The 144,179-nt window shown below is 38.8% G+C and overlaps 1 long non-coding RNA gene across 1 annotated transcript; it reads right to left on the reverse strand.

Annotated features, from left to right (window-relative positions):
• Positions 1-4,571: 4,571 nt before the first annotated feature.
• LOC140713453 (uncharacterized) lies at positions 4,572-118,525 on the reverse strand. The gene is made up of 4 exons (XR_012095528.1): positions 118,432-118,525; positions 16,913-17,012; positions 14,705-14,879; positions 4,572-4,774 (listed from the first exon to the last, which is right to left on the reverse strand). It is a non-coding gene; the product is annotated as an uncharacterized lncRNA (long non-coding RNA).
• Between the last annotated feature and the right edge of the window lie 25,654 nt (positions 118,526-144,179).

Raw genomic sequence — 144,179 nt, forward strand, 5'->3', positions numbered from 1 at the left:
GGTTCACTATTGGTATCGCACATTCCATGGGTCTGGACAAATGTATAATGACAACACGTATGAAACAATATAGTGTCATATGCAGACAGTAAACTGTTTCACTGACCTAAAAATCCTCTGTGCTCTGCCCATTCAGCTTTCTCTCCCCCTCCTAATTCCTAGAAACCACCGATATTTTTACTGTCTCCATAGTTTTGCCTTTTCCAGAATGACATGAAGCTGTAATCATACAATATGTAGCCTTTTCAGACTGACTTTGTTCACTTAGAAATATGCATTTAAGGTTCTTTTATGTCATTTCATGGCTTGATACCTCCTTTCTTTTTAGCACTGAATGTTATGCCACTGTATGGATGTATCACAGTTTATTTATCCATTCACTCACTGAAGTACATCTTGGTTGCTTCCAAGTTTAGGGAATTATTAATAAAGTTACATCCACATGCAGGTCTTTGTGTAGACGTAAGTTTTCAACTATTTTGGGTAAATATAATACTAAGAAGTGCTGGATCATATGATAAGAGCATGTTTAGTTTTGTAAGAAACTGCTAAATTGTCTTCCAACGTGGATGTATTATTTTGCATTCCTATCATCAATGAATGGTATTTCTCATGTCTTCACATCCTCACTGGCATTTGGTATTGTCAGTGTTCTGTGTTTTGGCCATTCTAATAGGTGTATAGTAGTATCTCAATGTTGCTTTAATTTGCATTTCTCCGATAATATCCGATGTGGAACTTTTAAAAATGCTTATTTGCATTCTGTATATCTTCTTTAGTGAGATGTTTGCAAGGTCTTTGTTCCATTTTTTAACTCGGTTGTTTATCTTCTTGTTGTTGAGTTTTAAGAGTTCTTTGTGTTTTTTTTGAATGACAATCCTCTATTAGATGTGTCTTTTGAAAATATTTTCTCTCAGTCTGTGGCTTGTCTTTGTATTCATTTGACATTGTCTTTTGCAGAGTAGAAGTTTTTAATTTTAATGAAGTTCAGATTACCAAATTTTTATTTCATGGATAGTGCTTTCGCCACTCTAACTATGAAATCATTGTCATACCCAGGGTCATCTAGATTTTTTCCTTGTGTTATCTTCGAGGAATTCTACAGTTTTTTTGTTTTACATTTAGGTCTGTAATTCATTCTTAGCAAATTTTCATGATAAGAACTTTGTCTGGATTTATTTATTTTTTGGTTTTTTTTGCATGTGAATATCTAATTATTCCAGCACCATTTGTTGAAAAAACTATCTTAGCTCCATTGTATTATCTTGGCTTCTTTGTCAAAGATCAGTTGACTATATTTATGTGGATTTATTTATGGGTTCTCTATTCTGTTCCAATGATCTTTGTGTCTATTCTTTTGCCAATATCACACTGTTTCATTACTGTAGCTTTATAGTAAGTCTTCAAGTCAGGTGGTGGCAGTCCTTCAACTTTCTTCTTCTCCTTCTATATCATGTTGACTATCCTGGGTCTTTTGCCTCTCCTCATAAACTTTAGAATCATTTTTTCAATAGTTACAAAATACCTTGCTCGGATTTTGATTGGAATTGCAATGAATCTGTAGATCTAGCTGGGAAATCTGACATCTTGAAAGTATTCAGTCTTACTATCCATGAGCATGGACTACCCCTCCATTTACTTAGTTCTGATTTCTTTCATCAGAATTTGTTAAAAGTTTTCTCATATAGATATTGTACATATTTTGTTAAATTTCTATGTTAGTATTTCATTTTGAGAGATGTAAATGATATTGTGTTCCTAATTTCAAGTTCCACTTCTTCATTGCTGATATATAAGGAAGCAATTTGCTTTTATATATTAACCTTGTATTCTGAAGCCTTGCTATAATTGCTTTGCGAGAGTGTATTTTTGTCCATATTAAAAATTTTCAACATAGTTGATCATGTCATCTGCAAAGACAGTTTTCCTTCTTCCTTTCCAACCTGTAGACCCCTAGTTTCTTTTTCTTGTCTTATTATATTAGCTAGGTCTTCTAGTATGATGCTGAAAAGGAGTGGCGAGAGGAGGTATCTTTGCCTTGTTCCTAATTTTAGTGGGAGAACTTCTAGTGTCTCACCATTAACCGCACTGTTAACTATAGATTTGTGGTAGATATTCTTTGTCAAGTTGAGGAAATCCTTCTTTATTCCTAGTTTACTGAGAATTTTAACCACAAATGTGTGCTAGGTTTTGAAAAATGCTTTTTCTGCACCCATGGAAATGATCATGTGGTTTTTCCTTGTTAGCCTGTTGATGTGATGGATTATATTAATCAATTTTCCAATGTTAAACTAGCCTTGCACTCCTGGTATAAGTCCCTGTTGGTCTTGTGGTATAATTATTTCTATATATTGTAGGATTCAATTTGGTAATATTTTGTTGAGGATTTTTGCATCTGTGTTTATAAGAGATGTCGGTCCATTGTTTTCTTGGAATGTCTTTGGTTTTGGTATTAGGGTGAAGCTGGACTCACTGGATGAGTAAGAAAGTATTCCTTCTGCTTCTGTCTTCTGAAAGAGAGTATGAAGAATTGATACAATTTCTTCCTTAAATGTTTGGTAGAATTCACCAGTGAATCTACCCAGACCTGGTGCTATTTGTGAAGGTTATTAATTATTGGTTTAATCTAATGGACACAGCCTTATTGAGATTGTGTATCCTCATGTGACTTTTGGAAGATGGTGTCTTTCAAGAAATTGGTCCATTTCATCTAGGTTATCAAATTTATGGGTATAGAGTTTCTCATAGTATTCTTACACTATCCTTTCACTGCCCATGAGATCTGTAGTGATGTTCAGTCTTTCATTTCTGATATTAGTAATTTGTGTCCTTTGTCTAATCAGCTTTTGATTATATTGAATTTTTTCTATATTGACTTTTTAATTTCAATTTTATTGATTCCCTCTCTAATTCTGATTTATTTTCTTCTGCTTCCTTTGGATTTAGTTTGCTTCTTTGTCTAGTTTCTTAATGTGAAAGCTTAGATTATTGATGTTAGACCTTTTTCCCTAATATATGCTGTTAATACTGTAAATTCTGCTGTAAGATCTAATTTTGCTGTATTCCACAAATTTTGATAAGTTGTATTTTCATTTTCATTTAGTTGAAAACATTTTTAAAATTCTAGAGTTCTCCTCTTTGACCCATGTGTTACACAGAAGTATGTTAATATTGAATTATTATGGGATTTTGCAGTTATCTTTGTTACTTATTTCTCATTTAGTCCTATTTTAGTTGGCTAGTAGTTATTTTAACAAATATGTGCCTAAGATGAAGCTTTAATGAGTGCTATTACAGAAGCTGTATTACATTTTACTCAGTGAAATGTCTTTGTATTTATATCAAGCACCTGTTATTCTAAACTAATTATGCATATTTTTCATTTGCAATTTTTTTGTGTATACATGAAAAGTGAACTGATCCTCAGTGGAATGTTAGCTCCATTAGCAGAAGAACTTGATAAATAGTTAAATGATTACACTTTTAATCAGTGACGCCAGATACTTCAAATATAAAATCAGTTAAACAAAAAATTATTTGATTTATTAACTCAATTTATGAACCTAAATATTTGAACCTTTTTTTCTGTCAAAAATTAAATATCTGGCATAACTTGTGAATGCTATTGTAAATTAAATTAAAATTCAACATGGAAAGTAGAAATTATTTGTTTTTGTGCTTATACTATGATTATAAGTTTTACTGAAGCATAGTGTGGAAACAAAATGAACAATGTTCTAAACTAAATTAAGAAATCTATAGAGCAGAAATATATGTGTAATTAGCTGTAGCACAAACAGAGGCCATCATTACAACCAATCACACAGGATGCATGATGCTACCAATTGAAACTGAATTTGCAGTTAACAGAATTTTCTGTATATTTATATCTAATTTTCTATATATTTATTCTATATACTTATAAAGATTTCTATGTATTTATACCTGAACTACACCATTGTTTCTGATGAAGTGGTGTTGAATTAAAATAATAAAATAATGAATAAATAAATAAATAAAACTTCAGTCTTGCAGTCTGAGCTTGCTTTCTTTGCTGTTCATCATGAATCTGATTTTAGAAAATGTGTGAGCCTTTATGAAGGATTAGTTTAAAATCACAATAAGTGCCCTCTGTCGTACTGAACATATTTTGGAAACAAGTCCCTTACAATTTTGGTTGTCTTTTGTTCAAAACTGGTTGAAAATCTTTAACTAAATAATTGGACACATGGAGCACCAAACGACTTTGTCTTTCAAAGCTTTTAATAAATTGTAATCATTGAGGATAAAATTTGCTAACAGGGAGAGAGTGCACTTTATTCCTACAAAAGCAAAGCAGAGAACACATCCAGTGAGGGGAGATCAAAGGGTGTACGTGAAATGATGTTGACATTTGCTATACTTTGGATAATCTTGACTTAGAAGAAGAATATTTTAATGATGATGCTATTTTCAATTAGAACATTTCTATTCTAAACCGGCATATAATAAAAATGAAAAGATCACAATTTTGGACTATCTAAAATTGGCCACAATATTCCAAGAAATAATAGAGGTAAATTTTCATGAGCTTTGTCTTATTAAATATTTACTGAAGAAATATTTATGAAAAATACTTATTGAAGTAACCAAGAGCTATGCGTGGTGATGTCTGCCTCTAGTCCCAGCTATCTGGGAGGCTGAGGCGGGAGGCCAAGGTGGGAGGACCCCTTGAGCATGGGGCAGTGAGCCTTGATCACACCATACTCTCTAGCCTGGGCCACAGAGCGAGACCCTGTCAAAAACAAACAAACAAACAAAAAAACAACGATACTCAGAGTGCAGTCTCCTTTTTAATATAAAATAATTTTAATTGTGATTATCCTTCATTTAGCAGAATTTTATCTGAATTTATCAGATACCACAGCACCCATAGAAAGGCTATCTTCCTCCTTTAAAAACACTATGCTTTTCAAAGAAGAAGAGTCAACTAAATGTGTCGACAATTTCAAATGTATTAACCATAAATACATACAAAAGAATAGTGCAGGTAATTTTGCGAAAATATTTTAATACAATAAGGTTATATTGAAATTACTGACTCCAGAAAAATACTTGGGGCATGAAACTCATTAAAGCATGAACTATATTCCAAGCTTTGCATATATATTTATTTAATTTACACAATTACTATAAAATTTTACCCCACTGTATACACATACGCGCAAGTATATGGAAATAAGTGTATTTTAAAAATTGATTCAGAACAGAACTGTTGTATCGGCCAATATAATAATGTAATAAGACCACATTATCAGTCAATCAAAAAACATATCAGAAGTGTTCATCTGAATGATCGCACAGTTCCCACAGTTTGGGCAGTGAGTAGGACCCGGGTCTGCTGCTGGCTGCCCCCATACCCTTGACTGTTCAGGCCCGCAGTGCACAGGGCTCATACTCATTGCTGTGTTGGCCTCTCTCTGCCTTGGCTGTGCAGTATCAAAGCCCTCCCTATTTATGGGGAAACCTCCACCTCGTGAATCTTGGTCGAGTCATAGCCCATCTCCCACCACAGCAGGTGAAAAAGTCACATGCTGGCTTTTCAGCCTTCTGTGCACTTAGGGCCAAAGCCTGTATTAGGCTTGGCCTCAGAGACGCGCACCGAGGAGCTTGTAGTGGGAGCCAGTGACTCAGAGGTGGGAAAGCAAAGATGCCGTTATCTGGGGACACATGGGGACTGCTGCAGTGGTCCTGGTGTCCAGCATGCAAGGACAGCACAGGTATTGCTCCAGCAGTGGTGCTCACAAGCCAAGCGCCCTCACCCCCAGCAAAACCCCAGCGAAGCGGTGGGAGCCCAGCGGGAGGCTCAGAAGCAGCAGCTGCGGAAGCTGGTGCGGGTGGTCCGGGTGTGCCACGGTCTTCGCTCCCTGGCAGTGTTGACAGACTTGGCGGTGACCGTGGCTCCTGCCCAGCCCTCCTTTTTGCTGCTTATTTTCTAAGTCTGGTTCTCCTGGCTGTTGTAGGATTCTGGAATCAACCACCAACCCAACATTTCGTTTTGTTGTTGTGAATAATTTCCTTTTCTGTCCTTATCGGCTGGAGTTTCTGCGCTCATACTGAAGAACCATGGCTGCTGTTACCTCCAAGGTCATACACCAGGGTCAAGCCAAGAGTTCTAAGGCTGTGCCTGGGCTTGGACCACGGTGGGTGTCCCAGCTCTACATAGTTCTACATATGAAGAACTTTTCAAACCGGAAACAGAAACTCAGCAGGAAGTAGGGGTGCTTCAACCCTGAAAATAGCATGGAGACCAGAGAACCACACAAGTGTCACGCTGATACCAACTGGGGTGTCCTGGTCTGTTTAGATTCACATGAAATCAGATCGTGCCTGGAACATGTAAAATGCAAATCTAGCATCCTGGTCTTTCTGGGATTTGATGTTCTTGATTACTTTTGTTTCGCGTGCCCACTTTTATCTATGTAGTATGTCTGAAAGTTTACATTTGTTTAACAAAACATATGATACACTGGGCTTTACCAGTAAGAACTAAATATTCAACCCTCTGAATTAGGTATTATCACTATCCCCATTTAACAAACGAGGAACTTGAAGATTAAGAAATAATTTTCTGAGTCACAAAATTACTGACAGAGTGACGGAGTGAGTGGTCTGAGGGCAAAGCCCAGGCTCTACGGATCTGACTGGCACCACTCATGCTGGACCTGCTGTCCTTTTCCAGCCCTTACCTTTTCGCCTGAAGTATGGACAACAGGAGGTTATGCCTGCAACAGACCCGCAGCTTTGAGGAAAAGACTTGTGTCTGTGTGGAAGGGTTGGGAGAATGTGTGACTAAGCATTGCTACATCACAACAAAGAATGAGCAAAGCAAACAAGACAGGGTGACAACAAGATCCTTTCTATTAGATTTTAGACCCCCATATCCCTGAAATGTCCTTGGTCATTTCTGCCGGCCAAACCCTTTCATAGGATATTTGCTACTACTTTCTTACTGAATTTTTCCACGTTTTCTCCCTCCAAGAAACCCCAATTCATTACTTTGATTATATTGATAGAATTGTTCTTATTTCTTCACTTTCTGAGCCATGTCCTGAAGCTTATTTTTTTCCTGAGTGACTTATCCTTGAACTGGCTATCCTGAAAGTAATGGTGCCTCTCCCTAGTAGGCAGACAGAATTATAGTTCAAGGGCTTTTCTCTCTCCTATACTAGCCTAGAATACTAGGCAAACAATAAAATGGAATGAAATGAAATCGAATAAATAAACAAAGACCAAGAAAAAGCTAGTGTGAATACCCAGGCAATGAGAATCCCACAGACAGGTCCAGTTGAGTAGGTAGAAATGGGGGTGAAGAGAATGAATGGAGGACTTGTAGGAGGGTGAAGATGGCTGGGGGTGGAGTCTTGGGACTCCTTATGAATGGGCCTCTCTCTCCAGGGTGGTGGAGACCACAACCTGATTCTCAGTCCTAAAGCAGCTGCACATCTAAACCACAGTCAACAGCACATCAAATAGGAGTGGACTTAGGCAGAAGTACTCAGAGAGGTAGCAGGAGGCCAATTCTGGCTGGACAGAGAAGCCAGCCAATACCAGCCACAAAGCCACTCCACAGCTGATCCAAACACTGCCAGAGTGCATTGTCCAGCAACAAAACCACAGAGAGAAATAGCCAGGGCTGTGAAGTTCCCATGAAACTCCTCAGACCAAACCATGGCTACACTTGAGTTAACGCTGGGTAAGAATAAGTGCAGTAAATTTATCCATCTTGCAGTTATTTTTATCGCGTGATTTCTTAGTAATGTTACTTTTGAGAAATTCTAATTGATATCAGCAAAGTTACACTGAAGAAGAATTTTCTATGTTGCATAAGAGCTCTGGGTAAAACAGAACATCCCCCAGGGGCTGTGATGGTGGGTGCAGGCAAAGGTGAGTAGAGTTAGCTGGCAGGTGGCAGGAGACAAAGGAAGGAGCAAAGTGAGAAGGAGGGAGGATGTGGAGAAGGGGAGCCAGGCAGAGGGAGAGAAAGCCATTGACCTAGTAGTGGGAAGCTGGGCGCTGGTGGATTTTCAGTTCCTTTCCCTACTGGCATCTCAGCTTCCTACTCAGATTTCCCCCTACAGCAGTGGAGCATGTGTTTATGCTTAAGCAGCCACATATGACCAAACAAGGAAGGACTAACCAGTGACCTTACAGAACTAGATTGACTAGTTAGCTTAGCTCAATGAGGAAAACCAGAAAGAAAGGCCAAGGTGCTTACCCTCTCAAGCAAGGTGTAGCATTGGCTTTCTACGTGGTGTTAGGAAATGTCTGGGGGTCCCTCTCACTGGAGATGCTACTGCAATTAGTAAGTACGGTCACATTTGTTAAATTCTGTGTTCCCCTCAAATATGCTAATTGCAACCCTATTGAGAAATGCTGGAAAAAGCATGTTAAGATTTAAGGTGATGGTGGAGAAAGAAAAGTAAGAGAGAAGAGATATAGGGGAGAGAAAAGAAAGGGAAATCTATGGGGTGAAACATTACACGTTGATGGATGCTCTGTCATGCATTGCTAGTCAGTCACGGTGCTGAAAATAGGACCATGAATCATTTCTGTTGCAGACTTTAAATAAGGATGGGAGAGAGGGCAAAGGGAAGGGAAGACAGTGGAGAGACAGGCAAAAGAAACACAAACACAAGCTGTGCACATCACCATTTCCCTCGCCACATTGCAATTGAGCACTTCCTCCTGGACTCTACCTGCTCCTTTCTCCACCTTCCCTGTGTCCAGGCCTTTTGGAGGCAGGTATTGAAGCTGTTATAACATGTATCTGGGATTTAATTTTTTTATTCAAATATGGTGAGGCCAACAGATCAGGAGATGACTGCCTTTGAAAAGACAGTTTGTGACTCACAGTTCCCCGGAGGAGGGGGCACACCATATCTCCAAGAGCCACAGGAAGCACCAGGGCCAGTCAGGAGCCAGAGGTAGGGCTGACAGGTGGGTGGGGGAGTATTGGTGGGGCTGGGGAGCCTTTTTGTGGTTTCTCAGTAAAGGAATGGGTGAGGCGGAGTAAGCAGCTGAGCAGACTTAGAAATGGATAGTTTGAATAATTTCGGCAAGCTCTGGGATATACAGGGGTCTCCAGTTGTCCACTTCTGGGCCCCGGGTGATTTAAGGCAGGGGGATAGTGCCCCAGACTGCAGACATCTGATAAAAGGAGGCAGGTGGAGGACACGGACTTGGGATTGGTTAGCCTTCATATCAAAGGCATGACCATGGGGGAAAGTTGTCCGTTATCTCTGGGAATTAGCTGATGCTGGGAGGGGCAGTTCCTCTCTAGGACTTGAAGGCCCCAAGATATCAAAGCATCATAAAATGTAAAATGTAAAAAACATGACTAATACAGAGATTAGAGCAGAAACAGAAAGATGCTCAGGCACACACTCAATGTGGAAAATCCTTGTTTCTCATCTTGGCACTCTGAAGTAGGCAGAGGCTCATTCCTAGTCGCCTGTTGTCTCGCTCCAGTGTGGTTAGCCAAGTTCATGGGTATCAGGTTGCCAGATCCAGCTGCCTTATTGATGGCACTGGTGACACTTAAGCCTCAGAACACTTTTTTTCAGTTTTCCTCACTTCATTCATGCAATATATATTTCTTGAGTAGCCAGGGATTGAGTAGGCACTGGGGCTAAACTATAGATTGATTGAACTGATGGTTCCAGTTCATACCTTCCCTGGCTCTAATACCTTTATAAAGTGACTTTCCAGCTCTGTCCACTGAGAGCTGGAATCTGTTACCCTGGTTTGGCTTTGTACTTTGCCGTAGCCCAAAGAATTCAGCACAACTCATATGCTGGTGCTAAGCCTAGGCCTCAGGAGGTCTCTATGTGCTTCAGTGCTCTTTCCTAGAACTTCACCTCCATCGTGAGGACAAGTCCAAGCTAGCCTGCTGGAGGATGAGAGACCCGATGGAGCAGAGATAAATTGTCCTTGCTGAGGGCATCCTCACCAGCTAGCCCCTGTCCATCTGCTGATTGCGGGTGCATGCACAAGCCCAGCCAGCAGCAGCAGCAGGGCTGCCCAACCAGTCCTACACTCATGAGCAGAAATGAATGTTTAATACTGTATGCCACAGATGGATTTAGGGTTGTTTGATATGCAGCATCATTTGGGGGCAGTAGAAAATGGATATAAAATATGTAGGTGAAAGAGAGAGGACTGATCCACAAATGTTTCTGAAACAATACTGGAGACAGGTATTTTCAGACCACAGTGGAAAGTGTGGGCTTGGTGTTGTCATATAGAAGAGGTTTCTAACCCAGAATGAATGGTCAGAAGAACCTTCTGAAGAAGTTGAGGTCTAAGACCGAAGGAGACATGGAAAACAGTTATAGAAAGAAGGCGGTTTAAATGTCAATGCAGCGAGCGGGATGGTCAGGGTTCTCTAGAGGGACAGAACTAATAGGATAGATGTATATATAAAGAGGAGTTTATTAAGGAGTATTGACTCACAAGATCACAAGGTAAGGTTCCACAATAGACCATGTGCAAGCTGAGGAGCAAGGAAGCCAGTCTGAGTCCTAAAGCTAAAGAACTTGGAGTCCAATGTTCGAGGACAGGAGGCATCCAGCACGGGAGAAAGATGGAGGCCAGAAGACAAAACCAGTCTCGTGTTTCCACGTTCTTCTGTCTGCCTTTACTCTGGCTGTGTTGGCTGCTGATTAGATGGTGCCCATCCAGGTCGAGGGTGGGTCTGTCTCTCCCAGTCCACTGACTCAAATGTTAATCTCCTTTTGCAGCATCCTCACAGACACACCCAGGAACAATACTTTGCATCCTTCAACCCAATCGAGTTAACAGGTAATATAACCATCACAGATAGGTGACTGGAGTTAATTGTGTGTATGTGTGTGCGTGTGCATGTGTGTATGTCTGTGCGGGGGGTTGGCCGACATTGAAGCAAGGACCTGTGAGGTCATCTTGGGACTTCTGTCATGATTTATTCAGAAATCAGTGGAAAACCACTGAAGACTTTTCAGCAAGAGAGTGGCACAATTCAATTTACATTTTGAACCACATTTTCTGTGAAGGTAGAGGCTTGGTTGGAAGTAATGTCACTGGTACCTGAGAAGCCAATAAAGAGGTCTTTAATTGAGATCATCAATGCCTCATATAAGGCGTTGTCTTGGGGATAAACATAGGCGGTAAAATTGACTTACAAAACATATAAAACTTGCGAAACTTGTAGAATTACTAATAAACATTTTTCAAAGGAAAAATGATACATTTCATTATGACCAATCCAAATATTACCAGCTCCTCTAATTCTTCTTCTCTCTAGCAAACTTGATCTCAGGACAGGCATGTTTTAAATAAAGGCTGAGCTAACACCTGCTAGAGTAAAATCCTTCTGTCTGGCTTCTCAAGGTTATTATCTGCATCACTAAATGGTGGTTGTCACATTACTTTGGCGGTTCTTTGACTTTATGCTCCAAAGACTTGCTGAGACAAATGTCAGTCTCAGCTCCTTAGACACTACAGGAACATGCCGACATGGTTAGGGGGTACCCCTGCCACTGGCAATGGCAAAAAGTCTTTCAAGGTGAACTTTTTCAAGATTCAGAGTTCGATGGCTCTGGAAGGTGGCACCAGAAGCCTAAATGGAAACTGCCTTTAAGCCATGAGACAGGAATGTAAATTGCACTTGCTGTGTATAAATTGTTCATCCTGTCATGTCATGAGGGGGCCCAACTTCAGACAGCATGGCCTGAGTTGACACTTGAAGCCAAATCTACTTGAGAGAGGCAGATGTGCTGGAGAGGAGGGAAGGGCCCCTGTCCCATCAAAAAACTGAGCTGAGGTGACAAAGCGGTGGTGTAGACCAGCGCTAGGAGCTTCACCCCATTAGAACCAGAGATATGGGAAGGTCTCATTAAATCGAAGAGGGGTTAGGCGTATTCTTTTTCAGGATATCCTTGTACTAGACAGAGACATAGTCCTCATGTCCACGAACATACACTAATAACAACAGTGGCTAACACTCATTGCAGCCCATATGAGGTAAATACTATTAATATTCCAATTTTACACAAAAGAGGAAATTGCAGTATACACAGGCTAATTTGCACAAAGCCAGGTGGCTCACAAGTCATAGACATGGGCTTGGAACTGAGGTCCAGTGTAGCCCAAAACTGATGCTCCTTTTACTCACCCAAGGCCTGGCTTTGAGACCAGGCTAGGGCCAGGTTCTAGTTCCTAGAGATTGTGGGGACACCTAATCCCTCTTCGATTTAATGAGACCTTCCCATATCTCTGGTTCTAATGGGGTGAAGCTCCTAGTGCTGGTCTACACCACCGCTTTGTCACCTCAGCTCAGTTTTTTGATGGGACAGGGGCCCTTCCCTCCTCTCCAGCACATCTGCCTCTCTCAAGTAGATTTGTCATGACATGACAGATGATTGTAAGGGAGCATGACTCATTCAGGGAAGGAAAGGCCTCAGACCAGGAGAGACACGGGTAGTGGAACCCATATAGAGAGAGGAGCTCAGAGATCCAGTGAAGGGAAATGAGGTGCAAAGTTTCAGGGCCCAGTCATCAGAACCAGGATCACAGAATGCTTTGGAGACCTGCCTCAGTCCCTCTCACTCTTGTCAGGATTGGACCTCGACTTGAAAAGTTTATCCCACAGGCATAGCACTGACATAGAAATAATTGCAGAATATGCCTACTTGAATATCTATTCTCCTCTTCTTCTTTCATATTTCAATTCCAGATTTTAGTTTAGCACTTGGGGGCCCAAATAAACCCTACATTTCCAAGCCCCTCCTGTCACTGGGTGTGACCACACACTTGATGTTCTAGCCACCAGATAGTTGGAAGGGAAGTGAACATTCTCTATGAAGTGTTCTTTAAAAAGAATGAGCATGTCTTTTTTCGTTGCTTTCTCCTTACTGCAGGCTAGAATTTGGACATGATGGCTGGAGCACAAGCAGCCACTCTGGACTGTGAAGTATCATCTAAGGAAGGCAGGGAGGCGTAGTAGACATGAACAACCTTGGGCTACCTCTCTTTATATCACTTTTATGTGTAAGGGTAATGAACTGTGTCTGCATGTATGTACATTACATTGCAGCAAACCCAATCCTAACTTAATTACTGAGTTTATAATTCCTGCTTTACTTTCAGACTATAGAAATATTTCTTCTCAAAGTTCCATTGAAATTGGGGTAGCATTAATGTGGGATTGGGGGAGCAGCACTAGAAGCTGTCACACGGATGTATTCTTTATCATCTTGCCCTATTATCAGTGCTAATTTTCTCTGAAGAGCTGACTTTAGGAGTTGAAGGTATTGACTGCAAAAAAAAAAAAAAAAAAAAAGCAACTCTACTTTCCATATTTAATTCTCTTGATTGCAATTTAATGTATAACACCAAGGCACTTTGAAAAAACTGGACCAGCGCATTTTGTACACAGTAACCAAGATACACACACTCCTGAATGACATCAAAGGGGCACACTTACCCCCAGATGCAATATCCAAAAGTTTCTAAGAAGATTTGAACAAAATATTATGGCACCTAATAATGTAGAGACTTTTTTCCGTCTGAACAAAGACCAAAAATTCATTTTACCCCTTGTCAGCATATATAAATCTGAAACTGAATTTAAAAGCTTTTCCATATGCTCAGGCACACCACCATCCTGAGCTAAGTTTAAATCATAGCCTTGTCCTATCATATGTATCTATCTTCAAGTGGGGAGTGGGTGTGGGGGAGGAGGGTGGGTTGAAACTTCCCGTTTAAGGTGATAAATGCTGTCACGGGACCATCTGCCATGGTCTGCATGTCTCATGACTCAGAGATGCAGCTTTTGGAACACAAAAGGATCTGGTTAAAATCCCAGCTTTACTACAGGGTATTTGTACGACCTCCAGGGGTCAATCAAGCCCTCCAGTCTCTGCTTCCTCATCTGTAGAACTGGGTAAAAACCACCAACTGTTTTAGTGTAACATGAGACAATTAAGGGGTGAATCTAGATCCCTGGCGTCTCCACCCCCTGTTCTATCTCACAAATGTGCTGTAAGCCCAGGCCCATTCTTAGGAGAAAACAATTATTTGTAAGCCTCTCAACTGTTAACCCAATGTGATACTGTTTAAAGGACAGAATGCGAGTTTGAGGTACTAATGCTCTGCAGGCTGGACTCTGGCTCACAGAGTCTTGTCCATTCCAGGTGATTCTCCGTGTGTGCACAAGTGCAGTGTCCTTGGGAGAAGTCCTTCCCAAGGCTGGCCCAGCTTAGAGTTCCTACAGGTCTGTGTCTTGCTGTTAATTTGGAGGTGTTTTTCTTGGTGCTCACTGTGTTAGCATGTGAGCGTTCAGCACATCTGAGCCCACTCGCTTTGCTCTGAAGCTGCACCCTCTCCAGAGCAGCAGCTCCACTTCTGTATTTTCAGTTGGACTCTCCAGTTCTGCCGTGCGAAAGCTCCAACTCAATGGACAGCAGCCTCAGTGGATGGTTTCCATGCATGCATTCAAGAAAATGGGAAAGTTTAATTGCATAAATTATACGATCAAGTGATCTTCCCATGGCTACTGAGCGAATATATGTTAGCATGTCATTGATGCTAAATCCTAATGGCTCATACCGACGTTAAAGCCAAGAACACCTGAGAAAGCTGCAGTTGTATGCAATACACTACCCAAAGCTTCCCATATGCCTACCTTCCTGTTGTGGGATGCAAAGGAAAACACATGCATGCACAGGCAAATATTCTTAAACACACTCTGGGGCTGGGGGATGGTGAAGCCAATTGATTGGCAAAATCTCCCCTTTTCTTCTGTTTAGAGAAATTGCCAGTTGCATATAAATGAGGCTTGTTGAAATGGAAAGTCTTCTCTGTGAATAATTAGGGTCAATTGAACATGAGCCTGTTCTCAATGTGTTTCTTTTATTTCAAGAAATGTTAATTTATCAAAAAAAAAAACAGCAGAAAGGGTAAATAGAGAAAATAAACAATAGATTTAGAGATAAAGATGAAGTAACTGCAGATTTTCAAGATGTTAAGACTAGTTTAGGTTTGCACATAGACATCTGAGGTTTCGGTTGTGGACAGACAAGTAGTAATTTTATCATACTGCCACATTATACAAATCCCCAGGCTAGGCGCGGTGGCTCACACCTGTAATCCCAGCACTTTGGGAGGCCAAGGAGGGCAGATCACGAGGTCAAGAGATCGAGACCATCCTGGCCAACATGGTGAAACCCCGTCACTACTAAAAGTACAAAAATTAGCTGGACGTGGTGGTGTGCACCTGTAGTCCCAGCAACTTGGGAGGCTGTGGCAGGATAATCACTTGAACCCGAGAGGCAGAGGTTGCAGTAAGCTGAGATCGCACCACTGCACTCCAGCCTGGGCAACAAAGTGGGACTCCATCTCAAAAAAAAAAAAAAAAAAAAAAAAAAAATCCTATACAAATGGCAAAGTACTTAACTTTTCTTCCTATTCTTTCTCCACTTTCATAAAAACTTCCCCATTTTTTAGCTGAAAAGTTCTTAAGCATAATTTGTCCCAGAGCTCAAATATGATCAAATTGATGGTTCTTGTGGCATTTCTTTGCTAAATTTACTGATGATGATATTAAGATTATTAAAGATATTCATTTAATGACCTAGAAGATTTTAAAATCAAACTCCAGACATGAATAAAGACTTTGCTATTAAAAGCATGGTATGAATAAATGAATGCATACGTAATAAAGGTCTCTACAAGAAACTCTTTTCCCAATTATTTGCTTTTTAAATTTTCTAATATATCTGATATTTCGACCACTTATATGTTGTGTAAATATGAATACCTAGCACCTTCATGGAAGGAGAGGAATAATTTTTTTTAAGAGAAACGAACACATTCTAGTGTTGTTCTAAACATTCTTTTGTAGAAAGAGGGCTGGTTAAAAATGTTTTACGATTCATTTATATTTTGTATTAGATGAAGTCTTAGCATATCGCATACAAAGTTTCACATAAATGAATGAACATAATCAATTTGAAAGTATGTACTTTGGAGGACTGGGTTCTCAGCTTCAGCTCTATTGATATTTGGAGCCAGGTCATGCTATATAGGGGGCTGCCCAGTGCATTGTGGAATGTTGAGCGGCACTCCCGGCCTCTCCACTCCAGATACCAGAAGCAGCTCCCCCATGCTCCTCCCAGATGTGACAACAAAAAAAAAGAAAAAAAAAAAAAAAAAAAAAAAAAAAGGCCGGGCGCGGTGGCTCAAGCCTGTAATCCCAGCACTTTGGGAGGCTGAGACGGGCGGATCACAAGGTCAGGAGATTGAGACCATCCTGGCTAACACGGTGAAACCCCGTCTCTACTAAAAAATACAAAAAACTAGACGGGCGTGGTGGCGGGCACCTGTAGTCCCAGCTACTTGGGAGGCTGAGGCAGGAGAATGGCGTGAATCTGGGAGGCGGAGCTTGCAGTGAGCTGAGATCCGGCCACTGCACTCCAGGCTGGGTGACAGAGCGAGACTCTGTCACAAAAAAAACAAAAAACAAACAAACAAACAAAATCCAGATATGGCCATATGTCCCCTGGGGTAAAAAATTGCATCTGATAATAGCCACCAGCAGTAATTCCTTTGCAAACTAAAACGCTCTGTTATTTTCTTCAGCATTTTGTAAATTATTGACGAATTGTCAATGTTGTTTGCGCACTTGCATAAAGTACACCAGCACGCAGCCTTTCCCAGGGCTGGGTAGCTAGTGTGTACTCCCATGCCTTCTACCAGGTGCCAGGCCTGTTCGTCTCACCACCCTGTGATTCAGGGTGCAAAAGGTGGCAGGCGTCTCCCTTGTTCTTTGCATAACTGAAGGGAGCTAATAATTATTCCTTCCCTTAATTGCTCATTCACTTAACAAGGATACAGGAGCCACCTCTCATAGGCTGAGCATTGTTGTAGGTTCTGGAGACAGCTCCATGGGCAAAGCAGGCTGATGTCCCTGTTTTCATGCTGAAGGCTGGGGACTGCATGGGCAGCAGAGATGAGGGAGAAAAAAGTAAAAAACCTAAGTATATAATATTATATAATTAAGTAAACTATATAACAAATTGATTGAGAAAAGAAAATGCAAACAAGGTAAGAGGATTGGGAAATTCAGTCAGGGAGGATGTCGGAATTTAAATGGAGTGATCCAGCTGGATTTAATTGAGCAGGGGGACACTTAAATGCAGACTTCATGGAGGTGAAGAAGTGAGCCTGCTGGCATTTGGGGTGGGACGTCGTGGCAGAGGGAGCAAGCTTGTGCAAGGGCCCTGAGGTTGAAGCACACTTTGCCCACGTGGCTGCAGTAGCTCATGCTACGGAGCATCGTAGGGGGCAGTGAGTGGCCTGGCCATGTGGAACTTTGCAGTCACCATAAGGAATTAGGATTTTCTCTGAAAAGAATGAAGAGCCACTGGATGGTTTGAGCAGAGAGGTGACACAAACTTGCTTATGTTTCAACAGGGTAACTCCTGTTATTAAGTAGAGTGTAAACTGCTGGAAGACACAAACAGGAGCTGACGGTCCAGTTAGAACGCTAGGACAGTGATCTGGACCAGGGGAGGTAGTGGCGTGGACTCCATAATTAGGAGGGATAGAAGGGAGAAGAGGAGTGAGAAACACATGGCTAAGCTCCAGAGTGAGGCTTCAAGACTGTTTCCTTCCCAGGGCGCAAGGAGAGATAGAGCGCAGGGCAGTAAATAGCCGCCTGTGTCTTTGTGAAGAACTGGAAGTTGGTGTCATCTCAACGAAATGTTCTCTGTACGATGAAATTGGGAAGTGCTGGCTGCCTTCTAGGTAGGTAGGAAGGTAGGAAATGGGCTCTGAAATAAACAAGTCAGCCAGGTACCTGCTCCACCATCTCCACTTCTATCTCTCATTCATTTATTTAGCAAACACGTGCTACCTTCCTGGCTGCGAACCTCAGGATACTGGCAGGTTCATCAGGAGAGTGGATTGTTGACGGGAATATAGATACTTTTTGTACCTTTTGAGCATCAGGGTCTTAGGTAAAGGCCTTGAACCTGCCCTGTTTTATGCTGCTCAGGCTGCTATTGTCAATACCATAGCCTGGGTGGCTTACACAACAGAATTCTCTTCTCACAGTTCTGGAGCCTGGGCAGCCTGAGATCAGGGTGCCAGCACGGTCAGGTTCTGGTGAGGGCCCTCTTTCAGGCTGGCAGATGACTGTCCTCTTGGTGTGTCTTTACTTGGGAGAGAGGAGACAAAAGATGCACGCTTTCTCCCGTCTCTTCTTATAAAGGTACTAATTTCATGGAGGAGGGCACTACCCTCAGGACCTCACCACCTCCCAAAAGTCCCATCTCTTGATACCATGATGTTGAGGATTAGAATTTCAACATATGAATCTGGGGGGAATGGAAGCATTCAGTCTATAGGACTCCCCCTCCAGTCCTCTTGTACTTCCTAAGAGTGGCTGCGTGTTCTCTGAGAGCTCCCACATCTTAATATGATGTTGATTTCAGTTCCTCAGGTGTTGGGAGCCTCAGTGGCCTATGCAGTGGGGTATATAGCAAGCAGTAGATGGTAGATGTGGAGCTTCCGTTCCTAGAGTCGCAGCAGCCCATAGTCTTTCTATTACCAGCTTCCTACAATTGCACCATTCTCAGAAACATGGCAAACACGGTCCCCATAGCAGTCTTTTGCAATCACAACTTTATCGTTATGTTAAATTTTTCCAATTAGAGAATACGCCGAATTATACATTTTATAATAAACGGTGATACGTTATGTTTGCATTACTTGGTCTTTATTTTTCACATTTGCTTTGTTAGTTAAAATAAGCTCCAGACAAAGCACCCTAATAAAATGATGCATGCCTATATCAAAACGACGCATGCACGCCATAAATATATACACCTACTGTGTACCCACAAACATTAAAAAGAAGAAAAAGGAAAATTTTGGATTAAAACAACTGAAATTTTGGACAAGGCTTAAAGTAGGTGTTCATTTTTCTGTTCATGCACATGTGGCCAACGCTCTGATTTGAGGTCTCTTGATGCTGCTCCCCAGAACAATAAGTGGAAATTGGGGAATTTAAAGGAAACGGAGATCAGCCTTGTTTTTTCCTGACAGAACTTTTATCTCCTAGAGTGAAGAAAAAATGGTACTCTTGCTTTGTTGTAACTTAGAGAAAATACAAGACAAGACTTGACAGGATCCTGTAGAACCTCACCAGGAAAGGTTTGGTTTTTCTAAAAATATATGTATTGATACGATTTCCCCGGCCTCAGTCTCACATACACCCACATTCACATTCCCATACCACAGTGGGTTAACAGACATTTTTTGCTTAATTGACATTTTTTGTATCTTTTGAGCATCGGACCTTCCAACTACATACAGGATAAAAGGAAACTCAGCTAGCTGTATCAAGATTCTGTCTAACAAGAAAGCAAAAATACACAGAGAAAAAGAATGTAGTATACATTCCCTGTGCACATTTTGGTGGTCAGCCAGGCAAATGGGATCATAGCTTTGGAATCTGAAATGCCTGGATATGAGTCCTGGGATACCTTAGTTTCTTCATCTGTAAAAATAAGGCAGCAGTACCTGGCGGGGTCTACTTCTCTGCCCTATGTTTGAAGGCTGAACTCCAGCGAGATCAGCTGAAGCTGTCTGAGTATCTGGATTCAGCCATTGGAAGCAGTGTCCCAGGACCGGAGGGGAATGAGATGATTATTCCTCCTCATCCTCCACTGGCCCATGGTTACTGTCCTCCACGGAGGCACAGAGCCCTCTGTAAGGCCATTCATTTTGCTCAAGTTCTGGGGACACCATCTCCTCCACTTGACCTCTGAAGACCTAGTCCCTGAGCATTTCAGCTGCTCCTTTTGTGTTCTCTTCATGATGAAGACACCTTTGTAAATTTTTCCTTCATTGATGTCTCTTTAGCCACCCTTGTGTATGCGCCATCTGTTCCTGCCAGCACCATGAGGCAGGCCTGTAGGATTAGGGTTAGGATTGGGTAAATGAAGGCATATAAATTGTTTAGCATCACACCTGGTTTACAGAAGTTCCCTACACTTAGTAGTAGGTATTTTATAAGAGTTGGTGCCTTCCCCATAATACAGGGTCACAAGAAAAAATCAAGACCACTCTTAAAATATTAATATTTTAGGTCATCTTTGTGTAGTCTTCTGATATTTCATAAGATTGTCATTACAAGGTTAGGGGTGGAAATGTTTCTGTATGATGCTACACAAACTATTTCAAAAAGCAATTAAGGAGAAGTCTACATTAAAGCAACACCAACCAAAGCCCGTGTCCTCTTTTTCCACTTCATAACGTTGCCATGTTGAAGAGTGACCTTCAATAGTGTGGTGAAAAGAATCCCGAACAAAACGTTGAAAGGCTTGTTTTCCAGTTCTGGCTGGAGACTTGCTGGGACTTCATAAAATGATCTCAAAGTCACCTTTCAGCTCTAAAACTATATAAATAGATACAATTTTATAATGTCTACACATTTAATGTGATATGCATTTGGGGAACACTTCTTGGAGGTGGTAGGATTTGAACTAGACACTGAAGTAGGGTGTGATTTGGAGAAGCACAGAGTCCCGCCCGCTGAGGAGAGCAGAGTCTGAGGGAAGACAAGGAAGGAACTTGTCAGCTTTTGATGTGATTATGCTGACTTCAAAAAACAAGTTGGACACTGATTCCTCTTCTTTTATTTTCTGGAAGAGCTTGTTTATGATTTGTGTGTGTGTGTGTGTGTGTGTGTGTGTGTGTGTGTGTAAGAGACGGAATTTGCTCTTGTTGCCCAATCTGGAGTGCAATGGCCCTCTTGGTTCACCGCAACCTCCGCCTCCCAGGCTCAAGCAATTCTCCTGCCTCAGCCTCCCAAGAAGTTGGGATTACAGGCATGGGTCACCATGCATGGCTAATTTTTTGTATTTTTAGTAGAGACGGGGTTTCTCCATGTTGGTCAGGCTGATCTTGAACTCCTGACTTCATGTGATCCGCCCACTTTGGCCTCCCAAAGTGCTGGGATTATAGATGTGAACCACTGGGCCTGGCCTGATTTGTGGGTTTAAAAAATATATATTTAATATAATTTACCACTGACAAGCCATCAAACTCTAGAGATTATTTTGTGGAAAAGTTTAAAAATACAAAGTTACTTTCCTTAATAGTTAGAAAACAATTCATATTTTCTATTTCTTTTTGTGTCAGTTTTGATATATTTTATTTTTCTAGAATTTGATGCTTCCATTTGAATTTTAAAATGTATTGGCATAAAACACTTCATTCAATTGTCTTATGACTTTATTTTTTATTTTTAAATTATGTGTTTATTTGTTTATTTTATTTATTTATTTTTTAGGCAAGGTCTCACTCTGGCACCCAGGCTGAAGTGCAGTGGCGCAATCCTAGTTCACTGCAGCATTGAACTCCTGGGCTCAAGTGATCCTCTTACCTCTGCCTCCATAGTATCTAGGGCTACAGGCGTGCACCACCATGCCTGGCTAATTTTTTATTTTTGTAGAGATGGGGTCCCACTATGTCTCCTAGGCTTGTCTTGACCCCTTGGTTTCAAGTCATTCTCTGGCCTCTGCCTCGCAAAGTGCTGAGATTACAGATGTGAGCCACCATCCCCGGCATTTTATGACTTTCCAATATCTGTGAAATGCATAGTACAGCGTTGATCCTTTTCTCTTAGTGTTGGTGGGTTTTTGAGACTTTACTTTTTTTTCTTGATCAGTCTCATCAGGAATTTATCTTATTAAATTTCCCAAAGAACTAACTTTTAGCTTGGTTAATTATTTTAATTCTATGTTTGTTTTCTATTTTGCTAATTTATGCTTATATCTCTGATATGGTTTCACTTTGGGTCCCCACCCAAATTTCATCTGGAATTGTAATCCCTAGGTTTTGAGACAGAGACACGGTGGGAGGTGATTGGATCATGGAGACGGTTTCCCCATGCTGTTCTCGTGATAGTGAGTGCATTCTGACGAGATCTGATGGCTTTATAAGGGGCTCTTCCCGCTACACCTCTCTCTTTCCTGCTGCTTTTCGAGGAAGGTGCTTGCCTCTTCTTAGCCTTCTGCCATGATTATAAGTTTCCTGAGGCCTCCCCAGCAATGCGGAACTGTGAGTCGATTAAACCTCTTTCCTTTATAAATTATCCAGTCTTGGGTAGTATCTTTATAGCAGTGTGAAAATGGACTCATGCAATTTCGAATGTTTTCATCCTTCTGTTTTAAGATAGTTTTTGTTATTTTTTTTCTAAACTGTTGATTTGGATACTTAGCTCATTTATGTTCAGCATTCCTCTCTAATATTTGATAGAAAATTATAATTTCCTTCTAAGTGTGTATTTGCAGGATCTCATATGTGATTGATATAATTTATAAATTATTGTTTAGTTCACAAGATTTTCTACATTTCATTATGATTTATTCTTTCATGTACGGGTTACTATGAAGTACATTATTTTCCAAATATATGGAATTTTTCAGTTTTTATTTTTCTATTCATTTCTAACTTGTGCTGAAATCGATTACACATTTTATTATATCAGTCATTCATGTTTCTGAGATTTTCTTTATGGGTTTGTAAATGGTTAATTTTTATAAACGTTCTGTGTATGTTTAAAAAGAAATATGTTTTGCAGCAAGTTAAGTGGCTGCTGTGTTTCATAAATGTCAATGAAGCCAAGGTTCTCAACCACAAAGTTCAAATTCTCTGTATGTGCAAAATCTCTTTGTGACTATTTTATCAACTTGTGTTATAGACTACTGAGAAAGTATTGCGTGCTTATATATTTGCTATTCATCTTTTCAAATTTGTTAGCTTTTGCTCTATATTCTTGAGGCTACATTATTAGAGACATACAAATTTAGAATTATTTTATCTTTCTATATTATAAATTTTTATCATTATGAAGTATGCCTTTTGATCTGTTACACATTTTGTCTAAAAACATGATATTCCTATATGTATCTACCTTCTTTCAGTGTCTACTTAGCATATCATTTTATACTTAACCATTGTGTAACTTTACAGTTCAAATATATAAGTCATAGCCAACATCTAGTGGCTTTAAAAAAATTCTGACTGATATTTTTCTTTAAATTGTAGCATTCAATCTATTTTTAATTAACATAATTACTGATAAAGTATATGTAAATTTTCCTTTTAGCTATTTGTTTTTCATTTGTTCTGCTTATTCTGTTTCTCTTTTTCTCCTGTTTTGCTTACATATGGGTTATTTTTAAATTAATTTATTTTCATCTATTATTATTTTAGCCATTACTCAAGACTAGCCTGCATCTTTGAATTATCAAACACAATGCTTGTTTGTACTCTTACCCTTTCCTGAAAAAGTGAAATAACTTAAAACTCTTTATGTATTTCCTCACCAAGCTTTATGCTGTTCTTTCAGTATATTTTAATTCTCTATTTTAAATGCTCTGTGTATTATTGTTTTAGATAAGTTATGTGTATCTACTCACAAGTTCATTTCTTTTAAGATTTTACTTGTTTTCATTAATAAATAAGGCATATTAATTGTCAATATATAGTAAAAAGGATACCATCTTCCATGATCTCTGATTTATTATTATTTTCCTTGTCTTTGTTGTTTGTTTTTGTTTTCCTTTTTATTCCCTTGGCTTTTCATTTTGACATAATTTTACACCTATGGAAGAGTTGCAAGAAGAGTTCAAATAATTCTATATGACCTTTATACAGATTTCTTGAATATTTACATTTTACCACACTTGCTTTGTTCTGAGGACTCACTCTTTCCCTCCCTCCTGCCACGCACACACACCAGCCACCTCATTCTTTTCTGGATTGTTTGTGAGTCAGTTTGCTACTGATATGCTGTGCATTACCACTAAATATCTTGGTATGTTCTTAAAGTAGGACTTTATTTTACAAAACACCGGTACAGTTACTAAATAACAGGAAACAGCTATTGATGCGATTCTATTATCTATTCTGTCTACCTATTCAGATTTCTCCCAGTGTCCCACAAAATAGTCTTTTAAGTCCTGTACCATGTGTTCCAATTAGGATGCCCGGTCCTCATGGTTTCCTTGAATAGGATGAGTTCTTGACTTTTCCTGCACATTTTATGACATCGACCGTCTTAAAGAAAAAAGGCCAGTTACTTTGTAGAATAGTCTCAATTTCAATGCATGGCATGTATCCTCACAATCAGAGTCAGCATGTGCACCTCAGGCAGGAGTGGCACAGAGGGGATGCTGTGCCTTCACTCTCTCTTGTTGCAGGAGACACTGGGCACTGGTGACATTGCCAGTTGCCAGTTACATCAGTAGTGGCATTACCAGTTACATTACTGGTAACTACAGTGTGGTAACTTTCATCAGCTGACTGTGATGGTATCTCTGAGGTTTCTCCACTGTCAATTTGTTATTTTTTCCTTGGTAACTGGTATCTTGGGTGAGATACCTAAGTTTGTGTAAATATCTGGTTATGCTTCCAAATCAGAGATACAGAGCTGTCTCCACGGGACTGATGGAAGCCACGGGACTGATGGAAGCCCTAGTGCTGAGAGGAAGAGCTGCCATTTTTTTTAAAGTAAAAACACCCTTGAAAAATGAAAATAAAGTATCTTTTTTTTTTGAAAATATATGATTTGAGAGAATCGTTCACCTGAAGATCCTCACTAAAGTTTCTAAAAATAAATTAAATCCATAAAATACAAATTTAAAAATTTTTTTTTAGAAAAGAAGAATAAATCCAGTCCTCACTCAATTCTGCTTTGTGTGAGCCCCACATCTAAAGGATCCCTGTCTCTCGGCTGCTGTCACCTTGTTGCTGCTGGCGTGCCTGTCAGCCTGGTTTCCAACCTCTTTCCTTCTCCTGACGTTTGATGCTTCCAGATGTCCTGGAATCCCTGATCTGATGGTCTGCTCTTTCTGGCTTTCCAGCCCCGGTTTGCCCTGTCCCTCCCAGTGATGCCTTCCTGCCCTGCCTCAGTAATCCACAGCTGTTATGCTTGGCCACAACAATGTGAAACTTCAAGTCTGATATACAAGTCTTGAAAATTAAAAAGAGGATTTCTACTGAGTACATTTCATCTCCAGACTCTGTTAATGTATGAACTGTCATAGGCAGAGCGTTGGTCTTCAGACCTCATTTCCAAAGAACTGTCCCAATCTTTTTCTAATAAATGTGTTATTGCTGGAGGATCCAGATGGTTGCTGATTTAATCCAATTGCTAAGCAAGAAAAAAAAAGTCTAGTCTACTCACAGCTGAAACAAAGGAATCTCAATTTAGAAAGCAGGCTTATCTTGCTTAAAATACTGCAAACATTTTGATGGGTATGATGAGATTAGTACATTTTCAAATCATCGAAGAGGGGCCAGTTTTACAGGAAATATGGCTTACGTGGAGCATAAGAAGCCCCTCAATTCTCATTGGCAGTGCATTCATACTTACTGCAGCCACACAGGGCAAGCGCGCATGCATGATCCGAACCATTAGTTTGGGTCTGGATTTAAGAGGCCTGTGGACAGGTGCTGTCTGATTGTGAGACTTTACTTCTCTAGTTAAGATAGGGACAGGAATAGATGATTTCTATTCTCTCTTCCTGTTCTAAGATGCTGTGGCTATAGTACTGTTACCATTCAGTTAATACTGCAGCAGCATCTCATTTATATACTTAAGCCAATATTTTTACAATGTAGCAGTTTCCCTTGTAAAGTGAGAAATAGAAGAGAAGCTACTTTGCAATGACCTCGATTATTAAAATATCTTGCTTTCTCTTACACACACACACACACACACGGATATTTTACAAGCCAGAGGAGGATGTGTGGGGAGGACGAGGTGACAATACTGAAGCCAAAATGCAATATCATTTTAGTTCATTATTTGGCCTGAAAACTCATTCCTTGGACTTAGTCAGGAGAGGTATTAGAAATGTCAAGCGAGAAATGACAGGATAAAATGCAGATGGATTTAGGTTTTCAAAATTGATTAGCAGTTTGGGGCCATGAGAGCAATTTGTGTGGTGTTTTCACTCTACTAGTTGCTGAAATTGATTAGCACTTTTGAGGAAAGTATAGCAAATTGCTATGCTAATCAAGGTAAATTAAATCATGAAGCGACTTGATTACTGGACTCTGCACTCTCAGCAAAGCTTCAACAAAACCAGTTTGGAAAACAGTCTTTCATTAGAGCAGTAGAAAAACTTTAGTCTTTTCCTTCTTTCCTCTTGATTTTGGGATTTGGGGAAGTGTGAAGACATCACTCATGCTTTTCACTTTGACAATTTCTCAGTCTTTCAGACAAAACAAAGAGCTATTATTTGAGAAGATGAAAGTATCCATACTATTTTTTTTTATTGCAAGCAAATTGATATTTACATTTTACCAGATTGGCATTAAATTGCTCTCACTTGGTAAATGGTTTCAGCTGTGACCTCGTCTTCTGGGGGCAGTAATATAATTTGTGGGTTACAGTCTGGAATGATGAGAATGTGCTTCCCCATCGGATTAGAGACTTCGGATGTGAAAAAGGCAGATGACATTTTGCGATTGACCTGGACAAGGTTTTGTGTTAAAGAGTGAGTTCTTTGTCCAAGAATGTACCTTGTCTTAGGCTTAATTTACATTTCCTTAAAACACTTCTATGAAATATTAGAAGTAAATATCCAATTTGAACCAATCTCATATGACAAGCAATTGGTAACAGTGTTGGATCTAATTCAGTCAACAATTCTAATCAAGTTAATAAAATCTATATCGTGTTTATGTTTGAGTTTAATCTTAGATTCCACATGGTTTTCAGACTGCTGTGGGACTGGCTGCATAAGAATGGATCATATGTCACATATGAAACTTTTCAGATTTGACTTCGCTTTCTTTCCTTTCATTCCCTGGAGGATTTGGTGTATTGGGATCAGGGTGAAAATCAGAAATTATATTACCAATGAACTCCTCATATCTGCAGGACTTGCCCTCACATTTGAGAACTGGTGATTTTGTCCAGTCTCTTCTTTTAACAGATAAAACAGACAAACAAAACAAAACAAAAAAAACCCTAATGTCTAAAGAGATAAAATACAAAGAATGGAGAAGGTTGATGGTAGATCATTATGAAAACCCCTAACCGTGGAGTAGGTTATCTCAGAAGACTTCATGGAAACATTTAAAGGTAGACTTTTAAAGTGGAACACAGTATTTTGAAATATCTGCTATTTAAGCAAGAATTTTCGTGAAGGATGAATACTAAAAACTAAAGGAGAGCATAAAAGGGCTTATTATAGCCCGTGAAAAAAGTGCAGGTAATGGGAACTTTCTGGGAAGACTGGAACAGCCAGTCAGATAGATATGTCTAGCGTCAGATAGATACGAACAGCGTCAGATAGATACGGAAGAGTGTGTAGTAGACCACATGGAAAAAGTGAGCTAAGGAGGATTAGAAGGGACTCCAGGGCCACGGTAAGAGGGTTACATTTTAAACCTTTGCAGCAGGTATTAGGATTTGGATTTAGTACTGTGATTATGAAAATAAAAAGGATTTGTTTTCTTGTTTCAGATTTTGGAGACTAGATAAAGATGGTAGTTTTGGATCAAGATGTTCTAACAATATCTTGATGGATGTCAACACCTGAATTAATGATCACCAAGGAGAGATTCCCCATGGCTACACGGATTCAAATTGTGATGTTTTATGAGTGAATTGTGCAAAATTACATGAAGTGAGTTTTTACCCACCCTTTATCTGCCAACATTAGGACCAGGCTAGAGGTTCAGAACTAGACATGAGGAAATACAGTGAATGATCTAGAATGTGGGAATTTTGAACATTGTGGGTGTATGTTGAACTGCCTTTCTACAACCTAAAGGATTCAGATAAGAGGAACACTAATTTCAATGCTGTACATCTCTAAGTGCTTCCAAACCTTTATGAACCTCGATGTTTTGTTTGTCTAATGTCAAAAGTTCACAGGGTTGCAAAATCTGGGCTGGACTTTTTTAACTGTGGTTTTTGAAATTTTGAAGCTATAGGCATGTCAATGATTTGATTACAAAGCTGAGGAAGACATGCTGTATCACTATTACGGAATGACTTTTCCCACTATTAACTTGGGAATACTTCCATTACAGAGCAGAGGACTGGTATAAGAGTCGGAGTGCTTTGGTTCAAGTCCTTGTTCTGACGCTCAAGGCGTGACCTTGGGTAAGTTACTTTACCACTCTGAGCCTCTGTTTACTCATCTATTAACAAGAACAATAATATCTCTACTTGCTGCGTTTTGAGATCATTAAGCTAGATTAAAACACATTATAAGCCACTGCTTCTACTAATATTACTATTAATTGGCTGAATATTTCTAACTCAGCTTTATGAAGCAGTTAGTGTTTGTGTTCAGGGAGCTGATGTAATAAGCTAATGATGTGAGTCTCAGATAAGTTATCTGTCACTTATTTAATTCACACAATCATGGGGGCTTCCATGAAAATACAATTAATAGGTATTGTGTCAAAGTCTGTATCCACAGAAGGGAAGGAGTGTGATTCCATAGCTCCACCCCCATGGTTGGCATTTTATCTCCTAGTGAGGCATTAACACACCTCTCACTGCTTTGAAGCTCACTTACGTTAAAAGACAAAGCCCCCAGAAAAGCAACTTTGAATATAAAAGTATGAGATCCACTTATCTTCTTTATTCTCTTCCAATGCCCATAGTAAAAGCATGGCTTTTCCACTGGGGAGATTATCTAACCTCTCTGGATCTTATTTCCTTAACGGTAAAATAAGAAAAATAATGTATAATTCCCGTGCTTTAAATAATGCTATGGAGAATAGAGTCATACTATGTATAAAAATACTTTGTATAGAATAAAACTCCAGAAATTTAGGATCCTAATGTGGGGGTTATTTTATATTATTTCTAGTTGTTTCTGACAACGTGCTTACGTGATCTGAGCTTTAATTTATAATGTCCCTATAATCAATAAACTTATAGGGTGCACCAGCCATGGAAAATTGAAAAGAGAAACTTTTCCATGTATTTTAAATGGATGGCATTTTATATATGGACTTGGTTACACAGAAGAACTGAGATACCAAAAGACGATAGTGCTGGAATCCAGAGGTCAGCAACAGCGGAATGCTGCTATGACCCCTAGTGCTGGCAGACAAAAGTAAAGGTGGCATTACTGGATCTAGGAGCGAGACCACCACCTGTAGGGTGCTGCTATCACCCCTAGTACTAGGGACAAAGGTGAATGTAGCATTACTGCAGCCTCAAATTGGGGCCAGTCAGAAGAAGCTAAAACCAGGGTAGGTCTGTCCCGTGGGAGCTGAAAGCACAGAGGACGTCCAGCTACTGCTAAAGATCCCAACTGAAGCAAATGAGGAAAGAGAGAAATACCCTGATTTTTCCTTTCCCACTGTCATACAGGCTCCTACTAGTACCCACCTTTGGCCAACCCTAGCTGGCGGCCAGCTAAGTGCAGCCGATCAAAGGCTCTTTGTAATGTGGGCAAGGCAGGGAAAAGGGAAGAGATAATGAGGGAAAGCAGGCTAAGAACTGACACGGATGTGCCTCATAATGGGTTGGAATAGGTCCTCGACCTCACAGATTTCACAGCAAGCCTCTTGCTGCTAAAGGTGCCTTCCCAGTGAAGACGATGATGATGGTGACAATGATGTTTACCACAGCAGTCAGTTATTGAGTCTAAGTTATTATCCTGGGCATTTGGTATATGCTGGCTCTATGCTATAAACACTGTCTCCATTTTATGGAAGGAACAAGATCAGAAAAATTGAGTAATTTGCCAGCTAGATAAGAAGCAGAACTGAGATTGGAAGTCAGATCTTCTTGGTACAAAACCTGGGCTCTTTAGTGTACATAGCCTGTCATCTACTCAAAGGTCTACTTATACCTTCAGAGATAATTATCACCTCTTCTTCCTCTGCCAAGTAACTTCCTTGCTCTGAAGTTGGTCATAGAAAAACATCTCCCTTATTTTGACAACTTTGATTTAAAAAATACTTCAGGTATTTGAAATCTTTTAGTTTAGTATACTTTATGGAATCTCTTCATTTCCAGAATTCTTTTACAACAAATACAAGGCATTTACGATCTTTGGTTCAGCTAATATTAATAAATTATTGTCACTACAAAAGAAAAATAACTCTCCGTGGAATTTAACTATGATGAGGGTCACGGTCATAAAATATATATGCTACACAAACTACGGATTATCCAACTTTTGTGTCCTTCAGTTCACACTCGAGAAGAGTTGAACATTCTTTAAAGGATCACATCCTAACTCTCCAACCATGGAAATTGCTCTTCAGTTTAGTCCCATGAGACACTGGGAAATGTTATGCAAATGAAGTACACCTCATTGAGTTTTACTAAGCTCTGGTCTTTTTTCCCCTATCCTTTATGGCCAACTACACCATGACCCTGAATAATCAGAATAAGCCACATTATTTTGACCATTTCACTGTGCTAGGGGGAAAATACCTGGCATACAGTAGCAATGAGGTGGGCCAAAATGGAACATGACAGGTGAGGGAAACTTTTACCAAATCCACCCAGTATCTGGTTTTTCTTTATAGCTAATCAGTCTGTCTTTCACATGAGACCTGAGCTTCAGCTGCAGGTACCTCAGTTTGTCCCCTTGGGAATTCCTTTATGCCCTTCCAAGCTCAACTACAAGTAGGTTAAGTCTTCATTGGCAGCAGCTTCTTGTCTTTATTCTGATGAGTTAACCAATTAGTGTCTGTTAAGTCTTCATTGGCAGCAGCTTCTTGTCTTTATTCTGATGAGTTAACCAATTAGTGTCTGTTAAGTCTTCATTGGCAGCAGCTTCTTGTCTTTATGCTGATGAGTTAACCAATTAGTGTCTGTTAAGTCTTCATTGGCAGCAGCTTCTTGTCTTTATGCTGATGAGTTAACCAATTAGTGTCTGTTAAGTCTTCATTGGCAGCAGCTTCTTGTCTTTATTCTGATGAGTTAACCAATTAGTGTCTGTTAAGTCTTCATTGGCAGTAGCTTCTTGTCTTTATGCTGATGAGTTAACCAATTAGTATCTTTCCTGACAAAAGACACCACAACTTCAACTGACTCACTTCTAATGGGCATGATAAAGGTTGATTACTAGCATACTAAAAGAACTCTTTGCCTAATGAAAGGTTTCCCTTGAGCATTCCTTAGTTCTTTTAAATATTTATGGAGTGTCTGCCATATGCTAGGTACTCTTTTAGGGTATGGGAACACAGCGGTGAACGAAACTGATGAAGTTTACATTCTCTTGGGATGTATATTCTAGTGGAGAAAATCACAGTGATTCAATAAACACATATGTTGTGTTTTTAAGTAATGACAAGTTCTTTGAAGAAAAGGAAAGCAGGGTGAATGCTCAGAATAAACAGGATATGGTAATTATGATCGCTTGAATTTGAAAGCCTCTGAGGTTGTGACCTCTGAGGGGAAATGAATGGAGCATGGTAGCAGCTGCCATGCAGAGATCAGGGGCTAAGCCTTCCACATGTGGGTGGCCAGTGCTAGACCATGACACAGGCCCAGGGAGTGTAAGGGCCTGGATCCTAGACACCTGCTGCCCAGTAAAGATCAACAAGAGGTGGAAAGAGTTAATCTCTGGAAAAAAATGCAATAAAACAGGTTGTAATACATTAGAAAATAAAAATTGAAAATCAAGACACTTAGGACTCTAGTTCTCTGTTTATAAGTGGAGAGGAAAAAATAAGAGAGTGAAATAATTTTTCTGGACTATTTACCGAATATTCAATGTAGAAGGTTTTCTGCTTAGGAACGAAAGGCATAGTCCAAAGTGATACTGCGCAAGTGACCAACATCACCTTCAGTTGGTGGTGGGCAAAGTTGGTGCTTATTTTTTTTGCCTTTAGACATAATATACAGATAGAGAGATAGGTATGTATTTTGGTATTTCCCTATATATTTTCTCATTCACTCATAATTGGTGGAAGTTTCTAGTGGATAGGTAAGAAGCTCATGATTTAGAGGCCAGAGCTTGTGTGATATCCTTGAGGCAATTGCCGTTACAATAAAGAAACAACCAACAAAAGAAGAAGCAGAGTCAGTCCGTCTCTTACTGCCCTGCGAAGCCACTATAAAACTAGCAGCACAGGCTGCCTATGGTTTTATTTTTGAAAAGACATGAAGCCTGTCCAATAAAAGAGTCAGTGGGAGGCTCTTCTGGTAGAAAACGTAACCCCTGGTCTGTAGCTCATGAACTAATCCATGTAAATGATGAAATAAATTTCTTATCACATTTTGGCTGCTCTTTTGTGTGTAAGATCCAAGAAAAAATATCGGCAGTCCTTTCTCATGTCCTCCGGGAGAAATCTGAGCACTGTCTCCTGTACTTCCCTCCCCTATCATCTATCTCAGTCACATCTCAGAGTCGTCTGCCCTGGGCCTTCCTCAGCACTTCCACCTATGTGACGTGCCCATCCCTGCATTCCTCACACTGCTGTCAGAGAGAGAGGGCTGGGCCAGAATTCAACAGGCCTGTCCAGGTTGACCACTTACTGTTGGTGAAATAACTGTCTCCAGGTCACTATTTTCTCATCTGGAAAAGAAAGGGTTGGATTGTAGGATAAAATAGGATTCACAATCAAGGTCGGACCCTGCCTCCTCCAAAATCCTTACTCGCTCATCTAAGCCTAAAGTGTTACTGGCACCTAAGGGCCTGATCCATTTATTGTCTTTGAGATTCCTTTTGCAATTGATTCCATTGAGTAAGCCCTGCCTGCTCGGGGAAGCTTTATCTGCTCAATGGCCTGTTATCCACCCAGTCACAGGCATTCAAGTGAGAAGTCTGCCTTCATCTTAGGCTGCTCCCTTTTTCTCAGCAGCCATTCACATTCCCCATAGATAAGGAGCCAGGTTGGCCGGCCTCTGGTGGGACCTCCATTAGTTGGGCTCTGGTAAAGTAAGTGTCCCTTGAGGTCAGGTCTTGGTTAGGGAGAATTGCCTGCTCCAGTTGTATTTCAGAATGGTACCTTTTCCCCTCCCACTGCTGGAAGCAGGAAAAGGTTTTTCTTTGAACTTCAGATCTTTGCCCTGAGAATCTGGTGGGGCTCCTGGAGGTAAAATTCCCAAAGTATAGGAGCTCCCCTAAGACTGAGGTCCTGGAGTTTTGTTTTTTTTTTTTTTTTTTTGAGATGGAGTCTCGCTCTGTGACCCAGGCTGGAGTACAGTGGCCGGATCTCAGCTCACTGCAAGCTCTGCCTCCCAGGTTCACGCCATTCTCCTGCCCCAGCCTCCCGAGTAGCTGGGACTACAGGCGCCCGCCACCACGCCCAGCTAGTTTTTTGTATTTTTTAGTAGAGACGGGGTTTCACCGTGTTAGCCAGGATGGTCTCGATCTCCTGACCTTGTGATCCACCCTTTTCGGCCTCCCAAAGTGCTGGGATTCCTGGAGTTTTTAAGCCAGTTCACACTCAGTCGCCAGCAATTGGCCAGTTACCTTTGAATTGTTTCTACCAGATGCTGGCTGCAGCAGCTGCTTCTGCTATCTGTAAGCCGTGCTTCTGTATTTCTCTGTCTGTCTAGGTTTTGGGTAGTGGGTTGCCCAGTGACCTCACTTCTCTGATGGATTTAAAAAGGGTTCTTTTTAGTTTGTTGACCATTTTTTGTTATTGTTGTTCTTGTGAGGATGGGCATGAAGATTTCCAAGCTCTACATGTCCAACTAGAAAACTTAAGTCTCTGGTTTGCTTTTTTCCATAAAATATCTAGAAATCTTTCCATGACACTAAACACAGATCTACCTTCTTAACTATGGCTGCATGTTGCAATTATCTGTGGAGTTTAAAAGAAGACTGAAGCCTGGGCTGCCTTTAGGGTGCTGATGTAAATGGGCTGGGCGAGGGTGTGGCAAGGACATGAGATATTTAAAATTCCTGAGTTGATGATGATGTGCAACCCCCGTTGAGAAGTTCTGGTGTAGAATAACTGAACCCACAGCTGGAAATAGCTATGTACCATTCAGTATGTAAACTTCCGCTTAACTAAAGGATGCACTCTTTGTACTAGAGACAAGCTTCCTTCTCCTGGCAGCTCTTGCCTGTCTTGGTTCCCTGGGTCGTCTTCTGCTAGTTCTTGACTGCTCATATATTTTGCCATATATGATAGGATGCTCAATTTGTGATTCAAGCTTAAGTCTTTTGTGCTAGATCTTGATTCGTAGTTCCTTGAGTACTGAATCTTATTGATTCATTAGTAGGGAAAGGAGCCTTTGTGAGGTTGGAGCTCCCTTTCTTGGAGAATGTTTTGCAGGATAAATTTCCCTTGTACTTGAGGTAAGACAAGGAGAGTTCCTTCCATGTTGCACTCTTAACTGAAAGCGGATTTTGCCACTGCTCAGAAATATAGACCTCTGTGATTACTTAAGTGCAACACCGTGAAGCAATGTGCCAAAGTCTCAGCCAACACCACAACCCCCTCCACCAAGTCAGCAGCAGACATTTGCACATTAGCTGCTCACTATATGTGTGCTAATTTTATTTTTATATGAACATTTTAGTTATGAATAGAGTCCGATGCTATCTATCTTCTCTGTTCATTATTTTTCAAATGTTGGAAGTATTCTTTTTTTTTTTTGAGACAGAGTCTCGCTCTGTCACCCAGGCTGGAGTGCAGTGGCCGGATCTCAGCTCACTGCAAGCTCCACCTCCCGGGTTTATGCCATTCTCCTGCCTCAGCCTCCTGAGTAGCTGGGACTACAGGTGCCTGCCACCTCGCCCGGCTAGTTTTTTGTATTTTTTTTTAGTAGAGATGGGGTTTCACTGTGTTAGTCAGGATGGTCTCGATCTCCTGACCTTGTGATCCGCCCATCTTGGCCTCCCAAAGTGCTGGGATTCCTGACCTTGGAAGTATTCTAACACTTAGAAGTATCTGCACTGCCCAGTATAATAGCCACTAGCCATATGTGGTTATTGAGCCCTTGAGGTGTAGCAAGTGTGGCTAAAAAACTGAATGTTAATTGATTTTATTTTAATTTATTTAAATTTAAATAGCCACATATGGCTAGTAGCTATCATATTGGACAGCATAGAGACAGACAAATATTTGAGGCAAGTGTATGTTTCTTTGGTGTTTCACAACTTTTCAGTTTCTCTCTCTCTCTCTCTGTATTCTCTATACTTTCCTGTGTTTAAATATCTCCTGCTTTATATTCCAATATTTGGGGCCTGGTTGCCGGGTGGCTGTCTTTTCCATTGCTATACATTACCTCCTATCTAGTGTTTCTCTTGCCAATTTCTTTCTGTCCAGACATAAATGTTCACTGCCTCTCATCTCATTCCTATAGCTCCTCTGGATGTTGTAACTGAAGAATTGGTTATTCGATAATGCCTAGAATTGACAGATAGTTTCAACAAAAATACCGAACAGTGTTAACTGAAATGTACTAACTAATTAGACAAATGTACCTGACACTGAGGTAATTTACTCCACATCCTACCTTTTATATCAGAGTAAAGCTTTTATAATCAATCATGTATTTAAAAATAAGTGTTTACCTCTCATATACAAGTGAAAACTATATTTAGAAATATACAAAGTTTATTTCTGTTTGACTTTGTATTTCCAGATCATCATGTTTGCTTCCCAGGGAATTTCAGTGCTAAATTCTGTCCAACCATCTTTATCTAATCTGGCTGGTCCTTGTTAAAGGACCAACACCAGCACTATTTGTAAAAAAAAAAAAAATCACTATGATTAAGAATTTGAGTCTGTGCTATTGGAAACAAACAGTTGCATTGAGGTACAAGTAACTGTACCCAAGTGACAAAGTGGGAAAGCATGTAGTATTGGCAGAGAGAATGAGTTAATATACAAGCCCATAAGCCATACTGTAAGGTGCTAATGTTATTCCACTCTGACTATCACTGAACACCTGGAAGTAACTTAATGTCTCATTGGAAAAGAGCTCAAAGAAACCCCAGGAGATCTTCCAAACCATCTAGGAAAACACATGTGGATATTAAACAATCACTTATGAAAAAAAAAATTGTGCCCAAATTTTTGCTTATACCCGTAAAGAAAGTTTTGGGAAATCCAAACCAGGTTGGGAATGTGACAGGATGGGAAGTCTTTCAAATACAGATAGCTGAAGGTGAACATTTTGAAGTCCTCACATTTTGACCAGCTTGAGACCTCAAAGTAGCTCCACTGTGCCTTCTCCCACCACCCCTCACCACATAATCATAAACAGCACCCGAACATTTCTTTTTGAAAGAAAGAAATCAGATTTAGCAATCAGCTCCTCACAAGTCATCATCTCCTCCTCTTCCTTCTCTTCATCCAGTGTGTCAGGCACTGTGAATTCATCCAGTGTGCCGGGCACTGTGCTAGGCATGTGACCTCATTAGATACACTTTTACAGAGGAAAGAGAGGGTAATGCAATGAGCAACTCAGCTAGGAGGTACTGAAACATTTATATCCTAAATATGATTTTCACCACAGTTTCCTTGTTTGAAAAAAAATAATTAAAAAAGTACATATCTTCTTGCCCCTTCTTGCCTTTTCTCTGCCTGAAATCACTCATTTAGTGCTTGTTTTAAAGACTAGCTCCAATGTTTCCTCTTGGTTCCACCTGTCAAGATAATGTCCTTGCTGGGCATGTACGCCCCTGTTCTGTGGCGCCTACCCACGTCTGTCCTGGCACGAGCCAGTCCTCTGCGTTGTGAACTCCCTGAGCATGGGGACCAGTGCTGACTCACCTTTGTATCTTACAACAACTCAACGCAGTTGCCAAAGATGGACACTTGGTAGAAGTCAGGGCAACTGACTCTCAAAGGCAGCATATTTTCAGATCCTTGCAGGTACAGCTTCCGGAGTATTAAGCTACAATGTGTGCTTTGTTTGTTTTCTACATGTACTCTGTAATGAGCGGTGACTGCAGCCAGCTTAGCGACTCATAAGAGTGCTTATTAATGTGTTGGAATCATGAGCCCAGTGTTAAACACAGCCATTATTAGAATTTAATTTGCATAAACTTATAATTAAATACATTTTGTTTAAAAACAAAGGTAATCAGTACTACAAAGTTATCACTTCCTACCTATCTCTGTTCTTGAGATTACTCACATCTATTGCAAGCATGGTGGAAATGCAGTACAATGACATGATTCTGCACATCCCATCCCACTCTGCATTTAGTGATGTCATGTTAGTAACATGACACCATCCATAGTTGGCATATGTGTCCCACAGAAATGGACAAAAGTACAAATCAGGGACCCCCTTATCCCCAGTGACTGGCACACTACCAACTTATTCTGAACCCAATTCTTCCTTATCCAGATTGAGTACTTTCATTTTCAGATCTTCCGTTTAACTAAATATTTCAACAGTATCTTTCCTGCATGCAGAATGCTAAGTTGAAAGATTAAAAATACAGAAAAATGCATTTTAGAACTAACAGATGTTGAAGACATTATCTTTTTGTACTGGTTGAGAAGTCCGTATTGCATCTTGCAACACCACAAGGTCATGGCAAAGGATCTAATTATGATTATTCAATCTAGAAAAATAATCTCTGTCCTTTGAGCTCTCAGGTTCTTAAGAGTTGAGGAAAACAGGATTTCTTATAATTTTGCATCAGAGTACAAAATGAATAAAATACAGAACCTGTCCGCTGAATCACTATACTGAATACCTTTTTAGGCAACAAATGCTTTCACCCGGCATTTGGTGATTGAATATACAGTCAAGATGAAGCAATAAAAAGGCCAATGTGCTACCTTATGGGATTCTCTTCTGTCTCTAGTTTATTCTCCATCTTATCCTCCCCTCTGCCTCCTATATTGTCTTTTCTTTCTCTCTTTAAGGATACCTTGCTCTGTAATTTCTTACATTGAGCAGTAAAGCAGATAGTTTTAAGAGAAGATTATTTGCTGTAATGCACTTAAAAAGCTTGTCTGGGGTTATTTGGGGATGAAGCAAGGTACCGTAAAAACAGTCTCATTTTCTTTCTAAACACTGAACAAAATTGAAGATCTCAAGAGTTGCTATTGCCTGTGGTCACTTTGGCTCACTTATGATTTTTCCTTAAATAATTTCCATTTCTTCTCTATTTCACCTTTTGAGCAATACTTTTTCCCTCTTAAAACCTGCTTACTTCAGTTTAGTGTGCGCCAGTTTGGACTGATGACCTGGAGGGGAATTTTATGAATATCGTTTACTGCAAATAAAGGTCAGGGAGAGAAGTATGGTTTATGTAACTGGCTTTTTTAATGAAGTAAAAATTGGATTATTTTCTCAAAGGTGAATCCACTCAACAGGTCTAGAAACTTTTAGTTAAAAATATATATATATTGATCAAGTGTCTTTCTTTGCAGTGGAGCAGAGAAGAAAACATTAGTAAATAAAATTAGTAGTTTTATTTTTCTGTCTCCAGGCTTTTCTTTCCATCAAACTATCCATTCATTTATTTCCCCATAAAATCACTTACTACTGAACAATTCAAAAGTGCTATATTCCATAGATGTGTCCTTTGAGCAAATTTTGTAGGGATTTTTGTTGTTGTTGTATGTGACCAGCACAAAGGGTTATTTCTCAAGCTTCATGGAAAAGAGTTAGGGAGGTGTCTCCAAAGGAAGGGAATGGCCTCCAGTAGAATGGATGTTCTGGGAAAGTTGGGAGAGTCCAACACTCAAGAGAAGCTAGCTGGGCAACCCTCTCACACATGAGATGCTGTTCCCCAAAGCCTGAGTCTCTTTTGGAAGGTTGAGTGTTGGCTGTGGCTTCAGAGTCTAATGTTAAGCCACAGGACCTGGTGGTTGTACTCCATCAGCTTCAGTGTATGAGGAGAATCCATTTTTTATTGCCTTAAATTGTTTAGAAACACATGAGAAGAGTTTCTTGACTATTAAGTAAGAAGAGAGTTTCTGCATAAAGTGAGGGAGAGTGAACCAGCTGGTGCCTCTGGCCTTTCCACAAATATTCCTACAATATTGACATTTAGGACAGACAGTAGAGAGACAGAGATTAATATTGGGAGAGTGAAGACTTATCAGGCAATGTTTTACTTATGACAGTGCATTTACTAGCATGAGGCAAACCGGTATGTTGGAAACAAAAACACCTGAGTTTCAGTCCATTGTCTGAGTTAGGGTATTGGCTCTGCCTCGAGACCTTCAGCAAATCACACACTCTCACTAAGCCTCAGTATCAGTATCTGCACAGTGGGGGTGATAGCGCTCTGACCTCCACCAGAAGCCTGATGAGAGGAAGTGCATGGAAATTGTTTGTTAACAGTAAAGAGCTCTCAAATCTGAAGGTGTTATCAAGGGTTTGGAATTCATCCTCTAGAGGTGTACTACGGGGTAGAAAAGAAAATGGACTCTGGAGGGGCTTGAGAAATATTATGTTCCTCCCATGATTTCCTTTGTGTAACTAGATAGTTACTCTTGGCAGTGGCAATTTTACTGAAACAAGACCAACTAAAAAGTCTTCAGGAACTTAGCAAGCTCAATAGCCACTGGGGGCAGGCGTGCCGGGAACTGGCCCTAGAGGACTCTGCCACGAAATTAAGATCCTGCAATGTGTGTAAGTTATCGATGCCATGAAAAGTGCCTTCTGGCTCCACCCTGTAAAATGACAGCTTTGGCAAGGGCAGATGGGAAGGCAATGTCCTAAAAGAGACCTGCAGTTTTCTTTAGGCTGTGGAGAGCAGAGAACAGACCAGGACCCCTCTCCTACAGCAGGGAGGAAGGAGAGCAGCCGCCAGCCACTATCTGGAGCAGCACTGGGGGTGTTCTCTCTAAGATTTACTCCCAACTAACTTAGGCCAGATGGGATCTTGGGAAATTGAGAGTAATTGTCTTCATATTCATCTTGAGTGCATTTTTATTACCCCTTTGTTCTCAGAGGATTATCAGGGAAAGAAAGCAACGAAGCTATTTTCTGGAAAAATAAGAGATGCACATCTTCTCAGGTGATGAGTGTTTTTTTGACAGAGAGATGTTTTGATAGAAAAATATCCAGTGCAACCCAGGGGGATGTTTAGATGGCAGAGCAGCCGCTGTGGTCTGAGCTGCATGTGCTGAGTGCCTGGAGGGCCGGGCCATGTCAGTTTCCAGTGGGTAAAGCAAAAAAGTGAGCAGTACACTGTGTGGCGAGAACTCAGAGGGAATAAGCATTTTTTCACGTGGGCATTGCCTATTTCCACTGGGACAGCTCCTGTGGGAGCAGCTTCTAACTAGCCACAGACACTCACTGCCTGCATTTCAACACTGACCAGGACTTGGGGAAAGTGGATTTCCCATTTTTTATTTTTAACACCACATCTATTTTCTTGATCGCAAGCTAAGCTTTATAAAGTAATGATGTGGATGACTATTTTCACAAACTTCAATTAAACTACTACAGGTAATGGCCACAGGGGATTCAGCCATCAACACACGCTGTCTGCTCCACCTGCTGCCCACTTTCATTGCTAAATGACTGTTAAATGTCGTAAAGGTGGCCAGCTGTGCCCTGTTCTGTGGATGAGAATACTGAGCTAGAAAGATCACTTTAAGGAACGTCCACTCTAAAGATTTCTCCAGAATGCCAACAATAGGAGAGCTCATGGATCTCTGGTATGCCATCTAAGCCAAAGCAAAAAGAAGAAAGTGGAGGTTCTGTGATCCCCTGTACCCAAGAGAGATATTTCACACACATGTAGGGCACACGTGCACACACACACACACACACACACACACACAAGCACATGCTGACACTTTCTATACACAACTTCCTAAATCTCAAACTTACCCTTGCTAAAAAAGAGGGAGGGCCAGGCGCGATGGCTCATGCCTCTAATCCCAGCACTTTGGGAGGCCGAGGCGGGCAGATCACCTGAGCTCAGGAGCTCGAGACCAGCCTGACCAACATGGTGAAACCCTGTCTCTACTAAAAATGCAAAATTAGCTGGGTGTGGTGGTGCCTGCCTGTAATCCTAGCTACTGGGGAGGCTGAGGCAGGAGAATAGTTTGAACTCAGGAGGCGGAGGTTGCAGTGAGCTGAGATTGCGCCATTGCACTCCAGCCTGGGCGACAAGAGCAGAACTCTGTCTCAAAAAAAAAAAAAAAAAAAAAAGAAGGAGCATATGAGTTGTGAAGTATTTAGTATGATATTTAGGTTAATTCATAGTTTCTACAGTAATAATTCACAATTCAAGCATATGTTGATTTTCTTTCTCTATTTTTTAAATCGTAATTTCTTGGTTTCCTGTCCATGCTAAGGGAATGCTGTCAGTCTGCAGTTAAGCCTGCCCAGCTTGCTCCTGGCTTTCTCTGTGAAACTGCTCTTCAGACAGTTGTCTGTTGATGACCTTCCAAACCTTGATGAAAGGCCTTTGTTGGGGCTTTGGAGAAGAGAAGAGGGCAGGCAAGAATCTCCTAGTCAACTTCCCTCCCTCCCTGAACTCGTCCTTCTTGATCTAATACCATTTAAATTACAGTGACATCTCATTCTAAATGAGTTTTCAGAAACCAAACTTTAATCAATTAAGGGGCATTGCATTCTTAACCTATTGAAGTGTATTGTACATAGAAAACTTGCACATGGTATAAATAAATATTCAAAAATGCAATGTGCCCACAGCTAATCAAGGAACGGAGTATTACCAGAAACTTCAGACTCCCTCTTGTCACTTCTAGTGACCATTTCCAACCAGGGGAACCACAATTCTGACTTCAAAGAGCTTAGATTAACTTTATTTTTTATAACTTTTTCGAATGTTTGTAGTCTAGTTTGGATGTCTTCTTTCACTTAGTACTGTGTTTGTGAGATTCACCCATGTTGTTTTTATTCACGTTGCATTACAGTATTCAATTGAGTGGGTATACCACAATCTGTCCATCCAATGAACTGCTGATGTCTACTTGGACACTTTCCAGTTTCTAGCTATTAATAGTTATACCATGAATATGTCTGCACATGTCTTTTGATGAAAACACATAAACAACTTTGGGGGCTGTTAGCCCTAAGAAGGGGATGACTGCATCATGGAGTGTGCAGGAGATCAGCCTTAGTAGACGCTAACAAACAGATTCCAAACAAGGAATTTACTTTACGCTGCTGTTACCAGCAGTGCCTGAGAGTTCCAGCCACATCTTTAAACATTTAGTAATTTTTGTCTTTTTCATTTTAGTGGCATCACATGATAGTTTTAATTCCCATTTCACTAATGACAAAAGAAATTGAGCATCTTTTCATAGGTCTACTGGCTATTTGGGTTTACTATTTCTTATTGATTTGTAGGAGTTTCTTTATATATTCTGGATATGAGGCTTCTGTCAAATATATGTGGCTCACCCTATCATTCTCACTATAATGACTTCTGGTGAACCAAGTTATTTATATTAATGTAATCCAATTTGTTATATGTATGTCAATTTTTGTTTTGTTTTATTATGTGTTTTTCTTTTGTTTTAGACATGGGGTCTTGTTCTGTCATCCAGGATTGAATGCAGTGGTGTCTTCAGAGTTCACTGCAGTCTTGAACTCCAGGACTCAGCAATCCTCCTGCCTCAGCCTCTCAGGTAGCTAGGATTACAGGCATGTACCAATACACTCAGCTCATTTTGTTTTTTAGAGATGGAATCTCCCTATGTTGCCCAGGCTGGGCTTGAACTCCTGGGCTCAAGCAATTTTCCCACCTCAGCCTCCTGAGTAGCTAGGATTGCAGGCTATTTTCTTTTTATGGTTTGTACTTCTTGTATCCAATTAAGTAATTTTTATCTTTTTTGAGTTCAAGAAGATCTCCTAAGGTTTCTTCTAAAAGCTGCATTTTTTCTTCATATTTGCATCTGCTATTGATTTTTTTTGTGTATGTTGTGAGGTACTAGTAGAGATTACTAGATTTTCCATAGAAATATGCGATTAACCCAGCATCTTTTAGAAATCATCATTCTCCTCCTATTGTAATGCAGTGTCATCCCACGTATTTCTTATAAATTATTCTTTTGAAGAAAATATATACAAAAAGTATCACATAGCTCCTTGCTTTTTCAAACAAAAATAACTGAGCCTAATTAAATCATTCCTTTATAACTGTTTCAATATTTATTTTCAATTAAAGTGTATAGCTCCCTAAAAAATATTGAAATATATAAAGTTATCTGTAACTACACAAAATGGCCCCATATTGCTATTTTTAAATTCTGTTCATCATTTTTCATAGTTTTTACTCATTACCGTCCTAAGCATACTCATCGGGTTTCCAGGTGAGAATTCTGGCTTCTAGAAGCACCAACCTAGCCATTCTAATATGCTGCTTCTAATTTTGTGTGGACTGGAAATCAGATGTGGAAGGTCAGGTGTTCCAGGCCCAGACACAGAGCTGTGTGTGTGGGGAGCTCATTGAGGAGTGCTGTTGGGTCAAAATCTGGGGATTGGGAGGCAGTTGGGTGGCAGAGCAAGAAGCTGGGTGTAATTCCAGCCACATCAGGGCCCCCCGAGGTTCCTACAGGAAGTGCTGGTGAGAGTTACCCCTAGTTGGTAGAGGACACTGAGCCTTCACACACTCTCATCAACCCATCATGAATTCAGGCTGATCCTGAGAAGGGGGTGTGGCCTTGGGCAAGGTGCTCTAGATGTGGAAAGTGCTAGCTGAGCTCTGCTGCTGCATCCCCAGCACGTGGAGGAGGGGGGCTGCAGTCTAAGAGGTCTTAACAGCCCACCGTAGGATGCCCCTCACCAGAATTCCAAGATTCTCTATGGAGTATCTAACGTAAGAGTTTGTGGCAAACTGCATAAATATCTGTGCATGAGTTTGAATTATGTAGAAGCATCTTTGTCTGTGTTGGTATTGTCTTTGTGCATACCCTAGGTCTTAGCTTGTATATTTTGAGAATTCGTGTTATAGGTATAGGATCATATATGTAAATGAGATAGTGGTCTGATATCTATATTTCAGAGTAATGAGATATTACTCTTTATCTGTATTCTAATTGGTGTTTTAGCTCATACAGTAAACAACGCTGATTAATTAGAGTGCTTCATTCATTTACAGACTAAGTTTACTCTTCTAAGTATTAAATTTATCCTTAAAGGTATCCTGTGATCCTGCACATTCTTAAGGGCCTTTTATATCCCACCTATAAATTTTGTTTTACTTAATACTAGAGTCTCCTGGGGTGATCCCCGGCTCCTACCATAATCTTTGGGGCTGCAGGAGCTCATCCTCAGAAGTGATCCACGGGACTTGTCTGGACCTCTCCTCTTCTTTCACACCAACCTCTTGCCCTGATAGGCTTATCCCTGTGGTCCATGGAAAAAGTCAAAACAGGAAAAAAATGTCAAATGAGAACATCGTCAAGGTGTTTGGTGTGAGGAAGAAGTGTTTGCATGGACGTGGGCACTCTGATCACATCTGCTGTGGCAAGAAGTTGGCGCCTAGGCTGGTTACAGCTTCTCCAAATGGGAGTGATGGACAGGGTCAATGGCAAATTGGTCTCCCATGAGGCGTTATATTAAAGACCTCACGTGCACTCCAAAAATATCTTCTTAATAATTGCACTTATCCCAGTTTTACTGATGAGGACTTGCCTGGGATCACAGAGTTAGTCAGCAACACCACAAGAATTAACAGCTAGTTCAGGCTGATTTTGAAGCCTGTTTTTTATCACCCTTATGTTCTGCTGTTCTCTTGGCCTCTGCTCTTAAAAACACAGACATACACACACACACACACACAGATACATATTCAAAAAACCACACAAACACATACATATGAATACATACATATACAAATATGCACACAAATGCATACACACAGACACACAGAGTTGCATAAACATGTGCACACACATGCACACACAGCATATTCTTTTCAGTGTCTTGCTATAATAGATTTTAAATATCCAACTTATGGCTCTAATGTTGGGTCTTCTATCAACAATAAATGGATTTTGCTTTATATTTGATACTTATCCTATAATTTGTTAGAAGTTTTCCTTGTTGTGTATCTGTAGAAATATTTTTTTAATCACAATTTTCTTATTAGAAAGAAACAATAGCCACATACATTTAGGAAATGATAGAAAAAAAAAAAATCCAAACCACTAATTTCATTACCTAGAAGTTTTTGCTAGTTTATTACATTTCTTTCAGTTTATTATTTTTTCCATACGAATGTGTTTTCAGTAATTTGGATCCTCAGGTTCATGTTTTGATGAATGTTTTGTTTCACTTAATGTCATGTCAGGAGTATTTTCTGTCATTAAGTGTTTCTTTAAAGTTACTTTTAATGGCTGTAAAATGCTTCTCATATGAATGTACCATAGCTTATTTTATTATTCACCTATTTTTCCACGTTATAGTTGTTCACATTATTTTGCCACTATATAAATACATATGATAAATACATCAGCTCACAAATTGTTAATCCCATTTCTGATTATTTCCTAATGGTGCATTTTTAGGAGTAGACTGGCTGTGTCCAAGTGCCATTTTTAAGGACCTTGCTATGTCTCATCAGTGACACAGTCTGCACGCAGGTGAGATGTGAACCTGTGGTCTCATACAAGCTAGCAGTAACTCATACGTCATCTTGCCTCCCCATTTACCTCTGCTCTCTGCTGCAGCAACAGAACGTGAATATGGAGGATAAATAATAGGGGCTATACAGAAAGATTGGTTTTGTAAAATCAAGCCCAAACCAACAGAATCTTCGGTTAATTCAGCAAAATAACACAATACGTTATAATTAAGCCACTAAAAGAAAGGGGAGATGTTTCATGGTGCTTCAACCGACTCTGACAGCTAGTCAGGAAAGTTTCTATCTTCCCAGAAAATAACAACTTGGAAGTAAGACTCTTGAGGAGTTATTTTCTGGTTTTGTAGCCAAGCAGGTAATATGTGAAGTCTTTCAGAAAGGATAAGGGCGATGCTTCCCATGCATAAAATTTTTAATTAACTTTTAATTTTTGAACAAGAAGGCACACGATTATTGCCTGTGTCCCGATGGCACTGGGAATTCATCTCAGCACCTATTATAAGTAAAAAGGAATGATAAACACCAAGTCAGTAAATCTTTTTGGAATATCTAGTTTTGTTTTGTTTTTGTTTTTTCCTACTTACCAAAGAGAATAACCATGAAATGGTCGGTCTGCTTGCTAAATGCGGGAAGCACTGTGTTAAAGGGATGCTCCCTCTGCTTTTTTCACGTTCAGACTTTGGGTGAGCCCTTTCACAAGGCAAAGGCACAGCCCTCTTTAATCCTCAAGCTCCAAGTGGCAAAACAAAGACAATAGCACTCGCCTTTCCTTTTCTAATCTCTCTGCAAAGGCAGTCACGCCTGGGATTTTAAAATAATTCTCTCGTTTTTATAACTTTGTGTCCTTTATAATGTATAGTTATGAAAAAGTTAAAAAAAAAATACCAACCTGGCACTTTGACTAGCTAAGTTAAAGGCACTTGGAAAACAGCAGGTACAAAAAGGTCACTTTGACTTTCCTGCTGTTTCTTAAAAGCAGAAGATGAAATTCCCAGGCGCAATACACCCTCTTTATACTAAAAAAGATACAGCATCCTTATTTTCAAGGACGGGATGTTGAAACAGAGAGAATTCTGTACAGACCTTGTTAAAATAACTCTTATCTTTTAAGCCTCCCATAGAATTTAGTTGCTCCTTCACAACTTACTACTTTTTGTCCAATTCAGTATATAAGTAACTGACTCTGTTAATTTGAGTCTTCATTTCTTAAGAGTGGCTCCTATGCCTTGTAAATCTTGTATTGTGCACTTCTCCTGTTTATGTATCCTATGTTATTTAATTCCTGACACAGCTGGGACTCTTAAGAGGATAAAGGTGACATTTTTCTGCCCCTATGGTTCACTATCGGATGTTCTGGAACTTCATATAAATAAAATCTGTCTTAATTTGTTTCATATTAAGCGTTTTTCATAACTCTGATATCAATCCCTTGTCAGTTATATGTGCTGCAAAAATTTCTCTCCCTTCGTGCCTGCCTTCCCTCTCTCTTCATTAATGTAACTTAGTGCTTCCTTAGAAGCCTGGCTCCTGCTCTGTCTCCTCCACGAACTCCACCTTCACATTTCACTATGCAGTGTGAGACTGTCCTTGGTAAGTGAGCATGGTCATGGAGGAGCCATGAAATTAGATTTTACATTAGAAATGCTTGTCGTATTCCACAGAAGATGATTCATCATACATATGCTTCTATATACACATGTGTTTGAGGGCCGAGTGTGGTGGTTCATGCCTGTAATTCCAGCACTTTGGGAGGCCGAGGCAGGTGGATCACAAGGTCAGGAGATCAAGACCATCCTAGCTAACACAGTGAAACCCCGTCTCTACCAAAAATACAAAAAGTCAGCCGGGTGTGGTGACGGATGCCTGTAGTCCCAGCTACTCAGGAGGCTGAGGCAGGAGAATGGCATGAACCTGGGAGGCGGAGCTTGCAGTGAGCTGAGATTGCGCCACTGCACTCCAGCCTGGGTGACAGATAGAGCGAGACTCCATCTCAAAAAAAAAAAAAAAAGAAATAAATAAAAATTAAAAAATTAAATAAATAAAATTTAAAAATACAAAAATTACAAAAAAAATTTAGCTGGGTGTGATAGCATATGCCTGTAACCCCAGCTACCTGGGAGGCTGAGGCAGGAGAATCGCTTGAATCGGGGAGGTGGAGGTTGCAGTGAGCTGAGGTCGTGCCACTGCACTCCAACCTGGGCAGCAAGAGTGAAACTCTGTCTCAAATATATAAATATATACATATAAATATATATAATATATAAATATATATAATGTGTATAAATATATAATATGTATAAATATATATATGCGTGTGTGTATGTATAAATGTGTGCATGTGTGTGTATATGTACGCATGTATATGTTTCTGTATCATGGCAAGTGAATTTGTTATTATTAACATATATATATACTATGACAAATGAAAGGAAGAGTAATGCAATTTGAAACGGACTTTGCTCATTCACGTTTTTGGGGATACTGGGAAGTATTTGCTCTACATTTCAAAAGAAAGAAACATATAGGAATTGATCACTGTTTCTGCACACATTACCATTCTCTAGAATTGCTGATGAAACCTGGACTTGTTACTGGATATGGAGCTGTTTGATCTTTTGTCTTATCCTGATTTCACCCGGGAATCTGGGGGCATAATAATAAGGAAAGAAACAACATCCTTGTTTCGTTCAGAAATGTTGGTCTGCTTGCTAAAATAAGGGAAGCTTCACTTTAAAGGGACGCATGGCTCATCCCAGAGCTTTGTCAAGAAATGCACAAGGCTCCAATCCAGCCATAGTCTTCAGTTACTTGGGCAGATTGTGATTTTATAGATTTGATAGAATTTGTGGTTGAGATGTATGTATGCATTGTACACACTAATGGTACATTATGGTACTAACATTGTACACGCTATGTTTTTATTCTGAGAGGGGAACATGAATCCATGGAGTGTAATTATCTTGCGAATTCAGCCTTGATTGATAAATTTATTCATTTCAGAGTATGTAAAGGCAATATGTGTGAGAAGTAAACATTTTGAAAAACGCTTGCTTTTTATTCCTTACTTGCATAACCCTAACAAATAATTTATTTAACAATTACAACATAGCCAGAAAACTCCAAACTCTAAAATGTTTTCAAAATATGGGCTAGGAATAAGAGTTGTTATTATAAAAGATGAGGGCAAAGAATTAAAATGTACTTCTGACTTGTTATTATGGGTTTGGCACCGTGATAGGCATTTTATAAAGAAGTAAGTTCGAAATGCAATTAAAATGTATTTGGTAAATTATTTTCTATCTGATGGGTCTGAGTTTTGTCAAGGGTCAAAATTCACCAGGTAGCTTTTAGACAGATTGTGTCCTGCCCTTCTCAAGGCAGTGGGCTCAGAAACTTCTCCATTTCAGATGGACACAGAACAAGTCATTAAAGCAGCTTGCTTGCCTGTTATTGGATTGTAGGCTCATGTGAGGTTAACTTGTCCTAGGAAATGTTTCTCATTGGCACTCAGGGCTAGGATTGGGAAGGAAGAGGTTTTAATGAGTGGTATTCTGGGTCGAGAGACCTATAGTCACATGTGTCTCTATGAGAGACGCTCACACATTATAAGGCTCAGTCCGATGAGGACACATGGGCAAGTGGTTATGGCAGCAAGCACATCACATGATGGGGTGACTCATCTGAAAAAAATTAGGGGGCTGTTTGGCTGCCTATTTCTTTCTGTCCTATTCTTTTGTTTCAAATTGCTCATTGAGACACAAGCATTTTTCTTTCATGTATGACACCTCTGAAGCTCTCAGAGGGTAGTGACTGCTTGTGTTTTTTCAGGAGTTTGCTGGCAACATATATAACTGATTGGAAAAACACCCCATAATTGTATGGATATTTATGCCCCCATAAATTGTATCTACAACTTTTCAGACACTCGAGAGGATAATGTGATTTGAACCATCTCTCTCTCTTTTCTCTCTTTTTTTCTGTTAGATTTTTTTTTCTTTTTGAAGTTGACAAAGTCATGCTGTAATTCATGAGCTTATGGCTAACCTCAGGTTCCTTTTGACTTGTTTTCTTCCCAGCCACAAGTCACAGTTCTTTGTACTTAAACCAGCAAAAACAGAGAAATTATGTTTGTGTTAGCCATACCCAGGAAGCTTTTTATCAATAAAGAGATAATTTGCAACCAAAAAAACAAAAATGAAAACAATCAGGAAGGAAGGAAGGAAGGAAAGGAGGGAAGGAGGGAGGAAGGGAGGGAAGAACATATGTTTTCCAAACTAGTTGACACAAATTCTAACTGAATTGAATTGATGGCCAACTGGGCCAACTTAAAAGTGTACCCACAGATTCATCAAAGTTAGTTTCTTTGTCAGGATGATGCTGTGTAGGGCAATGAGCATTCCTTACAACAACAGAGTACATTCTTTAACTATTAGGAACAGTCCCTGACAGTTACAAATGTGGTCTTGTCCGCTGTGGGCTCTGATATCTGTGGTGGCCCAAAGCTATACAGATTGACAGCACAAGACAAGCCAGCTCCCAGAGATCCTGGAGGGCGACAAGCTCTGCCTTCTTGGGAGAGCTGACAGCCTCCAGTCACTATTTTCCACAACGTGCTTATCCCCCAGCGACCTTTCTTGAGACCCTCATTAGCACAGGGCTTCCCATAAACTAAGTACTCCTTCAAACGCAACTTGACAGACACACGATTCAGCTGTGTTCTGAAAAAGAAAATGCTATGTCCCGACCTTTGTGCCGGGGAGAATCCTAACAGCAGCCTACACCCCAGAGCCCCAGGTGGATGTGGACCTAGGTCTGTGTTCTGCTCCCTCAGTGTGAACTTCTCAGCTGAAAGAGCTCTTTGAAGGAGAGGACCAGGGAAATATGAAAGTGGCTTTGTGCACGAGCATACCCAGTGCCTTTTTGAGCCAAGCATTCGCAGTCACCATCTAAATCTGATGTGATTTTTCTTCCTTAACTTTTTCTAAAGCCAAAAGAACATCGCAGAGTATACACATTGAATATACTCCAGCTTTCATTCCAGACTTATTTTAGGGCAAGAACTTCTGAATTTCAAAAGCTGTCCACTAACACTTGAATAGTCTCTTTTTTTCTGTACCTGTTGACATTTTCAGTACCATTCAGTAGGGAGACTGAAGGGAAGTATGGTACAGTGAGGGAACGGAGATGCTGGCAGGTTTGAAAAGCTAGAATACTACCCACCAGTTGTGTTGACTGCATTTCACACAAAGGAATTTATTCAGCTTTGCTCCTTGAAAATGCGGAACGAGTTAGGTGATCTTATTGAAACAAGTTGGAAAACAGCTATTATCCATACTTTGATAAATTTGACATTTAACTGGTGAAAAGAGGCATCTTGCTTCTTTCATTGCCATTTGTGGGGTTAACTAACAGCAGAGAGACTTAGGCAGTGAGGACTCTGAATGGGAGAGGAAAGCTAGGTGCTCACCTAAACACAGATTCTGCTACCAGGAAGGAATTGAGGCATCTCCCTCTGTCAGTAGCTGTGCAGGTAGTTCATCTGGCTTCTGCTCTCTGCATGCACTCAGACCCCAGAAACAAAATAAAGCTCTCAGACACACAGATGTACCTGAGCACACACCAAAGAGCGGCACAAGTCAGAGAACAATTGAGAGTTTGTGGCAATAATTCATATGTCTGCCTGCTAAGCTGTATCTTTAGAGAGAAATCTGCAAGCAAGCCTGCATCCTTTTAAGAAAACACCACCAGCACCACAAGGAAAGTCAACATTGTGTCCTTTTCCATAAAGGAAGAACACAAACAATAGCACTCATCCTTGGGAAAGAAGTCATGGATGTGCTGTGCTGGTAGGGAAATTATTTCTATCCCTATTGGGGATTTATGATCAGAACTCTCATAATAGGACCTAATAGCAGACAGTCAAATGAGAATCATGTTAAACTAGAATACCTTTTTAACTAGAATAGCCACTTGACCAGGAAGCATAGTTAGTAGTGGAGTGAAAATATATATATATATATTCCTTAGAATAAAAAGATGTACAGGAAATACATTTACCAATTAAGGAGGCAATGATTTAATAAACACTAAATGCTCGTTGAAAATATGGTTATATGAGATGAAGTGCTTTGTGTAAATTTTAATGAGAAATTAGACTATAGCCATTTGATTAAATAAAACAATTAAAAGTGTCTTTGTAGATACATAAGCTGTAGGCTGAAGTCCCAGAGAAACCATTAGATCTGAGATTTGTTTCACATGAAATATGAGTATTGGAAATGTCACATCTTTTTATTTGACAAATATTTGAGAGTTTTAACAATATCACATCTATGAGATCATTTATTTATTAAAAGGTCCTTCATCTGACAGCCTTAAAAATTCCAATGATAAATGTAATTTAAAATGTTTAGCTTATATCTAAAATAAATGTGTGAATGTTTAGGGCTATGTATCTTCAAGAGCCAGCTAGGAAATGAATGCTTTCTCTCTCTCTCAGTAGAGACACACATATCACAGCATGTGTACCCACAGGAACATATGAGTTACTAAAGTACCCCTTAAGATGGCCATGCATGTGCTGAGAATAACTGAGCCTATTCCTCTTGAAGTTATGTGTAAAACTTTATGTGCACACGAGATTCTTTTCTGATGATTTTACTATTTTTACTTTTTAATATATACATAACATTTGTAGATATTTATAGATGATTTTTAACATGTGCAATTCAGAGTATTTGAGGTGTCTAGCACGTTGAGTATTTATCATGTGTATGTAGTGGGAAAATTTTAAGTCCTCTCTTCTAACTTTTTTGAAATATAAAATACACTGTTGTGAACTATAGTCACCCTACTTTCTACTGAACATCCGAACTTCTTCCTCCTATCTAACTGTATGTTGGTATCCCTTAACCAACCCCTCTTCACCACCCCCATCACCACCCTCAACATATACCTTCTCAGCCTCTGGTATCTATCATTCTACTCTCTACCTCCATGTAATCCACTTTTTAGCTCCCACATATAAGGGAGAACCTGCAATATTTGTCCTTATGTGCCTTACTTATTTCAGATAACATAATGACCTCCAGTGCCATCTGTGTTACCATAAAAGACATAATTTTATTTTTTGTGGTCAAATAATAGTCAATTGTTTGTATGTACTACATTTTCTTTATCCATCTGTCTGTTGTTGAACACTTAGGTTGAGTCCATGTCTTGGTTATTGTGACTACTGCTGCAATAAACATGGGAGTGTAGGTATTTGATATACTGATTTCCTTTCCTTTGGATAAATACCCAGAAGTGAGATTGCTGGATCATATGGTAGATCTAGTTTTAGTTTTTTGACAAATCTCTGTACTTTCTTCCATAATTGCTGTACTAATTTTCATTCTCACCAGTAGTGTATAAGAGTTCCCTTTTCTCTGGATCCTCAAAGCACGTTACTTTTTCTTGTTATCAATAGCCATTCTAACATGGGTAAAATGGTATCTCATTGTGGTTTTAATTTGAATGTCCTTGATACACAGCGATGTTCAGTATTTTTTATATACCTGTTGGCCATTTCTATTTCTTATTTTAAGAAATATCTTTTCATGTAATCTGTCCACTTTATAACGGGATTATTAGTGGGTTGGTTTTCTTGTTGATTTGTTTGAGTTCCTTGTATATTTTGGATATTAGTTCTCTGTTGGATGAATTGGGTATAAGTATTTATTTTTCTGATACAACACGTTGTTTCTTCACTCTGTTGATTGTTTCCTTTTCTGTGCAGAAGCTTTGTAGTTTGTTCAATGTAGTCCCATTTGTCTATTTTTGTTCTTGTTGCCTGTGCTTTGAGGTCATGGCCATAAAATCTTTCCTTAGGCCAATGTCCTGAAGGGTTTCTCCTGTGTTTTATCCTAGTAGTTTTATAGTTTGGGGTCTTACTTACATTTAGGTCTTTAAATCATCTTGAGTTGATTTTTGTATATGGTGAGAAACAGGAATCTAGCTTAATTCTCCTGCATGTGATATTAAATTTTCCCAGGATGCTTTATTAAAGAGGATGGCCTTTTTCCATTATATGCTCCTGGTGCATTTGTTGAGAATCAGTTGGCTTATAAATGTGTGGATTTATTTCTGGGTTTACTGTTGGGTTCCATTGGTCCTAGTGTGCATTTTTATACTAATGCCATGCTCTTTTGGTTATCATAGCCTTATAAAATATTTTGAAATTGGGTAGTGTAATTCGTACAGCTTTGTTGTTTTTGCTTAGGATAGCTTTAGCTATTTTGGCTCTTTTTTCATTTCATACAAAATACAGATGTAGGTTGTAGAGATTGTTAGAAAATGGGGACTAAGAAGGTAGATGTGCAATGGGGAAGCTGGGGAGACCTGACAGATGGCTATGAATAATTCAGAGGGAGATTATTGTGATTCAGAGCTGGATTAGAAATGGCAGATGACAGACAGGGGTGAGTATAATATACACTACAAGCTTGTGCAACTCGCACTAAGTCCATAACGTTATCCACTTTGTGTAGTCATTTTCTCTATTTCTGTGAAAAATGACATTGGTATTTTGATAGGCATTACATTGAATCTGTATGTTGATTCGGGATAGTATGGTCATTTTAACAATACTAATTCTTCTGATCCATGAGCATGGCGTGTTTTTCCATTTGTGTCATCTTCAATTTATTTCATCAGTGTTTTGTAGTTTTTCTCACAGAGATCTTTCATGTCTTTCGTTAACTTTATTCTTAGGTATTTTATTAATTTGGGGGAGCTATCATAAATGAGACTGCCTTCTTGATTTCTTTCTCAGTGAATTTATTATAGGTATATAGAAATGCTGCTGATTTTTGTTGATTTTGTATCCTACAACTTCACTAAATTTATTTTTCAACTTCAAGGGTTTTTTTGGGGGTATAGTTCTTTGTTTTTTCTAGACAAGTTATTGTGTCATCTGCAAAGAGGGACAATCTGAGTTCCTCTTTTTTAACTTGGATGCCTTTTATCTCTTTCTTATCTGATTTCGCTAGCTAGAATTTCCAGTACCATTTGAATAGGGGTGGTGAAAGTGGGCATCCTTGTCTTACTCCAATTCTTAAAGGAAAGGCTTTCAGCCTTTTCCCATGAATATGATATTAGCAATCAGTTTGTCATATATAGCCTTTATTATGTTGAGGTCATTGACTAACTCAGTTGAAGAAGATTAGGTTAGAAAGAAGAAACAAACTGGAATGGGTTGTTATAATACTTAGGGGTAAGACAATGAGTTCAGTTTGAGTCCTTGGCAAATCTTGGGAATTAGCAATGGCTTAAGAAAGAGGGTCTTAAAAGCAATTTTGAGTCCTCTGTTTTTTCCCTGAAGTCTCTTGAATAGTTTGAAATGTGTAAGAAATTATGACTTCACTCTCTTCAACTCATGTTCTAAGGTTTACCAAATTAACGTAAAGTAAAATGACTCAAAAATACGTCTTCTTTGAAAGTGATTACAGCCACCAGATAGCAGTGTGAGATGTGTTAGTCGTAGTGTTTAGCTTGTTCAATACGAAGTGCATGAATGAGACATAATTTAAAGCTTCTCAAGGTTCACAACTGGGCCTGGCCACATGCTACTGTGGTTTCTGTCATCTTTTGTGGAATTCAATTGGTTTTTTTGCCTGTAGCATTACCTTCTCTTAGTTGAATTTTTGCTGAAACTCATCACTGAAGTGGACTCAAAGTCAAGCCCACATTGCCAGGCTTCCTTATACAGACACAGAAAACAAGTAGCCCTGGCAATAACATTTGTGACCTTGCCAATTCAATGTGGAAACTACAAAAATATACAATGAGAAATTATTTTTAGGCCTTTTCCTTGAAAACAGTGTCATCTTTATGGAGCAACTAGATAAAATATAGATTAGTCGTTCAGCAAGACATCAGAATTAGAAGAATCTGAAACATATATGTTAATAAGTCTGTAAATGAAAACAATTTTCCCTAACAGATAAGAATTTATATATCTAAGGTGAATATTATTCATTTTAGTTGGAAGGACATGAGTCTATGCCTCTAAAGTTAATAATCCTGCTTCAAAGCATAACATTCTATACATCAAGAAAGAATAATAAAATTTTATAACTGATGGAAATTTTATAAAATGAGAATATTGAGAATATTCAAATAAGCCATGCATATGTAAAGCGCAATTAGCTTTCTATGTGGAACAAAGCACAGTTACCATCCAGAGAGAAGAAAAGGGTAGCAGGCCTCTGAACTAAAGCCGCAGTTCTTACCTGAGGTAGATATCTGGATCCCCTGAAGGACTTGTTGAATCACAGTTGATTGTGTCTCACCCAGAGAGTCTGATTCCATTGGTCTGAAGTAGGACCCAAAAATATGCCCTTTTAACATGTTCTCTCCATCCAGAGTGATGGAGTAGCAGTTGGACCTTTGGTCAGGGCACCAATTTTCCCTGGAACATTTATGAAAACACCTGAGTTGCTCTCATCCCTATTTTTGATCCTGCGAAACAGGAAGTAGAGTCCAACAATGTGCATGTCTAACAGGTTCCCAGGTGCTGCTGTTCTGGGAACCACACTATGAGAGTTACTGCTTAAAAATCAAACAGCGCGTTTCAATTTCCTCATCAGTCTGTGCTAATTGTGTGACTGCAGGCAAATTATTTACAATCTCCTGGTCTTAATTTCCTCATCTTAAGATGAAAAAGCAATGGGATCTAATCCATTACAGTAGATATGAAGGTTAAATGAGTTAAAATTAGGGCCGGGAAACTATAGCTCACAGGCTAAGTGCCTGTTTTTGTGCAACCCTGAGCTAGAAATAATTTGTGTTTCTTAATGGACTATTTATAAGAAGGAGCGGGGACGAGGAGGAAAAACAGGAGAAAAGAAAAGAAGAAGATTAAGAGAAAGGGGAAGGAGAAGAGGAAGATAAAGAAGAAAAAAGATTAAAGAAGAGGAGGGGGAAGCAGCAGCAGCAGCAACAGAATCTGTACTGTAGCCTGCAAAACAAAAAATATTTACTATATGGAATGGCAGAAAACATTTGCCAGCTCCTGGGTTATTTCAAGCAAAACATGTGCGACATCCATAATATTACTAGCAGTCAGTGAATATTAGTTGTCATTATGATGAATCACCTTTTACTTAATTAAGTCTGGTTCTTCTAAATAGTCCAGATTAATACATTCACTATTCACCTACACATCTAATAAAGGCAACCTTTGGAAAGAGTATAATCTGATCTGGTGATAATAATAATAGATGAGGAATTGAGGCAACTTTCTTTAACTATTTTAAATTAGAAAGTAAAAATACCTATTCAAAAATAAAGTGTCTCTGCTTCAAAATACTTTTATAATCTTTCCTTAGAGTCTTTAAGCGTTCTTTCAGCTATGCAACTGTCTTTAGAATCATTCACAGAAATTTGGGATTGCCTTTGAAATGCCCTTAATGATGGCATGTATCTCTTTCTGACACTGGAAGTGTTATTATTGCCATTTTTTAATTATGGAAAGATAGTTAGAACTGAATTTATTGTTATGTGGAGATCACATTTGGAAATGCATAATGCATATTGGAAACAAGGCAACACCTAAAACATACGTTTTATAAAATGTTTTTGGCAATGGTAGCTCACTCACACTGTGGATGATGTCACATGTGATTACTCCAAAGGGGCATACCCTGTGTAAACACAGAACAATGACATTCTTTCATTCATTCATGCATTCACTTAGCAAGCATTCCATGAAAACCTGTATTAAATAGGATTCTCCAGAAAAACAGAACAAATTGTGTGTGTTGAGGTATGTTCATTTGATGCCTAGTTTGTTCAGTTTTTATGAGGAAGGGATGTTGAATTTTATTAAATGCTTTTTCTGCATCTATTGAGATGATTATATGTTTTTGTCCATCCTTGATGTGATGTATCACATTTATTGACTTGTATACATTAAACCATCTAACCGTGTTTGCATCCCTAGTATAAATCCCACTTGAACATGGTGTATTATTTTTTGGTGTGCTGTTAGATTCACTTTGCTAGTGTTTTATTGAGGTTGTTTGCATCTATGTTCATCAAGGACATTGACCTGTAGTTTTCTTTTTTCATTTAATCGGTATCTAGTTTTGGTATCAATGTAATGCTGGTCTCACAGAATGAATTAGGAGGACATATCTCCTCCTTCATAGTTTGAGGAGAATAGGTATTAGTTCTTCTTTGTAAGTTTGGTCAAATTTGGCAGTGATGCCATTTAGTCCTGGGCTTTTTATGGTGGGAGGCTTTTCATTAGTAATACAGTCTCATTACTAATTACTGGTCTGTGTAGGTTTTCTGTTTCTTCCCGATTCAACATTGGAAGGCTAGATGTGAAAATGCATCCATTTTCTCTAGGCTTTCCAGTTCGTTAATGTATAATTGTTCATAACAGTCTCTGATGATCTTTGTATTTTTCAAATTTTCTTGTGTCGTAAGACCTCCTTCATGTTGTATGCCCTTGATTGACTTTCCTAACATACTTAGTCAATATTAATATCTTCCTTTGTTGAATATTACCAACACTTACTGGATGAAACACCCTTTAGGAAATTGTTTATATTCAGTGTAAAATCTTACTGCATACTGCATACAATTTTATGACATAAGCTCCTTGAGGTAAGGGACTGTACTGGGTATTCTGTGGACCTATCAGCTTTGAGTAATGTGATTTGCATGTGAGGCAAGTCCCCTATACCGGGCACTGAAAAAATTAACTCATGCAACAAACATTTGACCACTCTTATGTTCCAGTTTTATTTGCAACAAACTGAAACCAGTGCTTGAATAGAGGGGATTCTTTCTGATGTCACTATTTTAGGGGACCTAAATTTATCCTATCACTTAGGTGACAAAATATATTAAGGAAGAGGGACTTAAAAATGCAACTACTTTCTTGATCCTTCTCTTTTTTTTTTTTTTTTTTTTTTTTTTTTTGAGACAGAGTCTCGCTCTGTGGCCCAGGCTGGGGTGCAGTGGCACGATCTTGACTCACTGCAAGCTCCGCCTCCTGGGTTCACACCATTCTCCTGCCTCAGCCTCCCGAGTAGCTGGGACTACAGGCGCCCACCACCACACCTGGCTAATTTTTCATATTTTTAGTAGAGATGGGGTTTCACTGTGATAACCAGGATAGTCTCGATCTACTGACCTCGTGATCCGCCCATCTTGGTCTCCCAAAGTGCTGGGATTACAGGCATGAGCCACCGTGCCCGACCTCCTTCTCTATTTTTTAAATATAATTAGTTTTAGATTTACAGGAAAACTATGAATATAGTGCAGAGAGTTTCCATATACCCCACACTCATTTTTCCCTATGAAACATTTTACTTTAGTGTGGTACATTTGTTACAATTAGTAAACCAATATTGATATGTTATTACTAACTGAAGTCTATACTTCATTCTGATCTCCTTAGTGTTTAACTAAGTTTTTTTCTTGTTCCAGGATCCCACCTAGGATATCACATGACATTCAGTTGTCGTGTCGTCTATGGCTCTTTTAGACCTTGATAGTTTCTCAGACTTTCCTTGTTTTTGATGGCCTTGATAGTCTTGAAGAGCATTGGTCAGGTATTTTGCAGAATGTCCGTCAGTTGGGATTTGTCTAATATACATTGCTAATAATTAGAGTGTGGTTATTACATTTTTTTTGGAAGGCACAGAAGTAACATGCGATTCTTATCACATCAAGGGTACACACCATCAACATGACTTATCCCTGTTTGTATTGACCTTGGCCACTTGACTGAGGCTGTGTTTGACAGATTTCTTCACTGTAAAGCTTTTCTTCTTCTCTCCCTTCCTGTATAATACTCTTCAGAAGACAGTCACTGGGGTAGCTCATGCTTAAGGGCCAGGAGTTATGCTTCACCTCCTTCAGGGCAGAGTATTTACATCAATTATTTAGAATTCTTCTGGTTGGAAGATCTATCTCCCCCCCACTTATTAATGTATTAAATTATTTATATCAGTATGTGTTCATGAATATTTATTTTAAACTTTGGACTACTGTATTTATTTTCGTGCTCAAATTATTCCAGCTTTGAGCTTTGGGAGTTCTTTAAGTTGACTGTTATGTCCCTTTGATCTATCCACATCATTCTGCGTATGTGCATTTGTGTATGTGTGCGCGTGTGTGTGTGTGTTGAGCATTTTCTTACTTTCTAACACTATTTTCTTCCCAGTCCTGAGATCAGTTATTTCTTCAAGAAGCCCTGGTTCTTTTTGTCAGATAGTGGTTATTAGAAGCCAAGACCTTGGCAGGTGTCATTCTTCCCTCCTTTTTGCTCTTCTCCTTCAGCAGTGACCAGGATTAGTGTTAGAGGAAGAAAGCATGTGTAATTATCATTCTGGTAGTGCTTGGGTAAATGAATACATATGTCCATACAAAGATTTGTAAGTAAATGTTCATAGCCATTTTATTCATGGTAATAAAAAAATGGCAACAGCCCAAATGTCCCTTAACTTATAAATAAAGTATGAAATATTTATTTCAGAAAACGGAAACAAACCATAGATATATGCAACAACATATATGCATCTCAAAAGCATTATGCTGAGTTAGTTAACTTAGATATAAACATATAATGTACTAAATGAGTCAATTTATATAACCTTCTAACAAAAAGGAAGACCTTAGGGACAGAAAGCTGGTTACGATTTACAGGGGTTGGAAGCAGAAGATTGGCCTCAATGGGAACACAAGGAAAACCTTTTGGTATAATGAAAATTTTAATATTAATTGAGTGGTAGCTATAGACTAGTATTCATTTGTTGAAACTAATTGAGTTATATTTCAAAAGGGTGAATTTTAATGTTGTATATTATACTTCAGAAAAAAGAAAAAATATGCAATGTATTTTAAGATTTTGTTCGTTTGTTTGCTCGAGGCAGTCTTGTTCTGTTATCTAGGCTGGAGTGCAGTCTTGAGAACAGGGCTCAGAGCAGCCTCTGCTTTCTAGGCCCAAGTGATTCCCCAACCTCAGCCTCCTGAGTAGCTGGGACCACAGGTATATGCTACCACACTTGGCTAATTTATTAATTTTTTTCAGAAACAAGGTCTCACTATATTTCCCAGGCTGGTCTTGAACTCCTGTACTCCTGCCTTGGCTTGCCAAAGTGCTGGAATTATAGGCATGAGCCACTGTGCATGACCAAGATCATTTTTATTTATTTATTTTATTTTATTTTATTTTTTGAGACGGAGTCTTGCTCTGTCACCAAGGCTGGAGTGCAGTGGTGCGATCTCGGCTCACTGCAACCTTTTCCTCCTGAGTTCAAGCAATTCTCCTGCCTCAGCCTCCTGAGTAGCTGGGACTACAGGCCTGTGCCACTATGCCTGGCTAATTTCTGTCTTTTTAGTAGAGACGGGGTTTTACCATGTGGCCCAGACTGATCTTGAATTATTGGCCTCAAGTGATCCTCCTGCATTGGCTTCCCAAAGTGCTGGGATTACAGGTGTGAGCCACTGTGGCTGACCAAGATCTATTTATTTATTTATTTATTTATTTATTTATTTATTTATTTAAGTCAGAGTCTCACTCTGTCGCCAAGGCTGGAGTGCAGTGGTGCAGTCTTGGCTCACTGCAACCTCCTCCTCCCGGGTTCAAGCAATTCTCCTGCCCCAGCTTCCCGAGTAGCTGGAACTATAGGCACATGCCACCATGCCTAGCTAATTTTTTTGTATTTTTAGTAGAGACGGGGTTTCATCATGTTAGCCAGGATTGTCTTGATCTCCTGACCTCGTGATCTGCCCGCCTTGGCCTCCCAAAGTGCTGGGACAAGTTCCATTTTTCAAACAGCTTTTATTGTTAAGCCTGTTGTGAATCATTTGAGAGTTCACTTATAATGAACTTCCAAATAATCTTAGGTCAGCATTTGTGCTTTCAGATTCATTAGCAACAAGGAATTTACCTTTGATATCTCTGTCTAATGAGAAAAGAAGAAATGGGAACTGATAGGAAAACAACGTCATGCAGAGTGACAGGGAATGGCTTGCACAAGTTGAACATGGCACCTGGTACAAAACAGGTGTTCAAGAAAAAATGAGTACTATGATTATTGTTGCTATTGTCACAATTAGGTATTTATTAATAAATTATGCAAAACAATGCCAGTTCCTGGAATATGGCAAATGCTCAGACAAAACTTCTGAGTGCTTTATGAACTTATTATTGAATTTATTAATGTTTAGGAAGAAGAGCATAAACCAACCTTCTGGTTACCAAAAAATATACAGTATGAATGAAATCAGAATTAAATTGAAAATTTTATTATCTAAAATCAACTCTTATTTTTTCTGTTAACTTTACAACTGCAAGGGTTCAGATACTGTTTTTTTCAGAAAACTTTTTTAAGTTGAGGATTTTTAAGTTAGTATATTATTTTAACGGGGAAAAGGGAAAGAATACTAGTAAACATTGGCGAGTGCTGAGCACTCTATTTTTTTACTTAGGTAATTTACATAAAATAAAGTACCAGAATGTTCCATGTATAGCTTGATGAGTTTGCAAAAAGAAATTATTTCATATAGATATCTATACAATGAGTCCTATTACAGCATCAAGATAAAAATGGAAATGAGAAAGCTTATGCCTCAGGAGAAAAAAAAATTGCCAGCAAATACTGGATCAGGTACTTGAATTACATTTCTTAATTTTTGAAGTATCTCAGATGTTAAATGCACTCCTCAATGAGTCCTCACAAATAGAAATAAAAACAGTGGTTGTTTTAGGGCTTAGAATTAGGAGAAACTCATTCAGATTTGTTCTATATTCCTAACACATTACCCTTAGACCAGGTCTGTGAGCAAACTCCAGGCATATGTGAACTCGATTGGGAGAAGACATTACACCTTGATTTTCACTATTTCTTTATGAAATATAGTGATTAGTACAATTAAAAATGTGGACATCAAATCACAAAGTTGTAAAATAACTGACTTTGTCACCATTAGAATTCAGAGATAATTCAATATCACATTTGCTGTAGATACCTCAAAATATTATGTATATGCACCTCCACTTTAAAAACATAATTACTTGACTCTGTACTAGATCTTACTTAATACATTAATAATGAGGCATGTAAGTGCCAATCTGTTGTTTAAAATATTTAAATAACATTATTTTAATATATTTTTTCCCTATCCTATGTATTTTGTTTTATTCATTTAAATACACATGTATGCACACACTCACTGTTAGGAAAGTTTTGCCTGATTTTGGACTCATCTGGTTTAAAGTGTTTACACAGGGCTCTCAGCCAGAGCATTTATTCTAAATTGCAAATCCATTGAGTACATTGAGTCAAACAACCAGTTTGTTTCTGTCTGGACTCAATCCCTTTACTTTATGCCTTGGGCAAAGCACTTCTCTTTCTGTTTAAATTGGATAATGATACCTCCTTGGCCAAGGTTTTTGGAAGAATAAAATGAAAGGGCATGGATGATGGGGTAGAGGCAGGGCAGTTCTGGTCCAGGGAGGATGCTATGAACCCATCCTTTAACGGAGAGATTTTCTCTTCTATGGGTATGTGGATAGTGCCTCTGCCTGACTGGGAGTTAACCCATCAGGAGGCGACAGCAAACAGCACAGGTCTCCTAGTGCTTTTCAGGAATGTGACCCAGATGTATGAGTTAGAAGAACATTATGGTAATTTGCATGTAGTTTGCATAAGATTTAGTATTTGTTCCTAATATGATATTGGCTACTTTCAAGTAATTTTCAGGTTCATTTCTTATTGCTGCACTGAGGGCTAGAGCATCTTGATTTCTTCCTCTGTCTTCCTTTGCCCTATTACTGGAATTAACATAAGAAACTGTATTGGGCAATTCAAAGAGGACTATCTGACAGGAGGGGTGAGTCCCATTGGCCAAACCTAGCTGGAAGCCTGGGGGCAAAGAAATCGGTTGAAGCAGTCTGCAGAGTTCAGTATCTAGGGGACATAGAAAGGGGAGAGGAGGCAGAGAGTCAAATTGATTCGAGGGGACTGATGGCAAAGATCCAACACACTTGGCTAATTTCAATCTCTCCTGATAAAAGGTTAACTGCATAGTGGCATCAATTTCATTCTGCTCACGGCTCCATCTGCAGCCCCTGAGCAGTGCCTGCCACATAGTAGATGCTTAGTAAACATTTGGTAAAAACATGGATTTATTTGCCTTGTGCATCCAGCTAAGCCATAATTGAATTTGGTGAAACGGACCAGGCTAAAAAGGGCTGCATCCAGTCTTGTCTTTATTAGAGTGAGGCTGTCACTTAAGAGACAAAAACAGGGTCTATTTCTAGGAATATGCCTAGTCCATCCCTCAGAATTTGATCATCAAAGGGTGAGAACACAGACAGCAGGTTCAGTCTAGACAGTTGACACCAGGTCATTTACAGATATAGTGGATATTCATAACAGGATAGAATGATACTCAGAAGCCCACAGGAGCAATCGTACTTACCAATCCAGGCAGGGCTCATGCATCAGGGAGGTGACAGTGAGTAGCACTGCACAGCCCCTCGGCAATTTCCAGAACTAAGACTCCAGGAGGGCAGTATGAGGGTGGAATAGATAAGACAATGGAGGGCTGACATCCCAAACAAATGGCTAGTCTCACTCCTGGGACTGCAACTTTTCCACCCTAGTCAGGGATCTGGATATCAGAGCTCAGCTAAAATGGAAAGATAGCATCTGAGTAGCTGGATAGAAATCAGGGGGTTAGGTTTGAACTTTGAGGTCAAGAGTGGCCCTGCAGTGAGGGAGACTTCATGTTGAGCCTCAGTATGGGTCTTTATCCCACCTTGTGCTCTCCCCTAAAAGCTACCTTAGGGTTGAGCCCCCAGGTGAGATGGCCAGCACTGCAGAAATGCAATGCAAAAAAGGGTGGGTGTATAGTCGTGAATTTTTTATATTTTTTTCTCACTAAATTCTTATAACTACTCTGTGGGGTGTATACTATTATCCTATTTTATAGATGAGGAAACTGAGACTCCAGTTGAAAGTCTTGCACAAGATCTATTGAATGGCGCTCTTTGTATTTCTTTCTGAGGAAAAAAATCTAGGTTTCTAAAGACAGTGTTCTTCAGGTACTTACTTGTACCCATTTCTATTGAAATGAAGCTATTACTTTTATGATGACATAAGGCTGGATAATTTCCTGGATATATCAAATAATGACAGAGTACAAGTACAAGAAAGATGGCTTAAAAGATTTCTCACCACGGATTACAGGTGATTTATGGGAACGAATGTTTTAACTGTATTGCATTAAGGAGATAATGACATCTCAAAATATCCCAAGCATTGAAGAAGGCTTGTGGGTTCAGATGGGTAAGGGGTCACCCTCATGCCTGGATCGTAGGATCTATAAATATTGAGTGATGACTTTTGTAACTAAAGCCTGGGAACCGCTGTGTGAGTGATTTTAAATTCAGCTCAGGGAATCACCTTACAAATCAATGGATGTAGTTCTTGGGGTCACCCGATCACATTCCACAAAGTTTCCATTTTTCAACTGCCTTTAAAAGAAAATTATGCTTGTCCTCCCTCAACCCCAATCTGAGCACCTTTATACCTTTATCTTCCTCTCACAAAAGGAAAATTGGTTGAGAGGAAATTTTTTAAAATAAAATACCTGCCCAAGGTATTGTTAGCTCAAAGTAGCCACCCTAACTCTTCAATCCTCTCATGTTTTACAAATTAGAGAAAACACAGCACTAAAAGCGGCAGTGATAGAAACAATGATTATTTGTTCTTGTAGAAACCATTCATCTAAATTCCTTAACACTAATCAAGATAGATGGCTTTTTAAAAAGACCTCTAATTACTTTCCTGTTAATTATTTATATTCACCAAGTGTTTTGTGATTATTCCTTAGTGAGTAGCCTCCAGAGGTATGTCGCAAATCTGGCAATGGTGCATTATGGCTGGCTCGCCTACCCTACCCTTGGCTTAGGCTGTTCATCCCCAAGATAGATCTTCATCTCCAGTGACTCATCATTATCAATAGTGCCAAAAATGGAACAATAATATAGTAACTTATCTTTCCATGGTACCTTCCATTTAAAAATTCTTGGCGTTAATCATGGATGTGTGAAATTTATATTTATTTTTGTTTGTTTGTTTTGAGACAGAGTCTCTCTCTGTTGCCCAGGCTGGAGTGCAGTGGCCTGATCTTGACTCACTGCAAGCTCCACCTCCCAGGTTCATGCCATTCTTCTGCCTCAGCCTCCCAAGTAGCTGGGACTACAGGCACCTGCCACCATGCCTGGCTAATTTTTTGTATTTTTAGTAGAGATGGGGTTTCACTGTGGTAGCCAAGATGGTCTTGATTTCCTGACCTCATGATCTTCCCACCTCAGCCCCGCCAAGTGCTGGGATTACAGGCGTGAGCTACCGTGCCTGACCGAAATTTGTATTTCTAAGAGATCATTTAGCATAATTCAACCACATGCTTTGTCATCACTTGCCAAGGTGAGTTAACTACAGGTTACCTGTATTCCTACTTTTTACACTCAAAGCAGACACCACTAATCCACATTGGAATTGTCCCTCTGGTCCCATATCTAATTATAATGCTTCTTAACACAGTGCTCCAAGCAATTTCCTCCAGTTGATTGTTTTTTATCTCCAGGGCCAATTCGTATTTATCATCTACTACCTACACTTAAAATACCTTAGTGAGAGTAAGCCTATTACCTCTCAGGACAGCTCATTTCATAATTAACTCTGATTGTGAGAAGAGTTCTTTCTAAATACTCAGTAATAGAGGCTATTCAGTTACAAAATTTCTGCCTCTTACTTACCATTTTATGTACATTTTTCTTATCTACTCTGTATGTTTTAGCCCTTTTTTATCCTGTAGCCTGATGGTGTCAATTCCAATCATGCTGGAAACTAAATATAATGTAACTGCTCATGTTTTATAGGTTCTGTTTTATTTGCAAATCATTCAAGTTTTAAAAATAAGCAATTTCTGTTGTAGGTTTGGTGGCAGCATTGAGAAACATCCAAGCAGGAAAACAAAGGCTCTCAAAACTGTTCTTAGAACTATTGGTAAGAGGTCACCATAAGAGTCCCAAAAGATGAAGAATTAGAAAATAATTTAGAGTTGAAATTGGAGTTGCATTTTGAAAGGCCAGGAAGGATTTTTCTAGATGGAATAAGGGAAGCACAGTTCAAGGAGAGAGATGGGACGAAGATGTGGCTGGCTAGAAAAGGCCTTCAACTTAAGCTGGAGGAGTCATCAAGCTACAGATTGCCAGGCTCCACTCCAGTGTCTGATTCCATAAATTTTGGGTGAAACCTCAGAATTTATGTTTCTAACAAGTTTCCACACAACACTGATGCTGTTGGTCCAGGGACCAGACTTTGTGAATCACTGTTCTAACCTTCGCACACTCATGTGTCCCTCCCTGCAATTCCAATAGGCTATGCCTTGTTGTCTGCCTGGCTTGCTTTCTAAGCAGTGAGCATGGAGTGGGCTCAGGATGAATATATTGCTCTCATTAACCTTTGAATCTTTGTCAGTCCCACGAGGTTATCTGTGTCAGCTTGGCAAATGTGCACTTACAGTGGGCCCCACTGACAATTGTCAGGAGTAAAGCTGCAAGGGTGGAGGGAGAAAGTGGAGCTAGTATGAGAGGCGGTGAGGAGATTGCAGAGGGCGGCATGGGGACAGGGTGGGAGGAGCCTCCTGTCCAAAGCTCTATGATGGGGTCTAGAGCCATTCTCAGTAGTCACTGAGATTGGGGGCACTGAGTCTGCAAGAACACATGGTACGGTGGCCTCCTCATAAAAGTTATCATCACCATTGCAGGGTAAAGTGATGGGTGCAACTCCTTCTCTCCTTCCCTTAAAGAACTGCACTTCTTTTATTAATATAACCGGTCACCTCAAGAGCCATTCAACACAAAATTCTTTTATGTTTCTTTCTATGTCTCCCAAGCCATCCTCCTGGTTTCAATTCTCATTGTACTAACCTTTAATGAGATTCCAGATTAATTAATCGTAATATTTTACTCTATAAACAATGCCTGTTTTGTCAACACTAATGCAATTAAAAATAATTTTCTTTGAATTGCGACCATTCTGTGTATCTATCAACGTGGCTTTGGGGGTATACTGAAGCAAACTGCAAGCAATTAGTCTGGCCTCACGTGTCAGTCTATATTTGCAAATCCGTAGGATTGGCTTCACCCTTTACCAACTTCCTATCATGCAAAGAGCTCTAGAATTTCATTTTGTTCAAACAGTTCTTTCCTTTCTGGTCCTCACTTCAAAGACCACAGAACTCTGATAAAGAAGGTGATGCCAGATCTGTCAAAGAGAGGGATATTAAAGAGAGGAGAGAGCTACAGAGATGTGATGTGGAAAAGGGGTGGGGGGTTGAAGTAGCTGCTCGCTATGTTGTTACATTTGCTTTGGGGACACTTTTTAAGGACACACTTGGCAAATGCCTAATGGGCAACCTTTGCAATGCCTTATTCTTGCTGTGTTTTTTCCTGGAAGGAAAATGTGGGGGACATGTTAATTCCTTCTACCAGGGAACTTGAGAAGCCCCATGCCCTTTCAGTGACGGTTTGGACGCTGAGGCTGTCTTGTGTATCCAGGTGGCATTTGTCCTCTTACTACAGCTTGATGGGCTTTCCTTGGAGGACCTCAGTGTCACTTCCTTGTCACCTCCAAGGCTTCTTCCATCCAGAGTTCACATGAGCACGTACCGTTAAAAATCTACCCCTCCTCTTTGATGGTGCCCACATACCTGAGCAGAAGGATCATGTATCTATCAGCCAAGAGGACAGACCACCACAAGGGAGTCGGAGAGAGGAGAAAACATTCTTGAAATGTGGCAGAAACATTATCTACAACCAATTTTTTAAAGATAAACAATTGATTTCATTTGTGGCTCAACAGGTCACATTTGTTTCTATTCCCATGCCCTCATAGTTATTTTTGTACTTCGCAATAATTACCCCAATCTAAATGAGTTTTATCACATGTCAACTTTTACAGCCTATGAGATTGTATAGTTACTTATTGATTCCACCAGATTTCCTTCCCCTTCCCCAAGTGTTAAAATGATGTTTAGGTATACGTTTTTATTTTAAAATTAAGGTGGGTCTTCATTGGCTTAACTCTAAGCATTTAAAACATCCCTTAAATGAGTTGGGAACACTCTGAGGGTGTTTCAAAGCCCCAATCAAGACATGCTAATCAGAGTGGCTCAGTTTCTGAAGCGCGCCCTTTTATTCCCTTTGCCTGGCTAATTACAAATGGATCCTAAGTACATTGTGGGTCAAAAAAATTAGAAAAGGCCAAAGACACAAGTTAATTCTGACAAGAAGCCTCTATGTTTTCACTTCTCTTAGTCACTGGGCCTTTGTGGTAGGGAACAGCTGTTGCAGAGAAGAAAACAGGACATCTTGAGCCTCAGGGGAAACGGCAACTGGAATATGTTAATAATTTTTGCCTAAAATCCAAGCAGCTTATCATTTCTGAAGATTCTCTTGGCTAATGAGAAGCATGCTTAATATTGCAAATATTGCTTTGCAAGGGCTTTTGTCTAGGGTCATTTTCTGTTTGTGATTTTTCTTTTTGTTCCCTTCACCAACCCTCCTACCAAGCGAACCCAGCACATGTTTGGCTTCCAGTCAGTTCTTTGAGTGTAAAAGTCTTGGCATTTCTGTCTCAGTTTTGGCTGTAGGGAAGAGCATTTTCCAATAATGCTGTTGAAATGCTCTTTCTCTACTCCAGAGCTTTATCTGGCAAAAGGATTTGCTGGGACTAGACCCAAAGAAAACAGAAAAAGAAAAAGGGAAAATGGCTCTGGAAGGCAAGATGCCAGCTTATTCGCTTTTGAGATTTTGCAACTTCCCACTACTCTTTCCATACCCTCAGTCCTTTACCCTAGGGTGTCCTTGCATTTCTTATGAGTAGAGCTGGTCTCCTTAACACTAAGTCATTGAAACTCCCTTTAACTGTGCTTTCCTTACATGTCAAACATTTGGAACTGAGGCAACCCTCATGACAGGGAGAGGCAATCAACTTAGTGCTGAGTCCAGCAAGATGATCAACTTTGACCAAGACCCCTACAGAAATTGGACTTCCCAGGGTTATGTATAGCCTTATATGAGGCTACATTTCCACCTCATTGGTCTCTAATGTACTTCAAACATTCTCTGTTTTGTGTCCTGTCTCATGAATCATTCCCTTTTCCTTTATCTCAGTTTTTACTCCATCTGTGTGAGCTGCTCCCTCAGACCTTCTTCTGCTTTCCAGTGTTTTTGATTGCTTGTCATGGGCAGTATTGGAAAGAGAGCAGGTGGTGGAGGTGAAGTATCGTAGTGGAAGTGGAAACTTCTTGCAATTTTTCCGAGAAAGCCTAGGCTTTCTATCGCATGTAGATGAGCTGAGAACTCTCTACCACTTTTTTCTTCCTTTTTGTCTTTGGGCTCCAGCGAAAACCCCACTGCAATCTCCACTTCTGCACCTGAGTTATTACTTCTAGCTGGTTCTTCCCTGCTCTCCACACACTACTATCAACTGTAATACAGGCTCAAGTATGCAAAGGACCATTTGAGGTTTTCTAAGATATTTAGCTACCAGTTTAATAGCAAAAGAAAAAGGAGGTAACAACAACATGTGTGCTGAAATTTCAACTGGCATCATCTCATAATCAAATTAGTCTTAATGGATGTAGCCAGCTGGACCTTGATTTCATTTTCAGAGCAGAACCTAAATATTTTCTCCACAGTTTCTAGATAAATAGATTTTTACCACAATAGATGGATGGATAGATGGATAACACACATTGTTCTTCCCCATTTCAAAATGTTATATTTTAGTACTTATCTGAAAACTATTTCTGTAAAGAGCTCAATATATTTCTAATCATTTACATAGTAATTGTATTCTCAGAAATCTGGCTTGTTGGCCAGACAGGGAGTAAAAAGCCTGTGAATATTACTATGAATATTCCTCAGAGTATAGATTTGTCTATACCCCTTATTAATATCTAATGAGTTTGAAGTTGTATATTTCCTCTCTAAGCCAGTTGTTTAAAAGAATTATACATGTTTAAAAAATTCCAAGTGATTGGAATTTGACAGTTTAAGCATTTGTTATAAATTTCCAGCTTTCTCACATTTTAATTTAATAATATAGCCTATAACTTTATGTCTTGAGCAACTTATTGGAATTATCTTTGTAGTCTGGTACATGAATTACATGTATAAATATCCTATAAATTTTTGAAAAGGATGTTTATTCACAATTCCAGGACACAAATGTGAAAGCATTTCCACTAAATATTTGATATTAATGGTAGAATTGACTCTTCTATGTCCTTGCTTGTTTATCGTCTTCTTGAGCTATTAGGTTAAGAGTAATATTATACAGATTCTCACTTCTAATACTTCAGTCAATATATCATTGCATTTGCAGCTTATATTTATTTAAATCTGACATTTTCTAATCATTGCCTCAATTTTTTTAATTAATATGTATTTTCAGCAGTTTTAGGATTACAGAAAAAAAAAAAGTCCAATGGAAAGTACAAAAGAGTCACCATATACACCTGCCCCCAAATTTCCCCTATTCTTAGCATCTTTCAAATATTACATTTGTTTTGTGGACATTGCATCTTTTGGAATTGCCCCACAATTCTTGGATATTATTTTCTTTTTCATTCTTTTTAAAAATGTTTGTATTTCAGTTTTGGAAGTTTTAATTAACATTTCTTCAAGCTCACTAACTTTTTTCTTTGGCCAAGTCCAGTCTACCGATGAGCTTATCAAAGGAATTCTTTATTTCTGTACAGTGTTTTTGATTTCTAGCATTTCCTTTTGATTCTCAAAGTTTTTATCCCTCCACTTACATTACTCCTCTGTTCTTGCATGTTGTCCTCTTTTTCCATTAGATCCTTTAGTGTGTTAATCATAGTTGTTTTAAAGTCTGAGTCTGATTATTTCAATACCTGTGACATGTGTGCAGCTGGTTCCAGTGATTGTCCTGCTCTCCAGATGGTTATTTTTTTGGTCTTTTGGTGTGCCTTATAATTAATTGTTTCTTAAAGCCAGGAATGATGTACTGGGTAAAAGGAATTGAGATACATAAGACCTCAGTGTATTGTTTTATGTTTTTCTGCCTTGGAGCTAGGCTGTGTGTAATGTTTACTATAGCTGTAGATTTCAGAGGCTAAAATTTATCCTGATGTTCTTGTTTTTGTCCCTTTTGTTTTCGTTGGAGTTTTTTAGAACTTCTTAAATAAGATGTAAGACATTCAGTTCTTTGGTTGAATTATTCCGATATTGTTCAGGAGCCCTACTAATATGATAGTAAGGTGTGGGGGCAGGGAAAGTCTTCTATATTTTTATGATTAGGTCTCAGTCTTTCACTGGGCTTATTACCTGCGCTGTGACCTTCACAAGGCTTATCAGGTTTGCCTCTCTTCATGCCCTTCCCTAATGTATGACAGAAAAACTAGACAGAGCTGGAGTTGGGAATTTCCCTTTTGCCATGTTGATTAGGCTTTTTGAAACTCCAGTCAGTTATGGTCTGCTAAAAGAACTTCTCTTGATGATGGACCCCGTTGAGAACAAAACACTCTGAGAGTATTTGAAAAGTATTGCTTTTCCACTCTTCTTGCTGAAAGCATGAGAAAAGTTTTCTCTTATTTTAATTGTGAGTACCTAATAAAGGCTCCTGGAGGCAAAACTCACAAAAGCTGCCCCCTGACCAAGTCTGTCCTCCCTGAAATTTTTAATTCTCAAACTTGTCAACAGCAAGCTTCTAAGTTTTCCTCGCCTCATGAACCCCAATACCAGTTCCTACAGAAGTTTCTGATTCCAGGCTTCTGCTCTGGTAAGTTGTAATTCTCTGCGTCTTCCTGTCTGTCTGCCAATGTGAGGGGCAGTGCTTTGCCTGGTAACTTCAATTATCGGATGGGTCTAAAGATAGTTATTTTCAGTTCCTTCATCTTTTATCTTGCTGTGAAGATGGAAATGATGACTTCCAAGCTTCTTTCCCATACTGAAAACATAAAGTCCTCCTATAATTTTATTTTTGTTGCAAAGTTAATTCATGTCCATTTTGTTAAAAACCAAAACCTATCTCTGAAACATTTAAAAATATCTGAAATTTCATAGCCATTTTAGTTAAGAGCCTGTGTTTTGCAAGCCCAAACACAAGCTCCATTCTGATGGAGTTTCAGCAATAAAAGTTGTCTATTTTTTTTAACTTTTATTTTACAATCAGGGGTACATGCGCAAGTTTGTTGCAAATGTATATTGTGTGATGCTGAGGTTTGGAGTACAAATATATCCATGACCCAGGTAATGAGCATAGTACCCATAGGTCATTTTCTACCCTTTGCCCTACTCCCTCTTCCCCCATCTGGTGGTCTCCAGTGTCTATCATTCCCATCTTTATGTCCATGTGTACTCAAAGTTTAGCTCACACTTATAAGTGAGAACATATGGTATTTGGTTTTCTGTGTCTATGTCAGTTCACTTAGGATAATGGACTCCAGCTGCATCCATATTGCTGCAAAAGACATAATTTTGTGCTTTTTTATGGTTGTGTAGTGTTTCATGGAGTATATGTGCCATATTTTCTTTATCTGTTCCATTGTTAATGTCACCTGGGTAGATTCCTTGTGTTTGCTATTGTAAATAGTGTTGCGATGAACATATGTGTGCATGTGTCTTTTTGGTAGAATTATTTGTTTTCCTTTGGATGCTGGGTCAAATGGTAGACCAACTCTTAGTTCTCTGAGAAATTTTCAAACTGGTTTCCACAGTGGCTGAACTAATTGATATTCCAACTAAAAGTATATGAGTGTTTATAATATCCATAAAAAGAATAAAATACTTAGAACACAGCTAACTAATACAGTGAAAGATCTGCACAAGGAGAACTACAAAACACTGCTGAAAGAAATCAGAGGTAACACAGATAAATGGGAAAACATTCCATGCTCATGGATTGAAAGAATCAGTATTGCTAAAATGGCTATAATACCCAAAACAATTTAGAGATTAAATGCTATTCCTGTCAAAGTGCTAACATTGTTTTTTACAGAATTAGAAAAAAAACTCTAAAATTCATAAGGAACCAAAAAAAGAGACTTAATAGCCAAAGCAGTCCTCAGCAAAAAGAACAAATCTGTAGGTATCACATTACCTGACTTCAAACTATACTATTAGGCTACAGTAACCAAAACAGGATAGTACTGATACAAAAACAGACACATAGACCAATGGAACAGGATGGAGAACCCAGAAATAAAGCCACACTCCTACAACCACTCAATCTTTGACAAAGTCGACAAAAATAAGCAATGAGAAAAAACCTCCTATTCAATAAATGATGCTGGGATAACTGGCTAGCCAAATGCAGAAGATTGAAACTGAGCCCCTATTTATAACCATATATAAAGATTAACTCAAGCTAGATTAAAGATTTGAGTATAAGACCTCAAACTATACAATCCTGGAAGAAAACCTAGGAACTACTTCTCTTGATATCAGCCATGGCAAAGGACTTATGGTTAAGCCCTCAAAGGTAATTCCAACCAACACAAAAATTGACAAGTGGGATCTAATCAATCTAAACAGCTTCTGCACAGGAAGAGAAACTACCAAGGGAGTAAACAGAAAACCTACAGAATGGAAGAAAATATTTGCAAACTATGCATTCACCAAAAGTCTAATATCCCAAATCTATGAGGAACTTAAATCAACAAGCAAAAAAACCAAGTAACCTCATCAAAAAGTGTGCAAAGGACATGAACAGACACTTCTAAAGAGAAAACATATAAGTGGCTAAAAACATATGAAAAAATGTTCATGATTGCTAGTCATCAGAGAAATGCAAAGAAGTTGTCTCTAAAAGGATATTTATCTTTTGGTTAGAGATTCTTTCTAGGTTGCAGAACAGTGCATTCCATTTTAAAATAATCTGGTATCTTGTGGGTATACATACACACATATATTAGAAAAATAGATCTAGAAGAACACACAATAAATTTTAAGCAATAGTAACCTCTGTGCTCTGTGAAGGTAATCATGTTGGTAACAAGGCTGTGAAGAGGGACTTACACTTTTTTACTTTGTATACTTTTTATTTTTTAGAGCTTATGAAAGGAATGATGATTTACTAATCAAAAATATTAACTTTTTTTTGAAAACCATATTCTGGCTGTGGATAAGTTTTTATTATAAGTTCTACCTACCAAAGATTCAATAACTTTAGGTTCTAGTTTTTGCCTGGGTATGGAAGACCCACCGTGGGAGCCCTCCCAGTATACAAGACCCTCTGTGAGGCCTAATCTCCCTCTTGGCCCTCTCTGTCACCTGTCTTCTTATTTCCTCTGCCTCTCTCTAGCTCCTGATACTCCATTGGTGAGTGGTAAAACCTGGGGAAAAGACTTCTGTGACATCAGTTATATTAATGGGATGAGTTGACAGTTGTAAAAACCTTGCCTTTTTTTCTATAGGATTTGTGTATTTAATTTCAGAAAAAAAGAAAAGGTATGAAAGGCAGGACTGGCATCTTTAGATAAGCTGAATCCAGAATATCAGAAAATGATCCTTCTCTTCCTTGGGATGATGTCTGAAATTTTACCAGTTAGAAATCTATTGGGATGAAAAATGGTGGGAGAGATTCTAATGTGGTGTTTGGCTTCTGTGGAAGAGAGACTCTGGAGCACTATTGAAATAGTTCCTTGGGGGTGTGAGAGAGAGGAAGGTCCTCACTGTGGGAGGGTGTAACATGGAAGAGGAAAGCAAAGCAGGATGAACACACAGTGAGACAGCCAGGCACAGCAAGGCAGCAGCTTCTGTTTCCTGCAGAGATCAAGGAAGACAGGTGTCTGAAGCTTAAGGACAGGTGGCCTATTGACTCTGCGTTGAGCACTTGTGCTCACTTGGCAACACTCACAATTGAATCAGTGTCACATTGGTATGCGTGGAGTAGAGTTTGGACAAGGTGAGTTCTACTCTACCTGTAACTGGCAATGTCATCTAGGGAACTGTGTGTAAGTACTTATGTACCCTCTACAGACTCCCCTTTATGAGATCCCAAGAATTGAAGAGTACTGCAAGTTTGATCCTACTTACCCTAACTGGATTAACCAAGTCTTACAGACCTGTGTTTATTACTAGTACTAAATAGGATCTATGGTGATATTAGCTCTTTTTATTAATTCATATTAAACTTATGGTGTATTATCTCATATCGAGTATTATCTCATTCATAGCATTTACATTTGTCATGGATTGATACCTTGCACCCTGGAGTCACAGTGCTTGGTTTTAATTTTGGCTTACCTGCTGGTTTTTGTTTTCTCATTAGCAAACTGAGGAGTAGTAATGACAATACTTCCCACATAGATTGTGAGGATAAGTTGTCCAGGTAAATCACTCAGCACAGAACCTGATACATAAGAAGGGTTCTCTAAACTATCAATTAATATTTTGTTATCATCTTTGCTTTCTTCTGAAACTAGTCTATTGATTCAAGACTATGGCATGTGACTCACTATTTCAAGCACAAGGATTTACTCCTGGATATTCCTTCATTTTTACAGCATATTGACTATGCCTGCCACCATAATATAAACAATAGAGCTGAAGAGCGCTCCTTTGTGTTTTTCTCTCTGACATTTCTATCTATATGTAGAATGTTACAGTAACATCATAGGCATGGATAATTAACATTTACCAAAGGCCAAAAGCATTAGAAAATGCAGACAAAAATCTTGGCTACTCATTTCTTGGGCATAAACAATTTGGTTCTTTCAGATGTCAACAATTTTGTATAAAAATGTTAATTTTCAAGAAAAGAGAATCTATAATTTATACTTCACTTAAGTTTATAAGAAAGACAGTCTTACTTTTAATCCCTCATTGATGTGTAAACATACTGCAAACCCAAATAAAAAGAAAAGTGAGATTCAGTAGTATTTACATTCCTTCTCTTAAGGTGATTGATTCCAAATCCTTATTCATAGGTGTCTTCAGTTTTCACTGGAGAAATCTGTCCTTCCAGTTTTGTCTTTCTTTTTTTTTAAGCATTGCAAATAGTTTGAGGCATTTTCCTAAACCTTTCCATTTGGCAAATCCCTACATACCCTTTAAGATCTATACCCAAAATGACTTTGAAGTAACATTTCAATTAATTGTTTTTCCTTTGTGGTGTCTTAATACTTCAGGCACACATTGGCTTTAGGTTTTATCATACTGTCTGTACTGTAATTTTTGTATGTCTTGCTCATTAAACTGTGACTAATCCTTGAAAGCTGGACTCATTTCTTGTGAATCTCTTTATGCTCCGTGTCTAGTACATTGTAGGGATTTAAATAGTTCTTGTTGAGTATAGAGAGGAAGAAAGATGAGAGAGAAATCTTATTATCATGAATTGCTTTGGATCAGTAAGATACATTGCATGCAACCACCACAAGTTGCATGAAATAACTAAATACATACTTCACCATTCCTTAATTTCTGCAGGATTTTTTTTAATATAAATGAAATAAAGAAAGATGGGCAGAAATCTAAGAAGGAGAATTGTGAATAGAAGGAAAATGAAGACCATCTGTTGTATAATTTTGCCAGGTTAAGATGACTTTCGAAGCGATGCTAGAATAAGTGAGAAGTGACAACTGATTAATGACTACATAGTTTTAGCTGAAAACACTTAAAATCATTATGGTTATGCCCATACCTGAAAGTGGCACAAACAATCAATATTTAGTAGTTGACAGCATTGGGATGAATACTTAATTAAGAAATCGAAATTTATAATTCGTACTTCTTTGGTTTTTCTTCAAGGGAGTTAACAATGGGAATAAAGATTGATTGAAAATCTAAGCCCTTTTAGCATCTTATTCAAAATAAGAAGACAATGGGTTGATTTAAAGACATGAGAAAATCAACTGTCATTTCATAATCTTCTCTGCATATTTATCAAGAGAAAAATAGATTAATTCTTAATTTAAGCCATACCATGAAATTAATCAAATCCCAAACTTGTTGTCAATTTTACCCTTTTACTCTTGGTGATGGTTAAAATTTAAAATGAGCTCTGTTAAGTAAAACGAACAAAATTTAAATATTGCAGTTTTCCCGATATACTTATTTTGACTGCCTGGATAAACAAATAGCATGGGTTGATATTTGCATATCTGCATAGCATTAATAATTATGAAGATGGAATTGAATGGTTCGGCAGGAAGATAAATCTTAGGTCAATAGATGCTAACGTGGATTTTTGTGCTGAGCTCTTAAAAACCTTACTACAACTGCAAGTTAATAATATGCAATATAGTCAAACAGCACTGTAAGAAAAACTAAAACATAAAAATGTGGTATTGGAGGTATTATGATTTAAATTTATGTTTAAGTAAATGGATGATTTCTTATATTCTGAAAGACTTTGACAGTATTGAGTTATATAGTGAATACTAAAGTACATGTAAAATATGGTTTGATTTAACATAAAAAATTACATATGAATTTTTAGGAACACATTTATTGCACCTAAGCTGTACATCTGCATTTAAGACTTGATGCATCAAGATGCAATTATTAAAAATACTACTGACTAGTGTTGTGACTCTTGAGGTGAGAGCAAAATCATTACACAGTCCCTTTGTTTAAGGACTTTAAAAGTGTGGCATGGTAGATGAGTTATGTGTAACAATTAGAGAAATATATGAATATAAATACAGTCACTCAACTATAGCAGCTCACACAGTGTTCTGCCTCTCTTGTATCCAGGGAAATTTATTTACTTATTTATTTTTGCTCATCAATAACTACACATTCCCTGTCAGTCTGAAATGTAAGACTTATGGGTGTGGAGTTGGCTTGGAGTTCAGGGTGGAAGTCAGGAACGTCTGTCGGCTCCCACTGTGCCACACGCAGTGTTGCATGGTTCATTCCATTTAATCTACAGGTAGGGACAGCATTAGCCCTATTTAAACAGCGTAAGTATGAAAGTTTAAAAAAAAAGATAACTGAGTAATTAGTGGCAAAGACAAGATTAGAATCCTAGTCTGTTACAGAGCTTAACAAGCCCCACACCTTCCCATGGTCTAAAAATTGTCATCATCATCACCATCAACCTAACCTTTCTCCAGGGCATGCTGGGCTACAGGCAGTGTACCAAGGGCACATCTCACTTATTTCATAGCTTGCTGGGGGAGGTCTCTCCATCTCCATTTTACATGCAGTGGCGGAATCTCAGAAACTTAAGTAACTTTTAAAAAATCATACAGATCTGCAACTGTGTGGGGTTTTTAGCACTGGGCTTTGCCACTCCGCCCCGCACTCCCCCCGCTCTGTTTAGCTCTAAAACTTGTGTTCTCAGCTAGTAAATGACACTTTCTGATATTAAGTGGCTGCCCTCTGCTCCTCTCTCAGTTGCTTTCTGTTTCTCTTCTGACAAATTTTGAATAAACTAGATATATAAACATTGCTCAGCTGCCAACTAGAACCATTTTGCACGCTTCCCTCAGGAATTCTGGAATTGCACAGATGAACACTGGGGGTTAATTTGCATAATGACACTTGATCTATGTAAAATACAGAGAGCCAGGTCTTGATAGGTTCTCCACTTCTGAGTTCCAAGAAAGGGAAACTGTCAGCCCTTTCCTTGCAGCTTTGTCTTCTCAATTCCGGGAAAGTTGTAGTTAAATTTGAGTCCAGAAGGCCACCGGAGGTGAAGAATTCAAGGGCCTGGGAGAATTCAAGGGCCTGAGTGGAGTTTCCTTGTGATCACAGACATCACTCAGTTAATGGCAGCCCTTAGGGTACAGAGAAAGAGTGTAATGTTGGACTCACTCTTCAGAGAATGGGACATCATAAAAGGCCCATGTGAAAAAAGATGCAGGGGAATATAGAATTGCATTGTGTCTCAAAGAAGGGTCCCTCATCCCCAAGATGAGGCCCACAAGTATTTCTTCATGTAATCAGTATGTATTATGTATGAACACTTGTTACATCAAGAAATCTCATGCCAAGCATTGTTCTAGAAAAATACCATTAGGTGAGAAGGACGAAGAGCACGCTCCACTTGAGAGGCTAGAATGGATGTGGTGTCCTCCGGAGAGGTAGGCAACTGTGAGGTCAGAAGGAAAAAAGGTACATTCAGTGAGAAGTTTGAGGTTGTAGGAGAGTGTGTTAATCATGAAACAGGTCTTTGGAAAGGAGTGTTTTGAAAGAGGAGTAACTGTGGGAGATCAGTTATCAGAGGATAATATGACAGTGGGGCTTCTATCTTGGGGCAAAGAACAAGGAAAATAGAAATGTGTGACATGAGGCATTTATCTGAATACAGTTACACAAACAACAATCACCAGTCCCGAAGTGGAAGGGATGTGTTCAGTCTTCTCTGGAGTTGGGTGTGGCCAAAAAGCACTAACTTTGGAGAGGATTCACGCTTATGAATCAGGAGCTTCTTACTTTTCTAGAATGAGTCAGCTGTGGGTCTTGTTTTGTGTCTATTTCCACTATGTGCACGTAACTCAGAGCTACTAAGTTTAGAATCCTAGGGAGTTTGGACGGGAATGGAAACCAAATACCTTTCAATTACATCCCAGATCCACGATTCTCCCCAGACCCATGATTCTCCTCACCATGTCTGGAGAGGCTGGTAAAGAAGAGCTGATGTCATGTCCACAGAGCCTTACATCTCTATGGGAAAGGGCAAGGTGGATTTTAAAATATTCTAAGAATTTTATTTTCTAACTTTCATCTATTTAATCTGAAAAGCTTAGTTTAAAAAATCTTGTTTGTGCTAAAATAATCCCCAATCACTTATGTTCTAAAGGGGTTTGGCAAGGCTATTTTTCATAGATGGAAAGGAATGTTGAAAAAGTTCTGAAGTTCTTAAAATATTGACACACTCTCTCATAGGCACGTCTAAAGGTCAAATAGAGATAGACTTCTTTACGGGGTAGAGAACAATTGTTAGTCTCCATAAATGTTCCTTCTTTCAGCCAGACAAAATAGCTTGTAATCTAACAATGCCTCAACTCTCAGAGGATATCTTTTGTTTACTTTCAGCTAGCAAAAGTGGTGATACAGCCTCCCACAGTTTCCACAGAGCTTTGTGTAAGTGTCTTATGCAAGTGTGTTTCCCAGGCAGGAATGATGGGTGTGAGAAAGGGCACCACCAGTTCTAGCTGCCGAAAGCAAAGAAAGGAAAATGAGTTTAACCTTAGCAATCTTATTTGTTTCTGGCAAATATTTAAAGAAAATCTAAAGAAAAAAAATGACTCCTTAATTGTCCTGATTTACAGAGATGGAAGTCACTATGCACTCCTTAAAAAAAAAAATAATAATAATAATAAAAAAAAAGATGTGGCTGAACTCAGCATGAGAGTGCTAAAATCATGTTATCTAACTGAGGTCTCCAATGGAGGGAGCAAAGCTATTTTCTTTTTGAAGAAAGTACTTATATAATCATTAGATACTGATTACCCCGTTTGGCAGTATGGTGTCTGTAAGCTCTGTTCTTCAATCTCCCAGGCTCCTTTTGTCACTGAGGTCTCTTTCCTGACTCACATACCTCCTGGTAACTTCCAGACCCCTGTGTAAGCACACTGAGCTTTTGCCCGAAACAATCGAATCTGCAGACACGCATTAACACATACCACCCTTTGCTACTTGCAGCATAAAATGTCTAAGAATAGCATATATTTGGTAAAATGAACATATTCTATAATTCAAAATGTTGAAATGTATGCCTCTTGTACTACAGGGATTGGCAGTCTCTATCAGCTATCTAGTCAGTTTCTTGTATTACAAGAAAGACCAAATTAAGTAACTTTAAAGCAAGAGGAAGAGAACAACAACGGTAGCTGCTAATATTTGCTACACACCTACCGTGTGACAGCAATGCTTACACTCACTTGATCCTTACAGCAACCCCATGAGGTAGGTACATTTTACAAATGAAGCAGTAGAAGCATGGCCAGATCAATCTCCTGAGTGAGGCAACACAGCTGATAAGTGGCAGAGCCAGCATTTGAATTCAGTTGGTTCAAGGGTCTTGGAATCTCGCAGGGATTAGAAGATGTGTATCAAATGCAACTAAGCTTCCTGATAATTGGAAGAAACAAAGGCTATTCTTTTCTTATTTCTACACAGATTTTACTGCCTACCCTTTTGCCATGACATATAATGCTTGTCCCAACTCCATGGTCACATGACTTTTTACAATCCTGTACTGGGTTGAACAGTGACCCCCCAAAATTTGTGTCCAACTGGACTTGTGAATGTGACATTATCTAGAAATAGGGTCTTTACAAATGTAATGAAGTTAAAATGGGATCATACTGGATGAGGGTGGGTCCCTGGGTGCCAACCCAATGCCTGATGTCCTATAAGAAGAAAGAAATTTGGACAGAAACACACAGAGAGGGAAGATAGCCACATGGTGATGAAAAGAGAGATTTGAGTTATGCTGCTGCAGACCAGGGAGTGCAAAGGATTACTGGCAACCATTAGAAGCTAGATAAGTCAATAAAGGATTTTTCCCAAGAGCATTTGGAGGAAACAAGGCCCTACTGAAATCTTGATTTTAAATTTCTAGCCTCCAGAACTGCAAGAACATACATTTCTGTGTTTTTTAAGTCACCTCGTTTTAGGGCCTTGATTTCAGGAACCCTAGGAAACCAGTACAAATGCTAAAATTCAAGATACAGTTTAGGAAACAGAGACTATTTGTGGTAGGTTAATAACGGCTTCCAAAAATATGCTCACGTCCTGATCCCTGGATCATGTGAATATTGTCTCATTTGGAGAGTCTTTGCAGGTGTAATTAAATACAAAATCTCTAGGTTAAAAGATTATTCAGAATTATAGGAGCAGGCCTTAATTGCCATCGTAAGTGTCCTTATACACAAGAGGCAGAGAGGGACTTGGCATACACACAGAGGAGAAGGTGACATGAAAACAGTGGCAGAGATTTGAAGGATGTGGCCACAAGCTAAGGAACGCTGGAAATTGCAGAAGCTGGAAGAGGAAAGGAATTGATTCTCTTCTAGGGCCTATAGAGAAAGCGCAGGCTTTCAAACACCTTGATTTTGAGCTTCTGACCTCCAGGACTATGACAGAATATATATTTTGTTGTTTTAGTCCACCAAGTTTGTGATGATTTGTTACAGCAACTAAATTAGTTGTTACAGCAACTAAAGGAAACTAAATTAATGCACTACTGCCAGTGTTTCAAACAGAAAGATACTCAATACAGAATATAGGCACCCACAAAATCATTGAAGGAGCTTTAGCTGCAGACGTGAGAGGACTGCCACTCAGTCATCCAGAAGTCTGGACGCTGCAGGAGACTGTGCCTGAAGTACCATGGTCCCTTAATTCTGGAACTGGTGATTAGTTGGGGAAACATGAGGTCTGATGGCTGCAGTGTTAGCTGTCACCACTACAAAGGGGTTGATGCAATTAGAAGGGACTTATAGGGAACAGGGACATGCAAGGGGGAGAAAAATTGATGGAGAATGCAATGAGCAATATCTAACACCACACAAGGGATGCTGTTCTAAATACTCCACAACCGGTAGCTATGGGCACTGCAAGTCAGAATGTACACTAGTCCTAAGCAAATGGTATGCACATAATGACCCATGCCAGCTAAATATGAGCTCTCACAACAACCTGTTTTAATGAAGTGAGAAAGAGATTGTGATTTTCGTAGTTCAGTGATCTTGAGCAAGGCCATATAACTTTCGGAGGAGCTTGCCGGTGGGCCCAGCCGTGGTTCGGTGTTGGCCAATTCCACACTAGTTGGAGCAGGCAGTAAATAGTTAGCCAGATTCTTATTTGTGGGACGTTCCCCTAAAAGAAGGTAAATGTGGTACAGCTTTCTCAACTATATACCATCTTTCATCAGTTTGAAGATGCCATCCATTTTAAGAAATATCATTACTTTGTGCACCACTGGGAAAGAAGAAAATAAATGCTGCCAGTTTAACTATGACATGACATTTACTGTAATACGCACTCCAAACTGAGAAATGTTAAAATGTGGAAAGGTGCTGGTCGTAGAAGCAGTGAACTGTGGTAACTCAAAGGCAGTGTGAAATGACCCGTCACATGACTCATTGATTGTGGGCACATTCTTAATAGAACTCTTGGCAATGGAAAGATCAAATACAGCATAGAGCCAAATTATTCCATTTTTATTTTTTAAGTCTTATTCTTTATGATTATAAATGTAATAGCTTATTGTAGAAAATGCAATGTTCAAAGCAGCAATCAAAACCATGCATGGAGCACACAAACACCATGGAAACTCATTTCAATGAAAGCAAGAGCTAGAGACATGCATATAATTCTCACAAAAATAACTTCCTCTCTACCACCTTAAAGAGAAATTTTAAAAAATATTAAATAAAGACTGCTGCTACTTTTGGTTTTGCTTAATAAGTTCCTCTTGATTCCTCTGGTACTGTGTAATGTAGGCCGTCCTTCAAGCTATTTGCATTTTAATGAGCAGCTACATTTATAACACATTTATATTACACATGAATGAATGGGATTTGACTGCACTGTCCTTTCTGAAAACATTTGCTAACTTGCCATAGGCCATTTTTACTAGATTATTTCTACATATTACCTGATTTACCTTATCTCTGCCTAGCCATGCTAGAGTTTTTAAAAATAATCTATTAGTGAAATAATGTGTAAAAATTCTGATTCAATGTCTATTGCATAGTACCTCCTCAGAAAACGCTAGTTAGTGTTCACATTATTAACAAAAGTGTAGGAATTAATTTAGTGGTACTTCTGCAAATGAGTGATACTGAAATAAATAAAACAGGCCTGACTTGACTTGCCATCATTTATTAACTGTGGAAACTTTTACAAGCAACTGCAACTTTATAAGCTTCAGCTTTCTTATACACAAAGAGAGTGTAATAATTTCTTATAAATCTCAAGGAGTTATATTAATTGAATGGAATATATGAAAATGCCTAGAACAATACTTAGCACAGTTGGCACTCAAATATTGGGTTCCATTTTTTTTTTCCTTAATTGTTCATTTTCTTCTCTTTGGTAGAGGTGCATACTAAGTTTTATAGAAAATGGGATAACTTGATTCTAAGCACCATAAGAGTTGAGACTTGATCATTACTATGGATATAATAAAGAGTACAGTGGCCAGGACAAAAGAGAGTAAATGAATAAATGAAAAAATGAATGAATGACTCACATGTTTGTTGCTTTTACTTCAACACTGCATCATAAAAATGGAAGATGAACGCAGTCACAGTATGTGCCTCAATATATTCGTTATATATTGTTCATGACAAATTACCCCAAATGGCTTTAAACAACAAACATTTATTATTGCATAGTTACTATGAGTCATTAATTTAGATGTGGTGTAGCTGGATGCCACTGGTTCATTATTTTTTCCTGAAGTTGCAGTCAAACTGTTGGCCCGGATATGGTCTCATCTGAAGGCTCTAATGTGTCAGAGGGGAGTCCACTTCTGAGCTCACACAGGTGGCTGTTGGCAGCCCTCAGTCTCTTGCTGTGAGAAATTGTAAGACTGCCTCATGACATGGCAGCTTGCTTCCACCAGGTAAATGATCCAACAGAGAGCAAGAACAAACTGGGTGAATTTAAAACCACAGAAATGTATTCTTTCACAGTTCTGGAGGGTAGAAGTCTAAAATGAAGATATCAGCAGGCCACGTTCTCTCTGAAGCCACTAGAAAATAATCCTTCCTTTCTTCTTCTAGCTTGTATTGGCTGCTGGGAATTCTTGGCATTCTTTGGCTTACACAGACATTACTTCAATCTCAGTCTACATCTTTGCATGGCATTTCTCTATGTTCACATTTTCTTCTACTTATAAGAACACTGATCATTGGATTGAGCCACCCTAATTTAGTATGACCGTATCTTAACTTGATTTCATCTACAAAACCCTATGTCCAAATAAAAACAGAATCACAGTTTCTAAGGCTTGGGACTTCAATATATTTTTAGAGAGACACAATTTAACACACAATAGGGAATAAGAATGACTATTTGGCACATGAAAACTTCCTAAGTCCGTTCTCAAATTTGCTACAGGTGTTCACTTTTGGCAAGAACTTCCCTAGCAATCAGTGGTATCCTTTTCTCTTTATGAGTCTACCTCTTGTGAAGGAGATCAAGGGGGAAAGTAGAAGTGACATAAGCAGACCATGCAATGGGCTTCCACTAGAAGCAAATATCTTGGTGCAGGGATATTTTCCTTAGTTTCTCAGTCATAATTAACAGGAAACAGGCCCCTAGATTCTTCCTACTTCATTTGGATCTGTAGACACCAACTTTCCAATTGCTGACATACTTTATCTCAATTCTTACTTGATTATAAAACAATATAGATATTCATAGATCTCCATATTGAGAAAGAAAACAGAAAAAAAAAAAATGTTATACCCGTGAGAAGATACAGCTGTTCAAAAGGAGAAAACACTCTGAACACTCAGAGTCAATCTCTCTGAAATAGATTTACTATAAAAAAAACAAGAGAACAAATTTTAGAAATTGCTAATAAGTCTTCCTACCAAGAAAATGGGATTGAAATTCAACTGAAAAAATTGAAAAAAAAAAAAAAAATCCCCTTAGTTTAAAGGTGAAAGAAGTCTGAGACCAGAGAACTTCAGGTGAAAAACAAAATGAATTCTACATTAAAAACATTGTAAAGTTACTTCTTCTAAAACAAATTTTGAGAATTTAAAGTGTTTAAAGGAGTTTAAGAGAACATAGAGAAAACAATGGAAAAGGTGAGACACAAAAACAGACCATGGAAATACAGTTTAATATTTTGTGGAATTCTCACATGAATAGGTGGAACCTTTTTTCTGTAATGTGCAAAGTACAAGGGCTTGCGAAGTATCAAGATGAATAAAAAGGTAACAGTTGGCAACCTGAAAATTTTTAAATTTTAAGGCAAAAAGAAAGAAAAAAGAAAAAAAAACCCTGTGGTTTTCCAACTATGATTCCACAAGCTGGCCTAAACCCATATTCTTTGGTACTAAGTATTGTCCACATTATTCTACATTGATCTACCCAGTCCAATGCAGAATTTTCAACTTGCTATTCACGTAAAAATAAAATAGAAAAATAGTCTTTACCATTGGGGGATACATAAAGCATGACATCAATGAATATATGTGGGAAAAAATGTATATTTCAGCTAACTGAAGTAATAAGTCAAGTGATCCAAGGGTGGGAAAAGGTGGTAGATAAAAATAATAGAAAGAAAATAAACCAGTAAAATAAAGAGCAAATGATAAATATTTGTTGTTACAAAATTGTACATATACATGTAACCTCTGAATCTAAAATAGAAGTTGAAATTTTAAGAAAGAAAATTGTGAAAAAATATATATTTTTTCAATGAGAAAATAATACTTTGGTATCAGTAATAATGCCATTTGTTAAGCATTTATAATGGATAAAAAATTTTAATTACACAATCTCATGTAACAATTTGGCCCGAAAATCCAAAATGATAGTAATGAAACAATAGAATTGTCAGGAGAGGTAGAGGAATGGGAGAATATATCATACTATATTTGTTTTAACAGATGGGTGAAGACAATAGACACTGTTTCATTCCTTGCTATTACCAATTAGGAAAAAGTAGATACAATTTCATGCATGTATATATACACACACACACACACACACATAAATATATACACACATACGTGTGTGTATATATATATACTCTATATATGTATATATAGATATAAAAGTAGATCATATAGATCTATAGATATAGATATGTGTCTGTACTTCTGTACCTCTGTCCATATATAGCAGGTATATACATACACACACATACATATATATGAATCTATATATCTATCTCTTACACTCTGTGTGTACATAGTGTATATATACACATATGTATCTATATATGTGTCATATATGCATAGCACACAGATCTATATATGTATTATATGTAGATTATCTCACACTCAATGTGTGTATATAGAAAGTGTGTATATATAATATGTATGTATATATACGTGTGTATATCATGTGTGTGTATATGTACACACTCTATATACACACATAGAGAGTGAGAGATAGATATAGATATAGATCTATGTATACACATATATGTGTGTGTTGTATATATTCCCGAACTTATATCTATTTTTCCCTAACTGGCAACAGCAAAGAATGAAACAATATCTATTGTCTTCACTATATGTGTAAAAATAAATTAAATATCTTTATATAAAGTATCTACATATATAAAATAAATAAATATCTACCTATATATCTCTATGTATCTATCTATAAACATAGATATTTAGAGAGTGAGTGTGAGAAACAAAAACAACTAGATACATAGATTTCAACTTCCTATGTTAGAAAAAATAAGCCAAAAATAAACAGTTCTGAAGAGACAAAAACTAAACCAGAGCCATTTTCTTTAGGACCACCCTCTACATAGACATCTATCCATTTTCAGGACTGCCCTCAGACCCACCAGCCCAGAAGCAGCCACACCTGTGGTAATCTTTGCATATCAGAAAGTACATCAACAGAGTATTAAGGAAACAGTGCTTCCTTCCTTTTCCCTCAAAGGTATCTGGTGATTGCTAATATTTTTCATTCTCAGATTTCTCTGTTACTTATACCTCTGGTCCAGGTCAGGGCCCCCAGTAGTAATAGAATAATTTTCATTAAGTCAGATTAATCTTGAGCATGGCTGGAAATACGACCTTTGACTATGTAACCTGCCTTAATGGAAAGAAAATATTGAGCTGTATTAAGCAATTAAAAAATCCATCCCTAAATCCCCAACAGTGCAAATCAAGGAGTCAAGCAAATGGAATCCAATGCCTGCAAACCAGTCAGCATACATTATATAGAATTTTCAGTAGTGAACCAATCTATTTCTGGACAGAACTACATTTAAACCATCACTAAATAACTGAGAAATCTAACCTGTGTTGGAGACTTCATAACACTCCAGTGTATAGAAAACTTTTATGTTAAAGATTCCAATGTTTTTATAATTTGTCTTAACATGTAGTAAAATGTCAAGGAAGGTGAATAATGGCTAGCTATTATCTTTGGAGTCAAACGATATCTCTAAATGAAATTTGATTATTTTTATCCTTCAATCATGGGTGAGGTAGAGCCTACAGCTATACTTGTTTTGCTTAAGATTTATAAGCAGAAATACATTATTTAAGACAAGCAGGAAATGTTTTGGAGAATTAATCTTCCATGTTAATATTATGTCCTTTTTTTCATTGCTGGTCTATTATATTCTGTCTTCATCACCCTCTGAACATAATTCTAGATGGCTGTTTGAATAGTAAAGACAAGGTGGAGAAATGAGTCCATGGAAATGCAGGGAGTGTATGGGACCGGCAACGTGACCCAAGACATCCATACTTTTTCCCTGGACTCAGAAGATACCTGTTTCTTCTCTTGCAATGAACTGAAAGCTGGAATGCCTTTCAGACCTGAAATAGGAACTTAGAAGGAGCCCCCACAAGAAGAGAGCTTTGAAAGAAGAAGAGATGGATATTGAAACTATTTGTGAAAGTTCGTTAATTCAGTCAGAGAATACCATGTAGGCTGTAGTAAAATAAAACCCAAGTAGCAATTTACAAACGCGGGGAAACAGCTAAAATCCATCTACAGAAAAGATGCACAGGAGATAGCAAACCAAGGTAAAGAAAAGTGAGGACTTCAGGGGAAAGAGCCATTTAGACTTCCAGAAATATCTGCAAAATCATTTTAGGAAATTCTAAAGCAAAGGTATTTTATTTGAGGATCAGGAAGGCGTTCACTTAATTACCCAACAAGGTACCCACTGTTATCTAATCCCTTTTGATTTTCCAGCACTTAGTATGGTGCCTGACATAAAACAGTCACCCAATTCCGTTTAGAAATGAATGCAAGCGTAAGGTGTCTGCAGTGTGGAGGGTGGCGCTGCCAGAAGAGGATTATCTAGAGATCCCTTCTCAGTGATAAGCCAATAAGTATCTCACTTCTTCCTAAAATTGCCAACCAGAACAAAAGCAGACAGAGTTAGTCAAGTTTATCTCATATATCTTAGAAATTCTGCATTCCATAGAAAGGTACCTAAAAAGGGATCCTTAAGAATGCTGGTCTAACTATCCTAATGCTGGAGTGGGGCTTTTCTGTATTGTGTAAGGCTTTTCTGCAGTTATTTCAGTTTTATACTCTTAGTTTGGCTTTCCCAAGAATGTTACCTTCCATTAAAACTGAAGAAACTCCTCTAAAACATAAAATAACTTATGTTTTTTTTCCAGAAACACCTAACTGGGAGAAACCTGAACAATCTCTTATTCTTTTTTTTTTTTGGAGATACACTCTCACTCTGTTGCCAGGCTGGAGTGCAGTGGCACCATCTGGGCCCACTGCAATCTCCACCTCCTGGGTTCAAGCAATTGTTCTATCTCAGCCTCTGAGTAGCTGGGACGACAGGCAGGCACCACCACGTCCAGCTAATTTTTGTAGTTTTAGTAGAGACGGGGTTTCACCATGTTGGCCAGGATGGTCTCGATCTCTTGACCTCCTGATTCGCCTGCCTCGGCCTCCCAAAGTGCTGGGATTACAGGCATGAGCCACCGCGCCCAGCCAAGAATCTCTTATTCTAATCTACAGGCACGAACTTGGAGTTCAGAGGAACCAGGTGGGAGAGCAGGTGATAGAAGCTGAAAAAGAGAAGCAAGTAGGTCAAAACTTGAGGAGTTAGAGGGAAAAGCAGTGAACTATCACATGGCCCGAACAACAAACAAGTTTTACTACAGGAGGCCTAATTTTTTCAGCAAACATACATGTGTGTTTTCACCGCCTCTCTGTAAAAATTTTGGCGACGGTAGATTAAGGGAAAGTAACTTGTTTGATGTCTGCATTTGTGAGGATAATAATTATTATAATTATACACAAGTTAATTCTGATCCAGAAACACCTTTAGTGATGTATGCACTGAAACTCCTCATGCTTTGCTTTCCTATTACGTAACAGCAATATTCATAGGAGTATTTATGAGAAGGAAGGGACACTCAACAACAAGAAGAATAACCCAAATGATCTAATTAAAAAAATAGGCAAAGGACCTAAGTAGATATTTCCCTGAAGGCAAATACAAATGTCTGTATCAGGCCATTCTCACACTGCTATAAAACACACATGAGTCTCGGTAATTTCTAAATAAAAGTTTAATTGGTTCAAGGTTCTGCAGGCTTTCCAGGAGGCATGTTTCTGGCATCTGCTTAGCTTCTGGGACCACCTCAGGGAGCTTTTACTCATGGTGGAAGTCAAAGGAAGAGCAGGTGTCTCACATGGAAAGAATAAGCAAGAGAGAAAAATGGGGAGCCAGGTGCAGTGGCTCACGCCTGTAATTCCAGCACTTTGAGAGGCCTAGGAGAGTGGATCACCTGAGGTCAGGAGTTCAAGAGCAGTCTGGCCAACATGGTGAAAACCCATCTCTCCTAAAAATACAAAAATTAGCCGGGTATGGTTAGGGCACCTGTAATCACAGCTACTTGGGAGGCTGAGGCAGGAGAATTTCTTGAACCCAGGAGGTGGAGGTTGCGGTGAGCGGAGATTGTGCCATCGCACTCCAGCCTGGGCAACAAGAGCGAAACTTTGTCTCATAAAACACAAAATGGGGGACAGGTGCCAGATTTTAAAGCAACTACATCTCAAGAGAACTCACTCACTATAGTGAGGACAGCACCAAGCAATAAGAGATTCTCCCACATAACCCAAACACTCCCCACTAGGGCCCTCATCCAACACTAATGATTCCCTTTCAAGATCAGATTTGGGCAGGGACAAATATCCAGCTATATCAATGGCCAATGAACATATTCAAAAATGCTCAACGTCACCAATAAATAGGAAAATGCAAAGCAAAACCACAATAAGATATCACCTCACAACCACTAAGATGACTACTATCAAAAACAAAACTAAACAAAACAGAAAATAACACGCATTGGTGAGTATGTGATGAAACTGGAATCCTTGTGCACTGTTGGCAGGAATGTAAAATGGTGCAGATATATGGAAAGCAGTATGGCAGCTGCTCCAAAAGCTGAAAATACAATAATCATATGATCCAGCAATTCCACTTCTAGGCATATACCAAAAAAATGAAAGCAGGATCCTGATGAAACATTTGCACACCCGCGTTCATAGTCACACTATTCACAATAGCCAAGAAGTAGAAGTAACCCATGTGTAGATAAAATGTGGTGTATGCACACAACAGACTATTATTCAGCCTTAAAAAGGAAGGAATTTCCAGCACATGCTGCAACACAGGTGAGCCTTGGGGAAAATACGCTAAGTGAAAGAAGCCAGTTACAAAAAGACAGTATAAATGTCATTTACATAGGGTACCTAGCATAGTCAGAGTCATAGAGACAGGGAGTAGAATAGGGGTTGCCAGAGACTGGGGGGATTTTGGAGGCTATGGTTTAATAGGCATAGTTTCAGTTTTGCAAGATGAAAAACATTTCTGGAGATTGGTTGCACAACACTGTGAATATACTTAACATTCCTGAACTGTACACTTAACAATGGTTACAATGGTAAATTTTATGTTACACTTATTTAAAGAAAAATTTAAAAATTAAAATAAGAAGGAAGAGATGACTTAAACTCATACCCAATAAGCAAGATACTCGTGAGACATAACTGGTGGCTCCTGGTGACAGTAGGTGGCGTCCTTCCAAGTACCCCCTGCTTGGTATTTAAAACCACCGGATCAACTGCTATTGCAATAAACTCATCAGCTGATGCCAACACGCAACAGACATCCAGAATAAATGTGGGTCATGGGGACTTGTGTCAGTAAATAGTAAAAAGGCGTTACCAAAAACTGTGAGACAAACAAACTGAAGGTCTGCAATGCAGATTATAGATTTATCTTTTCATTAAAATTTAAATTTTACATCTGGTGACTTTAAAGTTTTCCTCTTGTGTTGAGCACAAACTTTGGTGTCTAGGGCACGAGGTGTGTGGGAGGTAGCTGTCTATTTGGAAAGTCAGACACCAAACTCTGGCGGTTTTCTATTAGACCTGGCCCAGGCGTGAGCAGTCAGACAAGACTATCAGATGAAGCCCCAACTCTTGTTGGGGAGAATTAGAGCAGCCAGGAGGACGTGGGTGATTAACCCAGAATCCCGTGTCTCAAGAGCAGCAAGTCCATTTGCTTTTCTTGCTAGTTCTGTGGGAAGAGGGACGTTTCTGATCATAGCCAGCAGTTAAGAGTTGGCTTCAGAAGGGAAATCCCATCCTGACTGCTTGAATGTTTGAAAAAAACTCTTCACTGTGAAAATTGAGGGCTTATTTAGGGCTTGACTTTAGGGTCACAGTAAGAACTCCTTTATTTGTGTCCCCTTCCACATTACCAGAGAGATCAGCTGCCACATTTAAGGGGATGATCATGTCTGAGGGAGGTTCACCAGCCTATTTTAGTGCTAGTGAATAATGTGTCCCCCTTAAGGAGAGTATAATTGGGTTGCATGTCTCAGCGCTGCCAGTCCTACAGCCTGTTTGGAGGACGCTGGACCTACAGTCTGCCCACATGCTTGGTTCAGCCCAAAGAGGCTTGTTTGGCCTTGAAGCTTGGCTAGAAAGTCTCTCATATTCCTAGGAAAACTCTATTATTCCAGGATATTCTGGGTTTGGAACAGGGTCACCAGAGCTGCTTTTTTTGTTTGTTTGTTTGTTTTTGAGATGGAGTCTCACTTTGTCACCTAAGCTGGAGTGCAGTGGCTCAGTCTTGGCTCATTGCAACCCATCTGCTTCCCGGGTTCAAGCAATTCTCCTGCCTCAGCCTTCCAAGCAACTGGGACTACAGGCACGTACCACCAAGCCTGGCTAATTTTTGTGCGTGTATTTTTAGTAGAAGTGGGGTTTCACTGTTTAGCCAGGATGGTCTCCATCTCCTGACCTCGTGATCCGCCCATCTTGGCCTCCCAAAGTGCTGGGATTACAGACGTGAGCCACCGCGCCCGGCCCAGGGCTGCTTCTTATCACAACTTGCTGTGGGCCTGCATGTTCCCCTGACAGTAGGCTCACTTGAGTCTATAGAATAACAACATGCAGCCTAGTGTTAGGGGCCTAAAGTTGGAGGACCAAATATTTTGGGAGTTCAACTGAACTCAACAGTAATAAAATATTTCCAACAGAAAAGCACTTGTCCTGTTTCCCTTGTTGCACTGAGCTCCCTGTTGGGTCACCATGCATCATGGCGTGGTGACCTGCCCACCAAGGGGATTATGTCCTAGCTGATGTCCTAACAATAGCAATAGAAGTTGGATTGCTAATGCTTCTCAAGGTTTTGAGAATCCATCACTAAGAGGCTGTTACTGAGGTATATCATTTGGGTATTATGATGCTGTCCTATCAAGGACATGGGCTTTGAATTTAGGCCTACTTGATTTTGAAGCTCCATTCTATCACCCACTAGATTTGTGATGTAGCTTTCTGTTGAGCCTTCTATTTCTTGTTTATAAAGTATAGATAATACTATGGCATACATCATTTTAATATATGTTGGGCACACAGTAGGTTGGAACTTTGATACCAGGTCAAATTTGGAGTTGTAGCCAAGTTCATCTGAGGACCGATCCTTAGACATGGAAGAAAGAATGGTTACGTGACCAAGCTGTCAGGTCTCTGAGTTCCCTCTCTGATCCCAGTCAACTTACAATCATTCAGGCACATTATTCCAAAGATAAATACCTATTCTCTAATTTATCACTTTCTTGATTGGATAGTGATCCGGTTGAAATCAGGGACTATGTTTTATCCTTCAGATAACAAGCACGTACTAGGTGACCAGTAAATATGTGAGTTTCATGAATACTGAATCGTGGCTACATTACAACTCAATTTAACGTGCATGAGCAATTTCCTTCTTGTTACGAACTTTCTCCCCTCAGAAAATTTGTCAGTGAGATCAGACTCTAAAGCAAAGGATTCTGAATCTTTCATAATATGAAACAGGAATAGGAAAGGATTCTGCTTTGCAGAGGAACTTTTGGGCTTCTCTCCCAACATTGGGAACAATTACATTTCATCCCTGGGAAAGCATGAAAACAGTTCCATTGAACTATGGAAGCCTATTTTGCTAAGTGCACAGGTTCCATTCTGGGGCAAATCACTGTTTACCCGTAGCTGCTTGTGAAATATGTATGTGTATACAAGTGAATGTGCACCCACTGAGCACAGCAGAGCAGAGAAAAAGAAGCAAAAGAGATTTTACATCCTCAGTGGTCTTGCCTTGTCAGCTATTAACGACTATTAACTGCAACTCAGACAGGAGCAATTGTTGGGGCACTTTTTTCTGCTTTCCGGATATTGGTACTTGGAGCTAGGAGCAAAATGCCTCAAAGACAGACAGGGCTCATTTCCCAGCCAAGGAAAGTCATTATCTCCAGAGCAGCTTTTGACAGCAGCTGCAGTAGGACTGACACAATTCTATCACCAGCCTCATGCAGCCACAAGAGCAGGGTGGCTCAGTTCTGAACACGTGAAGGTATCATCACTTTATGACAATGTCCAACTCCAAAGCAAGGGCAACTTGACTTGCTAAAGTTTAACATTGCTCCTCTTTGTAAAACAATAACAAGATTTGTCTCATATCATGCCCTTAAGACTCAGAGGACTTGGAGCAGTGATTTTTGGAATATAGTTCCTAAATGTTTTCAACAATCATGCGTTATAATATATTAAGATAAAAATTATAGGAAAATCTATTAACTAGGTAGCTTTGCAGACAGAGCAAGAGATAAAAGTCAGCACAATTCTATGTCCTCTAGCCTAAGCATCTGAGCACAGGTGAGCTTTTCAGCTGTAACTGCCCTTCTGCTAAAACAGGAAAGAGGAAAATTTTATTTCTAACTCGTCCCTTATCTCCAGTCTTCTGGGTGACATTGCACAGAAGATTGTTTTGTCCTCGTTCACACTGTCCCTCCAAAGCTGTGAACTGCCTGCTCATTCTAAGCACTTGCAGACCAAGGTGATCAGGGTGAGGAAGAAAGATTTTAGACTGATGGAGACAGGTAATGGCAGTCCAGTGGAGAGCAGGACATCTGCATGGGGGGGCACCGGTGAAAAGCTCCACGTTCCCTTGGCTTTAGTTTTCCTTTTCATATGAGCTGTTTTCTGGTTTCTTGGCTGGTCTAAGTCCACATTCATCTTTCCAAATGCTGAGTTCTGCTTAAATATGTGAATGGTTAGGATAGGCACCCTCCCAGGTACAGCCAGCTGACATGCCCCTAAAGCCCCATCTCCTACCATTGGGTATGTAAACAAGCTCCATGTGGACACAGAGATGGAGAGAATGACACGTGACCAAGAAGCAAAGACCTCCGTCTCAGAGCAACTTGCACTTGTTAACATTGGATTTGGGATAAATAAATGTCTGCAGTTGGGTATTAGTTTCCTGGAAATAACAAGTGATTTTTAAACTTAGTGTAATGTTTGACTTCTTTCTGTAAAAACTTGGTTAGAAGGGTCCATTTCCATTTGCCACTTTCCTTCCACAAGTTGGTGGCACAAGGTAAGAAACAAAAAACTGAGTCGATAATTGGACCATTTAAAATCGTGGCCGTTGACTGATTGCTGTAGCCATAAAACATATACATTATATTAGATTCTTACCTATTGAATTTTTTGAATGACATGGTAATAACCTTTAGCAGGTGCTGAGATGTCCTTAAATTTAGTAAGTGACCAGATGTGGAAACAGATATTCACTATTAATAAACCTATTTCATTGCTGCTGATTTAATAATCACCAAATAAGTGGTAATGTACACAGCATTTCCCCTTTCCTTGTGTTATTTATTAATTAGAATCAACACTGGAGGGCTAACAGTATCTGAAGCAATCCTTAAAAAGCAGATTCCGGCCGGGCACGGTGGCTCACGCCTGTAATCCCAGCACTTTGGGAGGCCGAGGCGGGTGGATCACGAGGTCAGGAGATCGAGACCACGGAGAAACTCTGTCTCTACTAAAATTACAACAAATTAGCTGGGCGTGGTGGCCGGCGCCTGTAGTCCCAGCTACTCGGGAGGCTGAGGCAGGAGAATGGCGTGAATCCTGGAGGCGGAGCTTGCAGTGAGCAGAGATCGCATCACTGCACTCCATCCTGGGCGACAGAGGGTGGGCCCCACCTTCAAATTCCTGGGCACGTTGTATTTGAGAACCACTGCCCTCGTCTGCAAGGCTTCTGCTCTAAGAGGAGAGTGCCAACCTTCAGGAGCAACCACCTTGAACTGTGAACTTTAATCTGTTGATTTTGACTCCACAGGGAAGGGAGAGTTGACTAGTTATGCAGAGAGCAAAGCGGGAGCTGCAGTGTGTATGGAGTCTCTTAATTAGATGTTTGTTATCTGTGAAACATGTATTAATGCAGGCTCAGTGTAGCAATTCTTTCCTTTCCTTTTATTTTCAGCTACTTTTTGTTCACATGACGACTAAAGTATTGGAAGATCCAGAAATCCCACATAACACCATTTAAGCTATAATAATTACTCTTCTTTGGTATCCTAGAGATATTCTCATCCTAGATTCTGTGGATAAGATGTGATTTCATTGGAAATGTCTACAACCCAACTAGCCACTCAACTTGGTTTATGCTTCTTCTAAATGGAATGGTCAGCTGAACTGTCCTCTACCTCTTCCTATATTTACACCGTTAATGCTTTCTCTGAAACTTAACCAAGCATTTTCCCTGCTTACCTAAATTATACTCATAACTATTCTACCCTACAACAAGCATTGTTCGCTTTTAAGATAACGGTATCTTAAAAGAGATACCATTCATATCTGTAGATAGTCTGGGCTATCTACAGACTATACTATTTTATTGGCATTTAATCATATTTTCAATCATTGCATCTGAATACTTGTAATAGCAAAAACCGCAACTACTTTTGCACCAACTTAATACACAGTTGCCCATACTGCGAAAAACAAAATCCTGTAACATGAGAGCTGGTCCATAAAATCCAAGCTGTGTCCTCTCTGAGTTTATGGAATCAGCCAAACAGAAAAGTCTCCTGCTTGGGGAAAGCATGATGAAGAGGTGATGGTCTTAAATGAAGGAGACGAGGGACAACTGAGTAAACGGTAAGGAAGGGTCTAAATGGAATAAAACATCTTAACACTGAGAATGAGCCAGCAGCCATAAAGCTATAACGAAGACAGGCAGGTAGGTAAAATTATAGTGGATCCACACTTAGGCTGGAGTTCTTGGGAGAGGTAATGTGATTTTTTTTTTCTCAGCTTAACAGTCAAGATTTAGTTACATTCTCGAGGGTGAATCATGGCCACTGTGTTCAAAGTTGGGAACAAGTCTGCAAAACCTTGATCCTCAGATGGTCAGAGTAGACTCAGGAGGTAGGGAGGTAGGGCAGGTCAGCCCCTACCCAGCACCCTGTGGACTGGGCGAAAGGCTGGATCTGATGGAATCAGTGCCATCCCCTGAAGTGGTGAGAAAAATGTGAAAGCACGTGGAGGAGGGAACTGAACCCAGCTCTGTAAGTCCAGATGAATGCTGGTCCAAGAGTGGGCTGTCTGGAGATTTGGGTGGAAGGTTGGTCAAGAAATCTGGGAGACAGGAGACAGGGGACACCCTTAGATAAAATGTGTTAAGTAGAAGCCTTTATTAGAAACAAAATGAGGAAAGAAGAAGGCAGTTAAATGCAGCCTTTATATAGTGCATGCGTGAACTGTGTGTGAAGGACCTGCCATGCAATGGTGCCAGTGCCACTAAAGAACAAAATGAGGGGCACCTGTGAACCCCAGGACATAATGAATAGAAATCAGTTACTTTTCCTCTTGGCTTTTAACTTCCCAGGTGGTTGCAGTAGCACGTTACCACATGGATGCTGGGCATGATTGGGGACTCTTTGGTTTGAAGTTTGCTCTATGCCCTGGGTTTACACCTACCAGCCAGAGAAACAAGAAGTAGGAAGGGACTAGAGGGGAAGGAAGAGACGAGCAAGCATGGAGGCAAGGACCGAGGAGTCCTTTCTTGGGGCACTGAGGAGTCAGGGTGGAGGCTGGGATCACAGGTGAGTGAATGGGTGGAGACGCAGTAGTGTGGGTGTCTGGAAAGGGAGAGTGTCTGGAGGGAAGTTGGCCTTTGGAGGCTGCATGACTCTGTCAACACCGTTCTCATGCAAGACCAACCCTTAACCACTAAGAATGAGAAGGAAAAGGCGATTTTAGGAAATTTAAGATAGGGGTTAGCATCCTCTACTATGTCAGCCTGATCCTTTGTCCCTCAGGTGTCCTGGGGACAAGAGGCTAAACATGAGCAAGCACATCTACAAAAGAATGTTCTGTATTAGGCACTGTTTCAACTTGTCCTACTATATAAATTGCAATACACTAATTAATAAAATGCAATATTAAAACTGTAAAATTTTCAAAATTCCCAACATTAGCAATAATATCAAATCTTCTTGACTACCTTTGTGATCGGTAATTCAGCTAATAAGTTGGTTAGCTGGTTACTGGACTGGTGGATCACTGAGCAAATGCAGAGGTACTGGTTTGATTTCAACAAGGCACATACAGGTGGAGCATCCTGAGTGTGAAAATCCAAAATCTGAAATGCTTCGGAATCCAAAACTTTTTGAGCACTGATGTGACACGACAAGTGGAAAATTCCACATCTGACCTCATGTGCTGTGTCTCATTCAAAAGGCAGGTGCACAACACATAGTTTATTCAGTGTTCTCAAGGGAAAAAAGAGCCTCCCAACACTCTTTAGCTGCAGCATATCCTTTTCACGCATGCCCAGACTCCCCCACGCAAGCATGTTCATAAGGGGTACTAAAATAGCATGTGTGCAGGATGGACATGCACACCATTATTTAAAATATTGTATAAAATTACCTTCAGGCTATCTATACATATAAGAGGTAAATAAAACATAAATGAATTTTGTGTTTACACTTGGGTCCCACCCCCAAGATACTGCAAAAATCCTCAAATCTGAAAAAATCTGAAATCTGAAACACTTCTGGTCTCAAGCATTTTGGATAAGGGACTCCCAACCTGTAGTAAGGCTCAAAGAGGTCTGTGTTAGTCTAGGCCTCGTGCTCTGAAAGCAGTGGGTATAGAGTGAGCTTTTTCTTCAGAAGATTTTGTATTATAGATGCAAAGGCAAAGTTGATAAAGAAATAAAGTCCCAAAGTGTCAGATAACTTTCTGAAGAATTTTAATTTCTCTATGATATTAAATATGCTCTTCAACTTAGAAGCTTAACCAGAGTTTAGAGATTTAATGCCTTTAGATGTGGATTTCTTTATCTAAAAACAAGCTCCATCTCTTATATTTGTAAATAAACATGTTAATAAAACTCTGGCATAACTGTTTTAAGGTTGAGGCAGGAGAATCCCTTGAACCCGGGAGGAGGAGGTTGCAGTAAGCCAAGATCATGCCACTGCACTCCAGCCTGGGTGAAAGAGAGAGACACCATTTAAATAAATAAATAAATAAATAAATGATAGTTTTCTTGTGGATACCTCAAGTGAAATTCAACAAAGACAAAATGGATTATATCAAGAAAATGAAGGGGAAACAACTCCCCCTCTTTTTTCATGCAACATATCCTAGATATGACTCTGGATATGGCTATGCACATATCCTAGATATGACTTTGGATAAGGCTATGAACATATCCTAGATATGACTTTGGATATGGCTATGCACATATCCTAGATATGACTGAAGTAGATGCCCTTTGTTCTTTTTCAAATTGAATAAAGTTCAGAGAGAAGCTATTTTTCTTCCTCTTTCTCTCTGATATGTTAATTTTCCCATCAATTTTTACAGGTCAATTGCCAATTAACCCCATTCTTTTTCTTTCTCTGACAATTCCTATCTCCAGTGTCTAGACCAGTGGTCTTCAAAGTGGGGTATATGCACCCAAGAGAATGCACGAAATGATCCCTTTGAATGAAGGAAGTAAGTATTAAAACTGAGATTCATGTATTTTTAATTTCATTTTTTTTGTTACGTATGGCATACATAGGTTCATTACATTGTTTATAATTTACAATGTATACTGTGTACTTTAGAAATAAATAAAGGAATAAACTGAATTTTCAGATGAATGACTACTTTTTTGAAATGACAGAGGTTCATGACCAAAAAAATGTTGGTCTTCAATGCCTGCAGAGCTCACAAATCTCAAGGCATTTGGACATAGCTGTGCTTTGTTTTGAGGACACAGGCCAAGAGATGAAGGGATGGTTGTCCTGGGGACTGAGTGGCCTATATCCTGAGAGGGCATATGTAGGGTTATGGTTTGCATGTACTAGCCGTGGGTTCTAATTGACAAAGATAATCAGGAGGTCTTTCATATATTTATGTTTATATGACTGTGATATGTGCCAAAAAAAAAAAAAAAAAAAAAAAAAGGCAGCCCAGTGCAGGGATTCCTCTTGCTTGGGTGTGAGAGTGGTGATGGTGATCATACTGAGACATTGAAGAGCCTGGATAGTTTGAGTGGGAGGTATGTTTTAGAAATTGATGCACAATAAGGCCGGTCATGGTGGCTCACACCTACAATCCCAGAACTCTGAGAGACTGAGGCTGGTGGATCACTTGAGCTCGGGAGTTCGAAACCAGCCTGGGCAACATGGTGAAACCTTGTGTCTACAAAAAATTACAAAAATTAGTGTAGTGACATACACCTGTATTCCCAGCTACTCGGGAGGCTGAGGTGAGAGGATCACTTGGGCACAGGGAGGTCGAGGCTGCAGTGAACCTTGATTGCACCACTGCACTCCAGCCTGGGCGACACAGACCCTGTCTCAAAAACAAAGAAACAAACAAACCAACCTAGAAAGTAAACTGGGTTTTGATTTTGGAAACAATGAACACCTGGCTGAGCATTTCATTTAAAGGATTATTCTGAGGTTAGTGAGGAGCCAATGCAGCTTGTTTTTGTATAATCAATGTACAATAATTCGCACATACTGAAAATGTACAATTTGATAAGTTTTGAGGTATCCATATACTGATGAAAATATCAACATGACTAGAATTTATATAGTGAAACCAAGCAGTATATGCTCCTATGTTCTGTCCTCTTTCACTCAGCAAAGTTATTTAAGACCTATTCTTGTTGCTATGTATATCAGTTTGGTTTCCTTCTATCAAATTCTGGAAAATGCAGACTCATCTATTGTGACAGAATGATGATCAGTGGTTGCCTGGATGAGATGTGGGAGAATAGGAGGGGAAGGAGGAAGGATTGCAGAGGGACATGAGGACACTTTTGGCGTGACAGAGATGTGTGTTGGCTGTTTCAAGGGTATATGGTATGCATATGTATCAAAACTTATCAAATTGTACCTTTTAAATATATGCAAACTTTTGCTAATTAATTATGCAGAAAACAACTGCATCCACTCCTAACTAACTGCAGAATAATACTTTAAAGGCAGCTTTATTTGTCATAGCCCAAAATTCGAAACCACAGTGTTTGCCAAACAGGTGAGCTGATAAACAAATTGTGATATATTCAAATAATGAAATGCTATTCAGCAGTGAAGTAGGGATTAAGTCTGAGGTCCAAGTCTTTGTATGAACATATGCTTACTGCCCTCTTCAGTGAATGGCTAAGAGTGGGAGCGATGGATCATACGTTGGGAGGATATTTATTTATTTAGTTTTATTTTATTTTTTATTTTATTGTACTTTAAGTTCTGGGATGCATGTGCAGAATGTGCAGATTTGTTACATAGGTATACATGTGCCATGGTGGTTTGCTGCACCTATCAACCCGTCATCTAGGTTTTAAGCCCCACATGCATTAGATATAGCATTAGGATATTTACTTAGGAAACTGCAGGACTGTGTTTTAAAGTGGTTGACCCATTTTATATTCTCAGCAGCAGTGAGAATTTCAGTTCCTCCACATGCTACCCAACACTTGATATACCAGTCATTTTAGTGTTAGTACTTGTGTAGCGGTATCTCATTGTGATTGTAACTTGCACTTCTTTAATGACTAACAATAGTGAGCATCTTTTCATTTGCTTATTTGCCATCTATGTATCTTCTTCCACGATGTGTCTGTTCAAATTTTAATTTGATTGTATTCTTATTTTAGAATTTTTGTGCATTCTAGATACAAGTATTATATTGGATATATGTTTTGAAAATATTTTCTTCCAGCTTATATATGTCTTTCTATTCTCTTAATAGTATTTTTGAAAGAGCAGAAGTTTCTAACTCTGATAAGGTCTAATTTATGTTTGTATTTATGGATTGGGCTTTTATGGATTTGCTTTATGCTTTTTGTATTTAAGGAAACTCTCCTAACCCAGTGTCACAGACTTTCTCCTATGTTTTCTTCTAGGATTTTAATAGATCTTGGTTATACATTTTGGTCTACAATCCACTTGTAGTTAATTTGTGATGTGATAGGAGTTAGAAATTAAAGTTTATCTCATTTTTCTAGCCTTATTTGTTAAAAGACTGTCTTTTCTCTAATGTATTGTCTTTGAATTCTTGTCAAAAATCCATTGTCCATTTATGCATGAGTATATTTGTAGATTCCCTTCTATTCCATTGATCTATTGTCTACTTTATGCTAATACCACATCATCTTGCTTCCTGGAGCTCTACAGTAAGTCTTGCAATCAGATAGCATTAGTTTTCCCTCTGTTCTTCTCTTACCAAGCTGTTTTGGCTACCTTTGATTCTTTGCATTGCTGTATGAATTTTACAATGAGTTTTCAATTTCTCCAAATGTCTTCTAGAATTTTGATTGGGATTATGTTAGATCTATAGATATATTTGGGACGGATCAGCATCTTAACAGTCTAGTCTTCTGTTCCTTGAACAAAGGTTACTTTTCAATTTTTTAAGGTATTTTCCATTTCTTTTAAGATTATGATTTTGTAGTTTTAGAGTACAGTTCTTCCACATCTTTTGTCAGTGTTACCTCTCAATATTTCATATTTTCTGCTACTTTAAATGTTATTTGAATTTCAATTTTTGAGTTTGTTGCTAGTGTTTAGAAATATAATTCTAGACTGGAAACTTCCTAACCTCACTTGTTACTACTAGTAGTGCTTTTGCAGATTTCATCAGAAAAAACCATCATATTACATGTGAATAAAGACAATTTTTCTTCTTTTCTAATCTGACCGTGTTTTATTTCTTTTTCATCCTTTATCCTTTATCAGACTGGCTAAAATCTGCAGTACAGTGTTAAATATCAGAGGTGAAAGTGAACATCCTTATCTTGCACCTGATATTATGGGGAAAGTATTCAGTTTTTCACCATTAACTATTAGTTAGCCGTAGGTATTTTATAAGTACCTGATATGGTTTGGCTCTGTGTCCCCACCCAGATTTCATCTTGAATTATAATAATCCCCAAGTTCCAAGGGTGGGACCAGGTGGAAGTAACTGGATCATGGGGGTGGTGTCCCCCATGTCGTTCTCATGATAATGAATGAGTCTCATGAAATCTGATGGTTTTATCAGTGTCTGGCATTTCCCCTGCTTGCACTCATTCTCTCTCCTGCTGCCTTGTGAAGAGGTGACTTCTGCCATGATTGTAAGTTCTCTGAGGCCTCCCCAGCCACGCAAAACTGCGAGTCCATTAAATCTCTTTTTTAAATTATCCAGTCTCAGGTATTTCTTCATAGCATTGTGAGAATGGACTAATACAGTGCCCTTTATTATACAGAAGAAATTTACTTTTATTTCTAATTTCCTGCCAGATTCTTTTTCTGTATCTGCTGTTATAATTACACATTTTTTCTTTTTAGTTTGTTAATACGTTCTATTACAGTGACTCATATTTGACTATTAAATCAACCTTTGCATTGTAGAGCTAAATTCCACTTTGTCATGGTGAATTTTTAAATTTTACTATTGGACTCTATTTGCTGTTTAAAAATTTTTGCCAGTATATTCATAAGAGATATTGATCTGTAGTCTTCTTTTCTTGTTCCAGAATGAGTTAGGGAGAAGATTTAACTATCCTAAATGCTCCCCCAACATTAGAACACTCAGATTTATAAAACAAATACTAGATCTAAGAAAACAGATAGCCAAACAATAGTGGGGGACTTCAACACCCTACTGACACCACTAGACCGATCATCCAGGCAGAAAATTAACAAACTCTGAACTTAAATTGGAATCCCGAAGATGTGGTCAGAATAGACGTTACAGAATATTCCATAAAACAACCACAAAATATAAATTCTTCTCATTTGCACATGGAACATTCTCTAAAATTGACTACATGCTTGGTCATAAAGGAAGTCTTAATAAATTCAAAAAACGAAAACCATATCAAACACCTTCTTAGACTATAGTGGAAAAAATTAGAAATCAACAACAAGAGGAACTCTGAAAACCACACAACTACATGGACGCTAAACAACTTCCCCAGGAATGACTTTTGGGTAAACAATGAAATTAAGGTCAAGATCAAAATAATTATTGAAACAAATGAAATAGAGACACAACATAAATCCCTGAAATACAGCAAAAGTACTGCTAAGAAGAAAGTTTATAGTGCTTAATGCCTATATCAAAAATACAGAAAGTTCCCAAATTAACAACATGCCCACATAAAAAGATAGAAAGTTCCAAAATTAACAACCTGACATTGCATTTAAAATAACTAAAAAAAAAAAAAAAAAAAAAAAAAAGTGAAAACCAAAGTTAGCAGAAGAAAAGAAATTCCTAAAATCAGAGCAGAGCTAAATAAAATTAATGCATCTCCTGAACACCAATGCAAAAATCCTCAATAAAATACTAGAAAACCAAATCTAGCAGCACATCCAAAAGATAAGTTGCCATGATCAAGTAGGTTTTACACCTGGGATGCAAGGATGGTTCAACATACACAAATCAATAAATGCAATTCTCCACATAAATGTAATTAAAAGCAAAAAGCATCTGATGATCTCAATAGATGCTGAAAAGCATTTGATAAAATTCAATATTCCTCCGTGATAAAAACCCTTAACAAACTAGGCATCAACAGGACACACCTCAAAATAATAAGAACTGTCAATGAAAAATCCACAGTTAACATTGTACTAAATTGGCAAGAGTTGAAAGCATTCCCTCTAATAACGGGAATAAGACAAGGATATCCACTGTCACCACTCTTATTCAACATGGTATTGGGAGTTGTAGCCAGAGAAATCAGGTAAAAGAAAGAAATAAAAGGCATTCACACAGGAAAAGAGAAAGTCAAATTATCTCTGTTTGCTGATGACATCATCCTATAGCTGGAAAACACTAAAAATTCTTCCAAAGTATTTCTAGACCTGATTAATGACTTCAGTAAAGTTTCAGGATACAAATCCAATGTACAAAAATTAGTAGCATTTGTATATAGCCATTACTGTTCAAGCCAAGAACCAAATAAAAAAATTAATCCTGCCAGGCATGGTGGCTCACACTTGTAATTTATGAACTTTGGGAGTCCAAGGTGGGCTGATCATTTGAGGTCAGGAGTTTGAGATCAGCCTGGTCAACATAGTGAAACCCTGTCTCTAAAAAGAGAAAAAATACTCAATCTCTTTTACAATAGCCACAAAATTTAAAATATCCAGGAATACATTTAACCAAGGAAGTGACATGTCTTTATAAGGAGAATTATAAAATACTAATAAAATTAAATTATAGATGACACAATCAAATGTAAAAACATTCTATGCTAATAGATTGGAAGAATCAATATTGTTAAAATGACCATAGATCCCAAAGCAATCTACAGAGTCAACACAATTTCCATCAAAGTATTAATGACATTTTTTATAGAGTTATAAAATAAAATTTTGAAATTTGTGTGGAGCCAAAGAAAGAGCCCAGATAGCCAAAACAATCCTAAACAAAAATAAAAGAGTGGGAGGCATCACACTACCCAACTTGAAATGATGCTACAAGGCTATAGTAACTAAAACAGCATGGTACAAAAATAGACCATAGATCAATGGCATAGAATAGAGAACCCAGAAATAAAGTCACACACCTACAACCACCTGATCTTTGAAAAAAATCAACAAAAATAAACAATGGGGAAAGAACACTCTATTTAATAAATGGTGCTAGGAAAACTGGCTAACCACTTGCAAAAGAATGAAACTGGACCTCCTACCTCTTACCATATAAAAAATTATCTGAAGATGGATTAAAGGCTTAACTGTAAATCCTCAAACTATTAAACCATGGAAGAAAGCCTAGGAAAAACTCTTCTGAACATTGGTTTAGGTCAAGAATTTATGACTAAAACCTCAAAAACAATTGCAACAAAAACCAAAATTCACAAATAAGACTTAAAGAACTTCTTTGCACAGCAAAAGAAACAACAGAGTAAACAGACAATCTACAGAATGGGAGAAAATATTTGCAAGCTGTACATCTAACAAAAGACTAATATCCAGAATCGATTAGGGACTTAAACCAATCAACAAGACAAAAAATAATAATAATAATAATAAGTAAGCCCATTAAAAAGTGGGCAAATGACAACAAACATATGGAAATATATTCAATGTCACCAATATTTAGAGAAATGTAAATCAAAACCACAATGAGATACCATCTCACACCAGTCAGAATGGCTAAAGTTAACAAATAACAGATGCTGGCAAGGATGCAGACAAAAGGGAATGCTTATTCACCATTAGTCAGACATAAATTAGTTCAACCCCTATGGAAAACAGTATGAAGATGTATCAGAGACCTAAAAATAGAATTACCATTTGACCCACCAATTCCACCACTGGATATCTACGCAAAGGAAAAGAAATCATTTTGTCAAAAGACACATGAACTTGTGTTTATTGCAGCACTATTTACAATAGCAAAGTCATGGAATAAGCCTAAGTGTCCATCAACAATGGATTGAATGAATAAAATATAGAACATATACACTATGGAATACTATGCAGCTATAAAAAAGAATAAACTCATGTCCTTTGGAGCAACATGGCTCCAGCTGGAAGCCATGTATCCTAAGTGAATTAACACAGAAATGGAGAATCAAATACTGCATGTTCGCTTCATAAGTAGGACCTAAACAATAGGCACACATGTATATAAAGACAGAAACAATAGGCAGTGAGGTTTCCAAAAGAGGGGAAGAAGGGAGGAGGGCAAAGATGAAAACCTACCTATTGGGTATCATGTTCACTGTCTGGGTGACGAGTTCACTAGAAGCCCAAACCCCAGTATCACCCAATAGACCCATGACAACCTGTGTATGTACCCCCAAATCCAAAATAAAATTCTTTTTTAAAGACCTTGAAATGGTACTCATCCATTTCTCTGTCCTAAGGCTTTATGTTATTTTTATCATACATTTTACTTATACATATAAAATCAAAATACATTATTTTTCATTTACAAAGTAAACTATGTTTTAAAGAGATTTGAGTAATAAGAGCAATTCTATATATTTATCTATATATTTACTATATCCTTTGTTCTTTATTCCTTTGTTTAGACTTATATTTCCTTCTGGTTTTATTTCCCCTCTGCTTAAATTATTTTCTTCAACTTTTCTTGTAGTGCAAGTGTGATGCTAATGAATGTTTATTCTTTTGCACGTCTGAAAAATTACTTATTTTAGTTTCTTAAATAATACCTTTATTGAGATACAGTTCATATCCTATAAAATTTATCTCTTTAAAGTATGCAATTAAGTGCTTTTTAATATATTCACTGAATGGTACAACAATGACCACTGTTTAACTTCAGAGTGTTTTGAACACATGTAATATAGTCATAATACCTGTTCTAATGTCCCTGGCTGCTAATTTTAACATCTGTGTCATTTATGGGTAAGTTTTATGTGACTGATATTCTCCTCATTATGTTACATTTTCGTACTTATTTTATATTCCTGGAAATATTTTATTGAATGCTGGACACTGAATTTTATCTTGTGTTATGTGAATATTTTGGTATTCTTATAGATATTCTTGAGATTTGTTCTGGCATAGCTAAACAGTTGTAAACAGTTTGGTGTATCTGTGTCTTGATTTTAGGAACTCCTACCCAGGATCAGAGGAGCTTTTGGTTTAGGGCTAATTATTTTCAAATATTGAAGCAAATACCTTCTTATTACGCAATCCAATGATCCATCAAATCTGAGGTTCTCCAGCCTGGATCCTGGAAGCAGATTCATTCCCTTTTCATGTCAGCTTTGGGCATTGTCCTTAATAGTTTTTCTTTTTTCTAGTTTTGAGTAGGTTCCTCAAACAATGAATATTTTGCTGAATGCTAGAGTAGGATTCTTTGCAAATTTCTGGGCTTCTTTCTTTGTGCAGCTCTCAGAATTCTGGTAATCTCACCCCTAGCTGCCTTGATATTCCCTGACTCGCAACTTTTTCTTTTCAACTTAGGGTGTCTGCTGAAATCTACCTGGATTTTGGTTCTCATCACAGTATCCCACAAACTCCCTTGTATTAGTAAACTCAGAAAATCCTAAAATATACCTCATTTGTTTTCTATCTCTCAGGGGTCACTCTCATTCATATATCCAGGGTCATCCTTGATGTTCAGTCACTAGAAAACTATTGTTATCCATATTTTGTCTCATTTTGGTTGTTGTTGCTTCAGGCAGGAGAATAAACTCATCCTCATTAATCCAGTTTATTTGGAAGCAGAAATCCTTCAATGCTAGTATGCAAGTTCTTAACCAGAAGGAAATTGAATCCCAATTATTAAAAATCTATTATTTACTGATTTATTAAGTGGAGCCTGGTATCTCTTCCCTCCTATCAAAATATGCATGGGAACGTTATGGCAGGTGAGAATTTTTCCTCTGGTATCTATTTTTTTTTCCTTTAACTTTCTACTCTTTTCCTTTTAAAATCCTAGTGCTCTGCTCTCTGTGGATGTATAAAATTCTGCTGGTATGTAAGGAATGAAAAGGGACACGTGGTTTAATCACATGCACTGCCAGAATTTGAGTGATGTTTTCTCTTCCATAGCTATTTGCATCATAACACACACGTATTTTCTAATAAAAGATTTAGTCTCCCATTAAATGAATTTCTGGCACGAATTAATAGTTGGTAGAAAATTACAAGGGAGAATTTTGGTCAGATTTTCTTAGAAGTTCTCAACCCACCATTAAGAGGCAGTTATTTCGGCCTCCCTTGCTGACATACCCACCCCTCCTCCTGCTCCAGGGAAGGCAAATTGAACCGTGTCTGTGAGGAACCACCTGAGCCAGAACACAGAAAATTCGCATGTGTCGCAATTCCAATTATAAAAATCTACTGTAAGAAAATAAATTTAAAATGAGGCTAGTATTCACATATATAAATGCCTATTGAAAAAGTCCCTTATATTAACAAAAATCCCTTATATTAAAATAATATAAAATAAAATAATAAAATAATATAAAATAAGAAAAGAATAAAAATCCCTTATATTAAAAAAAATCCCTTATATTAACAAAAAACAACTTAATTGCCTCAAAATGAGGTCAAATTCATGCTGACATACCCATCCACTTCATTGAATGGATTCAGTGTTGTGGAGACATTAACACTGATGTTGTAGGAAAATATATGGAAACATAGAAAATTACTAATGATACGGGGTTAGATTAAGAAATAATGGTTAAAACCTCTCCCCTGATGCTAATATTTAAGAATTCATAATACAGAATTTGAAGAAAATCCACTAAAACTTTTAGCTGCTATAATCTTTAGGTGATATCGTTACAGGTGGAATTTATACTTAATGTTCATATTTTGTACTTCAAGATTTCTTTCTGTAATGGATATACATTGCATTTATAATGAGTAAAATATCAATAAATGAGTATATAAATAAATAAATATTTAAAAGGGAGCGAAAACAGTGAATTAAGATACCTCTGGAGCTTCCTCTGACAAGTTACTGTTACTAATATTTACTCTTTTTGGTTCCACTCCCCGTATTAGAGAAGGGGTGTGCATATTCTCATCTTTGCAGCTACCCATTCCAGCAACACACTCATTACATACTCCTCTTAGGAAACACAGACAGTGCCTGGAGTGCCAGTCTGTCTGATGAAGCATGGCCTTTTCCAGGTATGTAACTGCCTTTTACAAGTTTTCTGAAAACTGTCTCAAAGCAGCAAAAACAAAAACAAAAAACAAAAAACAAAAAACAAAATAAAAACACCTCCAACTATGATTGAAGTACAAAGATCTGTACTTAAAAGCATGCCTGACTAGGCTCTGTGCTTAGGGGACCCAATTAAGAACATGTAAACAGTCTTCCTACAATCATACCCAGTGCTCCCGTACACACACCAGGCTGTGCAATGCAGTCACTGCAAGTGGGACGGTGGGGCTCACCGTGCGTACTGATCTACTCACCATCATGGCCTGCATTTTAGTTCATTCAAAATGCACAGTTTTATAAATCATCTGTTTTGATGGAGCAGCAAAAGCAAACTTTCATCACACTTTGGGTAATTTGTATTTTAAATATTAAAGTACACTATATTTTGTGATATTCTTCCTGACTGTCATGCAAATTTAGCCCTGTCTTCATAAATATATTTTGGGATGCATATCAATGCCAGTCACAGCACAGGTGAAATGTCAAATTCCACTGTGACTGAGCAAGGGGGTGTGGAGCTCGGCACCCTTATCCTCGACCCCTCTGTGTTTCCTAAGCTGTAGAAGCAAGACAGAATAATTCTCCTTGTTGACACAGTCTGCTTGGGGCCTCACATTTCTGCAGCTGTCAAGCATGAGCAAATTAAAGTTTCTTTATTTTTCTATCAGGCATAAGTGGCCTTGGGATATCCTTGGCTGCCTCATTTTCCCTTACCTTCAAATTCTCATCATCGGTCTTGCCTGCTTTTGCATTCCTTGTCCACAACAAAGCCTTCACACAGGACTTTTGCTTTTGATGGGGCGGTACTGACGGTGGAGGGAAGTCAGGCATCTGTGATGGATTTCTTACCACAGGTAATACATACTGAAGTGGTAGAGATACTGAGTAATTACTCCCTTTTCCTTGGAGTCATACCTCTGGGCCTCTGCCTCAGCTATCTCTCACCCTCATTTCCTGTGTGCTTATTCATTCTGTACACTTCTAAAAAATGCACACCCAGACACACAGGCTACAAGACGCACAGGCTGGAAGAGCACCTCCCTGGAAATAAAACATTTAAAAGACTTGCCCCCACCATCTACAGTTAAATCTTTAATCATCTTCCTGCCTACCTGTGCCTACATTTTTTTCACATCTTAGTTTTAAAATCATTCTGTCAACTATGACATCTTTTAGGATCATTCAGTAGGATGATTATGGGGATCAGATGATATTGTAGATATAGGACTGCTTTGAAAATTAACAAACAGCCTATACGGGAACGAGTTGGTTTCACAGCCAATACATCAGTCCCTTATCTGAACACGATGCGGAATTCTCATCTCATGCTCTTCCGCAGAGTCAGAAACCGGCAGAGTGTGAAAGGCTGTGAGAATTCCTCTGCAATTCCCATTAATCATTTCAGATCCTGTTCTAAGAGCCTCCCAGCATTTCTTCCATGATCTCATTTTACAGAGGTGGATGGGTACATGACTAGAGTTGTTTGTCCAGTGGGAGCAACTTGCCAGCCTCTCTGTGCCCTTTCTCTTGCTAACACCCTTAGCCCAAGGCGTTTTTGACCTGAGCTAGCTGCAAAATGTATACTGGATTTCCATACTTTGAAGAGGCAGGATGGTCTCAAGTGGCACTGAGGGTGGTGGGGGGCCCTTAAGTCACAGAGTCTTTTTCAAGCTGCTGTCGCCCTTGGGCAAACAGTTGAACTCTAGGAGGACAACCTGTGTCTTAATGGGGACTTAGTTTTAAAATTTATATTATGATAACATTGCTTGTAAATGGACCAAAGTAATGCTTTGTGGATTATATGTTCAGATATACACACACGGGCTTTCTTTATGAATGTACTTTAACTTTGAATATCTTCATAAGGATCCAGGAATTCTAAAGTATACCACATGTTATATAGACATGTGGTATAAATACTTTTTCAAATATCTTGGTCTATTTATGTGCCTTTAAAAATATTTTCAACTCTCTCTTTTATTTCATACAAAGAAAAAATAATCCAGCTTGATTTTCTCTTCCTATTTCTGTTTCTCCAAGGCTTAACTGATGGATGCTTAGTGGAGAAACAATTGATATAAATATTAGCAAACAATGAACACGTACTAAAAAAGTCTATTATGTTGAGATCCACCCACCTCCCTTAACTATTAATAGATATTAACTTATGCTGTGCTTTCTTGAGGAAAGTGGTATCTTGTAAGAAAAAATATCAAGAAAAACGTCCTAAGAAAAGGAAATACAGGATGTGATATGGGCTAATGACAGTTGCTGCCCCTGAATATCTGTATCCTCCAGCCTATTCCAAGATCACTGATCACCCTAGAATCATCTATTTACTTTCTTTTTGCTAGGCTGGACTCTGAGCTCCTTAATGGCTGGGGCATGCATTTGTCCCCACAGCCCCAATCCACAGCACCGTGCCTGACTCAGAGCAGATCTCATGAATGAGTTAATGATAACAATGTTGGCCCAGAGATTCTGTCTCATTCTCATTCATCTAAAAGAAAATGAATCAATTCTGGTAAGTTTCATGTTGATTAAGGTAGATGGGGACATCACCATATTGGGATAGAATTTCCAGGACCAGTGGAGATCTGATGTCTCTGGAGTATTTTCTGATTAGCACCACAGTCTTCCGCCATTTTCTACTCTCATTACTAAGGACTTTGCCACTTTCCATAGGATCTTGTGGCTCATTATGGCAATGGGCCTCAATGAGGAATGAAACGTGTTTGTGTGTGTATAGTGGGAAAATTATTTTGCAGTAAAAGAAAGTGCTTAAATACTCAAATTCTGGACTTGAAATATCTGGATGGAAACCTTTGCTCTGCCAATTACCAGCTTGTTATATAGGTTTCATTTAACCCTCTATGGTAATGGCAATAGTAATTCTATAGATTAAAAGAGATAATGCCTTCTGAAGTGCCTGGCACACATGGACATGGCAATTTTCATGTCTGCCTAAAGCATTAAACACAGTAGCTAATCCTCAACTGATTCTTGGTGACTGGGCTGCCACCATTGCAAAGCCTCCATTTTCCAGAGGGTAGCAACATCACAGATGCTTCAATGAGCTTGTTGTTTTTGAACACCTGGTCATATTTTAAATTTATTTCTTAAGATGGATCTCAAAAGCAAACTTACTGACTCAGGACCATTTCCAAAGCTGCTTTCCAAAAAGCTTGCTCCAAGCAGAGACCTCTTGCTTTCTACATTCTTATTGTACCTCATAGTTTCCCTTTCTCTGGACTTAAGAGTATTCTATAAGGAAATGTGAAAAAACAATGTAAACTCTAGGCATAGAATCCACTACAAAATATCAGAGACTGTGAAAGGGTGAATGGCAGCAGAGGTTCAGCCCAGCGAGTGGACACAGGTTAAAATAAGAAGCTGTAGGCTTGTCCCTGCCCGAGTTAGCAGCCTCACACAACAGGAGTGTGAAATGGGAGGAACCTCACAGCTGCTCTCCTTACCTAAAGCAAGAATGTTCTCAAATCCACAACAGTGTGTGATTCTAGGTATTGTCTTTTCCTTCTATCTTGACTTTATGCTTGGACAAATTCTTTAGAAGACAGTTGAGCATTTCTGGCTCAGAGTCAGATAAAATTCCCCATGTCTCTGTTTCCATCAATAAACACGGCAAAAATAACATAAAGAACTATTGGCCTTGTTTGTCGTTTGTGCAAATTTATTTTCATCTTTCTGTGTTTGCAGCTACAAGAGTATTAAACATTTTTACAAAGGAAAAGCTAAAACTGTATTTTTGATCTCACTAGAGTATCTGTGTTGCAATACTTCATGTATTTGCCTGCTGAGAAAATGCACCATAGTTCTTCATGAGAAGAGTGAAGATTTATATCTTGTATTTGTTCTATGCACATCAACTCTAGTTCATGGATTCAATAAGCTACAACAGTTAGAAGCTTTAGAAATGATCAACTGGAAGCAACAGATAATTTATGTATCCAATCAAAAGACAGGCCCATCAAAGGCATTTGGAGTCCTCCAAAGTCCATAAAAGCCTCCCTAGACTGTGCTGAGCTGATAGAACAATTTCTTTCCAAACCCAGTAAGGCAGAGTCCTTGAGCTCCCAAAGGCTTATGCTTAAGAAAGCCCAAAAATCCATGCATAAGGTACTATGCAGTTGATTTATAAATGAACATCCCTTGGATCTAAGTTCCCATCAGTGAAGCTTAATCATATGGTGCCTGGAAGCCTGAGAAGGAAGCACTCAGGATGAAGTTAGCAGAAAACCTTCAGTTCATAATCAGAAGGCACCATCAGCTTATTTCGTTTTTGTGTCAATGATTTGATAATCAGGGCTTTTGTTCCAAATAGTGCTCTCATGGAGAAATGAGCAATCAATCATTTGGTTCAGTCTCTCAGCTGACACTTATTTGTACATTGAATATGCAGTTTCCATGAATAGCCCTATGTCCAGACAAAGAGACTAGCTGACTGGGGTTTCTGCCTCCCTTAGTAATCACGGATTGGTGCTGTCGGCGCCTGATGGATGAAGGGGACAGATCAGAATGGACGGGAGGCGATTGGGTCTGCCTTGCAAATCATCAGGGAATCCCAGGGAAAGAAAACGCTGCTCCGACTGATAGTGAGGGTGAGTAAGTGGTGCAAGTTTCTCATATTGCACTGAGGTTTTTGATGCTTGATTCATGCATTCACTAAGCAGAACAGTTCTGAACTCAATAAGCAATTTTTCATTACGTATATCCTATTGAAAAGTTACAAATTTTTTGAGTCCAGTTTAGTTGAATAAATATTTATTGAGTATCTGGTCTATGCAGCCTGTTTTGTAGGGATCCAGGAAAATTTTAGTGATAATGACAGAGTACAAATTCATTCTCTGGTAGGCCCCAGCCCAGCCAGAGGGATATTAGTGCTCACATAAATAGCCAGAACACAAGGCAGAAGGTGTTAAGTTATCATAAAACGTTCCAAGGACTTGGAGAGAAGAGGGATCAGGTGGGATCAGAAGGGCTTTATGAAGGAGCTGGAATTTGAGAGGGGGCTTGAAGCATCAGACAGTTGGCTGTGACTTGCAGCAGGTCAGCAGATGCTGGGGCTGCAGAGGACAAACCTCCTGGTTGGAGTTTGTCCATGGCATGTCCAAAAATAGGTGGGAGACCAGAGTAGAAGGTATGTGGGCAGACAAGCTGGATAACACTGTGTTGAGATGTCTATGATGAATTCCACTAGCAGTGAACCTCTATTAGACATCTTCATCTGGGAAATTACATGCTTGGAGGTACTAAAGCCCCATAAACTTGGTAGATACATGTTTTTCATAATGTCTGAGAGAAGTAGGGACATTTCTTGTCTGTGTTTCATCAGTAAGAGGGTCCACTGTTCTGGTTCCAGCTCAGAGAAGGATACAACCTCAGAACATGGACCCACCCCACATTCCCCAAGGAAGACAGGAAGATGAGACTGAAGAAGATTTGCATGACTTCCCTTACTTGCCTTGGCAGTCAACTTTATTTATTTATTTATTTATTTATTTTTGAGACAGAGTCCCACTCTGTCACCCAAGCCAGAATGCAGTTTCGCAATCTCAGCTCATTGCAACCTCCACCTCCTGGGTTTAAGAGCTTCTCCTGCCTCAGCTTCCCAAGGAGCCGGGACAGGTGCGTGTCACCACGCCTGGCTAATTGTTTTTCTTTGTATTTTTAGTGGTGACAGGGTTTCACCATATTGCCCAGGCTGGTCTCAAACTCCCAGCCTCGAGTGATCTGCCTGCCTCAGCCACTCAAACTGCTGGGATTACAGGTGTGAGCCACCACTCGTGCCCAGCCTGCAGTCAGCCTTGGACCCCCTTGCCGTGCCTTGCTCTTGTTAACATCCTTGTGCCCGTTTCCAGGCAGCGTTTCTTTCTACTCTCCTCCACCTTCATGGGCTCAAGGGCAGCCCTGAGTATGATCCAATACATTGGAGCTTAGCATTAAACCTCTGGTTTCCCCAGATCCACACATGTATCTCTGTCATTTAATCAGCAGTTTCAAACCTTAGTGCCGTGGAGAGTCACCTGGGATAACTGGCTACAATGCATATTCCCAGAAACTCTCACTCAGTGGGGGAAGGCTCGAAAACCTGCTTCTTAAATGAAGACTCCCCAGTGACGCCGATGTGCATGGTTCCTTGACCACCCTTGAGGCAGTCATCTTCTAACCTCATTACTTAGTCAACCAAGCCTTACATGGACTTTGTGTTGCCACATCCTGGACTGCCCTCCCTCCATCCAATACACAGCTGTAAGTTCCCTTTCTCTATGAATTATGTTCTCTTCACTTCTCTTGCTACTCTTATTGGCCACTCATCTCCTTTTCAGACAAAGGCTGTGCCTCAGTGGTTATTAACTCTCTCATAAATGTTTTCAGGAACACTTTGGTGTTTTACTCCCCTATCAGATTGTATAACAGTCAAAGGTAGAGCCCCATTCTCTGTACTCTTTGCTCTCCACTGTACCTGTACACTGTGATGGGCTCAGCAAAGTCTCTTCTGAGATGGCTATTTATCGCAGACACATGAAGGACACCAAGGAAAAGCAAACACTGAAAAACACATTGCTCCTATTTATAGAGACCATCTTAGCATTATGCACAAGATGGTAACTCGTAAACTCAGATAAAACTCTAAGAGATGCATTTCCTAGATTGCATGGGGATGTATACTACATTGCACATCTCTGCACCCTGCATTGCATAATGGTCTGTACCCTACACTGCACAGTGATCTAGTCACTTAAGTGCACAGTCATCCACACCCTGCACTGCATAGTGATTCACTCTCTGCACTTCACAGTGATTCCCACTATATATTGCACAGTGGTATTCATCCTATGGCACAGCGATCTGCTCCCTATGGTGCATGATGATGTGCACTCTACCATGCACAGTGATACACTCTCTATAGTGCACAGTGATACAGTCTGCACAGTGATACCCACTATACTGCACGGTGGTGTACATCCTACGGCACTGTGATCCGCTCCCTACACTACACAGTGACTGACACCTTATACTGCGCAGTGATCAACACTGTAATCCACGTGGTGATCTACTCTCTACACTGCATTCTGATGACATCTTCTGCTGCACAGTCATTTACTCCCTCCACTGCTGTGATCTCTTTATATTGCATGGTTACATAGTTCTCACACCAACACAGTAATCTACACCTTACAATACATGTCATACACACAGTGCACTGCACAGTGATCTTACACTGTATAGCAGCCTTATGGTGGGTGCATTCCCTAGTCCTTCAGTTAAAGCTCCTTAATAAGAGGGCTCAATGGATCTTTGTGAATACTGACCCCACTAAAGGTAAAAGGCATATTTTATTGGTTCCACTAATGTTGTCAGGGCACTCTGTTTAAAGACTTACTAGACACAATAATCCTTTCAAATAATGACCCCTACTTTTCAAACCTCACTCGACCTTTCATTTGTGAATTTCCCAAGGGAAATAAGTGATCACATCACCCTTACTCTAAATCAAGTAATTTAAAAATTTTAATCACTAGCAGAACTCACCAACATCAAGAAATGTAGGATTCTTAATCTTGTTCTAAATTAAAATTGTGTCTTTGACATGGTTACCAGATAGAGCCCTAGCAGACATCTGAGCTGGGAAGAAAGAAGAATTGGAGGCAGACTCACCGTTTATGAGCTAGGTGTCCTTGCCAATGTGCTACAGTTCCCTCAAGCCTCAGTTTCCTCTTCTGCTCCCACAGACTCTCAGCCAGCCATGCTTTGTAAAGTCTTCCAGGTGATGCTAACTTGTACTTCGGTGAAAAGTCATTATCTTAACTTGTTCTTCCTGTGGGTCTGTTGTGCCGTGATCTGCAAAACAAGAGGACCTTGGAAGTTGCCTGCACTTGTTCTGTCTTCCTACATGTAAAAACTTTCTTGGAAGCCCTTACCAGAAGAGGCTTAGAGAAGTTTGTTTACCTCCCACTGGAAAAATTAAGAGGAGGTAAATCTTTATTTCCACTCCCAGGAAAAACCAAAGAGCTCCCAACATGACTTGTGATACCTTGTCATTTCTGCTGTGGTTGTGAAATTTCAAAAACATGAAACAGTTTCTCGACTTAATTCAAATTTTGGGAATCATTGACTTCAACCCTAGTGTCACTATGCTTGTCTGCTTAAATATAAACTCTCATTCTTTACTCACCGTGGCCTCAGAAGGGATTTATAATTTCTTATTTTCAGAATTGAACATTTAAACGGGTGGATCCATAATTATAACCAATGATGTTTGCATTTTATAGAAATGTGAGAAAAAAACTCAGTCTCAAATTGTATGGATGTGTCCCCTGAATTTCAGTCACATGCAGAGTTAGAAGAATGTACTTTCCCAATGTGTGTATATATATAAATAATTTTTACTTCTTGTTTCTGTATATTCTTCTTTCCCTTTCATACAAATTAGACATACAGATGACCCTACGTTATGTGTGCAAATTGGCTGGAAAAAATGAAATTGTATTTCAACTGAGGATTTCCCTTGCTCAGAAAGAGATGAGGAAATGAAGAAATGCAGTTAATATTTTTAAAAAAATCTATCTATCTATGTATCTATATCTACATCTATAGATCTAGATATCTAGATAGATATATAGATAGATAGATATAGATATCTAGATATCTAGATAGATATTTTTCTAAAGCCATTTCTGGGCTGGGTGCAGTGGCTCACGGCTATAATCCCAGCACTTTGGGAGGCTGAGGAGGGTGATCACTTGAGGTCAGGAGTTCAAGACTGGCCTGACCAACATAGTGAAACCTTATCTCTACTAAAAATGCAAAAAATTAGCCAACTGTGGTGGTGTGTGCCTGTAATCCCAGCTACTTGGGAGGCTGAGGCAGGAGAATTGCTTGAACCTGGGAGGTGGAGGTTGCAGTGAGCCAAGATAGTAACACTGCACTCCAGCCTGGGTGACAGAGTGAGATTCTGTCTCAAAAAAAAAAAAAAAAAAAAAAAAGTCATTTCTGAAAATGATGTGAAGTTCTAGTACTAAACATTCAGATAAAATTTTAGTTGACATGTGAAGTTTGTGCTACATGTGGAAAACTTTAAATTGTATTGGCCAGGTTTTTGCCTTAACTCTCTAACAACTTTTTATAGCTAGAATACACAATTTATTCAGATTTGTGCTCTACTGTAATGTCTGCTATTATAAAATCATATCTATTTATATTTCTATTCTTTTTACAACCTACATTTTGAAACTATAATGTATGTCTTGATTTTATGGGCCTTTAAAAGGCTGTACAGATGCAGGCACATTATGAAATAATAAGACCAGTGTTCTGGACCATGTTATGGAAATTATGGATCACTGTTTATAGTTAAATCACAGAAGTCTTATTATTATAAAAAATAATTTGAGAGATTCTACCATGCATATATTCCTTTGCTTAGTACTGAGCATCAAAATAAGGTTGAGAAAATTGTCCCCACCCTTAAAAATATTAATTTTAACTTTATCTGATATTACAGGAAGAGAAACAATGCTGACAATTGAATGCCCGCCCCCCTCCATGTAGTGTTATATGAGTAATGAGAGTGGGGTGAGGAAAGGCAGGGCTCCTCAGAGGGTGGTGTGGGGCCAAACTTTGGAGAAAAGGCACTGGGATTAGAAGTACCCCCAATTTTTCATTTCTCTCATCTCTCCCTCACATTGATTTCAAGTTTGTTGTTACTTTATTTTATTTTTATTTTTAAAATTTGACCTTAATTATTTTTTGAAAATATAATCTATTTGTTTAAAAAATGATGTTAGTTTTATAGGAATTGAATCTGTATATTGCTTTGGGCAGTATAGCCATATTAACAACATTGATTCTTACAATGCATGAGCGTAGAGTGTTATTCTGTTTGTTTGTGTTACCTATGATTTCTTTCAGCAATGTTTTGTAGTTCTCCTTATAGACAGCTTTCATCTACTTGGTTAAAAAAAATTCTAAAATACATATGGACCAAAAAACAGCCCAAATCACCAAAGCAATCCTAAGTGAAAATAACAAAGCTGGAGGCATCACACTACCTCACTTCAAACTATACTACAGGGCTACAGTAACCAAAACAGCATAGTACTGGTATAAAAACAGGCACATAGAACAATGGAACAGGATAGAGAACCCAGACATAAGGCCACACCCATATGACCACCTGATCTTCAACAAATTCAACAAACATAAGCAATGGGGAAAGACTTCCTTGTCAATAAATGGTGCTGTGATAACTGGCTAGCCATTTCAGAAGAATATAGCTCAACCCATGCTTTTCACTGTATACAAAAATTATCTCAAGACAGATTAAAGACTTAAATGTAAGAGCTAAAGCTGTAAAAATTCTAGGAAAAAAGTAGGGAATACAGTATGGGACATAAGCCTTGGCAAAGAATTTATGACTAAGTCCTCAAAAGCAATTCCAAAAACACAAAAATTGGTAAGTGGGACCTAATTAAACTACAGAGTTTCTGCACAGCAAAAAAAAAAACTATCAAGGGAGTAAACAGACAACCTACAGAATGGGAGAAAATACTCACAAAGTCTGCATCTGACAAAGGTCTAGTATCCAGAATCTAGAAGAAACTTAAACAAATTGACTAGCAAAATGCAAGAAATCCCATTAAAAAGTGGGCAAAGAACATGAACACACTTCTCAAAAGAAGACATACAAGCAGCCAACAAATATGTTTAAAAGATCCTTGGCTGGGCGTGTTGGCTCACGCCTGTAATCCCAGCACTCTGGGAGGCCAAGGCGAATGGATCACTTGAGGTAAGGACTTTGAGACCAGTCTGGCCAACATGGTGAAACCCTGTCTCTACTAACATACAAAAATTAGCCAGGTGTGGTGGTTTACTCCCAGCTACTCCGGAGGCTGAGGCAGGAGAATTGTTTGAACCCAGGAGGCGGAGGTTGCAGTGAGCTGAGTCAATGCTATTGCACTCCAGCCTGGGCGACAAGAGCAAAACTCTGTCTCAAGGAAAAAAAAAAAAAAAAAATTCTCAACATGACTAATACTTAGAGAAATACAAATGAAAATCCCAACGAGATATCATCTCACACCAGTCAGAATGGCTAACAGATGTTGTTGAGGTTGCAGAGAAAATCGAATGCTTATACACTGTTGGTGGGAATGTAAATCAGTTCAGCTACTGTAGAAAGCAGTTTAGAAAATTCTCAAAAAACTTAAAACAAAACTACCATTTGACACATCAATCCCATTGATTTGACACATCAATCCCATTACTAGGTATCTACCCAAAGGAAAAGAAATTGTCCTGCCATGAAGGTACATGCACTCCTATGTTCATTGTTCTGCCGTGAAGGCACTCCTATGTTCATTGCAGCGCTATTTACAATAGCAAAGACATGGAACCAACCTAGATGTCCATCAAAGGTGGACTGAATAAAGAAAACATGATACACATACATCATGGAATATTATGCAGCAATAAAAAGAATGAAATCTTGTCCTTTGCAACAACATGGATGCAGCTGGAGACCATTATCCTAACTGAATTAACACAGACACAGAAAACCAAATACCACATGCTCTCACTTATAAGTGGGAGCTAAACAATGGGTACTCATGTATATAAAGATGACAACAATAAATACTGGGGACTACCAGGGTGGGAAATAAGGGAAGGGAATAAGGATTGAAAAACTACCTAGGCGATGGGATCATTTATACCCTAAATCTCAGCATCACACAATATATCCACGTAACAAACCTGCAAATGTACCCCCGAACTTAAAATAAAAGCTGAAATAAGAAAAATATAATCTAAAATGAAGAGAAATTACTTCATGTGGTTTGCAGCAAACATGACATTAAAAATAATTTTAGCCCGGGAGCGGTGGCTCACACCTGTAATCCCAGCACTTTGGGAGGCTGAGGAGGGTGGATCACAAGGTCAGGAGTTTGAGGCCATCTTGGCCAATATGGTGAAACTCCATCTCTACTAAAAATACAAAAATTAGTCGGGCATGGTGGTGGGCGCCTGTAGTCCTGCAGGCAGGAGAATCACTTGAAACCTGGGAGGCAGAGGTTGCAGTGAACTGAGATGGCGCCACTGCACTCCAGCCTGGGTGACAGAGTGAGACTCCATCTCAAATAATAATAATTATTATTATTTTAAATGTATATCATCAATTGAATATATTCAAAAACAATATAAAGATGCTATTGAAGTTGAATTGTTTCTTTGGAAAAGTTTAATTCAGCTATCATTTTTTAAGTTTTATTTTTAATTGTCACACAATAATTGTACATATTTATGGTATACAGAGTGATTTTTTGATACACTTATACATTGTATAGTAAGTAAATCAGGATGATTCAAAAATCCATCATGTCAAACATTTATCATTTCTTTGTAGTAAGTACATTAAAAATCCTCTCTTCTAGCTATTTTGAAATATACATTATTGTTAACTATAGTTAACAATATGTAGTTAGCCACACCCTAGTATGCCATACAAAACCAGGACATATTCCCCCTAACTGTAACTTTGTACCTGTTGACTAATCCTCTCCTGATCCACCCTACCTCCTATCCTCCCCAGGCTCTCGTAACCACTATTTTACTCTCACTTCTCTGAGATCAATTGTTTTAGATTCTACATATAAGTGAAAGAATGTTTGGCTTTCTTTGCCTTACTTCACTTAACATGATATTCTCCAGTTTCAACCATGTTGTTGCAAATGAAAGAACTGCATTCCTTTTATGGCTGAATAGTATCTTCTTGTGTGTGTATACACCACGTCTTCTTTATTTGCTTACCTATTGATGAATACTTAGGTTGATTCCCTATCTTGGCTATCATGACCAGTGCTGCAATAAATATGGGAGTGCAGGTATCTTTTCAATATATTGATTTTATTTCTTTTGGATATATACCCAATAGTGGGATTGATGAATCACATGATAATTCCATTTTAATTGTTTTAATGAAACATCATATCATTATCTGTAATCATTGTACTAACTTACATTACCATCGACAGCGTGTAAGCATTCAGGATTTTCCATATCCATGCCAACACTTGTCATCTTTTGTCTTTTTAATAATAGTCATTATAACTGGAGTGAGGTGATATCTCATTGTGGTTTTGATACACATTTCCATGACAATTGATGATGTTGAGTATTTTTGCATACACCTATTATTGGTCATTAACATGTCTTCTTTTGAGAAATGTCTATTCATGCCCTTTGCCCAATTTTTAATGGCACTATTTATTCTTTTTGCCATTGGGTTCTTTGAGTTTCTTATATATTCTGGAAACCCCTGTCAGATGTATTGTTTGGAAATGTTTTCTACCATTTTGTAGGTTGTATCTTCACTCTGTTGATTGTTTCCTTTGCTGTGTAGAAGCTTTTTTGTTTTATGTAATCTCATTTCTCTATTTTTGTTTTTGTGACTTGTACTTTTAAGATCTTATCCAAAATAATCCTTGCCCAAAGCAGTGTTATAAAGCATTTTCTCTATGTTTTCTTAGAGTAGCTTTATAGACTTGGGTCTTAAAAGTCTTTAGTCTATTTTGAATTTATTTTTGTATATGTAGAACAATAGAGGTTTAGGTTCATTCTTCTGTATGTGGATATTCAATTTTTCCACCACCATTTATTGAAAAGTATCCTTTCTCCATGTGTGTTCTTCATATCTGTGTTGAAAATCAGTTGGATGTACATATATGGATTTTTTTCTGAGTTCTCCATTATCTTCTGCTGATCTATGTGCCTGTTTTTAATGACAGTACCATGCTGTTTTGATTACTATAGCTTTGAAGTAAAATTTGAAGTTAGGTAGTGTAATGTCTCCAGCTATGTTCTTTTTTTTTGTTGTTGTTCCTTAAAATTGCTTTGACTATTCTGGGTCTTTTGTGGTTTCATACAAATTTAGTATCATTTTTTTTCTATGTCTGTGAAAAGTGTCATTTGTGGTTGGATAGGAACTGTACTGAGTTTGTAACTTACTTTGGGCAGTGTAGACATTTAACAATATTAATTCTTCTAATCGATGAACTTGGAATATCTTTCCATTTATTTGTGTTCTCTTCAATTTCTTCCATACATGTTTCATAGTCTTCAGTGCAGAGATCGTTCATCTCCTAGGTACTATTTTTCTGTAGTTACTGTTAATGGAATTTTTTTCTTGATTTCCTTTTCAGATAGTTCAGTATTAACATAACAAATGCTACAGATTTTTGAGCAACGTTTCTTGCTTCCTGACACCTCTGATCTATTTCTGAAGCCAATCAATGCCACCAGTTTCTTCTTTGTCATTCTAGATAATATGCATATGCAAGTAAAGTAATTCTCCCATTTTCTTTCTTATATAATAGCATGCTGTATATATTGTTTCACATCTTGCTTTTTCAATTAATATATTTTGGAGATAATTTCATATCAGTTTAAATAACTTCCTCAATATGTTTTTTTTTTTTAACTGGTTACACAGTATTTTCTTATGTCAATATACTGTAATCCAAAATATATTTAGCCATTTTTCTTTTGATGAACATTTATGTTGCTTAAAGTTTTTGATATTAGAAATATGCTGCAAAGACCATTCTTATTAGAACCATGTGTAGATGTATCCAGAAGGTTCTTCATTTTTGTTATGTTTCCCAAAACAGATCAGGCGGTGTTATTATCCTCAGAAGAATATCCCCCTTGTCTACTTTAAAAACAAAATCTAAATACTTAAATAAGATCTGGTGCTTTGCTTCCTTTGATGGTTAATTTTCTATGTCAACATGATTGGGCAATGGGGTGCCCACACATTTGGTCAAATATAATTATGGCTGTGTTTATTAGGGTGTTTCTGAATGAGATTAACATTTGACTTAGTAGACTGGGTGAAGCAGATTGCCTTCCCTGATGTAAGTGTGCCTCATCTAGTCAACTGAAGACCTAAATGGAACAAAAAACACTAAGTAACAGAGAACTCCTCTAACCTGATGCTTGAGAAGGGACCTTTGTCTTCTCCTTCTCTCAAAGAGGAACTTACACCATCAGATCTCCTGGGTCTTCAGCTTGCTGACCGCAGTCCTCCATAGTCATGTGGGTCAATTTCTTACGATAATTATCTTTACCCTTACCGCTCTGCACACTCATCTGCTTTCTGTATTTAGTGAACACAATTCCAGAAGACAGCAGTGTTGAAACTATTGTAGACCAGTGACAGGATGCTGGTTTAGAAGAGCTATAATTTCAACAAATAAAGCACAGTAGGAATAAGTGAATGCAAGGAAGAACCCTGGTAGCAATACATATTGAGAACTGTAGATTTTGGACAACTGTTTCTGCATAAGGTGTGAGAGAACCAAAAATGCCCTTCAGAGGAGATGTTCTTATTTATTTATTTATTTATTTATTTATTTATTTATTTAGAGATGGAGTCTCGCTCTGTCACTCAGGCTAGAGTGCAGTGGCAGGATCTCAGCTCACTGCAAGCTCCGCCTCCTGGGTTCACACCATTCTCCTGCCTCAGGGCTTAACACTGTATATTAGCCTAGAAACAAAGCATATCTCCCTGCCATCCAGCTCTAGATCTAGAAAGTGGGACCAAAGGCAATAAAAACATTTTATTGATTAACAAACACTGATACCTCACAAACCCGGGTTCACACAGTAGAAAAATAAAATAGAAAGGTAAATGATCGTCTTGACCACTCAAATGAAGATCAGGCATCTGAAAATGATTTATCATGGTTAGCAGCAGAAGATATGGAATGCTAGTTAGCACCTTCAATAGAAAGCAAGAAGAGATGACCTTAATGAAATAGTATCAGAATATTATAGAAAGAAGAGGTTTGGAAAACATATAAAGAAGACAGTTGTGAAAGAAAAGAATGATTGAATGTAATCTGACAAGTGCAATAATAGATTCTACATTGCCAACTATAAAAAGAACAAATGATGCTGCTAAAATGGAAACACTAACATGAGGAACAGTGCTGTGAAGTCTCTCAATGGCAGATACAAAAAGAGAGATAATGGTACATTCACTATGAAGGAACAGATTGGCAGTTTTTAAAAAGTGAAACATAGCCTTATACAACCCAGCAATTGCATTCCTAGATATTTACCCAATTGAGATGAAAATGTAAGTCCATACAAAACCTGCATGCAAATGTTTATAACTGTTTCATTCACAAACACTAAAAACTGTAAGTAACTATGATGCCCTTTAATAGATTAATGGACAAACACACTGTGGTGCTTCCAAACAATGGAATATTATTCCGCAATAAAAGGAAGTAAGCTATCAAGCTACAAAAAGACATGAGTGATTCTTAAATGCAATCTAAGTAAAATAAGCCATTGGAAAATGCTCATAGTGTATGATTCCTATTATGTGACCTCCTGGAAAAAGCAAAACTATAGAAACAATAAAAAGATCTGTGGTTGCCAAGGGTTTGAGTGCAGAGGATGAGGGTTAAATGGTTGAAGCACAGAGGGTTTTTAGAGCAGTGAAACTATTCTGTATGATACAATAATGGTGGAGACATGACATTATACATTTTTCAGAACCTGTAGAACTGCACAGAACAAATAGTGAATCTTAGTGAATGCAAAGTAAAAATAAAATCATTTTGAATGTGAAGGGATCCCAGGGAGTAATACAGACTGTGACAAGGGAATCCAAGTGTATAAAAAAATGTATGAAACAATCTCGCTGAAGGGTCTATAAGGGAAAGGCGCTGACCTAAGTAACACTGTGAATAAGTGGTGTCTGTAAGATTAAAGGCAACGGTACTTGAGTTGGTGATGTTGTTTCCTGTGGGGTATGAGTCAACAATCCTGATGCTGCTATACATGGATATCAGAATTGGGCACTTAAATAAACAGACAGCAGAGGGTGGCAGTCACATTTTTTATTGTTGAAGTGGGAAATTTACAAATAAGCAATAGAGGAAGCTAGAATGAACTATGTGGTAATGGATTAGAACTAGAGAAAACAGTGTAAATTCATGTTCAGGTTAACATACATACAGATAGTCACATATATAGAAATATTTGTAATATGTGTACATACATGGGTTAGCATATGCATATATATTTATTTACTTAGTCAACTGAGAGGGCCTAAAATAAATCATATACCAATAGCAATGATCACACTTCCAAGTGCCCAGATCCTGGATTTTGATACCATTGTCCAATAGCTCCTTGGAAAAATGGCTGATTCTAGGACTGGGCGAGAATGATGCAAGATGAGCCTGAAGCCTCTTGTAGTTTCAGAAAGCAAGTACCTCCCTCTTCACCAAAAACTACTACACTGATGATGCTGTGTCAAAGGGACATGGAAATCAATTTAAAGAGCTTCCAGTTGCTTAAGTGGCAACAATTTTAGCAGCAAAATTAGTAACATAGTATTGAATTACAATCCAAAGTATGAAGTAATACCCATGAGTTTATACTGATAGTACGTAAATGATTAAATAGATAAATAAGAAAGAAGAGTCAAATCTCCTTTGCAGAAGAACTACAGATTATTTCTGAAGATACTCCACCCTCAAGGAAGAGTGCTGTAAATCCATACTTTGGAAGCGTGGGCCATGCATAGTGGCTTCTTTCTGATGACTGGGGTATGGGGAGGGCCACCTTTACAGGGTATCTTTAGAGTAACTTTCCAGTAGGGAAACTGACACACACGGTCTCAACCAGGTTGTCTATCAAGGCAACAGAAACAGTAATAAATTATATTGACTATGTATTTTGATAGGATGGGATAAAAACGTCTCTGTGGTCTTCCTCCTAAAACACTATAACTCTGATCCAATCATGAGCGGAATATCAGACAAATGTAAACAGAGAGGATCTCCTTTAAAATACTTGACCAATACTTCTTAAAACTATCAAGGTCATCAAAAACTAGAAACCTAAAAGAAACTGTAGAGCTAAGAGAAGCTTGTTTTGAGAGCCCCTGGCTGAAATGGGGTTCTAATACTGGATGAGCCAGCAACCCTGCCCTAACGGGAAATGACGGGGAGCTGGATGTGGGTGTTTACAGTGTAGTTTTCATAGGACGGTTCTTTTACCTGGCAGATGGCCTAACGCCTAACTGTCTGATCCACACCCAGGAGGTTCATCACACAAGAAACTTTTTATACTGGAAGATGCCCTTGTAGTTCTTGTCTGACCACCATCTAGTTTATTCCTGCCTGACCATTGCTCTGGCACTGGGACCCCTACCTTGTGTTCTCTGTGGTATTCTGGGGAAAACTCAGCCTAGAGTAGCTCCTGGTTCTTCAGATGGAAGGTGAAATTTAATATTCCATCACAATAGGAAACAAGTTCAGCGGCTTATTTATAGGCAATAAATAAGTCCTAGGCAAGGGGGGCATAATGAGTCAGGAAGGCAATCCTGTGTCCCCAGTTCATACAAGGCAAGAATGGAGAGTTAGGCAGAGACAGTGAGAGAACTAGTGTGGCAGCTAGCACTACATACAGGGGAGGAGGGTGTGGGTCACTTTAAGTCTGTGGGAAAAAGCATGAATGGCCTGTTTAAAGCAAATGGCCAAAAAACCAGGGAACTCAATTTCCTAGGCAGTAGAGATACCTCTAAGTTATTATCTCTGCCTATAGGCTTGAGGCATTTGGACGTGGTATAGAACTAGAAACTGTGTGAAGGGTAACTGAGCCCTGCTTTTAGTCTGAGAAACTGAAACTTCTATTAAAGATGGATGCTGAAGCAACATAACATTGTAAAAATTCACTACAGAGCTTAAGGAGACATGACAAGTAAATGTAATGTGGTCTCCTGGATCGAATTCTGGAACCGAAAATGGCATTAAGAGAAAACAAAGGAAATCTTAACAAACTTTAGTTAATAATAATGTACCAATATTGGCTCATTAATTACAATAAATATACCATACTAATGTAAGTGTGCATAGAAGGGGATCTTAGTGGGTGGAGTATATGGGAACTCTCTATGCTGTCTTCTCAAATTTTCCATTAATCTAAAACTGTTCTAAACAATAAAGTCTATCTAAAAAAATTTGCAATGCATATTCATAAATACCAAAACCCCAATCGAAAAATCAATAAAGGTGATGAAGAGAAAGTTTACATAAATACAAATAGTTCTTTTTAAAAAATGTTGTCTCACACATAATAAAGAAATGCACCTAAAAACCATGATAGATATTGTATGTTTTTTCACCAATAGGATTGAAAAAGAGAAAAAAAATTGATAACTCATGGCAGTGGTTTCAAAATATATCCACAAATCCTCTGATACTTCTTGGTTCAAGAAGTTGGGTTTAATTTCTCTTCCTTTGAGTATGGGCTAGACTTACTGACCCACTTCTAATAAAGAAAATATAGCAGAAGAGATAGTTTGTGACTTCTGTGACTAGGTCATGAAAGGCATTTTTGTTTCCTACTTACTGTTTCTCTTGGATCATCTGCTCTGAGAAAAGCCAGTCACTGCATCCAAGGGCACTCAAGCAGCCCTATGAAGTCCACGTGGTGAAGAACTGAGGTCTTCTGCCAAAACCAGCCAGGAACTGAGGCCTTTTGCAAATAATCATTTTTTAAATGAATCCTCCAGCTCTGGCTAAAACTTCAGATGACTGCAACCCTGACCAACTTTGTGAGGTAGAAATAACTAGCTAAGGTTGTCTCAAATGCCTAATTCACAAAATCTGTGAGACAAGAATTTTTTTTTTTTTTTAAGTTGCAAGAGAGAGAGAAGGAGAGGGAGAAAGGAATGGAAAAAGGGATGAAGGAAGATTGAAAGGGAGTGAAAAATAAAAGTGTTGAAGGAGAAGCTGATAGACATGGAGGATAGAAAATGGAGCTCTAATCTAAAATGATGAGATAAGCCGTAGTCAATTACATAAAAGGAGAAACTTTCTTGAGCTTTAAAAGTATCTGAGTATGCTGATTTAAGAACTTAATTATATTTCAACCTCCCCCACCAATGAGAACCCCAAGTTGAATCCAAAACCAAAAGAGTTATGCAAATGTCCTGGTAGGAAGAAAAAAGAAAAAGGAAAAAGAAAAAGAAACAAAACAAGTTATTTTTAAGGAATACACATGACCTCAGGTATTTTTGTTGCTGTTTTCTGCTGTACTAAATTACAGCAGAAAATTTAAAAATGTATATAGAATTTTGGGGCAGTAAGTGGTGGTGCAAGAATTTGTACATAAACAAGGCAGTCTTTGATTGGGGGAAACAATAAATATTCCTCAGTGAAATATAGACTCGGTTATTATTCATTATCTTTACTGAAAAAAAAGATCGATACTTACTATGGCCATGAAAAAGATGAATTAGGAAGACAATTGTGGTATAAAGAGATTAACATTTCTTATCTGCTTCTTGGAATATACTTTTAGAAAATATTCTCAAATTTATGCTAGATTGGTATTATTATTATATAGTATTAACGAATATCCCTAAAATGATATTGAGTATTGCCCTTTAAATGACAATGAATAACATCATTTTAATGGTGACCTAGAATACCGATGACAGGATGATTTGGTAATGACATAGAACGCACATTAGATTAAATGTCAAATTATCAAAAATAATGCAAAACTAGGGATGGGAGAGAGAGAGAGAAAGACAGAAAGTTAGATCTCAACCGTTCTTGTTTTTAAGTTGAATATTGGACTTAAAAATATTGGAGAGTATAATATCAAAAGCATAGGTGTGGTCATTTTAGGATAGAAGGATATAGAGCGATGTGTAAGTTAGAGAAAACTATGGTAATGAAGAAGTCAATAATGGTCAATAATGTAGTGGCTCAAACGAAACAGAAGGGTGCTTATTTCTCATTCAATAGTCTGGAAGCAAACTTGTAGTTTAGATTTGGTAAGAGACTGTGCTCTTAAAGCTCATTCAGGAACTCTGTTTCTCTAACATTCCTGAGGGTGTGGTCTATGTCCATTTGCTTAAAGCTGGTCCACTGAGCCAATCTGTGATATAGACCATGAGAAGGTGGGCTAAATAGATTTCTTATGAAAACGTGATTTAGAAGGTATGTATCACTTCTAGTTGGATACCCTCATGTAGCTACAACAGATCCCAGAGAAGACTGTCTTGAGCTGGGCTTCAGTGTGCCCTACTGAAATGCAGTGGATACTAAAAGAAGAAGAAAAAGAACACAGAAGGTGTTTTAAGCTATGTCTAATACAAGAGGACTTTTTCTTATTAATATTTTTCTATAATTTTAAATTTAAAAATGGGTATGTATTCCATGTATAATTCTGAAATGGCACACATGCATGCACACACACACACACACACAAACTTGAAAAGAGAAATCCTCACTGGGTTTGTTCTATAATACCTCTTTTAAAAAGGTCACCCCTTATAGGTACCTGCATACTGTACAGATATTTTACTCCTTTATTCAAATTTCTAATTTAAACATCAAGGAGGGAACAATAAAATGAATGATCTAGTAGAACACATAATCTCAGAGTAATTTCTCCAGCGTTTTCTAATAGACCAGAATTTTGTTTTTATTTTATTTATTATGCTTTTACAGCAGATCAGCCCTTCTGAATATAGTTGTTAACTTGAGTAATAAATTGAGAAAAGATTAACTGAGATAAGCCCAGCTTAGATCCAGGAGGAATTGACTGAAATGTTGTAGGTAGTGGTGGGAAGTTGTCCTGGGATAGAAATTCCCACAGATTAAATAGAATTTGCTACACATCAGTATTTTATATTTGGTTTTGATATGATGCTTTCTGACGGGATGGATAACAACACTTCTCTTCCTGTAGATTAGAGAGAAATCTTAAGAGGTTCTCCAAAGAGTGTAAAAACTTCAGACCTATTTATTTCCAATTATAGGCTTTGACTTTTAGATCAAACCTCACGTTCATTTTTAAATTTTGAATCATCAGTGGGTTTTAAAATATTGCTAATTACAGGAGGCATAAATGTTAAAGTGTTAAAAATATTAAAACTAAACAATCTTCCAGAAAAAAATGTTTTCAGTTGAATTTCTCAACTAATGACAATGACAATGTGGGTGTTATTTAGTTGTCTATTTTATCTGACAAACACATATGATGCAATGACACATGAAACACAAAACTATTGATGAAATATGAAAGCTATTGAATGGAAAACATTGGACATGGATAGGATGGTTTTATAACTGGTAGAAAATGTTCATTTAGGAACAAGATAATTGTTCTGCCAATCTAGATCCTGTGGATTTAATAGTCTCCTTGGGTGTTTTTCATAGTTGCTCCATTTTCCCCTATAATTATGGTGTCAACTTTTAAGTAAATATAACCACTTAATAATCTTGATATTGGAGGTCAATATTAGCAGCCAGTTATGGGATAAAATGATGGCTTTAAGCTTAAAATGAGTGGATAATAAAGTTGATAATAACAGCTAACACTTACTATGGGGACAGGCATATTTGAAGCATTCCCTGCACTAATTCATTTAATACAGAGTCTTCTGAGGTACATATTATTACTATCCACACTTTACAGATAAATAATTCCTTTCTTTAATTTCTTTAATACTTTTTCTGAGTGTGTATATGTGTTTCAGAATGTTCAATGAGGATGCTAATTCCTTTAATACTTTTTCAGGGTGTATATGTGTTTTAGAATGTTCAGTGAGGATGTTTGTGTGTTCCTGCCATAGAAGGTTAGCAGAGAGTAGATTGTAAAAAGAAAAGTAAGTTATTAGAGGGATATCTCCAAGAAGTCAGTTATAATTCCAAATATGTGGCTGTCTACTAGACGAGTAGGTGACACTCCTCTGACCAGCAGGCCAAGAATGGGCTGTGCTGGACAACTAAAAGTGGTGTCTTCTAGAAAGGAAAGGCATTCAGGTAGTAGTAATGAAGGAGAAAGAAAGGGAGAAAGAAAAGGAGAAAAAGAAGGAAGAGGCAGAGCAAATAATAATGAGCATTTACTGAGCGCCTGCTATGAGGTAGATGCTGTTGAAATTGACCCAGTTGTCCTATAGAGCTGATGTTTATGGTTTCTTTGAATAAACATAGAAACTGATCTTCCCAGTCTTAAACTTGAGAAAGTTATATTTTTCTTATCTGAGTTCCCTTCTCAGGAAACCAACCATCAAGCCTCCTAGACAGTAGCAAGGAGCTGGAACTCACCAGATCACTGCATTTGGACAATAAGATTTCAGACCCTTCGCCCCCTCATGATTGCCTAACCAACCACCTGCTTCCTGTTGATCAACTCCTCTTCCTTATCCTTCCCTAATTCCTGTTTTCTCACACATGGTTACATGCTATACAGACCACCTAGTTTTAGTCAGTCAGGAAGATGGACGTGGGACTGATCTCCCACCTCCTTGGCTGTAGCACCCAATTAAAGCCTTCTTCCTTGGCAATACTCATTGTCTCAGGGATTGGCTTTGTGTAGGGTGAGCAACAGGAGCTAGACTGAATTCCTGGTGTTTTGGTAACACTGTATTTGCATTACAGTGATTGTCTCTGCATACAGATGAGACACATGAGACACATGAGACCGATAAATAGATACCACTGAGGTCATGGCCAGGAGGTGGCAGTGCAAAGATTCCTACCTGAGCTTCCTCATCTGTGAACAGAACAGGAAGGTCTCAGTAAATAGGTACATGTTGACAAGCAACAACCAACTCAAAACTCATCTCTTAGTATCAATACACCATGTGACTCCCTTGTTTGGACTTCTGCAGGAACATTCCAGGTAGGTAGGTCCTCATTATGTCTTGTATCTGTTGGCATATTCATATTCCATGCATGCATGGCTTGTTTGTTCAGCCAGAGCAAGTGCTTCTTTAAAGGGGATGTTTTGTTTCTTTCACTCATAGTTTTTGCTGGGTAGCCTCAATCTGTATGGCCTTCAATAAACAACTTAACAAGGCTTTAGTAAAGTGAAAATAGTTATGTGCAGGCTGCGGCAGGTGAACCAACATGTATTTTCTCTGTTTCATTTTACTTATTGTTCAGACGATTTCTGTGGGCTCCACTCTGCACATCTTTGTTCATGGGTTCCTTCCACCTGAAATAGCTTTCTATCCTGTCAATATTCTTCAACGTCCATTTTAAATGTTATACAGTCCAAACAACGTTCTCTGATCCTCACACGTGTATTGATCTCTCCCTTCAGTGTTCTTCCAACTTCTAAATAATACTTACCTCAGTCTCCCTTTTGTTTTCCCCCCTCCCCTTTTCCAGCCAGTGTGCACATGTTATTTCCCACAGGGTCTGTGTCAGTCCCCAGCATACTGACTTACACACCCACCTACCCCAGGGTTTCTGCCTGGGAACACCCAGGTATCTGTGTGACTCATTCACTTCATCAGAGAGGCCGGCCTTCCTTTCTGGATTCTGCAGGAGCTGACTCTGGGACAAAGATTAGAGGGGCAAGTAGTTTTATTTGGGAGGTGGTCCCAGGAAGCTTCTGTAGCAGAGATGGGAAGAGGAGAAAGGCAAGACAGGGTGTACTAACAAGCGAGGGGGCAACTGGAGCCCAGCCCACCCCTCAGAGTTCCCCTTCCCCACCGGGGAGCAAGCTAGAGCTTTACTCTCCACCTCCCTTCCTGTCCTTGGGTGAAGGTCACTTCTGGGGGCAAGACCTCTCTAAGACCTTGACTTCCCCCTGGGAAGATGTCATGTGCTCCTGCAGGAAAGAAAGATTCCAAGACAGCTGCAGATGTTCCCAGTATCTGGCCTTTGGGATGTGGAAGAGAGTGCAGGTGACGTGGGTCTGGCACAACCAAATGCACACAGCCATACCCTCTATGATTGTTCCCCCTTGCCTCTCTTTCTGTCCTTACTTTACTTTCATTAGTTTCACAGCAGATACCTCCACTTGCTACAGATTTCAAATTCAAAAATGGACTTATTCTTTTTCGTTCCTTGTGGTACCCCCAGAACAACATCTGGCACATAGTAGGCACTGCATGAATACCTATGAAATAAATGAGTGAATAAATATGTGTTAAATTTAAAGATTAATTCACTGCATTGTTTTATGTATTTTTAATCCACAAATAATTTTATTTTATTTTATTTTTTTTCTTTTTGCATCATTTATTCAATTCTGTATTTCAAAGATTCTATTTTTTAATGCATATTGTCTGCTAAAATATTTGAAAATGACTTTAACTTAGGCAGTTGTAAAGTTGCTGCGACAACTTTGGCTTGTTTAGTTTTTATTGTATTTTTCAATATGTTTCATACTTTTCAATAAAATAGGAAGTCTTTAGGTCGAACATTCCTTTATTTCACCACATTTTGGGAAAAAACTATGCTACATTATCACAACTATATGTATCTATATCCTCTATCATCTATTCATGTCTATATCTTCTTTCATCCATCAATATCTTCCATCTAATATCTATCTTCTATCTATATCTTCTATCTATATGAAAGGAATCATCATATCACTATCATATGTAATACATATGTATGCATTGGTCATGGTGATATAGTAACTTGGCAAAGAAAAACTCCTCAGATACAGATGTTTTGCTTTATAGATGAGGAAACTGAGACGCAGTGTTTTTGTGAGTTACCCGTGGTCATGTTGCTAAACCGTGGAGATCAGGACTGGGATCCAGGTTGCTCTTTAGAAGACTGTTTTTTCTATCACACGATGGAGACTTTTTCCATAAACCGCTGTATTATGTGTCTAAGCCACTTTCCTTTTGCACGGCATGGCTCTTAAAAGAAGAGCACTTTAAATATTAGTTAATCCCAAGTGAACATTTGAGCTTGAGTGATATGATTCCTATAAAGGGAGACATCTGTGTGAGGCAGAAGGATTGGCTGTAGGTCAGAGAATGATTTGTTTGAATTCAGAGGTTATCCTTGGATATTGGAAAAGTCCTTGCTTATGGCTCAGAGAGAAAAAGTTATGCAAATCAGGGAGCTGTGTTCTGCCTTCAGTGCATCTGGACCTTGATTAAATAAACACAATTTCCCCTGTAATCTTTATCTCAGCATGTGCTCCGTCTCTTAACTCTTGAGTCATTTCTATATGAGGCCAATTCAGCTTGAGTGATTTTCTTTCATCTATGGACTTTATTTTTGCCTAGATCGACTGAATATTGGGGCATCATTCACCATCAGCAACATATGAGAATTCTTTGTGTAGGGGAAACATTGGAACCAATGTGTTATTACAGGGGATTGAATTGCAGTAACCCATAAAAATCATCTTATCATTGTCATTGTCTTCTGTAATCTATTCTCTCCCTTTCCAATACAAAGCATGAAGAAAGTTTAGCCAACCTGATGGTTGTATTTCTGTTTCCAGACACATAAGCACCAGACTTAAAGCACACCACCCACGATGCCCAGATGGCAAAATGCTTCAGCCTTCACTAATGTCTTACAGTGCTGCTGAGGCATGTGTCTGTGCTGGCCAGCCTGGGCCTGGCAAATGATGTGCCGTCTTTCCGTGCACAGCGGCTCCAAAGCAATGATGAGGCTTCGTCTGCTGGAACGAACAGATAGCAATTTACGCAGTTGGCCTCTGAAATTTCATTCATATTTATGGTCATTTCTATTTTTCTACATTTAAACCTCAGGAAGTAGACAAGAGATTGCGAATTTCCTCCCATAAGCAGGGATACAGGTTTCCAGAATGTGAGTGTGTATGTTTATTTCAGATTGAGCATGCGGGCTTGAGAGAGACAGAGAAATAGGAAGAAACAAGCCTTTCTGTGGGACACTTGGTTGACCCAATAAATTCACTTTTCTTGATGGGGTTAGTTTCTTCTTTATTATTTCCTATTTCACCTTATCTTGGGTTTATTTGATCATTTCTTTTACTAAGTTCATGAAACAAATGCTTAGCTTATTAGTTTTCCAAGTCTCCTTTTTTTTTTCTAAGATAGGCAGTCAATAGAGTCCACGCATCCTCTATGGTCATTGATTCCTGAGCCTTCATTATTCCTGCAAATGTTCCTGTGGTTTGGCCTGACAAGTACTGCTCAGGGCTGATCTGTGCCTGTGAAGGTCCTGGCCAGCATAGGTAGCCCACTGCTGCTGAAGGATGGGAACAGATGTCCAGTTCCTGACATATTGACTCTGTCACATTGGGGCCTGCCCCAGCAGCCAGGTCCAGCCAGGTCCATAGAACAGCAGCAGCAGCAATTACCACTCCACGCTGCCACTTAGGGTCTCGCAGATTGTGCACTGCACAGTTACTGGGAGTGACAGCCCTTCACAATTGTCAGAGACTTGGTACTTACTCCTGTGGTCTGAATGTTTGTGGACCACAGAATCCATCTGTTGAAATAATAACCCCACAAAGATAGTATTAGCAGGTGAGGCCTTTGAAGACGATTAGTGCCTAATCCTAATTCCCCCTTTCTAATGGCACCTTGTTCTTGAGCTTCTCATCCTTTGGAACCGTGAGAAACAAATTTCTGTAGTTTATAAACCACCCAATTTATGGCATTTTTGTTATAACAGCCTAAACAGACTAACACAACAGGAACTGTTTAGCTGATGGGAGCAAAATATCCAGAGGAAGTGTCCTTTTTCCAATTTGCACTTGTCACTGGATGGGCTGCTAGTGCAGCTGCCTTATTTGACTAAGTGGAAAGAACCCTTCAAGCTCACCCACTTCCAGTCCCTTCTGTTGGCAGCCCTGCTCACCTATGACCTGAAGTAGGGTCCCTCCAACCGCAGTCTCACTTTTCTTGTTCATGATAGGACTTTGCCTCTGCTGTGGACAGTTGGCCTCAGCTCATACCTTCTCACAGTGTGATACATCCATGCACGTGCACCCACACCCACATTCACATCCAGCTCCCCCAAAATACACAATGACATGGTGCCACTGCAGCTCCATGTGGCATGTAAATAAGGCAAGCCCTTGCCAGCTATGCTCTGTGATTCCAACAAGAGGTTCAGACTGAGTCCACTGCCATGGGTTTTCCTTTGAGAAGTGCTCAGCATGCACCATCCATGCTGTTGGGTCCTCTCCTCTCTCTTCTGGATACCTTTGGACCACCTCAATCATCTATGCTCCTAAGATACAGGCACAGTCTGGGTTGCAGTGAAGGTTCTGAGCAGGGTAGTGGCATTTTCCCACTCCTTGCAAATTCTTCTCCATTCTTTAGTTTGACACCTGCTCTTTTAAAATCAGCAAGCATCAGTATAAGGTTTTCATATGGATGTGTAGAATGGACTCACATGGATATTTGATAAAAAAGAAGAGTGTTTGATTTGTATTCATAAAAAGAAAACAATAGAATAAGTAAGACGTGTGTAAAACAGAAAAAATAGAGGCTTAAAAACCATGTTGCTTATGCAGACACTGTGTTGACAGCGATGAATATATACCACTCATTTGCTGAGCCCTGAGGTTACTTGAGGTCATGAAAATCCACTGACACAGGCTGAATCAATTCTGCTAAAGGCCTTTTAGATTCAGGCTGATGGTTCCACTAAAAGTTACACACACACACACACACACACACAGCAGAGAGTGGGAGAGTACTATAGAGGCATTGGACATGCTAATCCATTGAGTTCTTTAATGCAAAGGGACACTCTGTCTTTCCATTATTGTCAGTCATGGGATGAAAAATATTGCATTTGACACATCTTTTATACAACCCTACTTAGCTATGCATTTCTATGGCAACGATCAGTGTAGCACCCAGATCCTCATTAATCCTCTCAATGTCCCTATTTGGTAGGCAGCTGGCAGCTAATATAGTCTCCATTCTGTAGATGGAGTGAAACTTTACTGTCATTTGTCAATATCGCTGGGAAGGGAAGAACTGTTTAAAATATCTCTAAGCAGACACAGTCCTGTATTAAAAGTTTTGGCAAACACTTTCTTGCTATTATTTTCTATATTTCTCCCTCGGTTTCTTGAGGGGGACTTACCTGTACATTCACCTTACCCACATCCTGCTTTTAGAAGCCTCTGTTTCTTCATTGTTAAACAGAGAATGGGAGTAGCATTACTCCCAGTTTCCTGTGTTTGCAAATAAGTAAATGGAAGTCTTTCCTAGTGTCTCTCTATCTCCTGCCTGCTTTAGATAAAAATAACCCACTGCCAGGTTTGGGATCCACTTTCTGGTTCTGACAGGTTCTTCACAGAAGCAGTTTATTTGCCAGCATCCAGCTGTTCCTTTAGCAATTTTGAAACATTTTATGTATCTAATTTTTAATCCTTACCTAATTCCATGGGTTAGCATTCAGTCAACAGAGACTGATATCACTCCAAGGGCTTACATAGTCTCCAGCTGGAATCGGGCACTTTGTCAGATGAGCAAAGAAAGGTGGTTGATTTGCTTTCTCTGACGGTGAGGAGAGAGACACCTTTACACATGTGAATGGCATTGGGGGCTGCCTAGAAAGCACAAAATGGTTTTAGAAAAAGAGGGAGCTTTGAAAGACTAAGTGATATGGGAGAGCATTACCAGCTTGCTAGGTATATGCATTAGTTCCAACTTCCACCCTAGTTATTTATTTATTGCACTATTGAGTCAATGTCAATGTTGTTTCAAATGTGGGAAGCTTTAGTCAGCACAGAAGATCTGTTCGTAAAGGAGAGTCATTATTAAGAACCAGTGTTCCTGGAATTAAACCATTGACTTTAATCAAATCATATCCTTATAACAGTTGGATATGATAAAACATGATTAAAGGTATTGTATATGAGGTTTTCTCACAATATATAAAAGTAAGATAAAGTCATTGCATTTCTGCCTTCCATCAAGTCCTCCAGTCTGTTACCAGCATTAATATGTGATAGAAATAATAATAGACTAGTGTAAGCAATTAAAATACCTGCCAGTGAGTTTAAATATGTGTCTGGCTCAGAGCCATAGAAAGAACTTCAAATTGGAAGATTATAATTACATCTTCCAGTGATTAAGAAAAAAAGTGTGCATAAAAATACTGCTCTGGTTTGGTTATGCCACCCAGATTTCATGCGTTGGGAATTTAATCCCCAAATTCATATGTTGATTGGAAGTGGAGTTTTTAAGAAGTCATTAGTATTAGCTAAGTTTATCAGGGTACAGACCCCATAATACGGCTTGGCTGTGTCCCCACACAATGTACTCTTGAATTGTGGCTCCCATAATTCCCACCTTTTGTGGGAGGGAGCCGGCAGGATGTAATTAAATCATGGGGGCAGGTCTTTCCCTTGCTGTTCTCATGAAAGTGAATAAGTCTCGTGAGATCTGATGGTTTTATAAAGGAGAGTTCCCCTACACATGCTCTCTTGCCTGCTGCCATGTAAGACATCCCTTTGCTCCTCCTCCATCTTCTGCCGTGATTGTAACACCTCCTCAGCCATTTGGAACTGTGACTCCATTAAACATCTTTCCTTTATAAATTACCCAGTCTCAGGTATGTCTTTATTAGCAACATGAGAATGGACTGATACATCCCATAATGGGACTGGTGGTTTTATAAGAAAAGAGAGACCTGAACTGACATGCAGGCTTGCTCTGTTTTGTCATGTGATGCCTTGTACCCTGTCATGATGCGACATAAACTCCTCACCAGATGCCAGTGTCATGGTCTTGGACTTCTCACCCTCCAGAACCATGAGCTAAAGAAATATCTACTCTTCATATCTTACCCCGTCTGTGGTATTCAGTTATAGCAATATAAAATGATCTTAGACAAATACATAAAATAAAATTATCCACATTAAAAAAATAGATACATTTTCTTCTTTATTAGAATTTTTGCATTTCTTTGTGAAATTCTTATCTTGCTTAGTCAAATTACCTCAGAGGAAAACAAGCAACCATAAGTAATACCAAAAATAGAATTAAATGACAACTCCTCACAAACAAGAGTTACTAGACTTCATATCTTCTATGCCCCGCCTCTTCCCTTAGCAGGGTTGCTTTTTTTTTGGAAGTCCTTACATTCTCACTTCTAGCCTCATCTCTTCCTCATTCTACCATACAGTGCTTATTCATAGCTGGTGTTTTGCCCTGTCTGTTCTTCCACTGTAAATGACATACTGGGAGCTGCCTGTGCCTGTGGGCTTCTCACCCAATAGCTATTGAGGCTGTTCTTAGTGAGACAGGAGAGAGCCTTCTTTCCACCACAAACTTCTTTCTATGTGGCCTCAATCTTGGCATTGGATTGGATTAGCGCTGAAAGAACTGAAAATAGTACCCGCAAGCCACAGGATTTAAATCCTGGATTTCCCCACCTCACCTATGATCAATGAATGTCTCAAGATGGAGCTTCTATCTCCATTAACTCAGGATAGGGTTCTTTACCCAGAGGCTCTTCCCCAGGTGCCCTTCTTGGTTTGAGGATTTTTATCCCAGTACACCTGACTCCTTTGTCAGTCAAATTTGCCCCATTATCTGCCAAAAATAAAAAACAAAAAAACTCTAATTGTTTCTCTAGCATTCAGAGTCCTGGTGGTTGTTATGGGCTGAATTGCATCCCCCTCCTTGTGTTTCATATGTTGAAGCCCTAAGCCCAGCTCCCCGAGAATGTGGAGATGTGGTCTTTACAGAGGAAATCAAGTTACAATGAGATCATTAGGGTGGGTCTTAATCCAATTTGACTGGTACCTTCATACAAAGGGGAAGTTTGGCATGGACTCCCACTGAGGATGATGATGTGAAGATGCAGGGAGAATGGTACCTACAAGCTTAGCAGAGAGGCCTGAAGCAGATTCTTCCCCCATGGCCCTTGAAGGAACCAATTCTGCCAACATCTTGATCTCAGACTTCCAGCCTCTAGAACTGTGAGACAGTAAATGTCTTGTTTAAGCCACCTAGCCTGTGGTGCTTTATTATGGTAGCTCAAGCTGTCTAACACAGTGGCGAACTAGGGCACACTAATTAGGATTGTTACTCTCTCATAATCTTTATACAAATTCAATACAGTTGGATGTGTGACAGTATGGATGTATGTTTGTACAATGATATAGGCTGATGGGTAGTGTGACCATGTACCATAATCATACAAATCAGGACACTTTTGAGAGTGACTGGGGCTACTGTAGTAACTACTCTGAATAAACAGATAATCTGGGGCTTTCCTAGGCAAACAGAAGGATTGGTCATGCACTGTGGGGAGCTCATAACAATAAAACGAAGACTTAGTGGCCCTTTGTATTCTTCTCCTTCCTTTAATTTATTTGTTGAAGAAACTAGGCCATTGGCCTTGTAGAATTTTTCACAACTGGATGCTTCTAATTTCATCCCTGCGTTGTTATTTCATATGATCCTTTAAAACTTTTACTTCCTTGAAACTGCTGCTTAGGTTCCAGAGACTTTGTCAGATTCAGATTCAGATTCAGATTCAGATTCAATTCAGGTTCTTTTCTGTGTTCTCAAGAATAGTTCACTGGTAATGCTATGTGTATTTCCCATAGCATATCATCAAGAAGTACAGGATGGGCCGGGCGCTGTGGCTCACACTTGTAATCCCAGCAGTTTGGGAGGCCGAGGCAGGTGGATCACTTGACGTCAGGAGTTCAAAACCAGCCTGGCTAACATGGTGAAACCCCGTCTCTACTAAAAATACAAAAACAATAGCCAGGCGTGGTGGCAGACGCCTGTAATCCCAGCTACTTGGGAGGCTGAGGCAGGAGAATTGCTTGAACCCGGGAGGCGGAGGTTGCAGTGAACTGAGATGGCACCACTGCACTCCAGCCTGGGTGATAAAGTGAGACTCTGTATTAAAAAAATGAATGAAAGAAAGAAAGAAAGAAAGAAAGAAAGAAAGAAAGAAAGAAAGAAAGAGGAAAGAAAGGAAAGAAAGAAAGGAAAGAAAGGAAAGAAAGGAAAGAAAGGAAAGAAAGGAAAGAAAGGAAAGAAAGGAAAGAAAGGAAAGAAAGGAAGAAAGGAAGAAAGGAAGAAAGAAAGAAAGAAAGAAAGAAAGAAAGAAAGAAAGAAAGAAGCACAGGATGTTCTTCATGATGTTAAGTTAACCAGTGGGTTAATGGGTTAACAGCCTGATCTATCTTCCATAGAATTCTCATCAGCCTTTCATCTAATGGTGTTTTCAGTTGCTGATGATAATAGACCTATACAGGTCTATTATTTGTACTTGAGTTTGCAAAATGGTAATGTTCTGCCTATTCTTCTTCATTGATTGATTGGAATTCTTATCATATATCCCTTTACTCTGATGCACAGTCATGTAGGAAAGGCAAGAAAAATTCTTGATTCTTTTACATTATGTGCCAATTTTCAGAATAGAATGAAAGCCTAATAACCTCCCTAGTTAACTGGAGAGATTGTGTTCATTTACTTTCATTAAGATCTCATGGATTTTTAGCACACCTGATGTGTTTCAATTCATCACGTCACTGTTCTTTTTAATGCTCAGATTGCTCCAGTTTTGACCACTTGGAGCCCCTAGCCAAACTGTGTGTTCCTGTGTGCATCTGAACCCAGAATGCTC

The sequence above is a fragment of the Chlorocebus sabaeus genome, chromosome 14, assembly GCF_047675955.1.
Source record: "Chlorocebus sabaeus isolate Y175 chromosome 14, mChlSab1.0.hap1, whole genome shotgun sequence".
In the NCBI taxonomy this organism is placed as follows: domain Eukaryota; kingdom Metazoa; phylum Chordata; class Mammalia; order Primates; family Cercopithecidae; genus Chlorocebus; species Chlorocebus sabaeus.